A 116,686-nucleotide genomic window follows, 5' to 3' on the forward strand; every position below is an offset into this window, starting at 1 on the left:
AGCTTCGGGAGGGACACACATGTAGCGGTGAGGGAGGAAGGGGACACCCGCCTAGCCAGCCAGACTAGCCGAATCAACCCTGGCCATCAATGGGGTGACAGATGTCGCAGCCAGATCACCATCACATCCAAGAACCTCTTGAACTAGATAAAAAACAAAAGTCTATTTAAAGTAATTCTGTATATATTTTTAAACCACTGTCACTTTGAGAGAGGCTTTTGTTTTAATCAAACATGAAAATGTATGCTGAACTAGCTCAGCATCTATGTGAAGAGCAGACCTACTCAAGTCCAAAATAAAGTCTTAGTTATTTGCTATCTCATTGCAGAAAAGATGTGAAGGGATGTATAGGGAGTAATTAGTCCATTGAAATAGATCTGAGGTCCACAAACAAATGAGAATAGAATATCAATGTGAAGAAAAATACGCAACTCTTGAGGCCCTATGCTACCTTGAGGAATCCCTAACTTGACTCAGCCCTTGCAGCTGAAGTAAAGAAGCATTGTCTGAGTAAGTCAAGGTGTCAGTGGGATAGCATATTTGCTCAGGGGAAACCCCAAACCTTTAATACTGCTATCTTCACTGTGGCCCTTACTGGAAGCCAGGCCTGGGATTTTCCTAGGCCTGTCTGTCTGGTCTTCACAAAACCTCTGTATTGGCTCCTATGTTACTCTACTGTTTGAGGAGCCTGAGCTTTAATGATTTCCCCAAAGTCCCACAGAGAGTCATGAAATTGCTGGGCCCTCAGCTTTGAACCCAAACTCACACCCACTGCACCAACCTGTCTGCCATGTGCAGGGTGAGCTGAAGTGCATAATGGGGTTAAGTATAGGACTAAAGGCATTTGTGTCACTTCACCTGACACTCTGTTCTAAGATAGTTTTTTTTTTTTTAATTTCTTTATTGGGGGATTAATGGTTTACACTTGACAGTAAAATACAGTAGTTTGTGGGAGTCAGGCTGTAGCGCAGCTGGTTAAGCACATGTGGTGCAAAGCACAAGGACCATTGTAAGGATCCCGGTTCGAACCCTGGCTCCCCACCTGCAGGGGAGTCACTTCACAGGTGGTGAAGCAAGTCTGCAGGTGTCTGTCTCTCCCTCTCTCTGTCTTCCCCTTCCACTCTCCATTTCTCTCTGTCCTATCCAACAACAACGACAACAATAATAACTACAACAATGAAACAACAAGGGTGACAAAAGGGAATAAATATTTTTAAAAAATACAGTAGTTTGTATATGCATAACATTCCTCAGTTTTCAACATAAAAATACAAACCCCACCAGATCCTCCCTATCTAAGATAGTTTTCTAATTGAAAGTGGAGACAGGCTAGCCAGATGATGGTGCACCTGGTTTAGCACATAAAGTTACAATGCACAAGGACTCAGGTTCAAGCCCTCACTCCCCACCTGTGGTGGGGGGTGGAGCTTTGCAGGTGGTGATGAAGCAGTGCTGCCGGTGTCTGTTTCTCCTTTCTCTAGATTTCTCTCTGTCTCTATCCAATAAGTATTTAAAAAGTAGACATTTTCTGTGAATAGATGCTGTACTTAAGTGTTGCCACTAGAGGGCAGTATAACTTTACTTGACTAGTCTGCTCACATCAGTTTTCTAAGCAAGCAAGAGATAATTACAGATTTGATTTTTTTTTAATTTTTATTTTCCTGAGCCAAAAGTCCCTGCTATAAGATTTCTATTTCCTTTAGGGATGTTCCGTCTTGGAGCTCTCAGAGAATGACTAGAAATTAATGACCTTTGGAATCCCAATTCTAATTTCAATGGCCCCCCCTTCCCCTTTCACTCCTTCCCTCAGTATGTGGGTACATTAAAGACAAGTAAAGACCAATCAAAATAGGTTTACTCCTTTTCCCCAATTTATTTAATTTTGTGTGGCACATGGAAAAAGAGGGAAATAGGATGAAGATGAGACACTCGGGTAAATCCTTGTGCCCCCCCCCAGTGTTATTGGTAAATTCTCCCCCTTAAACCCTCCTATGAACAGACCCTCCACTTCATTCCTATGTGCCTCTGACACAAGGTTCTCAACCCCATGTGGCTCCAAGTAGTTGAAACAGTAAGAAGATCAGAGTAAGTAGTTGAAACAGTAAGTAGATCAGAGGCTTGCTGTCGGGTCAGTTGATTCAGAACCCGTGGTCCTTAGCCTCCATTTATAGGTGTGCAGACTTGATTGAATAATTCCCCACCTGCATTAATAACTTATTGTTTAGGTTTTGATTTCACTGTGTCGGGCTCACCAGTCCCAGCATGACTTAGAGAGAGATGCACTATAGGACTGAAGTTTTCTCTGTTGTGTTGGCTTGGGCTAGAACATGGGTTGCATACATGGCAAAGCAGTGTACTGTGCACGTGAGCTATTTTGATGGTCATCTGTTGTTTACAACAAGCCACCACAAAACGGGCTTAAAATGACACTCAGTTGTTACATGACAGAGATGGAGGAGACAGACGAGAGCAAAAGGGATAGGAGGGAATGCAAAGAAGAGATTAGAGGAGGGAAGGGAAAGAAAATCCAGTCAGTAAGGGTATTCTCAGAGCCAAAATCCTACGCTACAAGTAGCTTTTTCTTCCATACTTATCCCAGGAAAAGGGCCGATTAAAATAACACCTACTGGAAATGAAAGAGTAGTTGCAACAGGCAGCTGTTAAGTTGAGTCTCTGGTAGCAAACAGGGCCAGCTGTGAGCCTGATGAAAAGCCTTGTGTGCCTTCAGGCACTTCAGAGCTCAGTGCAAAATGGTCTGAGCAGCTGAAGGCATTTCTCACCTGCCCCAGATAGCACCCAGCAGCCCATGAAGAGCTGGAACTCTTATAGGGGGAGGCATTTGTGTCATTGTGGGGACAGTAGGTGGAGCCATGGGGGTGATGAGATAAAACTGCTGGGTTCCGACACCAGGCCTGGGATGTCAACCCTCCAGCTCTAATACTTTGGTGGTGAGACCTTTCCTAGCCCATAGGACTCCTTAGTTCCATTTCAGGTAGCACACCTCCTAACAAAGTTACAGAACCTAGATAGAGACCGGGGCCCATGAGATAGGACATATGTGCACATGTATCCTTAGTTGGAGGAAAATATATACTTTAAAGTAATAATGTGTAATAGGCTACAGTGACTCAATAAGCACAGCAAGCAAGTACACCTAAAAAAGACACTAGAAGGTACTTAGTCAGATATTTTCTACTTAGACCAAGATACCATCCTCACCTACTTCCTATTTTACTTCCCTCAATCTTTGATAAGTCCATGTCAGATGAAGTAAGGACTACAATGGATGAGGGCAAGAGACTGGCACATTTTAACAATGGCCCTTTTGGTCATTACTAGGCCACCCCATTATCTGGGGCCCTCATCAGAATCCTGGGATTTGCACATAGATATGATGGGCCTAGACTTCTAACAAATCTCCCCGTCACCATCACTGGTCATCTTCATCAGGAACCCTCATCATAAACCCTCTTGTGGGCCTCTACAGACCTTGCCCTCAATGTGGAATAACGGTGGTAGATGCCTCTCTCTGAAGGGAGGTTGAGTCAGCATACCCTGCTACTCGAGGTGAACTGGTCCTGAAATGAGTGCAGCCTAGAATGTTTCTAGCTGTAACTATGGACTGCAAGCTCAGACCGACAGGGATGCAGAGGATACATAGGCTCCCGTGTTAAATATGAATAGACGTGGGCCCTAGGTCACATGGATGGGGTTTATAGTTAATGGTATTTATATACTCTTCTCATATTTGGGAGCTGCCCTGATCCAGCTTTCTATATTCCCAACTTTGACATCATCTTCTCAACAATACTTTTTAAAAAATTTTTTATTTATAAAAAGGAAATACAGGGAGTTGGGCAAGTAGCGCAGCGGGTTAAGCGCATGTGATGCGGAGCGCAAGGACCGCCGTAAGGATCCCAGTTTGAGCCCTGGCTCCCCACCTGCAGGGGAGTCACTTCACAGGCGGTGAAGCAGGTCTGCAAGTGTCTATCTTTCCCTCCCCTTCTCTGTCTTCCCCTCCTCTCTCCATTTCTCTCTGTCCTATCCAACAACAACGACATCAATAAAAACAATAAAACAACAAGGGCAACAAAAGGGAATAAATAAATACAAAAAAAGAGGAAATACAAAAACCACAGGGTAAGAGGGGTACAACTCTACACAATTCCCACCACCAGATCTCTGTATCCCATCTCCTCCCCTGATAGCTTCCCTATGCTTTATCCCTCTGGGAATATGGACCAAGGGTCATTATGGGGTGCAGAAGGTGGAAGGTCTGGCTTCTGTAATTGCTTCCTCACTGAATGAGTGTTGATAGATACTTTTTATTTTATTATTTTTTTAATTGGGTAGAGATAACCAGAAATTGAGAGAGAAGGGGGTGATAGAGAAGGGAGAGAGACAGACCCTTTCCACACTGCTTCACCATTCACAAAGCAGGTGGGATCAGGGGCTCAAACCCGGGTCCTTGCACATTACATTGTGGGCCCAGCCAGGTGTACCACCACCTGGCCCCTCAGACAATACTTTCAGCCTACCTGCATGTTATCTGTCAGGCTCAAACAAAATTAGTAAAGCCATGGACCCCTTGGAATATACCTAAAATAGACTTCCTAGCTTCTTCCAACATGAAGACCCCAGATCTCATATGCTATATTCTTACATTTAGGTTCATGATCATTAAACAATTTCTTCTGCTTTGTATCTTAATGCTTTTCAGCCACCAAGTTGCAAATGCTACTATGACACCAACCTGATTTCCTTGGGCAGACAACCTCACCAACGTGTCCTGGAATCCCACCTCTGCAGAGCTCTGCCCCACTAGGGAAAGATAGAAACAGACTGGGGATATGGATCAACTTATCAATACCCATGTTCAGTGGAGAAGCAATTACAGAAGCCAGACCTTCTGCACCCCATAAAGGTCTGGTATATACTCCCAGAGGGATAAAGAATAGAGAAGCTTCCAGTGGAGGGGATGGGATATGGAACTCTGGTGGTGGGAATTGTGCACCTTTTATCCCATAATCTTACTGATCATTATTAAATCACTAGTAATAATAATAATAAAAAACTGCTGGGTTCCAAGCCTCAGAAGGGAAGAAAAAAAGTTGGGAGGGATCTTAGGAAACACTACACCTGATTGTTTCTGGGGAGAGTGATTTGCCAGCTGCCTCTCAGCCAGGTAGTAATAGACCTGGACTCAGCATGGAGATAGTCTGTTCCCAGCCTAGCACTACTGCCACTTGACCCAGCTTAAAAAAAAAAAAAAAAAAAAAAACAACTTTCTTAAAATATTTTTATTTTGGGAGCCGGGCTGTAGCGCAGCGGGTTAAGCGCAGGTGGCGCAAAGCACAAGGACCGGCATAAGGATCCCGGTTCGAACCCCGGCTCCCCACCTGCAGGGGAGTTGCTTCACAGGCGGTGAAGCAGGTCTGCAGGTGTCTATCTTTCTCTCCCCCTCTCTGTCTTCCCCTCCTCTCTCCATTTCTCTCTGTCCTATCCAACAACGACAACAACAATAATAACTACAACAATAAAACAACAAGGGCAACAAAAGGGGATAAATAAATAAAATATTTTTTAAAAATTTATTCATAATTGTATAGAGTCAGAGAAATTGAAAGGGGAAGGGGAGATAGAGATACCTGCAACCCTACTTCACCACTTGTGAAGCTTCCCCATTGCAGGTGGGGACCAGGGGCTTGAACCTGGGGCCTTGTCCACTTAACCAGGTGTACCACCACCTGGCCCCTCACTCTGATTTTTTGTGGGCACTCTCACCATGCCAGCTGGTCCTGACCTCTGGCCCTCAGTCTGACCAGTCACATATTCCTACCATATTCCTACCAGGCACAGTTAGCAAAGGGTGACAGGAATTGTGCTGTTCTGGTTCACTCCTCAATGGCCATCTCCCCAGCTCCCTGGCATATTGACATAAACCTGCACACATAGCACCAGATGGTGATATTCCTCAGAGGAGGTGGGCAGAGCCCACAAGCATAGCCACAATAGGTTCCAGAGGTGCCTGCTTGCCACCCACAGTGAAACCCAGTGGTGGGTGGCAATCTCCCCACAGGTTACACATTGGACCATGTTTCATCTATCCAGAGTCTGTTTCCACAGCAACAGCAAGTTCCTTGCCCATCATTTTCATCCTTAGAAGATTCCCACCCCAGCTGTCTGGGTTTGGGCTCCTCGCCAAGCTGCTGCACCAGCCCACACCACCAGATCCCAGGCCAAACAGTGAGCTATCAAGCTGCCAGCAAGAATCTCCTGCAGTAACCCTTGCACATGACCATATAATCACCCCTTAAATGGGTTAGGAACTTTTCCCTGTTGACTTCCTGTTACTCCCATGCCAGAGCCACCTCCTCTCTCCTGGCTTCAGCATGGGAGATTTTCCTCTCCATCATGCCCAGTCTCCCAGGTCAAGATCATGCTGATCAGAGCATCTCCAAAGCTTTCCAGGGGGAAAGGGAAGGCTCAAGGGTTCAGAAGCCTAGGTCCACTTAGCCTCCATCCCCAGAGTGGAGGAGCACTCAGGACTAGCCACCAGCCCTCCCCTTGCTCTCAGCCAACTATGTCCTGACTTCTGTGTGGTACTTCTCCCTCTGGGCTTTTCCTCTCAGCTTTTCCTCCCTGCTCCTCCTCTAGCCATCACCTCTAATACAAACAGCTCCAAGTCCATTCCATTTTAAACCATTTTTCTCCACATCTTTTCAGTGTGACTATTTTTGGCTCTTGTAACGTAAGTTAGTATATGTTGTTTCAAGAAGAGTGGAGATTCTTCCTGAAGCTATTTTTCTGAAACTATAATTTGATATATTTTCTTTTTATACTGGAAAACTTTGTTGTGGGTGTTGTATTGCATATCTGCCCAGCATCCCCGTTGGACTACAAATCCTTATCCTCTTCTGTTGGTAACATAACCTCATTCCACATAACCTGTGGAAAACTAGTTCCCTGGGATTCAGCTAAGGCTGCCTCCTCTAATGGGAAAGTACCTAAAGTAAGCCTGGCCATTCACAGGGTGGTAGCCACAGGTCATATGACTGTGGAGAGCCCATCAGATTCTTCCCTGGCTTTCCTATAACCACTGCATGCTCCCTGACCCACTATCCTACTCTTGAATCTCACAAAGCCCTAATTTTGTTGGTCTAGGAGAAAATCAGGTTGAAAAACACTTAACCTCTGCAGATTTACTTGCAACTAGGGATGACCATGCCTGAGGCCTCAGAAATTTCTAGTTTGGAGAGTCCACAAACTTCCTACTTATCTATGTTTACATGGGATTTCTGTCTCTTTCCATGAAAGAACCCTAGAAGAAGGCCTTCACAAGGTCAAAATCATGTCTTTATTCTCTCAAGCTGCTCACACTATAATATCCTAGATGCAGAGCTGGACACCATAAATAATAACTTCAACAGACTTTGGAAGCCCTAAATTTATCTTGAGTCAGTTAACATGAAAACTCAATGTCTGAACTAGACTCATTAAGGAATAAACTCATGAATTCTCTGTGAACACCAGGCCAAGCTCCACCTCTTCAGCACTCACCTCTTCCAGGAAACCTTCCAAACCACGTCTTATCTCCACTATCCTTCCGACGTTTATGATCACTTACTTTTATTAATGTTTTAATCCAGTATTGTTTGGTTAGATGTGTCATTTGAGCAAAATCCTGTCATCTCTTCCATCCTAATCCTAACTCATTCCACCCTACCCAACTCACCCCTGCCAACTGGCCACATAATTCTTTAGAACAGGGGTTGAATCTCCACCATCAGACTTGGGACTTCTATAGGTAGAGGCTATAACTCTTCTGTTAGGTTGGGGGTCCAGATACTAACTCTCCTTTTAGATTAGGAACTTAATAATCTAGAATAATTTCTCTACTTTATGATGCCTTATCAGTCAGAAAGGAAAAATACCACTCAAATGCAATATTGTGGAAGAGGGAGGGGCAAGAGTGGGCAGTTAGCAGGAGGGTCCCTCTTAACTGACAAGATGAAATCAACAATCTGTAAGATTAGTTCTGGTCAGGCTCTGTTAATCAAATAACCTTTGTAATTTTCTAACTCAAATCCTGTTCCCTCCTGTGTAGCAATTTAAACAGAATTTCTCCTCCTACATGAAGGCCAGATTTCTCTTTACAAGCTTCTCCTTAAATCCCCTTATTCATTGACTGTTGTGTAATGATGAATCCTTTACTGGGCAGTTTGTCAAGTCTGAGTAGACATCAAGGGGGTGGCTATGTGTTTACTGTCTTGTGGCTCCTGTAAGATAGTAGCCCTGGAGTATCCCATGTAACTGACTGTTTCCAGGGGATGGGATACCTCCATCCTACTGTATTCAGCATGCTACCTATTTCAGTACCCCTGTGTCCCCCATACCCACACCTTTTAGCACTTAACACAATGAGCTGTTGTTACAAGGGCTGCTGATAGAGGGTCTTGAAGAAGATGACAGAGCCACAAAAAAAAAAAAAAAAAAAAAAAAAAAAGTCAGAACAAGCCATTCAGGATGGAGCAATGACCTGAATAGTTAGTGCATGTGAGATGGGCAAGGCTGCTTGCAGATAAGCCAGATTGGAACTACAGAGAATAGAGAGCAAGGGTAAGGAGGAACAAGGCAGAGAGTATATGGAAGCTGGCTGGTTTTGTGGGAGAGAAGGGATTGATGGAAGACCTTGAGTGCAGGTTGAGTCTGTGTCTGGTAGAAAAGTCATGGGGAGACCAGATATTGGATAAAAGAGAGATGATAAAAATAGTATAAGTGATGCAGTCATCTGCATGTGGGAGGACATACACAGAAGGAGCTAGCAGCTGGGAGGTGCTGAGCCAAGATTCCATAGCAGGGATCAGTGTGTATGGCAGTGGCTGTATAAATTGAATGGAATCGGATATGAGTGAACAAGCACTCGACTTTTAGATAGTCTTGGTCTCTTAGAGGAAGGTACTAGGAATTCTTGCTCAATTTGGCCTCAAGGGGCTGATGGTCTGGGCTCCTTTACAAGGAATTTACTGCTGCTAGATGTCATTGAATCTGGGTTATCTCACCAACCAAAGTGGGGCAGGTTTGCTTGTCCTCAGATATCCAGGTTTTTTTTTTTCTTTTTTCTTCAATAGCCTTGACTGACCAGTGGGACTCAGAGAAGACAGGAATGGGGAGCAGGCTGCCAAGAAACTTTGGTTCAGTTAAACCCTCTTGAAGAGCCAAGAGGAAAGGATAAAGAGCCTTCTACCTCAACATTTCCAGGCATCCATATTACATACCAAATAAGGACAAAGATGGAACACATTTGCACAATAACTCAAGACAAGGTCTCCATGGCAACAGTTACCCAAAAATCCACTCTTGACAGTCGCAACAGCAGGAGCTAGCAGAGAAGACTCTGGGGGTGGGAGACATGCGTGGGGGCTCAGAGAATGGCTTCCTTGTATTCTTAAACTGAAGGAAGTGCTGACAGCAGGAACTAAGGCTTCTGAGAGCCTGACTAAGCCAAGAATCATTGTAAGGGGGAGTAGGAAGGAGCCTTACAGAAACTACACCAAGGATGGCTGTCTCAGGGGCAAAGAAAAGCTTGCAGGTCACTACTCCTGCTGTTACCACCTCTTGTCCACAGCCTCCTAAGGTCTTGTGATGGAAGCGAGGGATGAGTCTAACTTACTATAATAAGGAGGCTCTGGGGAATTTGAGTGACCCTAATGACACAGTCCAAACCATAAAAATCCAGCATATGTCATGGACTGGGAGAAGTGAGTTCTAGCCCACACTGCCCCCTGGTTGGTACTTCCCAGAGAGTAGCAGGTACAACCTGATCTGAAGAACTATGACAAGATTGAATAGATTGAGAAGGGATTAACAAAGTCCAGTGCAAAGGCAAGAGGCTCTTTGTATGGCCTGCAGGATGGTCTGACAAAACAGCTGTGCCTAGGGTACCCTAGAATGAGTGAGTGAGTGTCAGGAATGCAAGCTAGAGTATGGCCAGAATGAGTTGGAGGGAATGAATGAGATGGAAGGAAGGTGGGAGAAAAGTATGGAAAGGGTATGGCTTAGCAGGCACACTGCCTGAGTAAGCTCAGAGGCAGGCATCTCTATAGTTTTTTCATTAAAAATGTATTTTGAGGGAGCCAGGCGGTAGTGCAGCGGGTTAAACGCATGTGGATCCTGGTTTGAGCCCCGGTTCCGCACCTGCAGGGAAGTTGCTTCACAGGCAGTGAAGCAGGTCTGCAGGTGTCTGTCTTTCTCTCCCCTTCTCTGTCTTCCCCTCCTCTCTCCATTTCTCTCTGTCCTATCCAACAACGATGACATCAATAACTACAACAATAAAAGAACAAGGGCAACAAAAGGGAATAAATAATAAATAAATAAATAAAAAGATATTTTTAAAATGTATTTTGGGGTAGAGGGTAGATAGCATAGTTATGCAAAGAGACTTTCATACCTGAGGTTCCAAAGTCCCAGGTTCAATCCCCCACACTACCATCAGCCAGAGCTGAGCAGTTCTCTGGTAAAAAATAAAATAAAAAATATTTTGGCTTTCTTTTTGGACATTTCTGCTTGATTTTCAGAAAAATCTAAATTCACTAACAAGTCCCCTGTACTAAGTTTACTTCTCTTTGTCTCGTAATGCTCAAGAGTCATTGGTTATTTTTCAGCTCTTCTAGCTCAGACTTCACTGAGAAAATGTTTCTTGGGGGTGGAGGCGGTAGCACAGCAGGTTATGCACACATAGTGTGAAGCTCAAGGACTGGTGCAAGGAACCCAGTTTGAGTCCCTGGACCCCCACCTCCAGGGGGGCGGTTCACAAGTGATGAAGCAAGTCTGTAGGTGTCTGTCCTCTTCCCATTGCTATCTCCCCCTCCTCTCTCGATTTCTCTCTGTTCTATCCAACAACAGCAGCATCAGCAGCAATGACAACAACAATAACAGCAACAACAACAATGAAATAAAGGTGACCTCCAGGAGCAGTGGATGTGTAGTGCAGGTACCAAGGCACAGAGCCCCAGTGATAACCCTAGAGGCAAAAAAAAAAAAAAAAAAAAGAATAGAATAGAATAGAAAGAGAAAGTGTTTCTTAAAAGGAGAGGTGTTAGGTGCCAAGCAGTAGCACACCCTGTAGAATGTGCACATTACCATGTGTGCAGATCTGGGTTCAAGCCCCCAGTTCCCACCTGCCCATCTGCAGTGAAGAAGTTTCATAAGCAATGCTGCAGGCATTTCTCTTTCCCTCTCTTTCTATATCTTTATTAAAAAAAAAAAAAAGCCACTAGGAGTGGTAGAGTTGACATGCCAGCACTTAGCCCGAGCAATAACCTTGGTGGCAAAGAAAACTAAGGAAACTTAGTTATGAAAACTAAGGAAATGGGCTATGTAACTATCTGTATAACAAAGAAATAGGATTTTCTTGGTCTCACCTGCATGTAGGAACTCCCATTTGGGGGAGAGAAACGCTGTCAGGAACAGATAAGTACTGTACATATTTTAATTATGTGATTATCCCTCACTTTATGGGGCAGGGGACACAGTATAAGAAATCACTTTTGGATGGGACACAGTCTTTTGGTGATGAGAATGGTGTTTATGTACACTCCTGTTAATTTGTAGTCACTATTTAATATGAGGGGAAAATTGATTGAATGTCTCAAACTTCTTAATGCACAGACCATAGGCTGAGTCTTTGATAAGTTGACCTGAGGAAGATGGGTAGATACTGGGGCAGCTTGGAATGTTCCTATTCATGACCACAGAATGTGAACTCAGATCTACAGGGATGCAGAGGTCACATAGGCTCCTAAGCTGAATATGGGACCCAGACCAAATCAAATTTATGGGGTTTACAGTCAACAATATCTATGCCCCTTTCCCATATTAAGGAGCTACTCTCTTCCCTGATCTAGCTTTCTGTTCCTTTTCTAACCATCATCTCCCCAGACAATAATTAGGATCCACCTGCATATCAGATTTCAGGATCAGGGGAAAAACCCCCCAAAACTAGTTATAGTCACAGCCCTTTGGAATAGAACTAAAATAGGCCTACTAGCTATCTGCAAAACAGAGACCCCCCCCCCCCCCCAACTCTTCATCTGCGCTACTCCAGCCTTTATTAGGTTCATGATTAGTCAAAAACTTGTTTGGCTTTATATGTTAACTTTCTTTTCAGCCACCAGGTTCCAGATGCTAATATGATGCCAACTGGATTTCCCTGGACAGACAACCCTACCAATGTGTCCTGGAGCCCTGCTTCCCCAGAGCCCTGCCCCACTAGAGAAAGAAAGAGACAGGCTGGGCGTATGGATTGACCTATCAAGGCCCATGTTCAGCAGAGAAGCAATTACAGAAGCCAGACCTTCCACCTCCTGCACCCCATAATGACCCTGGGTCCATACTCCCAAAGGGATAAAGAATAGGAAAGCTATCAAGGGAGGGGATAGGATATGGAGTTCTGGGAGTCGGGCAGTAGCCCAGCGGGTTAAGCGCATCAAGGACTAGCGTAAGTAAGGACCCCGGTTCGAGCTCCTGGCTCCCCACCTACAGGGGAGTCTCTTCACAGGCGGTGAAGAGACAGGTCTGTAGGTGTCTATCTTTCTCTCCCCCTCTCTGTCTTCCCCTCCTCTCTCCATTTCTCTCTGTCCTATCTAACAACGACATCAGTAACAACGATAATAACTACAAAAACAATGAAAAACAAGGGCAACAAAAGGGAAAATAAATAAATAAATACATATAAAATAATAAAATTTTTTTTTAAAGGATATGGAGTTCTGATGGTGGGAATTGTGTGACGTTGTACCCCTCTTATCCTATAGTTTTGTCAATATTTCCTTTTTATCTAAAAAAAAAAAAGAAAGGAAAGGAAAGCAAAAATAGGGAATCTGAAGGTAATTTAGAGAACCAGAATCAGTGGTCTTAAGGAATGCATCACCCCCAGGTGACCAGAGTAAGTCACCTCCTCAGTGATTGAAGGTTCAATGCCTCCATAGTCATTATTTCATTCGCTCAACGTAAAATCATGATACACATACTCTGTAGTTTCTAGCTGGTTTCAAGGGGCAGACAGAGGTGTGTGCATGCCTTGCATTTAAGTCTTGGGTTCAATCCCCCAGAACTATATACAAACAAGAAAGACAGAGACAAACAGAACATAAACGGTAGAGTGTTGTTATGGGCTCCTCTCTCTCTATCTCTATCTCTCTTTCTCTCTCTCTCTGTGTATGTCTCTCTCTCACAGACAAACAAAAAATAATAACATTTGTAGATCACATATCTGCTAAACAATTTGTACCCAAAATACAAAATGAACTCTCAAAACATAAACTAAACAAATAATCAAAGACTGGGGAGATAGCATCATATTTATGCAAAAAGCCTTTCATATCGGAGGCACCAAAAGTCTCAGGTACAATCCCCAGTACCACCATAAGCCAGAGCTGAGCAGTGCTCTAAATCAGAGCACGTTAAGTGCACATGGTGCAAAGCACAAGGACCGACATAAGGATCCTGGTTCAAGCCCCCAGCTCCCTACTTGCAGGGGTCACCTTTCAAGCAGTGAAGCAGGTCTGCAGGTGTCTATCTCTCCTCCTCTCTGTCTTCCCCTCCTCTCTCGATTTTTCTATGTCTTATTTAACAGCAACAGCAGCTAGAGCAACAATAACAACCACAACAAGGGCAACACAAATGGGGGGGAAATGTGTCCTTCAGGAGCAGTGGATATGTAGTGCTGGTCCCATGCCCCAGCAATAACCCTGGAAGGAAAGAAAAAAAAACAAAAAAGAATTGGGCCAGGTGGAAACTCACCTGATCAATTGTACATGTTACCATACATGAGAACCTGGGTTCAAGTTAGTAAATGAAATAGATGAAACATGCCAGTAACATAAGTATACATTTTAATGTCTATATACTTATATTTTAAATCAAGTTATATATATTTTAAAGATTTTTATTTATTCATGAGGAAGGAGGGGAGAGAGAGAAATAATCAGACATCACTCTGATACATCGGGGATTGAACTCGAGACCTCATGCTTGAGAGTCAGTCTAATGTTTTAACCACTATCCTATCTCCCAGACATTCTAGTTATATTTTATTTGATGACATAAAAGACTTGTAAGAAAAAGGTTAAAGGAAAGGTAGTCAAAGAAAATATTAAGTACAACCGGTATAGAAATATTAATATCCAACAAAATGCATCTTTTAAAAAATTTAATACTGATTATATGCAGAGTTCTGTCCTAGACCTGTGGGATGATATGAAAGAAACAGTAATATTCCCTAGGAGGCAGCAGGGTAATAGTCACGTTATTCTAAATTATTCTATACAGACAACAAATATTTCTTTATGCCTCTGCAAATTCAACAATAGATGGTATTTCTCAAATGGAGATTAGGGAGTGGAGCATTCTGAAATTCCAACATAAACTATTTCTATACCAATATAGTCATTGTTTTCCAAAGATACATCCTACTAAACCAGGCCTCCCTGTATTCATGCCTTCATTTAGTCACACTTCTGAATATGGATCTGGACCAGCCCAGTGACCCACTGAATACATAAGATGAGGCAGAAGACAAAATATGCTAATTCTGAGCCTGAGTTTTATAACATCCTGAAAAGTATTCACTGTGTTTGCACTTTGTGGTACTAAGCTGCTATGTAGTAAGTGCAGCTATCCTATCCTGCTGTAGAGACCATGTGGATAAACCACAGGGAGAAGAAATGTGATGAGGTACAGAAGGCCAACCATCCTAGCCAAGCTTAGTCTTCCAGCTGTCTACATTGCCAGATTTGAACACTCTCGCCAGTTGACCCTCAGATGACCACAGTTCATGCCAGTGCTGTATGCATGCATCAGCAGAGCTGCCATCCTAGCCTACTCACAGAAGCATAAAAGATAATACAGTGATTGTCATTTTTTAATATTTATTTCCTTTTTTTGTCCTTGTTTTATTGTTGTAGTTATTGTTGTCATTGTTGGGTAGGACAGAGAGAAATGAAGAGAGGAGGGGAAGACAGAGGGGTTGAGAAAGATAGACACCTGCAGACCGGCTTCACTGCTTGTGATGCGACTCCCCAGCAGTTGGCCAGCCAGGGGATCGAACTGGGATCCTTACGCCGGTCCTTGCGCTTTGCCCCACCTGCGCTTAACCCGCTGTGCTACCGCAACTCCTGTGATTATCATTTTTAAATCATAAAGTTTAGGGATGGGAGTAGTTCATTATATAGCTATAGATACTGTGCTTATTTTAGTTAATGATGTCATTTAATTCTTTCAACAATTCATAGAAGAATATGTTAACTCCCATTTCACACATTAAGAAACGGAGGCTTGGGGGCCAGGCGGTAGCGCCGCAGGTTAAGCGCACGTGGCACAAAGCGCAAGGACCAAGGACCGGAGGAAGGATCTAGGTTTGACACATCCCCCTCCCTACCTGCAGGGGAGTCGCTTCACAGGTGGTGAAGCAAGTCTGCAGGTCTTTATCTTTCTCTCCCCTTCTCTGTCTTCCCCTCCTCTCTATTTCTCTCTATCCTATCCAACAACAACGACAGTAATAACAATACTAATGACAGCAACGATAAACAACAAAAGGGAAAAAACAGCCTCCAGGAGCAGTGAATTCATAATCTGTAGTGCAGGCACTGAGCCCCAGCAGTAACCCTGGAGGCGAAAGAAAGAAAGAGAGAGAGAAAGAAAAGAAAGAAAGAAAGAAAGAAAGAAAGAGAAAGAAAGAAGCAAGCTGAGGCTTAGAAAGAAAGCCTTACAATTAACAAGTAGCAGAAACAGATTTGAATCAAGGGCTTTTCCAGACTACAGACTCCACAGCCCCCAACCATCACATTATGTAGCCAAGTAGGGGAGCTGAAGGGTGAAAAACACAGGGCATTTTGGAACAAATCATGTCTGTCCCTCCTAGCATGTGTTCCTGTTAATCTTCTATCTCTTTTTCTTTTTTTTTTTTTTTTATTTAAGAAAGGATTAATTAACAAAACCATAGGGTAGGAGGGGTATAACTCCACACAATTCCCACCACCCAATCTCCATATCCCATCCCCTCCCCTGATAGCTTTCCCATTCTCTATCCCTCTGGGCTCTTTGTCTTTTTCATCTCATGCTACCAAAGAGTGAAACAGGTTCTGGAAAGATGATCAGATAAGTAGGTGGGTGATCCAAGTTGGGAATTTTTTTTAATAGTTTTTACACATTTCATAACAAGCACCAGTCATCCTTAGTGTTCAGTTGTCATTTGAGAAAATGTAAATGCTACATCTGTTCACTGCCTATCTTTTCTTCCAGACAAAAGAACGCATGTTCCTACCAAGGGAATGTTCTTTGCTCTTCACCCTCAGTCACTACTAGAGAACTGAGATTTAAGACAGGTGGAGAATGACTGGATTTTTATGGTCTCCTCCCCATAACTCAAATTTTCAGGATTCTACTGGAGCCCAGAGGGATTAAGGATCATCTTAGCTCCCACATTAGTTTCACAAATGAAAAAACAAATGCCCACAGAGATGTGGCTTTGCCAAAACCCACTGAGAGCAAGTAACAGAGCAAGGCAAAGATGACATCTCCAGATTCCTTTCCCAGGGCCCTCTGAAGGCTAAGACCTGACAGAGTCTTTTATCTAGCTGTGAAGAGGTCCCTGGACTCATGAGGTGACCTGAACTCAGCAGTCTCTAGGAATGTGGCAGACAGTCAATATCTGTCCAGAAAAATGACAAAACTCAGAAGCTTGAGCCAGGTATTCAGCACCATGGATAGCTCAGATGATCTATTACATGGGAGGCAAAGAATGCCATGGGAGAGATAAGTATTAGAAAGATCTTAGAGATCATCTAGTCTAGCCTCCTCACTTTTCAGTAGGAAACCCAGGGAAAGAGAGTAGGGTTTTGTCCAATGTCACCCAACAAGTGAGTAGATTGTCAGAGAAGAGGGCCCTTTTTTCTCACACTTCAATGACTTTAGTGGCACAGCCAGAGTGGAATCACAGTCTTCAACATTAAACATCCTACCTTTAGGGATGACAAGAGGAAAATAAAGACAAAAGGAAAAAGAAAAAGATACCGAAAGAGCACCTGGCCCTGATGAAAGAGTCTGTGATTTGGCTTTTAACTGCAAGCCCATACAGGGGCTTCCTTCATCCCCAAGGTGATATGGTCTTTTAAAAACAATTACCACAGCAACCTCATTTCAGGTTTCATCTCCATAGCAATTTATTGGTGTTTTTCACCTTTCTGGTAAGTGCACATGTCACTTGCCCATATATACATTGCAGAAAAATGAATATGGAATCTTTTTTTTTTTTTTTTACATGTGGAGTTTCTCATTATCTGAGTCTATATCCAAGAGCATTACAAATTTGGCTTTAGGACAGCTCTGCCTTCTCACCGCTACTGAAAACTTCTCTTAATCTTTACAGATTTGGTTATCTTAAATTTGCCATGAGTGTAAGTAATTCCTCATTTTCCCCTTTTTTTAGGATGTTAGAAATTTCTTTACTATCACTTTTATTAAGCACCCGCTTAATAAAGCAGAAAGTCAAAACTCAAACCCCTCCCCCAAATTCTTGATAAAGAGTTTTTCTTTCTTTTTTTAATTGTCTTTATTTGTTTATTGGATAGAGACAGCCAGAAATCAATAGTAAAGGGGGTGATAGAGAGGGAGAAAGACACCTGCAGCAATGCTTCACTACTTGCAAAGCTTTCCCCCCTGCAGGTGGGGATGAGGGGGAAAGCTTTGCAAGTACCTGGGTCCTTGTGTATTATAGCGTGTACAATAAAGAGCTTTTCAAGAAGAGACATGCTCTGTTCTCTATTCTGTATAAAACTATGAAATAGAGGCAAATAACTGTGTACATATTACTATAAACTGCTGTCCACAGCTGTAGAGACAATACCTGCCTCTTTACTGACCAGGTCCTGAAAAACTCTTGTAATCATGAACTGTCTCTTCACAAACTAAGTCTACCACTTGCTGGGTTTATTATTCTAAGAGTCAAAAAGTATCACACAAAATCTCAGTCCCATCTCTTGCCTTAGCTACTGTAAGTATGCTCTCATCACCTCATCTTATTTGTTTTCAGGTTTGGCATAAATTGCATTAAGTGGAAAACCAAGCTCTCCAAGAGTGGGGAAATTAGTGATTCCCAGTATATACATTTCTTTCTCACCTTGGTTTTTAGGACTGTACTTTTTGGAGCTTCTTTAGACACTCAGAAATGTAGAGGGATCTATCTATCTATCTATCTATCTATCTATCTATCTATCTATAGATATATCTATATCTATCTATCTATATATATTAAGGTCCTATCAGCTTCATTCTTAATTTCATAGTTTTTTGAAGAACACATTGGCCTTGAAGTAATAGATACATACACAATATCTGTATCTTTTGTCTCTCTTGGAGCAGGTCCTTTGAGCTGATTTTTAGTAGGCAACAATGTCATGTTCCCAGTGAGTTTGGTGTCAGGGTCCATAAGAGAATAATGGTTAGCCAGCATCTTGTCGGTGCCCCAGATCCAAGCTACTAGGTGATGGGGTTTGAGTTCAGCACTTCTGCTCATGCCAGTAATTCCTCATTTTCTATATTCTCCCTAGTTCCCTGCCCACGGCAAAGGGCCCTCAGAGCTTTCTTTACTGGCAAGAAGTTCTGGGGTAAGGAGAGAAATGCTGATCCTTTTAACTATAACCTCTGTAGTATACTTGGAGTGCCTCCTGACTTCCTTTTAGATTGCACCCCCAGATTGGGGCACTGCAACTTGTGTGGCAGACCTTGCCTGATCTGAGGATTGTGGGAACCCCTTTCAACACGACCTAATCTTCCATCCATTTACCAGGAAATCATTACGGTTTCCAGTCTACTGAAGGCACCCCTTCTGCCTTGCAGCAATACTGTGACTTTTCCTTGATATCAGTACTAAATTTTGTAATTATATATAAAGCACACACTTCACTGTGTATCAAGCCAAGGTTCAAGCCCTGGTACTACATGGTAATACTGTGGACTTCTCTCTGTCTTCCTCATTCTGTTTCAAATAAATTTTAAAAAATTAAACATAAAGATGGCAAAATTGGGGGCTGAGGAGACAGAATAATGGTTATGCAAAAAGGCTTTCAGGTCTGAGGCACCAAAGGTCCCAGGTTCAGTCTCCAGCACCACCATAAGCCAGAGATGAGCAGTGCTCTAGTTTAAAAAAAAAAAAAAAGAGAGAGAGAGAAAAATTGAAGCAGAGATCAGTGGCATCATGCATGTGTAAGGTTCTGGGTTCACTCAGTATCACAAAATATACTGACTGAGGAAATGGCTCAGCTGGTAGTACAACAGACTTGTATGATGATTTACACCTGGCTGGATGTGTAATCAGCCATCTCTACCTACAACCTCTCTCCCCCCTCTCCTTTTAGTGTTTACAATAACAACCTACATGTCAAATTATAGTCTGTCTAATGATGACAAAAGACCATTTCATTCATAATTACCTTCTTCATCAATTTAATCAACAGTACTATTTCATGATTGAAGAGTCACTGTCACATTCTGCAATGAAGGAAAGTGAGAAGTACTCACAAACATACTCCTCCAGCATTCCAAGCAATAAAACAGAAAAATTAAGGCATGGTTTCATTTTAACATTTAAGTTAGAAGGATAAAATGTACTACCTACATACTATCCAAGTATATTTTAAACTAAGATAGGCTTGAATTTGAACTCTGGTTCCATCAAGTACTAGCTGTTGTTTAAATGAGTGACCTGGGTCATTTGAACTTTACTTTGTGAAGTAAAAATGACAACATCTGCCTTGCAGAAATTGTTAGATACAGGCTATGAGAAAAATCAGAAAGGATTTAGATAAAATATGAAAAGTACTTTACACCATTCCTTCCATATAAAAGATCTCTTTATGGAAAGTATGTTTATTAGTACATAAAAGGGGGCTGAGGGGTCATTCCCATGACCTTTTATTTGCCTTGACTGAAGAGAATGTTTACCTTCCTTGTGTTTTGTTTATTTAGTACATTTCTTTGGTCCCTATGATGCATGAATCCCCTTGAAAACAGGGACTGTGACTTTAATTAAACAAAGGAGCATGGAACTTTTAAAATGGAACTTCATGCTAGGTACATAAATGTGTATATTACATTTCTTTTCCCCAAGCTACTAGGTGATGGGGTTTGAGTTCAGTTCTTCTGCTCAGGCCAGTAATTCCTCATTTTCTTTCTTTCTTCTTTTTTTATTCATTTATTTATTCCCTTTTGTTGCCCTTGCTGTTTTATTGTTGTAGTTATTATTGCTGTCATCGTTGTTAGATAGGACAGAGAGAAATGGAGAGAGGAGGGGAAGACAGAGAGGGGGAGAGAAAGATAGACACCTGCAGACCTGTTTCACCACTTACGAAGTGACCCCTGCAGGTGGGGAGCTGGAGGCTCGAACCAGGATCCTTACACCGGTCCTTGCACTTTGCACCATGTGTGCTTAACCGGCTGCGCTACCGCCTGACTCCCAATTCTTCATTTTCTATATTCTTCCTAGTTCCCTACCCATGGCAAAGGCCCCTCAGAGCTTTCTTTACTGGCAAGAAGTGCTGGGGTAAGGAGAGAAATGCTGGTCCTTTTAACTATAACCTCTGTAGTATACTTGGAGTGCCTCCTGATTTCCTTTTAGATTGCACCCCCAGATTGGGGCACTGCAACTTGTGTGGTGCAGATCAAATATTTGATGAGGGTGCTTTTGTCTGTACCCACCGCTTCTCATGCTTTGCCCTTGTCCTCCAAAACTACCCCTGACACTCAAGCTGTTTCCAGTGTGCTGCTGAGTTGGGCTTCAGGGACCATTCTGGGAAGGCCATTTGTAGCTGCCAGCTAAGCATTGCACTGTGCGAACTCAGTGCTGGCAAATAAGAGGAAAAGTAAGTGGATGTTGTGATGCAATCTCTCCTTGTGGTCCCCACTTCAGGGACATCTTGCCTGCAAGGGCATATTGGCCCTAGGGAAACATTTGTGGTTTGGATAAAGGAAAATGGAAGATTTGATCTAGTCCTTGAGTTCCCTGGGACCAGTTCCATTAGCCCAGGGTTGGTGGTCTGGGAGGAGTGTAGTGCCCAGCTCTGCCACCACCCCCATCTCACTCAGGTGCCTGGAACAGTGCCTGGCCCTCAACAGAGTCATGACAGACTCTGGTTGAGTAAGTGGACCTCAACAAGTTTCTTAACACTGAGTCTTGGCTTCCTCATCTAAAAACAGAAAGATAGGAGGATGTCTGTTCTTATTCACTAAACTGTTGTGGAGAGCATACAAATCACATGGAGTGAAGATTGGAATCACACAGGCCAGGTTGAATCTAGCCCTGCCCTTTCCTAGCTGTGTGACCTCAGGCAATTTATTTGAGTTTTGATTTTCCCATCTATGATATGGGGATAGTAATGAATGTTTCCTCATAAAGATGGGAACACAGTGCTTGGCACATTAAACACTCCATGTGTTTATTTTTTCTCCTTATGAAAGCTCTATGAAGACAAAATGCTTTAAAAGTATGAAAAACTTACTATGCAGCTATCAAGAACAATGAACCCACCTTCTCTGACCCATCTTGGACAGAGCTAGAAGGAATTATGTTAAGTGAACTAAGTCAGAAAGATAAAGATGAGTATGGGATGATCCCACTCATCAACAGAAGCTGACTAAGAAGATCTGAAAGGGAAACTAAAAGCAGAACCTGATCAAATTGTAAGTAGGGCACCAAAGTAAAAACCCAGTGGTGAGGGGTAGACATGTAGCTTCCTGGGCCAGTGGGGGGTGGGAGTGGGCGGGAGGGATGGGTCACAGCCCTTTGGTGGTGGGAATGGTGTTTATGTACACTCCTAGCAAAATGTAGACATATAAATCAGTAGTTAATTAATATGAGAGGGGGAAATCAATTGTATGTCTCAAAGTTTCTCAAAAGACAAACTGAATCTTTTTAATATATAGGCTGTGTATTTGATATGCGGACTCTCTCAAAAGCCTAGACCAAGTAGATTAGAAGCATCCAATAGCACAGCTATATACAAGATACTGGGTACTGTACAGCAAACCATAACAAAGGGACTTTTCAAAGTTAACCCAATTAACAAATAAAGTGATGATAATATTAACTATCGATTGTCTTTTTGAACCCTAACACAGCAGGAACCTCAAATCTCCACTATAGAGCCCCTATTTCCCCCAGTCCTGGAACCCTTGGATAGGGCACACTTTCCTGTATGCATCTCCCAATCCGAACCAAATAATATTGCATCCGCCGACCACAACCTAACCAAAGCAACGATTGCCACCTCAATATGCTTCACCTCAGACTGTATCCAGAGACTTCACGTGTGGAATGACAACCCTTCAACTTCATTACTTGGGTGAGACCTTTCCTTTTATAGTACACTCTAATTTCATCTCAGGTAGTTCACTTTCTAACAAAGTCCCATAATCTAGATATACACCAGTTTCTGTGAGAGAGAGCTTATGTGCACACGTATCCATAAACTACTGCAAAATATATACCTGAAAGCAGAAGTACACTAGAGTTTGCAGTGAGTACCTCCCTAACACTTCCTCTCCACTACTCCAAGCTTGGGATCCATGATTGCTCAACAAATTGTTTGGCCTCATATGTTAACTCTCTTTTCAATCACCAGGTTCCAGATGCCACCTGGATGCTGGCTAGGCTTCCCTGGATTGAAGACCCCACCAATGTGTCCTGGAGCTCAGCTTCCCCAGAGACACACCTTACTAGGGAAAGAGAGAGGCAGACTGGGAGTATGGACCGACCAGTCAACGCCCATGTTCAGCGGGGAAGCAATTACAGAAGCCAGACCTTCTACCTTCTGCAACCCTCAACGACCCTGGGTCCATGCTCCCAGAGGGCTAGAGAATGGGAAAGTTACCATGGGAGGGGGGGGGATTATGGGGATTGGGTGGTGGGAATTGTGTGGAGTTGTACCCCTTCTACCTTATGTTTTTGTTCACTAATCCTTTCTTAAATAAAAATTTTTTTAAAAAAGTATGAAAAACTATTTTTCTATCCAAGCACCTCATATTTTAAAGACTTAACTCTTCCCTTCACATTTTTATTGCCCTTTCAAATTTCTCCTCTTATATTTTAAATATGTAATTATTTATTTAATGATAGGAGAGAGAGGATCAGAGCATCACTCTGGCACAGTGGAATGCCAGAGCTTCATGCTTTTAAGTCCAGTGCTCTAGCCACTGTACCACCTCCCAGGGCACATAAAATTATTTTAAAATTTCAGTACCAGGTACTGTGTTGGCTATTTTACATAAAACATATCATGGGAACTGTAGGTGTTTTGTTTCACTTTATTTTGTTTTTGGAGATATAGGTCCTAATGCTCCCATTTCATAGATGAGACCACTGAGGCCAGAGAGGTTGAGTTACTTTCCCAGAGTCACCGAATTAGAAGCAAGATTGTCAGAATTTCAAAGACCAGAGTCTCAAGTCTTTTCTCCTGAACCCAGGATGTCTGACAATTTGGCCCCTGCATCCTGGGTTTAGGAACTTGTAGAAACAGCTCTCTCTGCCCTACTTAGGTGTCAAGGAAGAGGTTTCTGAGAACCTGGCCCCTTCTCCATCTATGACCCATGCCCGGGGCTCAGGATCCTCTTCTGTTCTCACCATTCCCCTGGAGCACTGTCTCTGACTTATGTAACTTTGAGCTCCCACCCCCACCCCCTCAGTTTATATAAGGCAGCTCAGTAAACACCAAAGTACTTCCTTTGGGGAGAAATAAGATAGGCAGCAAATGGAATCTCACCCTCTACTCCCTCCCTGACCCCACTACTTGCTATTTCCACCCTGAGGCCCGAGTCAGCCTTTGCATGCATCAGGGAATTACACTCATGCATGTGTGCCCATGGCTGCTGTGTCCATGTGCCTGTGTGTGCATATGGGTGTACTAGTCATGGGATGGGATAGGATGCTGGCAAAAACAAACCTTCCTTCCTTATCTTTTTCAGGGAGAAAAATCCCATAAGCTTCCCTGTTAGTGCTTTCCTTTTTCAGCAGATTTAGTTCTTTAACCCCCTCACAACTGATAGTAGCAGCTCCATTTAATTAGAAGAAAAACTCCAATAGTGTTCACTCTCAGTGAGGCAAAAAGCAATGTCTCAGCCTGTGGTCTTCCTGAAACCCCCTTTTCTGTCATTTGGACTTCTGTCTGAACTTCATTGTCTAGACCATCAGGTCACCCAGGCCACCTCCTCCTTAGGTACAGCCAAACTTTCAGGATGCCCATGAATGAGTGCTCTACCCATATCAGAAGGCTTACCTGCAAGTCACACCAAACTACCCACAGAACACTCTCCACATTGAGGGTTTTGCCACATATGTTTTAGTGAGTCTCTCTCTTGCCCTTAGCCATTACTGGCCTCGTTTACCCAACTGGACAAACCCTCCCAGGTCTGTGTGATGTTGGAGGAGTCCGCAGGAAGAGAACACATCCCAATTATAATCATTCTAGTTGCACAAGAGGACTGAGCCAGGATTGATTCCAGATCTGTCCTGCTCAGTGATCAGCTATGCATCCTTTGAGATACTGCCTGCCTCCAATAAAATTAGTACAGAAGTCATGAGATAGTTGTTTTCTTTGCCTCTCTTCCTAAAGTCTATTAAGATGTCGGTCTTTTCCTTGTCACTCACCTTTACTTCCATCACCAACAAGAGGGTGAAATTCAACTGAGCCCAAGTGCCAAGAGTGGGGTTGGCACAAGGATGGGGGGTATACATAAAGCACAAAACCCAGGCCTCTTTCCTCCAACCCCCTCGTCACCCCCAGTTAGCTCTCCACTGTCACGGTTCTTACAGCTTAACCCTACTTTAAGAGAATTGCACCTTTACAGGAGACACCTGGGGTCTGGGAGAGACGGAGCATCACAAACCGGGAGAGTCCATATGCCAAGTTGCATTTGGAGGCCATCTCCTCCATCATAAATATCCTGGATCCTTTGAAGCACAAAGGCCTCTCCCAAGGTTACTTTTGGATACAGCAATGGCACTTTAGAATATACTCACCTCTGCTCTATGCTAATGGAATCAAAACAAGTTTAGATGGGGGTTCCCTCTTTGTAATGGATATTTTAGCTTGATCTTTCCCCTTCTTTCCTCCAATAACATTTTATTTGTTCATTCTGGTGTATTCATTTTCCCGTTTTCCCCCTTTCAGACTCAAGTGACTATTAAAAAAAAAAAATCTTAAAAAAAATTTAAACCCATGGAAGAAATTCAGATTTCGCAGCGATTTAATTTAATCTCACCAGCAGTCTGGCAGGATGGGGAAGAAAACGTTTCCTCTTCCCCTCCATGTCTACAACCTTCAGTGTAGCCCCAAGAGCCCCAAGACTGATCCCGACGGCACCCCAAAATCCTGCAGCCAAACATCCTGCTGCAGGATCTAAGACCCACCTCACCCCACCCATCCCAACACACACACGACGCGGGTGGGAAGCTACTGGAATCCAGACAGCTGCAGTTTTATTACAAGATTTCTTTTCAAATGCAAAACCAGCCCAACAAGCTTGGATTCTTCAGTAACTCTTCCCTGGACATGGAACGCACCCCCACAGCACCCGCAGACACAGACACAAAGCTCCCCTGCGGGTGACCTCAGCCCCAAGTCGCATCTCACGACCACTTCCCAACCCCTAGCCCCGAACTTCTTTTTCAGACACCTTTCAGGACCCCCATCTTTTCTTCTCCCGCCCCAGTCCGGCGTTTGAAGAGCTCGGTGGAACGAGCTGGCGAGGAAGTTCTGTCGGTGCCGCCGCGAGTCCCGCCGCGCTCGCGGGGCCCGGCGCCCCAAAACTTGGTTGCCGCGCCGTCTGCCCGCCCCGCCGAGGCCGAGGAGTAGGGCGAGGGTCCCGCTCCGCTTCTCAGTCTCCTCCCAGCCACGCTGGGGGGCGCTCAGTACAGCCCCAGGATGGCAGCGCCCACGTCCTTGGAGGGCCGGCGCTCCTGCATCAGAAAGTTAATCATGCTCTCCGACTTGATGAGCAGGTTGCAGCCCAAGAAGAACACGCCGAAGACCACGGTGAGCGACAGCACGCAGAGCACGGCGATCTGCGCCACGCGCGACACCCACAGGCTGCGCTCGTCGGGGGTCAGGCCCGTGGGGACCCCGTCGCTGGCGGCCAGCGGGGCACCCCCGGGGCAACAGCCCAGCCAGGCGCCCAGCCCCTGGCTGCGGTTCCCCAGGGCGGCCCCGCCACCGCCGTCCAGGTCTCCCGCAGCCTCCAGGCCGCTGTGGTTGAGGAAGGTCGCGTTCATGGTCCCTCGGCTCCAGCGGGCACGGAGCGTACGGAGAGGTTGGGCGCCCGCGCTCTTGCAGACGCCCGCGTGTGTGCCTGCTCGGCGGGCAGAGGAAGAAGGCGGGAGGCTGCCGCGCGGACCCCGCCTCGGGCCGCCTGTCCCGGGGCGCTGGGCGGGAAGCCGCCCCAGGGAGAGGGGCGAGCAACAGTCCGCGCGGAAGCGGGAGACGAAAGCCCGGTGAGCAGCGTCTGGAGCTGAGTTCCCGCAGGCAGCCGCCCCTCCCCTAGCAAGGGTCCGCCCCTCCTGCGCCCCCTCCCGGGCGCGGCTGCTCAGCAGGGCTGCAGCTCCACCCGGAGGGGCCCGGGCCGGAGGCTTGGCCCCACTAGGGCAGCTGCGGCCTTTCTGGCTCCAAAGTCTACCCAAGGCACCCACTTCAGGGACTGGTAATTCTAGCAGTTAAATTCATGCTGAATTCCGCTCCCACGGGTTATGCGAAAAGATTTTCCTGCCTGAGATTCCAAAACCGCAGGCTCAATCCTCTGCACCACCGTAAGCCAGAACTGAGCAGTGCTCCGGAAAAAAAAAAAAAAATGAATACATACAAACAAACATTCTCTAGGAAAAATACATTAATACATAGAAATACATGCAAACAGTTAAAATTTCCTGGACACAGAAAACGTAGTTGTGAATACTCCTTCCCATTCCTTTTCCCTCTTTCCCCCCTCCATTGGGCTGGGGGCTCTGGGTCTCTTAATCCCGCTGCCCCTACCTGGGACCTCCCAGCTTCCAGGTGATTAGTGCTCTCTGCCTCCTTCCTACCCCACCCCATTTAATTTTTTTCATTTGCGATAAGTTATTTTCGTCCTCTCACTTATATAAAAATGTGTTATTTGTAGACTAGCTAGAAAATATAAATTCATAAAATGATATTATAAAGCCTCATAATCATGAGAGCTGAGTTACCTCCTTTGTACAGAATCTTCCAGGTTTATTTTATTTTATTTTTATTATTGGATAGAGACAGAAACCGAGAGGGGAGAGGGAGATGGAGAGGGAGAGCCTGCAGAGAGACACCTGCAGCCCTGCTTCAGCACTGATGAAGCTTTCCCCCTGTAGGGATACACTGCTTATGCTTGCTGTTTTGTGCACGCTGTCTTGTGGCCTTTTCTGATTGAGCAGTATACCCTTTTGTGGTGATGAATCATCATCATCAACCGGGGTGGTTCTGAGTTGCTGGAGGACATGTTGAAACACAGCTTACAGGGCCCACCCAAGACTTTCTGAATCCATAGGTCTGAGGATGGGACCCAGCAGGCCCATTTCCAACAAATACATTTCTGGTGGTGCTGGTGCTGGTGACCCAAAAATGCGTTTTGACAGCTACTGAAGAGCAGCCTCATCTCCAGGTAGACTGCAATTTATTTAACTGAGGTCTCTGTTACTGGGTATTTTAGTTGTTTCCTTTTTTCTTTTATACAGAGACTCTTATGTTTGAGGCTCTAAAATCCTAGGTTCAATCCCCAACAAAACCATTAAGACAGAATTGAGCAGTGCTCTAGTAGAAAATAGAAACAGGGAAAAAAATAGTCTTTTTGTGCAAGAACTGCAGTTTTTATTTCTATTTCATTTTGACCCACAGAAGCCAAAAATTCATCCTATTAAATTGCTCTCCAAGTAACAAATGCACCAGTCTATACACCTGCTCTGTGAGAAAGAAAGGCCTTATCCCCAGTCATGGTTTTTGTCATTCTTTTCATAATATCAGACTGAATTATGGAGTGGGGGGGGGCGTGATTTTTTGCCCTCATGTTAATCTCATTCTTTGGTTGTTGAAGGGGAGGAAGAAGTCCTTGCTGCAGCCCAGGTAAGAAGATGCTGGCTGGAGGTTCAGGTTCCTGCAGTGGTGCTAGAGGGAGAGTCAAGGAAAGGCTTTCGCAAATTGGAGTTAGGGAATTTAGAATGTTCCTAGCACTTGCGCTGCTGCTGCTGTGGCAACTTTCCTTTTTTCCTCCTGTTCCCCTTCCTTCTTCTTTCTAGATAAAGACAGAGAGGCAAAGGTGGCAGAGAGAAGAGTTAAAGGTTACAGCACCAAAGTTTCCTTCAATGTGGTGGTTGTAGGACTCAAACCTGGGTCATACATGTGGTAAAGCAAAGCATTTATCTAGTGCCATTTCACCAGTTCCATGTGAATATCTCAGAGCAACTGCTGCCATTATCAAAACACTAGTTCTTTCATGCTAACAAGAGGGAATTTATGAGTGTTACATTTCTTATTTAAAAGAAGAAACTGATGAACATGTACAAATTTACACACACACACACACACACACACACACACACACACACACACACACACCTAGGAAAGTTTCATGTTCACCCTTCTTATCCCTGGGAATATGACCTAGGCAGGGCACTAAGACTTTTCTCGGGGCCAGGTGGTGGTGTACCTGGTTGAGTGCACTGAGGTTCAAGCCCCCAGTTCCCACCTGCAGGGGGAAAACTTTGTGAGAGGTGAAGCAGTGTTGCAGGTGTCTCCCTCTCTATCTCCCCCTCCTCTTTCAATATCTGGCTGTCTCTACCCAATAAATAAATAAAAATAATAAAAAAATAAAAAGTTTTCTGGGCAAGGATCTCCTTATCTTGATTATATCTCAGAGCCAGGATACAACTGAATGGCAATAGTTGTCTTGTTTGGACAACTCTCTGCCTTTAGCTAGTTGTATTTCTTTTCTTTTTTTTTTTTTTTTTAGCTTATTTATTTACTAGGACAGTGAGAAGTTTAGAGGGAAGGGGGATAGAGAGGGAGAGAGATAGAGAGACATCTGCAGCACTGTCTCACCACTTGTGAAGCTTTCCCCCTGCAGGTAGCTGCCAAGGGCTTGAACTTGGGTCCTTGTGTACTAATTTGTGTGCTTAGCCAGGTGCACCACTGGCCTGGTTCCAGACAATGGTTTTCTTTAGAGAAATGCAGTTATATCCATTGTGCATGCTTCTCCTAAGTCCAACCACTAACCTATATCCAGATATGGAAATTTTGGACCTAGAGTCCAAGCCTCTGCTTCCATCCAACTGAGACCGTCTGCTGCATAGAAAGAGGGGTGGGTGTGTAAAGGCCACAGTCTGGAGCCAGCCAGTCCTGCAAAGGGCCATGTGGAGGTCCAGGGTTGGCCTTTCCTTCATTAAGCACCTCTTAGATGCTGAGTGCTTTCATTATATTCACTCATTAACTTCCTTCACTGGTTCTTGGGTTCCACTGAATTGTTACCATGATATGAGGAATCAGTGACTCAGAGTATTAATCAGCTTACTGAAACCCACATAACTAACTAGAAAAGCTTTACAGCAAATATATACATTAAAGCAGATGTGCACAATAGTTTTCAGTGAGTCAGTAAATGAAGCAAGCAAGTAGAAAGACCTAAAAAGACACCTTAAAGCACCCAATGAAACATTTTCTACTTAGACCTAGGTACCCTCCTCACCTATCTCCTATTATACATCCTTCAATAACTCCAAAGCTAACCATGTCAGACAAAGTAAGGACTACAAAAGCTGAATAAGAGCCAGAGACAGACATACTTTAATGATTACTCTTTAGTCACTACCAGGTCACCCCATCACCTGAGTCCCTAGTCAGGGAGTCATGGGATTCCTACACAGACATGATGGGCCTAGACCTCTCTAACAGATCCTTCTTGCCACTGTCACTGTTCATCTCCATCAGGAACAACAAAATGGATCCCTTTGTGGGACCCTATAGGACCTTGCTTTCAATGTGGATCAACAATGGTAGGGAGTGGTCCATTCTCCAAAGGGAGGTTGGACAACATACTCTACCTACTACCCGAGGAAGATGAGTCCTGAGATTAGTGCAGCCTGGAATGTTCCTAGCCATGACCACAGAATGCAAGCTCAATCCTACAAGGATACAGAGACTACTTAGGCTTCTGTGTGGAATATAGGCCCTAGATCTAATCAATGGGGTTTACAGTTAACAATATTTATATACTTTCCCCATATTTGGGAGATACTCTCTTCCCTAATCCAGTTTTCTAGTCCTTTTTCCAACTATGACACCATTTCCCCAGACAATACTTTGGGTCCACCTCCATATTAGCTGTCAGGCTCAGGCAAAAACTAGTAAAGTCATGGGCCCTTTGGAATATACCTGAAGTAGACCTACTAGCTTCTTCCAAAATGGAGACCCTAAATCTTCATCTGCAATATTCATGTCTTCAGGTTCATGATTAATCAATAATTTGTTCTGTTTTATATGTTACCTTTTTTTTCCAGCCACCAGATTCCAGATGATATCATGATGCCAACTTGACTTCCCTGGGCAGACAACCCCACCAGTGTGTCCTGGAGCCCCACCTCCCCAGATCCCTTCCCCACTAGGGAAAGAGAGAGACAGGCTGGGGGTATGCATTGACCTGCCAATGTCCATGTTCAGCAGGGAAGCAAGTACAGAAGCCAGGCCTTCCACCTTCTGCACCCCATAATGATGCAGGGTCCATACTCCCAGAGAGATAAAGAATTGGGAAGCTGTCAAGGGAGTGAAGTGGGTATGGGGTTCAGGTGGTGGAAATTGTGTGGCATTGTACCCCTCTTATCCTATAGTCTTGTCAATATTTCCATTTTATAAATAGAAACTTAAAAAAAAAAGAAAAGCTTCACAGCTAAAATTTGAGTCCAGATCTGCCCTGTTTCAAAGTACACTCTTGGTGACCCCCCCACCCCCACCTTGGGTCATTCCTGATTTGGTTTCTCTAGGTATTGTGGGAGAGGGGATGATATTGTTCATGGTCTGTGAGCAAGAGAATTAGGCTTGTGGAAATAGCTACAATTCTCTCTGAGAGCCTGCTATGTGGCAGTTGTTATACACTATCACATTAGTGTGTCAGAATCAAAAGTGTGCAAAGGAGAGTGTACATATTACAGTGAACTAGAACCCAGGTTCAAGCCCTCTCACCCTCATGCCCACTTAGAGTGGGGGAAAATTTACAAGCAGTGAAGCAGTGCCACTCTCCCACCTCTCTCTCCTCCCCTTCCCCTCAATTTCTATATCAACAAAAATAAACAAATTATTAAAAAGTGAGCAGAAAAGTGAGGATACTCTATAGTGAGAGAGGAGGAGAGGGGCAGGAGGGCAAAAGGGAGAGGGAAGGGGAAATTGAGAGGGAGAAGGAGAGAGAGAATAAGACCTAGGTTTAGATCAGGGGTGCCCCCACTGGAAGCTGTTGGCATGGGAGAGTTGTAGGTAATGACTAGAGTCAAGGCATCCTATGCAATTGTTTAGGGGGGCATATTTAACTTTACCCTGCTTGTAACTATGTTGGAAGTTGAATAAAGTTATGGAAACTGATCAAAATTACTGATCAAGTGCTGACCACTTGGGGCTAATTGCTGCAGTAGGGGTGTGACTTGACTTTGGGCTGTTGCTATGATCAGGCGATTGTTTGCTTATTCTGTCCCTCAGACATCTCCCAGCATTCAGGAGTTGGGAGGGGGAGGTCCTACCTGGACTTGTACCTAGTCAGGTGCTTCCTCTCCAATGACCCTTCCTCTGTTCTTTCAGGAGTCACATGTGTCCCACCAACTCTACTTGCTCACTGGTGTGCAATACCTCTTAGCTCTTAGAAAAAGCCTGAAAGATAAACCCATTTAGTATTTATTGCTGCATCACAGATAAGCCCAAAATTTAGTGGATATTGATTCTCTCACAAGTTTCTGGGAGTCAGAAATCTGGAAGAGCTTTGCTGGGTGATTCTGGCTTAGCCACTCTCATGAGACAGAGGGTTGGCCAAGGCCATGGTAGCCTGAAGGCTTGACTGGGGCTAGAGGAATGGCTACCAATAAGATTCCCTGATACAAGTCCCTGTCTCTGGGTCTCACTGGCTGGCCTTTTGGGCCTTCTCATAAGACTGACTATTTTTCTGACATAGCAGCTGGTTTTCCTAGGAGTAACTCTTGAAGAATGAGCACTCTTGAAGGTGACCAATGAGTGGGAGAGGCAGGCAGGGGAGTAAGGTTGCAATGTGACACATGCTGGCTCCCATTATCTAATATCATGGCAAGCTTCATAAAGAGAGATCACTAGCCAAAATGGACAGAGGAGGAATAGAGGCCCATAAGAGAGAAAAAAAAAAATCTTGCCTATGGTCAGAACTGATAACTGACAGAGCAAGCAAGACCTCAAGCCCTTAGCTCCCCAATAATTTAACCCAAGCTCTTCCCAGCAATTTGTGTACATGTTTGTTGGGTGTTTGCTTAGTTGTTAGGGGAAGAACCCTCCTCACTCAAACTCAGCCTCCAAGACTTAGGAGAGGCCTCAGGAGCCTAGGAAGGCACCCATCAGCTGGGCTGCCACCTCCTGTCCTAGCAACAAGAAGCTAATGCATCTGGGCTCAGCTGCCACCCACACAGGACTATTTTTACCTCCACCTCAGTGACAAGTCTGCATCTCCCAGCTCTGGAAAGGCCATCTGGGCAGCCTGGCTGCTCCAGGGAGGGCCTCCACCAGAAGCCACCACCGTTTATGCCCCTGCCACCCCTGCTGTTGTTTCTAGGTGGATCTTTAGCTATTGATGTGCCTTGGCCATCTGGGGTCAGTAAAACACACTACCTGCCCTTGTCCCCAGACATGAGACTAATAATACCTTCCTGAATAGTACACTTGCTGGTTGGACCCACCTGATCTAAAATGCTTAAATCTGCAGATACTTGAAACTGTGAACACAATTTATAACATACTCTCTGCTTGAGTCATTTTAATGAAGAAATAAGAATTTTATTGGATGGTCTGGGAGATGGTGCAGTGAATAAAGCCTTGGACTCTGAAGCATGAAGTCCTAAGTTCAATCCCCCCTGGCAGCACGTATACCAGAGTGATGTCTGGTTATTTATCTCTCCTCCTATTTTTCTCACCAATAAATTTAAAAGGCATTTTTAAAAAAGAATTTTATTTGCACGGTCCATTGTACACACACACACACACACACACACACACACACACACACACACAAACACACACACACAAACACACACACACCATGAAGAGTGAAAGCAGGTAACCACTGTGTGACAACATACTTCAGGGAAGACCAAAAGCCCTTGAACTTCAGTCATTTCCTGGAGTGGTTTCAAACAGCTGTCTGTTTAAGCTACTCATTTGTTGGCAAAGTCTTGCTGGAGCAGGCTTGTCTACTGCCAGGTTCCTGTACAAATGTCTTCCATTTCTGGCTGGCAGAGGGGAAGTTAGTGATGCTGTACTGCATCTGGCATATAAGATAAACACGATTACCTTGTTCAGCCTTTGCCCCCAAAGAAGACATCAGGGTAACTTTTCAGTTCATCCACACAAGGTGGAAAGCAAAGGAGGCCCAGGGCAGGGCAGGTCCAAGAGCCTATACCCAAACCATCAGGAAAAATGCCCAGTGGTTGGGTGTATGTGAAGCAGTTTAGAGGAGGCAGTGCTGGACTAGCTACTAGGGAGTGGAGAACCAAGACAGGTAGCATAGGCCACATGGAACTGTGCACCCCACATTCTGCCGCCTGCCTGAAGTCTACAAACTGTGAATTCATTTATAGGAAACTCCAGAGAATAGGCTAACCTGTAATGACAAATCAGAAATAGAACCCAGGTCTCCAAAATAGAGAAATCCAGTCAATCCTCTCTGGACCTCAACTGGCTTACCTAAAACTCAGGAGGTTCAAGCCAGGTACTTTCCAGAAAAGCTTAACTTACATAAGTGAGAAGTGCTCTAGCTGGTCCAAAAAAGGCCTTTCTCTGTCCCACATGCCCTGTGATGTGCAGAGAGCACATTGGATCCAAGGTCTGTCTAGTTTTTCCCCCTAAAGCACTGCCTATGTCTTTGCTCCCCCATGGATAGAGTGAGGAGGACAGTTAACATCTGCACTCAGAAAACCATGCTCTTAGGATCAGAGTTCTGGGAAATCTGCAGCCCAGGTAACTTAAGTACCTATAAGTAAGTTCCTTCACTACAAGATCTCTTATGGCCTTAAGTATGTTGGTGTGCCTTGGAAGGGGGGATATAGTACGTGGTATTTGACAATACAATTTTTTTTTACTAATAGCAGTTTTAGTCTATTTATTTATTTATTTATTTATTCTCTGTCCATCAGCGCAGTTGGGGAATATGGTTTGACATCCTTCCTGTAGGCATGTTAGGAAGGTGACAGGAGGTAATTCCTGGAAAGAGTTATAGCACAGAGTAAGTGCTCAATAAATTCAGGGAAGTGTTAATTTTTTTTACAATTTTTAAAATTATTTTATTTATTTATTGGATAGAGACAACTAGAAATTGAGAAGGAAGGGAGGGATAGAGAAGAAGAGAGACAGAGTGATACCTGCAGCACTGCTTCACCACTCATGAAGCTTTTCCCCTGCAGGTGGGGACTGGGAACTCGAACCTGGGTCCTTGCACATTGTAACATGTGCGCTCAACCAGATATGCGCCACCTGGTCCCAGAAGTGTTATTTATAATAAGATTCTTCCTTTCCAGCTCTGACATTCTATACTTCCAACTGTAGCATGTAATTAAACTACAAAGCCTCTGGCTTCCTGAGTTGAAAGAATAAGCCTGGAGGAAGGAAAAAGAAAAAGAGAAGCATCTTTCTGAGTTGCCCATTTGTGTATCAGTCTCAGTTCCAGGCAACACAACAGGGGGAGGGAATGAGGAACCAAAGGCTAATGACAAGCCTTGGGGGAGGTGGAGACCCCCACTTTCAGCTTAGAAGCTGTGAGGGAGATGTGAAGCTGCAGTGAGAGGTGGGATTGTTGTTGCTTTAAGGTCACGTGGAAAGGCCTACAGCATCCTTCATGGGCGAGTAGGCTTCACACACTCTCCTGAACACAGAGATCCTGGCTAACTTTCCATCTGTGTGACACGATGAGTGAATGGTAGCTGCCAGACTAGCATGAGGGTGTTTCTTCCCGGGCACATGATCTCTGGGTTGGAGAGAACTCAACCGGAGCCAACCTGGGCTGCTGCTTACTCAGCAACACCAGAGACAAGGAACTCATGGTGGAGCGGGAACACTTGCACAATGCCATGCCTTTATTGATCAGAGACAATGCCTTTATATATATTTTTAACCGGAAGAGGCAAGTGGGAAAAGGAAATGGCTAGGAGAGGGGGTAGAGAAAAGAGCACAAAGGTAGAAAGCTTCCGTAGCAGCTGTTGTGAAGGTTCTAACCAGTGGGATTAACCAATACCTTGCAGGCAGGGCGGGTATCAGGCAAAACAATGATTATGTAAATAGACCACAGCATCAAGCAATGCAGGGGAGCTGGCATAATGCCCAAACAGGTAGACAAGAGAGAATGTTGGAGAGTAAGCTAGAAAAATTAAGAGAATTCAAGCTGGAAGAGAGTTTACAGAGGAAACAGCACTGGCTGTGGCTCAGGGCCCTAGAAAAGCATGAGGCTGTGAGGCAAGGCCAAATTGTGAGAAGAAGGTTAGTTTGGTTGGGAACTAGGACAGAAGGGAGTGTATCCATACTAGTATAGAGACAGCTATATTCCCTGGCTTTTAAAACAAACAAATGAAAAAATATCCCAGCATACACTTGGTTGAATGAACACATTACCTCAATCAAAGCCCTGAGCTCAAGTTCCCAGTGCCTACAGGCAGAGTGGAAGCTTCACAAGTAGTGAAATAGGTCTGCAACTGTCTCTCTGTCTCTCTCCCTATCATCCCATCCCCTTTCAGTTTCTCTGTTAGTAAGAGAAAAAAATAAAGCAAAAATGGCCACCAGGAGTGGTGGATTTGTAGTGCAGGTACCAAGCCCCAGAGATAACCCTAGAGACAATAAAAATAAATAGTAAGTAAAAGCAACAGGAAGATATATATCCCCCTTGCACCATGCAGATGTCACTTTGAAAGCTACTGCAATTGGCCAGATAACAGGTAAAGATGAGCAATTCCACTTGCAGGAATGTACTCCAAATATTTGAATACATATACTTGTACTTGTATGCTCATAATAGCACAATTCACAATAGCAAAAAGGTAGAAACAGGGAGTCAGACGATAGCGCAGCGGATTAAGCGGACATGGCGCAAAGTGCAAGGACTGGAAGAATCCTGGTTCGAGCCCTGGCTCCCCACCTGCAGGGGAGTCGCTTCACAGGAGGTGAAGCAGGTCTTCAGGTGTCTATCTTTCTATTCCCCTCTCTGTCTTCCCCTCCCCTCTCCATTTCTCTGTCCTATCCAACAACAACAACAATAATAATTACAACAACAATAAAAAACAAGGGCAACAAAAGGAAAGATAAATAAACATAAAAGATAGAAACAGCCCAAATATTCATCACCAGGTATGAATAGATAAACAAAATGTGGTGTATCCATACTTTGTAATATTATCTATAAAAGATAATGAAGTTACCTGGAAAGTGTCACAGGGCTAGAGTGTAGGACTTACAAACATGAAGTTCCCAAGTTCCATCCTCAGCATCGCATCTGCCAGAATGATGCTCTGAACTGTCTCTCTTTCATTAATAAATAAATTTTTAAAAATTTTAAATTATTCTAAGTACAGTTGGTATATTGTATTTAAAATTTTTATTTACTTATTTGAGAAAGTGAAATATGGAGGGCAGGGGAAGATAGTAAAGGAGAGAGAAAGAGAGACACATGAAACACAACTTCATAGCTTGCAAATCTTTCCCCCTGCAGATGGGGCTTGGGAACTTGAACCTGGCTCCTTGCAAATGGTAACATTTGCACTCAACCAGGTGTGCTACCAATCAGTCATATGTCTGTGTGTTTAAATATATATATTTTAATATTTTTTATTTATAAAATGGAAATATTGATGAGACCATAGGGTAAGAGGGGTACATTTCTACACAATTTCCCCCCACCAGAACTCTGTATCCCATCCCCTCCTACTCCTAGCTTTCCTACTCTTTATTGCTCTGGGAGTATGGACCCAGGATGATACATACATACATATATATATATATATATATATATATATATATATATATATATATATATATATACCAGAACACTGGTCAGCTCTGGCTTATGGTGATGCTAGGGGATTGCACCTGGGACCTTTGGAGCTTTAAACATGTCAGTCTTTTTTGCATAAATTAAAAAAATTAAAAAGGAATAAAGTACTGACAGATATTACTACATGAATGAAGCTCAAAAATCATTTTTGCTAAGTGTAAAAAAAATCAGGCAGGCACAAAAGGTCATGTACTGCGTGATTTCATATGTATAAAACATTCAGAATAGCTCAATCCATAGAAACAGACTGCAGAGTGGTAGTTCCCAGGGGATAAGGGAAGAGGAGAATTAGCAAGACTGCCTAACGGGTATGAGAGAAAGTCCCAGCAGTTAGTACCCTGTGCTCTTATGCAGTTTGGTAATATAAGCCATTAATTGCTCTAGAGAGCCTAGGTTACCTTGAGTTAACTGTTACTTGCCTGAAGAATGGTACGTGGTACCATTCCTTAAGCTTTTCTACTCAAGTTTTTGAATGAAGTAGAAAACAATTAGCCAGGGAAGTAGCTCAGCTGATAAAGCACAAGATTTGGCTGTCAGGGGCTGGGTCCTGGTTCAATGCCCAGTGTATCATATACAGGAGTAGCACTCTAGCTTCTCACTCTTAGACAAAACGCCTTCAATTATTTAAATAGTAAAAATGATTTTTTTATCTTCTTTTTTTCACATTTTATTGAATAGGATAGAAATTGAGAGAGATGGGGATGGACACTGAGAGGGAGAAAGAAAGATAGATACATGCAGGCCTGTTTTGCCATTTGTGAAGCAACCCTCCTATGGAGGTGGAGAGCTGGGGGCTCAAAACCAGATTCTTGTGCAGGTCCTTGCACGTAGTACTATGTGTGCTTAACCAGGTGCAACACCACCCAGCCTCCCCAATTAATATCTTTAAAAGAATAAAATTATCATAATGTTAATGTTGCTGAAAACTCTACTGAATAGCCTGGGAAATGTTGTAATGGATAAAACACTTGACTATTATACCAGAAGTCCTGAATTTGATCCCTAGCATCACATATGCTAGAATGATGCTCTCTCTGGTTCTTTTTCTCTCTCTCTCTCTCTGGGTTTTGGTTAGAATCTTGGGAAGCCTTGGGATTCTCCTCATAGAAAGAGCCCGACCCACCAAAGTAAAAGCCCTGCGTTGAGGGTGAGGGTGGATGTTCAGCTTCATGGGGGGGAGGGGATGGGACACAGTCTTTTGGTGGTGAGAATGGTGTTTATGTACACTTCTATTAATTTGTAGTCATATAAATCACTAAGTAATATGAGAGGGGGAAATCTGATTGAATGTCTCAAACTTTTTAAAGCACAAAGTCTTTTTAATACATAGGCTGAGTCTTTAATATGTTGATTCTCTTAAAAGTTTAGTTCAGGGAGAACAAAAGAAACCAGTGGCATAGATATATGCAAATAATGTCAAAGGACATAAAATATGGTGAGGGTGTCTATGATACAGCAAATCCTAACAAAGGGATTTTTCAAATTTAACCCAATTGCCAAACAATGTGATTATTGCAATAACTATTGTCTTCTTAAATCATCAGACAACAGGAATCTCCCACTTCCTCTATATAGCTTATATTTCTCCCAGTACTGGAACCTCTGGGGTGGGGCTCACTTCCCTGCATGCTTCTCTCAAGTCAGGCCAAACGATATTGTCTCCACTGATTCCAACCTAATCTATGCAACAAGTACCATCTCAGCATGCTTCACCTCAGACTATGTACAGAGACGTCAGATATGGATTGCCAACCCTTCACCCTCATCACTCGGGTGAGATCTTTCCTTTCACAGTATTCTCTAATTCCATTCCAGGAGGTTCACTTCCTAACAAAGTCCCAAAACCTAGATATAGGCCAGGTCCCATAAGATAGAGCATATGTTTACATGTATCCATAAATTAGGGCAAAATGTATACCTGAAAGCAAAAGTACACAATAGTCTGTAGTGAGTCAGTATCAAGTTCATAATGAAATACAGCAGTATATCAAAAAGATTGTTCATCATGACCAAGTGGGGTTTATCCCAGGCATGCAAGGTTGGTTTAATATACATAAATCTAACAATGTGATCCACCACATCAACAAAAGCAAGACCAAAAACCACATGGTCATATCAATAGATGCAGAGAAAGCCTTTGACAAAATACAACATCCCTTTATGATCAAAACACTACAAAAAATGGGAATAGCTATATATAGCAAACTTACAGCCACCATCATACTCAATGGCGAAAGCATTTCCACTCAGATCAGGTACTAGACAGGGCTACCCACTATCACCATTTCTATTCAACATCGTGTTGGAAGCTCTTGCCATAGCAATCAGGCAGGAGCAAGGAATTAAAGGCATACAGATTGGAAGAGAAGAAGTCAAACTCTCCTTATTTGCAGATGACATGATAGTATACATGGAAAAACCTAAGGAATCCAGCAAGAAGCTTTTGGAAATCATCAGGCAATACAGTAAGGTGTCAGGCTATAAAATTAACATTCAAAAGTCAGTGGCATTCCTCTATGCAAACACTAAGTTAGAAGAAATTGGAATCCAGAAATCAATTCCTTTTACAATCAATTCCTTTTACTATAGCAACAAAAGCAATAAAATATCTAGGAGTAAATCTAACCAAAGAAGTGAAAGACTTGTATACTGAAAATTATGAGTCACTACTCAAAGAAATTGAAAAAGACAAAAAAAAAGGTGGAAAGATATTCCATGTTCATGGGTTGGAAGAATTAACATCATCAAAATGAATATACTACCCAGAGCCATCTACAAATTTAATGCTATCCCCATCTAGATCCCAAGCACATTTTTTAGGAGAATAGAACAAATGTTACAAATGTTTATCTGGAACCAAGAATGAAACTGAACCACTGTATTTCACCAAATACAAAAGTAAATTCCAAGTGGATCAAGGACCTGGATGTTAGACCACAAACTATCAATACTTAGAGGAAAATATTGGCAGAACTCTTTTACACATAAATTTTAAAGACATCTTCAATGAAACGAATCCAATTACAAAGAAGACTAAGGCAAGTATAAACCTATGGGACTACAACAAATTAAAAAGCTTCTGTACGGCAAAAGAAACCACTACCCAAACCAAGAGACCCCTCACAGAATGGGAGAAGATCTTTATATAAGAGTTTAATAACCAACATATATAAAGAGCTTGACAAACTCAACAACAAGACAACAAATAACCCCATCCAAAAATGGGGGGAGGACATGGACAGAATATTCACCACAGAAGAAATCCAAAAGGCCTAGAAACACATGAAAAAATGCTCCAAGTCTCTGTCAAAGAAATGCAAATAAAGACAACAATGAGATACCACTTCACTCCTGTGAGAATGTCATACATCAGAAAAGGTAACAGCAGCAAATTCTTGTGGGGTTGTGGGGTCAAAGGAACCCTCCTACATTGCTGGTGGGAATGTCAATTGGTCCAACCTCTGTGGAGAACAGTCTGGAGAACTCTCAGAAGGCTAGAAATGGACCCACCCTATGACCCTGCAATTCCCCTCCTGGAGATATATCATAAGGAACCCAACACATCCATCCAAGAAAATCTGTGTACACATATGTTCTTGGCAGCACAATTTGTAATAGCCAAAACCTGGAAGCAACCCAGGTGTCCAACAACAGATGAGTAGCTGAGCAAGCAATGGAATACTACTCAGCTGTAAAAAATGGTGACTCAGCTGTAAAAAATGGTGACTTCACCGTTTTCAGCCGATCTTTGATGGACCTTGAAAAATTCATGTTAAGTGAAATAAGTCAGAAACAGAAGGATGAATATGGGATGATCTCATTCTCAGGCAGAAGTTGAAAAACAAGATCAGAAAAGAAAACACAAGTAGAAACTGAAATGGATTTGACATATCACGCCAAAGTAAAAGACTCTGAGGTGAGTGGGTAGGGAGAATACAGGTCCATGAAAGATAATAGAGGACCTAGTGGGGGTTGTATTGTTATATGGGAAACTGGGGAATGTTATGCATGTGCAAACTATTGTATTTACTGTTGAATGTAAAACATTAATTCCCTAATAAAGAAATTTAAAAAATAGTTTTGAAAGAAAAAGAAAGGAGGAGAAGGCAAGACCATAGAAAAATGGGGAAATATATATAGTTATAGAAATAATATGTGACCTTAGGAGAGCTACTGCAGTTTCCAGTGGAGGGAATGGAGACATAGAACTCTAGTGGTGGGAAAGATATGGAATTATACCCTGTTATCTCATAATAATTGTGTAAATCATTATTAAATCAACAATAAAATTAAAATTAAAAATTCAATCTGAAAAAAGGAGAAAACCAGAAGGAAAAAATACATTTTAAAAATAATTCCCTTCTTTTCCTTTGTGACTGTGGTTGTGAATATGTGTTTGCAATGGTATGATGTAGCAGTTAGGGAGCAGGTTGAGGAGTAACAGATTTGAAAAGATCAAAAAATTGAACACCTGTGAAAGATTGCTTTAGCTGTCTTCATAATAGGCTATTTGGGGGAGTAAGAAACTGCGGTCCTTATTTTTCATCCTGAAATATCAGAGCCAGATGACATATTATAAGACCAGTCTCCTGAGATTTCTAAATAACAGTCTTTAGAACTTGCTGTTTTAGGAGGAATTTTTCACCAATTCTCAAGAAAAGGACAATGCTGTCAGTGTTATTTTTTTCCACAAGCAAAAATGTTTCCATTTATTTTCCATTTAGTTGTTCCATAATTTTGATGCTTATTTTCATAAATAATTACTGACAGAGGATATTTGTTGAGATATTTTAAAATTATATATATCTGGGTTGAGATTTCTAAATCACAATGTGAAAAATTAATATCCTATACTAATGTAACACCACTATGTTGCTATAGCCTGTCACCTGTCATTAGGTCTTCTTGTATTAAAACATTGCACTTCAAAATAAAAAAAGAAAAAAGTACACACACACACATATTTAGAGAGAGAGAGCAAGAGGGTGAGAGAGAGCCAAAGCACCATTTAAGCATGTGCTGCGACCAGCTCTGGACCTCACATATTTAAGTCATATGTTCTGTCTCTGAGTAACCACCTAAATTCTTGTTTTTCTTCTTTCTCTTAATTGGGCATTAACAACAGCAACAACAATGGAAATCTTATGGTGGTCTTATTTATTTATTTATTTATTTAATGACATTTTATTCGTCAGTGAAGTCCAAAAGTCTGAGAAGTACTGACTAGTAAAATCTCTTGTTTTATAGCTGGGACAACTTTAAAATAGCATAGAGTTTAATCAAACAGTACTGATGGTCTGCTGTATGCAGGGTGTTTTTCCAATTGTGACTTTTCTCTCCTTACATGTTCCACTATCCATTAACACCTTCCAAGAAAATTAGATCCCATCCTGAGAAGCCTTTAAGAAAAAAAAAAACCCTAGATTCTAGCTCATTCTCTAAAAGCACCCCAACGTCACTGGCACCTGACATAATTTCTCTGCCACTATTTTCTGTGTCTTCATACCACACCCTGGGATCCACCCATTACCTAATTTTGAGACTTCTCTTAGAAGAAATAATTGACTTTGGAAAAATAACTTGGATCCTGACAGTTTTAAACCAAGTTACAGATTTTATTATCCCAACATCAAACTGTAATTATTAATGTATGTCTCTGCTCTTCCACCTAGATTATTAACACTTATTATGAACAATAGTTTTGTCCTTCTAATATCTGGAATACTCCTATTTTATTAAGTACTCAGACTTACATAACATTAATATATTCTTTGCACAGGAAACTTTTAGTAATTCAAAAAAAATAGAGAAACTTCATTGTGATCCTCTTATTTTGCAAATAACAAATAGGAACCATGCACCTGCATCTGGCTGGGGACAAGGAAGAAGCTGTAGCAAGCCATTGATGGGGGGGGGGCACTAGTCAGTTTGGTTTGTAAATCAATAGGGAAGAAAATAACATGGAGACAAAGGCAAGAAGTAACCAAAAATTCCCAAGTGAGAAGAAGAGTTCTGGAATGATTCCACAGCAGGCTTGTTACAATGCCTCATCCTAGGTGGCATCCTGTAGTCCAGTAGGAGAGTGGCCGGCCTGAACAGTGTAACCTCCAGTTTACCCTGTGTGGGGAGAAGAAGAGAGAGAGAGAGAAAGAGAAAGAGAAAGAACTGAGTAGCTGCTTCTCCATACAGATGACCCAGATGCTCATGCATTTTCCCCACAACCTGTGCTCAGAATCCCCTCCATTTGTAACTGTCTTGTCTCTTCTTCCAAGGCCTATGAATCTCCTTTTGAACTACCAGTAGCCATTGTGTATCCTCTACCCCTGAACAACAAGTTTCCACATTTCCAGATTCTCATCTCCCTTTGTCGGGGTCAGTTTTACAGGACTGAGAGTCCCTAAAAATAAATTCCAGGTAGAACCCTTGACTTTCCTTCCAAAAAATTCCAGCCTTAATAGTCATCAGTGTTCCTGTTTTTTCACAGTATTTTTAGAGTATGAAACTCTACCGGTCATCTGGTAAAGAGGACACTTGTATTATTTGTATATGTAGCAAGAAGCTCAGAAAAGTTAAGTAATCATATCAACAACCATCACTGATAACCTGACACCTTAGAGAATATCTGCTCAACTAAAGAAAAACACACTTTCCCTCCCCCCAATAATCAGGATTATTACTAATCCTCATGGCCATCTTCCTCCTCCTCCTCCTCCTCCTCTTCTTCATCTTCTTCTTCTTTACTTTTATATTTTGGATAGGTGAAAGACAGAAGGTGAGAGAAAAAGAGAGAGGGAGGGAGAGAGATAGAGATAAGAAGAGAGACCTGCAGCACTGCTCCACCTCTCATGAAGCTTTCACCCTGCAGGTGGGGTCTGGGGACTTGAACCCCATCAATGCACATGGGAAAGTAGAGCAACCTACTTTCAATTATTTATTTTAAAATGTTTTTATTTATTATTGTATAAAGACAAAAAAATTGAGAGGAGAGGGGTAGAGAGGAGAGAGACCACTCGTGAAGTTTTCACCCTGCAGGCAGAGACCAGGGGCTTGAACTTGGGTCCTTGTGCACTGTAATGTGTGCACTTAAAACTAGGTGCACCACTGCCTGGGCCCCAACAACCTACTTTTTTTCTTTACTGGGGGACCAATGGTTTACAGTCAACAGTAAAATACAGTAGTTTATAAAATAATCCCATCCAAAAATGAGGAGAGGACATGGACAGAATATTCACCACAGAAGAAATTCAAAAGTCTGAGAAACACATGAAAAAATGCTCCAAGTCTCTGATTGTCAAAGAAATGCAAATAAAGACAACAATGAGATACCACTTCACTCCTGTGAGAATGTCATACATCAGAAAAGGTAACAGCAGCAAATTCTTGTGGGGTTGTGGGGTCAAAGGAACCCTCCTACACAGCTGGTGGGAATGTAAATTGGTCCAACCTCTGTGGAGAACAGTCTAGAAAACTCTCAGAAGGCTAGAAATGGACCTACCCTATGACCCTGAAATTCCTCTCCTGGGGATATATCCTAAGGAACCCAACACATCCATCCAAGAAAATCTGTGTACACATATGTTCTTGGCAGCACAATTTGTAATAGCCAAAACCTGGAAGCAACCCAGGTGTCCAACAACAAATGAGTGCCTGAGCAAGGTGTGGTATATATACCCAATGGAATACTACTCAGCTATAAAAAATAGTGACTTCATCGTTTTCAGCCGATCTTGGATGGACCTTGAAAAATTCATGTTAAGTGAAATAAGTCAGAAACAGAAGGATGAATATGGGATGATCTCACTCTCAGGCAGAAGTTGACAAACAAGATCAGAAGAGAAAATACAAGTGGAACCTGAACTGGAACTGGCGTATTGCACCAAAGTAAAAGACTTTGGGGTTTGTGCGGGGGCGGGGATACAGGTCCAAAAAGGATGATAAAAGACCTAGTGGGGGTTGTATTGTTATATGGAAAACTGGCAAATGTTATGCATGTAGGAACTATTCTATTTACTGTTGAATGTAAAACATTAATTCCCAATAAAGAAAATTTCAAAAAAGATATAGAGCAGAAAAAAAATACAGTAGTTTGTACATGTGTAACATTTCTCAGTTTTCCACTTAACAATTCAACCCTCTCTAGGTCCTTTATCATCCTTTTTGTAAGATAGTAAATTCACCATTTTAAATATTTTTTAAATATTTATTTATTTATTCCCTTTTGTTGCCCTTGTTTGTTTTATTGTACCTGTTATTGATATCATTGTTGCTGGATAGGACAGAGTGAAATGGAGAGAGGAAGGGAAGACAGAGAGTGAGAGAAATACAGACACCTGCAGACCTGCTTCACCTCTTGTGAAGCGACTCCCCTGCAGGTGGGGAGCAGGGGCTCGAACCAGGTTCCTTACCCTGGTCCTTGTGCTTTGCGCCACATGGGCTTAACGTGCTGCACTACTGCCCAACTCCTGAATTCACCATTTTAAATAGCTGCGATATATATATATATATATCACAACTTACTCAACCACTCATCTGTTGTTGGACACTTGAGAACAACCTACTTTTATAGAAATGTTGCTGCTAAAGAGTTGGGCGGTAGCACAGTGGGTTAAGCGCACGTGGTGCAAAGCGCAAGGACCGGAGTAAGGATCCCGGTTCGAGCCCCCAGCTCCCCACCTGCAGGGAAGTTGCTTCACAGGCAGTAAAGGAGGTTTACAGGTGTCTATATCTTTCTCTCCCCCTCTCTGTCTTCCTCTCCTTTCTCCATTTCTCTCTGTCCTATCCAGCAACAATGATAACAATAATAACTACAACAAGGGTGACAATAAAGAATAAATAAATTAAAAAAAATTTTTTTCTTTATTTATTTCCTTTTTGTTGCCCTTGTTTTTATTGTTGTGGTAGTTATTGTTGTTGATGTCATTGTTGTTGGATAGGACAGAGAGAAATGGAGGGAGGAAGGGAAGACAGAGAGGGGAGAGAAAGACAGACACCTGCAGACCTGCTTCACCGCCTGTGAAGTGGTTCCCCTGCAGGTGGGGAGCCGGGGGCTCGAACCGGGATTCTCATCCCTGTCCTTGTGCTTTGCGCCACATGCGCTTAACCCACTGAGCTACTGCCCAACTCCCCAAATAAATAAATATTAAAAAAAAAAAAAGAAATGTTGCTGCTAAGTATTGAGAGAGGACCCCCCCCACACCCCAGCCCAGGCAGTCATGGTTGTACTGTACTGTGTAATTGCTCTGGTGCCTGCAGCTGACTAAACCACAGGGCACATGGATCTCTTCTATTCCAGGCCCTTTGAACTTCAGTTTAGTCCAGCCAGACCCAATGGCAGCCAAGAACATTAGCTCACCAACTGAAGTAAACCAGAACGTTTCTCCTGGATTGAGGAGTGGAGAAAGCTGGTCTGCAGAGGGTGCAGTCAAGCAAACAGCAGAAACTCACTGGTGAGATGCTGTTGACAACTGCTAGCCCTGCCTCCTAAGGTCCTGTGTGGCCCGAGGCAGACACCTTGCCTCTCAGAATATATCTCCCTCAGCTAGCATTAGTAACTTTTTTTACTGCAACCAGATAGGTTGCTTAACATGACATCAAACAAAGAACTAGATCCAAATCCTACTGAACAGGATTCCCAAGCCCTCTATTATCCTATATTTTCTTGGGAGTGAATGGTGGTCCTATCCTATTGTCCCTTTCTCAGTCATTGTATCTTTATTCTGGCTTTGTTATCTAGTTTAGTGCTTCAGTGTCCTCACCAGTTCTTCATCCCTCCTGCTCCTGACACAATTTTTTTGATGCAGTTGATGGTTGGGAGAAGATCCAAGCTCAGTAAATCTGAAAGGGAGGAAGAGAAGACCGGTGAGAGCACAGAGGACAGTCCCAATAGTTGAGGCCGACATTGGCTCTCCCTGTATGAATGTGTGCCACTGACCCATTAGGCAAGGTATTCACTCCCACCTCACCTCCCATCCATATGGAGACATACATAAAAGGTTTGGGTGACTGGAGCTGGGACAGGAAAGGAGGGTTGAGCTTTGGGTTTATTTATTGCCATACTTTTGGATGGTGTCGATGGTGGTGCACTCGGTTTGGGAGATTGTGAGGAAAGTAAATGCCTAAGCAGGCAGCACAAAGACCAAGCTAAAGTACCTCTTGTATGTGGGGTCTGCTCAATGAAGGAGAATGTTCTGGTGCAGAGACAGGACTATTAGTCAAAGTGCAGAGCAAGTGGTAAAGGGCAGAGCAGGGACCTGTGGAGCCCCCTGAATTGGTTTTGAGGTGTAGAATTTGCACTTGACCTCTGGCCAGAGAACTTTGATTAAAGATGGTATCACTTAGTATTTAGGCTGAGCCTATGGGACCACCAGTCAGGCGTTCAGCTTTAATTATCTGAACCTCAGTTTTCTCATCTGTAAAGTGAGAATAGTACTAATTTCTACTACATGTAAAATTAGATGAAATTAAATGAATTATGCATGTAAAGCACTAAGTAAATAATATGCATAGGTTTTATTTTTTAATGTCATGCCAGGGAATGAACCCAGAACTTCACACACGCATAGCACCTCTAAACTGCCTCCCAATCAAATCATTTAATTTAACACTGATGTACAATGCTTTAAGATTATAGTACTACAGGTCTACATACATGCATGTGTATATACCACTCACCACATAAATCATCAAAGTTTCTACCTAATTGTTACTCTATAATAGAGGGTGGGAGACACCAAAACACCACTCCACTATCTATGAAGTTCTTTTGGTGCTGTAGCTGATGCTGGTATTTGGTGCTGGGTGCAAACTCAGTGCCTGCTGCATGTTAAGGCATGTGTTCTATTCTTTGAGCCACCTCCTGGGACACTAAAATAGGCTCTTTAAAAAATTATTTATAAAATAAAAAATACAGGCAAGACCATAGGATAAGAGGGGTAGAATTCTGCACAATTCCCACTACCTGAGCTCCATATCCCATTCCCTCCCTTGAAAGCTTTCCTATTCTTTATTTCTCTGCGAGCATGGACCCAGGATAATTATGGGATGCAGAAGATGGAAAGTCTGGCTTCAGTAATTGCTTCTCCACTGGCTGCAACTACTCCTGCCCTAATACTATAGATCTTTTCTAGATCCTGCTCTGAGACGTTGCCGACTCCTTTATGGACATTTTGGCCATATAGCCAAGCCCTCTGCTCTGTGGGAGATCCCTGATACTGAGTCATCCTGCTAGGGCCCTTCCTAGGCTCTATGAGGAAGAGAAAGCCTGTGAGGATGACCTGGTTGTCTCTGTCACTTCCCCCACACCAGAACCCTGATCAGACCTCTACAGTCCACACGGCAAATATTTTCTGAGTGACTCTTGTAATCGTTGCACCAGTAGTGGCTGTTGATCTGGAAGATGCCATAGTCAAAGCTGCCGTCTGTATTTTCATTGACCTTTGATATGTTGAAATTACTCTCCAAAGCAGCCAGGCAGAGCCCTTGTGACACAGGGAAGAGATATGTTAGAGGAGGCCACACAGAGGAAGAAGGGAGATGAGGGATGAGAAGGAACAAGGGCTAAGGAGCTAACTGGGGCAAGTGGACTAGAAACTCCCATTAGCTTCTCCCAGTCTTCAGTCCACCCACTCACCCATTGGTCCAATCATTCATCTGTCCATTCATGCTATCTATGATTAATGGCTATCTACTGTGGGACAAAACCCTGTGAGGAACATTTTGCTGGGTCAAATATCTATGCCAAGGCTGGATGGTGGCACACCAGGTAGAGTGTACATTACCCAGGTTTGAGCCCCCGGTACCCACATGCAGGGAGGAAGCTTCACGAGCAGTGAAGCAGTGCTGCAGGTGTCTTTCTTTCCTTATCTCTCCTCCTCTCGATTTCTTTCTATCTCTATAAAAATATAATGAAAAGTAAAAAATAATTATCATTGAAATAAAAAAAGCAAATATGCATGCTGCCTTCAAGGAGTGTACAACACAAAGATGAAGTGGAGTACCTAATAAAACTCCACAAAGCAAGATAAAAGAGACCAGGCTACAAGGCATGTATGCACATGTTCTGGAAAAAATTCTCCACTGTTGACTAGGACAAGGCCTTAGCACCATTTTCACTCCCCTGGACTGCTAAGTTCTTCCAGACCTTTGGGAGACTAGGCTCTTTATTTCATTGAGCATTGCTCAAGGGCATCTCCTCAGAGACACTTCCTTGACTGTCCCTTCTAGAACACTGTCACCTTTTACTCCCTCTGCTCTACTTCTCTGCAGACCCTTTATCACTACCAGGAAGTACTTCCTATGTTTGCTTCTTGCCTTTCTCCCCCACTCCCAGAATGAACATGAGGAGGGTGGGGACTCTGATTATCTCTGTGTCCTTGGTATCAAAGGATCCTAATCCATAATAAGGGCTTACTTAGCTGGTGACTGCTGAATAAGTTTGGAACACAGGAAAAGATACCTTGGAAAGGAAGAGCTGTGAATTTTTACCTGATTTTGAAAGAAGAATAAGAGAGAAAGATGACCATGAAGTACATGGAGGAGAAACAGAATGGACTGGAGTTTTCTGGGGGAGGGGGTGAAGAAAAGTCACTCACAGTCACTCAGGGAGTATCCCTCAAACCCATCCAAATCCTCCTCATGCAGGATCTTGGCCAAATCACAGCGATGGATGAATATTGCCTGGACTATGGTGAGGAGGCAGCTGACCAAGCAGATGAGTATTGGCTTCATCATCTCAGAGGGAAGAAGGCAAAACTGAGTGTCAGTAGTATGTCAGGTATTTCTGACTTCCCACTAGTCTCCTCTAAGAACTGGACGATCTAGAGAGAGCAGTCAAATGTATTCACTCACTTACTCACTCATTGTTTTCTACCTAACTGTTCCAGTCGCTTTCCTCTCATGAATTTTATAGTTACTTTCTTAGGACTGAAAAAATGTAATATTTACAAAAGGATAAACGTGTCATGTAACCACTGTTAAAGGTCAAGGCCAATTTCCTTTCATCAGTAGGTCATGATCCTCTTTTAGTTCTTCTCGTCCTTATAAGGGACATCCAGCTTTAGGTAGCATTTGGGGACAATGATAGAGAGTATGACAGAAGTTCATGGGAGCTACTTCATCTCTCTCTCTCTCTCTCTCTGTGTGTGTGTGTGTGTGTGTGTGTGTGTGTGTGTGTGTGTGTTTATAGTGGTGCTGGGGCTGGAAACTAGAACTTCTGGTGCCTTGGGCATGAAAGTTCATTGTGTAAGCTATGCCCATCAAGATCCCAAGCACATTTTTTAGGAGAATAGAACAAATGCTACAAATGTTTATCTGGAACAAGAAAAGACCTATAACTGCCAAAACAATCTTGAGAAGAAAGAACATAACTGGAGGCATCACACCCCCAGATCTCAAATTGTATTATAGGGCCACTGTAATCAAAACTGCTTGATAATGGAACATGAATAGACACACTGACCAGTGGAATAGAGTTGAGATCCCAGAAGTAAGCCCCCACACCTATGAACATCTAATCTTTGACAAAGGTGCCCAGACCATTAAATGGGGAAAGCAGAGTCTCTTCAGCAAATGGTGTTGGAAAAAATGGGTTGAAACATGCAGAAGAATGAAACCGAACCACTATATTTCACCAAATACAAAAGTAAATTCCAAGTGGATCAAGGACTTGGATTTTAGACCAAAAACTATTCAATACTTAGTGGAAAATATTGGCAAAACTCTTTTATACATAAATTTTAAAGATATCTTCAATGAAACAAACCCAATTACAAAGAAGACTAAGGCAAGTATAAACCTATGGGACTACATCAAATTAAAAAGCTTCTTCACAGCAAAAGAAACCACTACCCAAACCAAGAGACCCCTCACAGAATGGGAGAGGATCTTTACATGCCATACATCAGACAAGAGTTCAATAACCAAAATATATGAAGAGCTTGCCAAACTCAACAACGACAAAACAAATGACCCCATCCAAAAATGGGGAGAAGACATGGGCAGAATATTCTCCACAGAGGAGATCCAAAAGTCTGAGAAAAATATAAAAAAATGCTCCAAGTCTCTGATTGTCAGAGAAATGCAAATCAAGACAACAGTGAGATACCACTTCACTCCTGTGAGAATGTCATACATCAGAAAAGGTAGCAGCAGCAAATTCTGGAGAGGCTGTGGGGTCAAAGGAACCCTCCTTCACTGCTGGTGGGAATGTAAATTGGTCAAACCTCTGTGGAGAACAGTCTGGAGAACTTTTGGAAGTCTAGAAATGGACCTACCCTATCATCCTGCAATTCCTCTCCTAAGGAACCCAACACACCCATCCAAAAAGATTTGTGTATACCTATGTTCATAGCAACACAGTTGCTATGAACACAGTAATAGCCAAAATGTGGAAGCAGCCCAGGTATCTAAAAACAGATTTGTAGCTGAGCAAGGTGTGGTATATATACACAATGGAATACTACTCAGCTATTAAATACAGTGATTTCACTGTTTTTAGCCCATCTTGGAGGAGCTTGAAGAAATAATGTTAAGTGAAATAAGTCAGAAACAGAAGGAAGAATATGGGATGATCTCACTCTCAGGCAGAAGTTGAAAAACAAGATCAGAAGAGAAAACACAAGTAGAACCTGAACTGGAGTTGTTGTATTGCACCAAAGTAAAAGACTCTTGAAGGGAGAGTACAGGTCCTGAAAATGGATTACAGAGCACCTAGTGGGGTTTGTATTGTTACATGGAAAACTGAGAAATGTTATGCATGTACAAACTATTGTATTTACTGTCAACTATAAAATATTAATCTCCCAATAAAGAAATAAAATAATAGGTGAAGGTGGGAGCTCTTCCTTACAATAAAATGCTGCTGATAACTGTAGTGATAGTCACAAAATTGGAAAATCATCATTATAGTCATGATAAATTGTTTGGAGAAAATAAGACCACTGGATGTTATATCTGACCTAGAAGCTTGTGTGGCTGTGGACATGGTCTTCAAGTATTTTACCCCCATATTGCACATAAGTTACATGGGGGGAAAGTAACTATGCAGTGGAGAAACCAGGCAGTATTATAACCTTCCAGTCAAGATGACCACCAATCAGAGATAGAGAGGCATTGTGTGCCTCCAGATGCACTACCCAGAGAGGACACATGTCATAACTGTCATTCTAACCAGGGGTGCATGACCTGCTTTAAATCCTGAGGAGACACTTGAGAAAATCAGCTTGAAAATAATTGAGACAGTAAATGACCAATGCCATGACAACAAAGAGTCAGGTTATTTCTTCCACGTGTGTGTGTGTGTGTGTGTGTGTGTGACCTTATAATAAGCCATTTCTCTGAGGGGAAAAAGCCTAAGTGCCTCCGTTCACCAGCTGTACAAGTCAGGCAGCTTCTGGTTGAACAAGATGGCTGTTCTGACAGCTTTGTTTCCTCACAGACATTCTGTTCTGTCTTCTAAGACTCACTATATAGCAGCCTGAGCACAGATTTCTCATGCTTTTGCTACCATTTCTCATCTAGAATTTCCAGACATAGCAAATCAATGGCAGGATGCCCAGTGAACTGAACACTGCAGACAAGCAGCAACTCACTTTTGGGTCTAGGTGTGTCTCAAGCAGCCAGACACCACCTTGACTCTGTAGGTCCTTACAAAGACTGGTGTCACTGAGGCTCAGAAAACAGGCAGCTCCATCTCTACTCATGAATTATCCCCCTGGGCTTCTCTGAAGGAACAGCAGTGGTTCTGGCAGGTGCCTTCTCACTTCCCCTTCTAACACTTACCCCAGATCTCTCTGACCCCAGGTCCTAGCCAACCCAGGCCTTCCTGGGAGAAACTGTAGATCATAGGTATTTAGAGAAGAAGCTTCCTTTTCCTCATAAACAATCTACTCTAGCCCCACTCAGCTTCTCATGTTCTGAAGGAGGGCTAGGCAACCCTGCCTTCTAGAACCCCAGTTTTGTGACATCATCACCTTCCTGAAATACTCTGGTCTTCATTGTGCAAAACTGGCTGGATATTTTTCAATTAAAGTAGCACTGCATTACAACTTTAAATAAGTTTTAAGTGTGAATCACCTAAAATCATATATATGTGCTCCATGAAGTTCACCACTAAGAGTCCAATTTTAGCTTTCACCACACAGTTGACACCTTTTACCCTGTTTATCTACACTCTTTCTCCCTTCCCTTCTGATAACAAATTGCCTCAGTCTATGAAGATTTTTTTTAAATATTTAAGAGTTTAAAAAATAACACAATCATAGGGCTGAGCTAAATAGCTCATTTGGATGGTGCGTAGCTTTGCCATGTGTGACCTAAGTTTGAGTTCAGCCTGCATTGAACCCAGCTTCTGTGCTTTGGTATCTCTCTCTCTCTACTCCTCTGTCTCTATCTTAAAATTTGTATTCAAAATAAAAATTTTTTAAATATTTTTTCATAAAAAATATAAACATATGAGCCAGGGAGGTGACTCAGTGATAGACCTCATCCATTTCATGCCTGATGCCCTGGATTATAGTAGTTAAAAAATAAAAAGACTTCAGGTGCAGCTTGGCATGAATTTAAGACAAAAAAGGTTTATTACATGATAGTAATTTATGTATAGCAAGATAGGCAAAGGGGCAATATTGACTACTCATTATGGCCAAAGAGGTGTGAGTCTTTTAAGCTAGTTTTACCAGAGCTGAGCTCCAAGTGTACAAGTCCCAGGAGAAGCAGCCATCGTGGTCCTTGAGGATGAGAGCAGGCACTTGAGAGTGTAGAATAAGAGCTGCAGCTCTGTTCACAGGAACAGAGAGGCCAGAATAGAAAGCTACTTCCAGCAAGCTTGCACTTGAATCACTTGGTTTATGTAAGTCCATCAGCTTGACATAAGCTGCATGTTAATTATGTTCCCCAGCCATATGCTAATTACATTTTTGTCCCCATCATGGACACAAAACATGGAGTCTATGTTTGTCTCCCAACAAGAACATTAAAAAAATAAAACAGAGAAATCAAAACAAATAGAACATCAACATTATTAAAACTGTGCTCTGGTCTCTCTCATGAAAACACGTTTGTATTTATGTATAAAAATGTAGGGGAGTCAGGCAATAGCGCAGCAGGTTAAGCGCAGGTGGTGCAAAGAGCAAGGATTGACATAAGGATCCCTGTTCCAGCCCCCAGCTCCCCACCTGCAGGAGAGTTGCTTCACAAGTGGTGAAGCAGGTCTGCAACATCTTTCTCTCCCCCCTTTCTATCTTCCCCATCTCTCTCCATTTCTCTCTGTCCTATCCAACAATGACGACATCAATAACAACAACCACAATAACTACAACAATAAAAAATGTTAATGTCTGGGACCAAGTGGTAGTATACATATTACAGTGCACAAGAATGCAGGTTTAAGCCCCTAGTTCCCAACTGCGGGAGAAAGCTTCACAAGTTCTTGCAGCAGCGTTACAGGTGTCTCTATATCTCTCTTTATCTCTCTGCCCCTCTCAATTTCTTTGTCTCTACCCAATAATAAATAAATGAAAGTATTTTTTTAGTTTTTTTAATTTTTTATTTATTATTATCTTTATTTATTGGATAGAGACTACCAGAAATCAAGAGGGAGGGGTGATAGAGAGGGAGAGAGATAGACACCTGTAGCCCTGCTTTACCACTTGTAAAGCTTTCCCCCTGCAGGTGGGGACAGGGGGCTCAAAACCAGGTCCTTGCACATTGTAATACATGTACTCAACCAGCCCCCAATGTATATTATATTGTAATAATATACATATAATATATAGTATATGTAATATATATGTAATACATATATATAAGTATATATATTGTAATACATGTCATCACCCAGCCCCAAAAGTAATTTTTTAATGTTAAGTTTACAAGAGATAGTTCTCGGGAGTCAGGCTGTAGCGCAGCGGGTTAAGCGCAGGTGGCGCAAAGCACAAGGACCGGCATAAGGATCCCGGTTCGAACCCCGGCTCCCCACCTGCAGGGGAGTCGCTTCACAGGCGGTGAAGCAGGTCTGCAGGTGTCTATCTTTCTCTCCCCCTCTCTGCCCCCCTCCTCTCTCCATTTCTCTCTGTCCTATCCAACAACGATGACGACAACAACAATAATAACTACAACAATAAAACAAGGGCAACAAAAAGGAATAAATAAATAAAATAAAATATAAAAAAAAGAGATAGTTCTCTTGGTAGAGTGCATACTTTATCAAATTCAAGAACCCAGATTTGAGTCCCAAATCAACGCATGGCAACAACAAACAAGGGAGAGTGATGGAGCACTGGGGTGTTGCCTCTCCTCCCTATGTCTGTCTACTCTGGGGAGAGAGAGAGAGAGGGAGAATATGAATGGGAAAGAAAGATAAGAAAAAATCCACCAGGAGTGGCAGAATTTTGCAGTTGTGAAGTCTGAGTGAAATCTCTGGTTGCAAAAAAAGAAAAAAATTAATTACAGGCTTTCTAGAATGATTTCCAAAGATAGCTTTTTTAAATGTGCATAATAATTCAAAAGGCAAAATACAAATGAGAAGAAGTGAATGAAGCTTACTTGTTATTTGGTTACTTCTCTCTAATTTCTCTCTTTTTAAGAAACAGTCATTATTTTATTTACACCATTGCATGTTATTCCCTATAGTGAGATTAAAAAACAGAGGCATCTCGGACTGGGGAGACAGCATAATGGTTATGCAAACAGACTTTCATGCCTGAGGCCCCAAAGTCCCATGTTCAATCCCCCGCACCACCATATGCCAGAGCTGAACAGTGCTCTGGTGTTTCTCTCTGCTCTCTCTGTCTCTCTTCCTCTGCATCTCTCTCTCTCAAAAAAAAAAAAAAAAAACCAGAGGCATCTCAACCACATCATTTATTGTACTGAAAAGATTTCATTCCTTTTTTTTGACAATTTTCTTTTTTTAATTTTATTTTATTAGTGATTTAATACTGATTGACAACATTATTATGAGACAACAGGGGTATAACTCCACACCTTTCCCACCACCAGAGTTCTATGTCCCCATTCCCTCCACTGGAAACTGCAATAGCTCTCCTAAGGTCACAGATACAAGTTAACTATTATTTCTATAACTATATTTTTAAATTTGCCCATTCTTTCTATATGGTCTTGCCTTCTCCTCCATTATAAGTCATACCTACACCTATTGCTACTTCTGAATGTCCTTCCTTTTTCCCTCTTCTCCCTCTGGGTTCTGATGGAGATGAAGTTCAGAGCCCTCTCGTCATCTTCCCCTAATTTCTCTCCCTCTGGGAGTATAGACCAAAATTCTTTATGAGGTACAGAAGGTGGGGGTTCTGGCTTCTGATACTGCTTCTTTCCTGGGCATGGATGTTGGCAGATGGACCCATACCCCCAGCCTGTTTATATCTTTCCCTAGAGGAGTAGGGCTCTGGAGAGGTTCCAGGACACAATGGTGAGGCCAATCTGCCTGGGGAAGACAGGACTGAAACCTAGTAGCATCTGCAACCTGGTGGCTGAAAGGTGGCAAGATATAAAGCAAGACAAAAGGTTTAATAAACAGGAACCCCAAAATAGGAATAGAGCAGATGAAAATAGGGACTTTAAAGTGGAAAGTAGCTAGGAAGTCTATTTTATGTATGCTCCAAGGGACTGTTCACCCCATTGGCCTGACCCAGGGCCCATGTGTATTCATATTTAGTGCAGGAGCCTGTGTAACCTCTGAGTCACTGTTGGTGTGAAGTTGAAGTACATAATCGGGCTTATGATGATGAAGAAAATTATTTTAAAGGATTTCTAGCTAGAGTGCTAATAGCTTACTGAATGGTCTTTATATGGATATTTAAAACTCATGAACATGTCAAATTAAAGAACTACATCTTCTGTTGTTATTATTACCAGGTAATGCTCAATTCTTATTTTGGTGATGCTGGGAATTGAACCTGGGGTCCAGAGTCTCAGGTATAAAAGTCTTTTCATAGTAAAGTCTCCTAGGACCCATATTTAATTTTTAGGGGTCATTTCCCATGCACCACTGGCAAGTCAAAAAAATTCTCTGGGAGTGAAGATGAAATTTGCCTCTACAAAACTTGCTCTTTGGAGCCTAAAATCACTTTTATTTTTATTAGATATTTAAATTTTTATTTTCGTTTATTATTTGCTAGCACAGAGAGACATTGATAGGGAAGAAAGAGGGAGGTAGAGAGAAAGAGAGACACTTGCAGCTCTGCTTCACCACCTGAGAAGCTTCCCCCCTGCAGATGTGAGGACAAATGTGCAAATCTGGATTCTTGGGCATGGTGACCTGAACGCTCAACTGGGTGCGCCACCGCCTGGCCACTAAAGTCACTTTACTAAAAGGAACAAATTCAGCTATTTGAGACCACACAGCTGAAGGAGAGAATTTAGAGCGGGTGCCGGCCCAGCGCTGAGGGTGCCGCCCTCGCCACACCCCCAGGCCACGCCCTCGCACGCACCCTTTTTCGCAGCACCCAAGTCCTGCGCAGGCGTAGGGCCGCGCGTGCGCAGCAGCGACCAGGCCGATGGCGCAGGTCATTCCTTTTGCAATTCCCATGGAGAATGACAAAACCTTGCTGGTGTGGGAGCTAAGCTGTGGGCCCACGGCGGAAGCCTTGCATGTGAGCCCAACTAAGGTGGAGGAAGGATAGAGAAAAGCCGCCCAGCCCTCTTTTCCTGGGAGACCCGCTTAAGCGCCTCATCATCTCAGCTGGGAGGAATCTTAGTGCTAGAGCGAGCTCAGCACACAGCAGGCCTTTCCATTCAGCCTCGGTTGCTTCTCGAATCTCAGGATTTCAGAAGGAACCTCGTTCATGAAATACGAAGTGTTTTGCGTTGCATTCCCCACGGTCACGTGTGGAGAGCTTTTGGCGGCTGGGGGTGGGGGAGGACATAGGGCAATTTGGACTTTTGTTTTCTAGACGTGAAATTTCATGCACTTACTTGGTGTGGGGACCGCCCCACAGCATTCTCTGTTCATAGTCTTCTCCCAGTTTGGCCTTCTCTATTCCGTTCGAGTCTTCCCAAATGCAGCAGTGGCCGGTCCTGGCTTCTATGCCATCATCAAGTTTTATTCAGCAAGAGATGCCCAGAAAGCCCAAAAGGCTTGCAACCAGAAGCAGCTTTTTCAGAACTCTCCTGTGAAGGTGGGCCCAAAGATGGAATTCCTAGCTCGATGGGAATTAATTAATTAATAGCAGTAGGTTGCCTCAAAAGACTTCCATGTCTGAGGCGCCAAAGGCTCAGGTTCAGTCCCCAGTACCACCATAGACCAGAGCTGTGCAGTGGTCTGGCAGAAACAAGAAAGTTGGTTTGACAGGCTGGGAGTATGAATTGACCTGCGAATACCCATGTCCTGCAGCGAAGCAATTGTAGAAGCCAGACCTTCCACCATCTGAACCCCATAATGATTCTGGGTCCATGTCCCCCAGGGGATAAAGAAGAGGAAAGCTTCCCAACCCAGCTGTCCAACAACAGATGAGTGGTTGAGCAAGGTGTGGTATATATACACAATGGGATACTACTCAGGTGTTAAAAATGGCGTTTTCGGGAATCCGGTGGTAGTGCTGAGGGTTAAGCTCAGGTGATGTGAACCACAAGGACTGGCATAAGAATCCGGGTTGGAGCTCCCGGCTCCCCACCTACAGGGGAGTCGCTTCACAAGCAGTGAGGCAGGTCTGCAGATGTCTTTCTCTTCTGCTCTCTGTCTTCCCCTCCTCTCTCCATTTCTCTCTGTCCTATCTAACAACGATGACATCAATAACAACAATACTAACTACAACAACAATAAAAAACAAGGGCAAGAAAAGGGAGATTAAAAAAAAAGAATAAAAATGGCGATTTCACCATTTTCAGCCCATCTTGGATGGAGCTTGAAGAAATGTTAAGTGAAATAAGTCAAAAACAGAAGGATGAATTTGGGATGATCTCAGTCTCAGGCAGAAGTTGAAAAACAAGATCAGAAGAGAAAACACTAAGTGGAACTTGGACTGGAGTTGTTGTTTTGAACCAAAGTAATAGACTCTCGGGTGGGTGGGGGGAGAGTTCAGGTCCAAGAACATGATGGCAGAGGACCTATTGGGGGTTGTATTGTTAGGTGGAAAACTGAGAAATGTTATGCATGTACAAACTATTGTATTTACTGTCAACTGTAAAACAATCCCACAATAAAGATATTTAAAAAAAAAAAAAAAGAGAGAGGAAAGCCTCCAATGGAAGGAGTGGGTTAGGCATGAAATTTTAGTCCTGTCACTATTAATATAACATGTTTTGGGGAAAATAATTTTAATATCTCAAGTTCCCTAACTGCCTAGACCATAACCCTAAGCATAAATATTTGCTTTTGCCTAAACATTTGATATCTTAGATCTGCAAGATGATCAGATTCTGATAATGGGATTAAATTGTTCAGGGGGCTCTAAAATTATATCTGCAAATACAGCTCTGTAAACATCTAAATCAACTACAACTTTAGGCCAGATAGATCTAGACCATTTGGCCCTGTAAGTATCTAAAGTACAAAGAGGTTCAGATACCACTAAAAAGGTCCAAAGCATAAATGAAGTCAAGTATATTAATATAGATACTAGCCATTGGATTATTATAGGAAATAAACCCCAACTAACCTGCTTATAATAATTAATTATTGATACTTCTAAAAAGGAAACACTGACAAAACCATAGGATAAGAGGGGTACAACTCCACACAGTTCCAACCACCAGAACTCCATATCCCATCCCTTGCCCTGATAGCTTTCCTATTCCTTAACCCTCTATTGCCTTCTTAAGTCCTAAGACAGCACCACCTTTCAGCTACCAAGCTGCAGATGCTACTAGGATTCAATCCTGTCTTCCCTGGGCAGATGACCTCACCACTATGCCCTGAAACCTTACCTCTCCAGAGCCCTACTCCTCTAGGGAAAGATATAAACAGGCTGGGGAAATGGATCCATCTGCCAACATCCATGTCCAGAAGAGAAGCAATAACAGAAGCCAGAACTCCCACCTTCTGTACCTCAAAGAATTTTGGTCTATACTCCCAGAGGGAAAAAAATGTTAGAGGAAGATGACCAGAGGGCTCTGAACTTCAATTCCATCGGACCCAGAGAGAGAAGAGGAAAAAAGGACATTCAGAAGTAGCAATAGGTATAGGTGTGACATAGGAAGGAGGAGAAGGCAGGATCATAGAAAAAATGGTCATAGTTATCGGAAGAATAGTCAACCCTTATCTGTGCCCTTAGGAGAGCTATTGCAGTTTCCAGTGGAGGGAATGGGGACATAGAACTCTGGTGGTGAGAAAGGTGTGGAATTATACCACCATTATCTCATAATAATGTAAATCAATATTAAATAGCTAATAAAAATAAAAAGGAAATAAATGTATAAGTATCAAGAAAAAACAAAAACTAATAGTGTGTACTAAATATTGGCAATGAGACTAAGCCCATTTTCTCTTGGAGTTTACATCCTAGAGGGTTGCCATATAATAAACAAGAATTAGAGATGGGAGAGCAGGGGTAATGGTAGTGGTAGGAGATAACTCACCTGACAGAGCACACACTTTTTAAAAAAATTTCTTTATTGGGGAATTAATGTTTTACATTCAACAGTAAATACAATAGTTTGTATATATGCATAACATTTCTCAGTTTTCTATATAACAATACAATCCCCACTAGGTTCTCTGTCATCCTTCTTGGACCTTCTTGGACTCCCCCCTCCCCCACCTGCCCCAGAGTCTTTTACTTTGGTGCAATATGCCAATTCCATTTCAGGTTCTACTTGTGTTTTCTCTTCTGATCTTGTTTTTCAACTTTGGCCTGAGAGTGAGATCATCCCATATTCATCCCTCTGTTTCTGACTTATTTCACTTAACATGAATTTTTCAAAGTCCATCAGCTGAAAACGGTGAAGTCACTATTTTTTATAGCTGCATACTATTCCATTGTGTATATATACCGCACCTTGCTCAGCCACTCATCTGTTGTTGGACACCTGGGTTGCTTCCAGGTTTTGGCTATTACAAATTGTGCTGCTAAGAACATATGTGTACACAGATATTTTTGGATGGGTGTGTTGGGTTCCTTAGGATATATCCCTAGGAGAGGAATTTCAGGATCATAGGGTAGGTCCATTTCTAGCCTTCTGAGAGTTCTTCAGACTGTTCTCCACAGAGGCTGGACCAATTGACATTCCCACCAGCACAGAGATCACACTTGTACCATGCCCAAGGACCTGGCTTTGTGCCCCCAGAACCACATGGAAGCACCTAGCACACAGTGAAGCAATGCAATGCCATGACTCCTCTCTGTCACTCTATAAGCAGAAGTCATGGGACAAGGGGAAAAAAAAAAGACTAGAGGAAGTAAACTGGGTGCTAGGTTCAAGAAAATTATGTAACAGCATTAAAGTATAGCCCTTAACTGCAGTAGTTGTGTAAAACACTGTGAAATCACTAATACTTTTCTCAAAGATCATGCAGCACACAGACTTTAATATCCCACTTACTGAAAAGTGGCAGTGTTAATTTTTCTAGATTAATTGCTGTGTTGTGCCATGATGGAATGGAGGAATTTTTCCACAAGCAAATGTATAGCTTCCCACCCATGCAACCACTTCTCCCCCCCAAAAAAAAATCCCCCCTACAGAAACTTTGGGATCACTACTGATAAGTAGTGAATTAATCATATAGGATTAATTAAATAGAATAAATTAATTCATGGTGAATTACTCAAACATGAACACTGAGAGCCTAGAGCAAATGGCAACATTTTATAATCACTGTAGCCTGTATCTCTGTGCCCTCTCACTAACTAGGTCAACGACTTTTCTTGGAAGCAGTATGACCAAGCTGAAGAAGAGTGACTCTCCAATGTCAGTTTTGAGGAGGAAGAGTTAAGATTACCACAGGTGGACTAGCACTTTCAGATTTCCCAGGATGCCAGGCCCTGAGGCTCCCTAAGGGTGTCCACCATCACCTCTCACTTCCTTTAATAGACCTACCCTTCTACCCTAGGCTGCTAGAATCCAGACTATCTGGGCCCGCAACCCAAATTCTACCTCACTTTTTGGACACGAACTGCCTGACTGAAATGGGGGGGAGTGGGGGTGACTGGCTCTTTTGCGGGGGGGGGGGGGGGAGGCTTGGGCCTTGGTGATTTGGCGGAAAAGGGATGTGGTAGCACAAAACTGGTCTCAGCATGAGCCTAATAAAGGCAGCTTAAATAGGGGTGTCTTAAACAAAGGGTGGAACGCTGGATGGGGGCGGGGCGCGGTTGCTACGTATGAGCGCATGCATCACTGTGGTTGCTACCACCACTGCCACTACTGCTCTGTACGCCAGAGCGTGACAGACAAACCATGTCCAGAGGGAATTTCCTGGCCCTACGGCTACTCCTCATGTGGCAACATTCGTGGTTGCTAGACCAGGCAGCTCCACTTCCGGAATGGGCCCGTGGTCCAAACTTCCTGCCTTCCTACTACCCAGAGCCAAGAGAGTCCTGGTTTCCCAACTCCTTATATCCCCTACCCTCCCTCACGCTTAAGCTTGCAGCAGAGCCCCAGCCAGACCCACCGCCAGACCCACCGCCAGACCCACCACCAGACCCACCGTCTCAGCGAAGGGCCTTTAGTTACCCGAGGGTCTCTGCTACCGCCCAGGAGTTGACCCAGCCTCCTGGATTAACTGACACTTCGTTTCCACTTGAGAACAGGAGTGTCCGACGACGACGACGGCAAGATCAGTTTGCTGTTCCACATCAGGATCTGAATGAGAAGACAAAAAAGTCTCTCCAAGTTGTGTATCCAAGGTCTGTTCGGAATCAGAATTGGGCCCAGACTCTGCCTTCTCAACGAAAAAGTAAGACTCATGCTGAAGGTCTTGATCAGCCTGCCAGTCACCAGGCATTTGAAATGCTTGTTCCACCTCTAGATAGTCAGAAATCGAGACCAGCAAAGTTTATTTTGTCACCTTCAAACCTGAAGAAAGACCTAGTTGAGCATCGGAGGCTAGCCAAAATTATTTTTGGAAGTCTAGGCCGTGCTGCAAAAGGGCGCCATCATCTACCACAACAGGTGCAGGATGACTATTTCGACCCCAGTGTAGGTTCCTTTTATCCTCATAGTCTAGCTGCAGATGTCCAGGGAGGCCCAGGTCAACATCCAGAGCCCCCTGAGGAAGAAACTTCTGCTCGGCGTGGACAGACCCCTGAAGACGTTGAGTCTTTTTCATCCCAGAATCATCATCCGGAGCCCCCTGAATATACAGAGTCACTTCCATTTCAGCAGGAGGCTCCTTCTCACTTCCCAGAGGCCCCCAAGGTACCTGAAAATTCTGCAAACACACAGCAGGCCCCAGCTACACCACCAGAGACTCCTGAGGAATTAGACCATTCCTCGACTTATCAAGAGGCCTTGCCTCAGTCTACAGAGGTTCTTGAGGAAGTAGAAGCTTCTGTCATTCCTCCAGAGGCTTCAGAGCCATCCATGGATGCTATAGGTCACCCACCAGCACATCATAAGGCTTCTCATTCTAACTTGCGTACTGCCACTGTTAAACCTATGACTCCAAAGGTCATCAATAAGGTTAGAACTTCTCCATTGCAGCAGGAAGCCCAGGCTCAGCCTACAGAGATTGTTGAAGAAGTGGGACCTTCTCCAGTTCCTCAGGAGGCTCCAGCTCAACTTCCAGAATCATCCACAGATGCTATAGCTCACCCACCAGAAAATCGTGAGAAAAGTGGTCCATCTCCAAATCAAAACGAAGGTCTGCATTCAAACATACCTAGTGTCACTGTTAGACCTTTGACTTTGCTGATCAGCATAACTCCAGTGATTGTTAATGATATTGAAACCTCTCCATTGCAGCAGGAGTCCCAGGCTCAGCCTCTAGAACACCCAGAGGAGGCTGAAACTCTAGTTGAGGAGGCAGCCCAGGCTCAGCTTCTAAAGCACCCTGGGGATGTTGAAGCTTCTTCAACCTATCAGGAGACCTCTGGTCAGCCTATAGAGACTCCCGAGGAAGTCCTTGAAAGGGTCCCAGCTCAGCCACCTGCACATCAAGAGGAAAATGTTCCATCTTTAAATCAGAACGAAGCTCTACATTCAAATGTACCTAATGTAACTGTTAAACCTTTGACTATGGCAATCAACACAACTTCTGAGGTCACTAATGAAGCAGAAGGTTCTCCATTGCATCAGAAGGCCCTAGCTGAACCTCCAGAACAACCTGAGGAGGTTGAAGATCTAGTCCAACAGGATGCCCAGGCTCTGCCTCCAATGCATCCCGAGAGAGTTGAACCTCTAGTCCAAAAGGAGACACAGGTTCAGCTTCCAGAATTCCTTGAAGGGGTTGAACCTACAGTTCAACCTCCAGTATTCCCTGAGGAGATGAAATCATCAGTACGTCAAGAGACCCCAGCTCAGCCTTTACAGATCTTTGAAAATTTCACACCTCCAGACCAGGAAGAGTATCTAAATGATATTACAGAGTCTGAGTATTTAACTCAGATGTTAGCAAATGATGAGATATTGTCTCAAAATGCAGCTCAGCATCAGCCTAATCTTTCAAACAAGTCCACTGTTACAGTTAAACCCCCAGTTGTGACAATTACTAAGAAAACTGACTCTTCTAAAAACATTGAATCTTCTGCACTTAAGTACAAGACCTCATTTCAGTCTCCAAAGCTTCCTGAGAATATTGTACCTTTAAGTGAGCAGAAGCAGCCAGCTCAACCTGAGCAACCAGGCCATTATGGTGCTCAGAATTCAGTCTTGCAAAAATCCACTGTCAAGCCTGATGCTATGACATTGAATATGGCATTATTCCCTTCTACAGTGGTGAAGGCTTCTCCAACTGAGCAGGAAGCTACAACTCAGCCCCTTAATAATATAGAACCTTCTTCAACTGAGCTGGAGACACAATCCCAGCATCCAGGGCCTCCTAAAGTGACGGGACGCTTTTCAACCCAGCAGGAGACCCAAGATATGTCTCTTGAACCTCCTGGAGAGTTTGAACCTTCTGACATCCTGCAAGAACAGCCACCCCAGCTTCTAGAGTATCATGAGGCAGCAGTTTCACCTTTAGGCAACCACGATACTCAGCATTCAAACTTGCAGAATGCCACTGTCAAGCCTACTTCTATAACATTGAACATGGCATTATCACCCTCTACAGAGATGGAATCTTCTTCACCTCAGCATGAGGTTATAACTCAGCCTTCAGTGCCCCTTAATAATGCAGAACCTTCTATAATTCCCCAAGAGGCCCCAGCTCAACATCCTCAGACCCTTTTACCCAAACAGGAAGCTCCTACTCAGCCTTCAGAGCTCCCTAATACTACAGGGCATAATTTGGCAGCAATTTCCACTCTAAGTCAGGATCAGGCCCAGCCTATGCTATTTCCAGTTGTCACTGCTAAACCTCCGAGACCGGTATTTAACATAACTGCACATTTCACTAATGAAGATGAGGCTTCTCCACTCCAACAAGAAGCTCCCGGTCAGCAGCCAGTACCCTCTGAAATGGGTGGAATTTCTGTAGTTCAGCAGGGAGTTCCAACTCAGCCTCAAATACTTTCTGAGGGAATTAAGCCTACAAGTTATCAGGAGAGGTCAGTTAAGTCCCCTGAAAAGGTTGCCTCTTCTTCAGATCAACAAGAGGCCCCACCTCAGCCTTCAGAGAGCCGAGAAAAGGTGGAATCATCTCCAGACCAACAAATAGCTCCTCCTCAGCCATTAGAGCCTAATAAAGAAACAGAACATTCTCCAATCCACCAAGGTTTGCCATCTCTATCTCCAGAACCCACTTCCCAGATAGGATATTCTCCAAACCAAGAGGTGGCCCAAGCTCAGCCTTCAGAGCTTCAACGTTCAATCTATACTAAAATGGCAGTTCCATTCCCAGAACAGCATCAAGGTCAGCATTCAAATGTGTCCACTGCTACTGTTAAGCATTTAGAACTAGTTACAATAGGTCAAGGACCTCTGATGGAGAGTGGATATTCTGTAGCCCCCCAAAATATTATAGATTTTCCAAGGGGCTCCAAAGCAACACCTCCATATACAGAGAAGGTGCAGGTTCAGTATCCAAGCCTCTCTGAAGTTACAGATCAACCTTTGGATCTCATGAAATTTACCCAAACTAAGGAAACTGAACTGTCTTCATCTTTGAAAGAGACTCCCACTCCATCTACAGAACCATCTCCAGATGTTATTTTATCTCAGTCTCCAGTACATGAGAAAGCAACAGCTCCAAGCCAGTATCAGTCTCAGAATCCACCATCAAGCAGTGCTACCGCTCAAGCTGTGGATGCAGGGTTTGCCATGACTCCGGAACACACTACAGAGACTGAACATTCTACAGTCTTGAAAAGGACCACTCTTCCTCCAGAGTTCCCTAAGGGGACACATCCACATCCAGAACAAGTTCAGGCTCAACATCCAGCCCTTTCTGAAACCAGAGCTGGACTTATTGATGTGGGGTTTACCCTGACACCAGAACATATTACAGAGCCTGAACATTCTGCAACCCTGAGAATGACTACAGTTCCTGCACCATCCTCTATCGTGACTCCTCCAGAGCAGATTCAGGCTCAGCCTCCAACCCTGTCTCAGGTTAGAGTTGGATTTATGGATTTGGGGCTTAGTATAACTCCAGAAAATACTGTGGAAGCTGAAAATTCCACAGGCCTGAAAATCACAACTCCCCCAACATATTCTGAACAGACATTTCCACATCTGGAGAAGGTTCAGAACCAGCATCCAAATCTGACTGTAGCCACAAGTCAACCACTGGACGTGGGAGCTAATACATCTGCAGGATCTAGTGTGGAGGTTGAACGTTCTCCAGCTATACAGGAGACCTTAGAACAGCCTCACCATGAAGGGGCAGCTCTAACTGCAGATCAGGATCAGGGTCAGCATCCAACATTGCCCAGTGTTACAGCTTCTCCTGTAAACCTGGGAATTACCATAGCTCCAGAACTCACTACAGAGACTACAAAGCACCCTGGAGTGACACCTCTAGAGGAGACTGAGAGTCGGCATGTGGGCATGACTGAAGGCACAACTCCGAAGCTAGACCTGGCACTTACCCTGACTCAACAACCAGTGTCATCTGAGATGCCTCTTTCTCCTACAACAGAAAACACAGAAAAGGCAGAAACCAGGTTAACTGATCAACAAGAGCAGAACCCCACCACAGGCAACAACATATGTGACATCTGTACCTGCAAAGATGAGACACTCTCATGCACTGTGTCTAGCTGGGAGAAGAGACTCCACAGTGTTCCTGTACCAGAGCTCAACTCCTACAACAGGACCTTTACCACCTTGTAAGAATTGCCTTCCTTCATTTGTTCTCTGCATCTTGCCTCCCATGGGAGCCCCTCCTTGAGGCCTTCTTGATCTTATCACCCCATGGTGTCTGACTTTTCTGTTTTTACATTCTGTTACCCACTACCTTCATTCTCCTTCTCTGTATGTTTCCCTTTTCCAGTCTTTTACTTGTGATTGCCCTTGTTTTTCCCTATCCATTTTGAGCCTCATACTTCCATTCATTAATTTCTCCTTTCCCTTTGTTGCCCCATCCTCTTTACAACATGTACCTCTCTCCCTGCCTCATTGCTGATAAAACAACCAAGCAATTAAGAGTGGAGATTCAAGGGAGTTGAACAATAGCGCAGTGGGTTAAGCACACGTGGCACGAAGCACAAGGACTGGCATAAGTATCCCAGTTCAAGCCCCGGCTTCCCACCTGCAGGGGAGTCACTTCACAGGCGATGAAGCAGGTCTGCAGGTGTCTTTCTTTCTCTCCCCCTCTATGTCTCCCCATCCTCTCTCCATTTTCTCTCTGTCCTATCTAACAATGACAACATCAACAACAATAATAACTATAACAACAATAAAAAAAAGAGTGGAGATTCAAGAGGCAGACTACCTGGGTGTTTAAACATGATTCTGTTGTTTATTAGTTTGTGATCTTGGGAAAATTATTTAGTTCTGTGACTCAGGTTCCCCTTCTATAAAATGGACTTGTTGTTTTTGCCACCAGTATTATTGCTGCAGGTGGGGTCTGTGGGCTTGAACCCAGCCAGGTCTTTGTTCATGCTAATGTGTGTACCAATTCCTGGCTCCTCACTAAGATGGAGATTAAGATAGTTATTGCTTCAAATGTCTAAATAGCTCACTTGGAGAGTGTGCCTACTTTGCCATGCCTACAAATCTGATTTCTAGTCCTGCCCCTCCCCCTGCACTAAATAGAACCTTTATTGGTTTCTCTCTGTCTCTGAAAACATTTGCTAGGAAGAATAAAGCCCCAACAATGACCATACACATATACATACACAAAAAGAAAGGAAGAAAAAGGAAGGAAGAAAGAAAGAAAAGGGAAGAAATAGAAGCTTCATGGGTGAGTGAAAACTTTAGCTGGGATTTAAAAGAGAGGCTTTGATTTGATGAATAGAGAAAATAGGGAGTACAGTCTAGGCAAAAACATAGATACAGAAATTATTGGAATTTAATATAACAATAATTGTGACCAGAGAAGTGACTCACTGAATAGATTGCAGGACTTGATTGCATGGCCCCAGGGTTTAATCCCTGGTACCTCATATGCAAAATTGGTTCTCTGTCTCATTCTTTTTCTCTCTCTCTCTCTCTCTCTCTCTCTCTCTTTCTCTTTATTTATAAAAAGGAAATACTGACAAAACCATAGGATAAGAGGAGTAAAATTCCATATAATTCCCACCAGCAGAACTCTGTATCCCATCCCCTCCCTTGATAGGTTTCCTATTCTTTAACCCTCTGGGATTATGGTCCCAAGGCCATTGTGAGATGCAGAAGGTGGAAGGTCTGGCTTCTGTAATTGCTTCTCTGCTGAACATGGATGTTGACACTCCCAGCCTGACTCTCTCTTTCCCTAGTGGGGCAGGGTTCTGGGGAATCGGAGCTCCAGGACACATTGTTGGGGTTGTCTGTCCAGGGAAGTCTGGTTGGCATCATGCTAGCATCTGGAACCTGGTGGCTGAAAAGAGAGTTAAAGCCAAACAAGTTGTTGACTAATCATGAACCTAAAGGCTGGAGTAGTGCAGATGAAGATTTGAGGGCATCTCCATTTTGTAGATAGGTAGTAGGCATATTTTAGTTATATTCCAAAGGTCCTGTGACTATACTAGGTTTTTTTTTTCCCCTGAGCCTGAAATCTTATATGCAGGTGGATCTGGGGAGATGATGTCATGGCTGGAAAAAGGACCAGAAAGCTGGATCAGGGAAGAGAGTAGCTCCCAAATATGGGAAAGGTATATAAATATTGTTGACTATAATCCCCATCGATTTGATGTGATCTGAGGTCCAATATTCAGCTTAAAAGCATATGTGACCTCTGCATCCCTGTAGATCTGAGCTCACATTCTATAGTCATGAGTAGGAACGTTCCAAGCTGCCCCAATATCAGGACCCATCTTCCTCAGGTGTAGCATAAGAGTATGTTTTCCAGCCTCCTTTCAGAGGATGGAACATTCTCCACTATTGTTGATCCAAGTTGAGGGTAATGGGGACCCACAAAGGGGTCTATTATGTTGTTCCTGATATAGATGACTGGTAACAATGGAGAGAGGGATTTATTTGAGGTCTAGTCCCATCATGTTTGTTTGGGTCATTCTCTTTTATGAAATAAACCTTTTAAAAAAATCATTCTGATTGGCCCAGAAGGTGGCACAGTGGGTAAAACATTAGACTCTCTATGAGGTCCCAAGGTTGATTTCCGGCATTGCATGTGCCAGATTGATGCTCTGGTTCTTTCTATCTCCCATTACTCATTTCTTAAAATTCTCTCATTTATTACTAGATAGATACAGAAAAGTCAAGAGAGAAGGGGGAGATTAAGAAGGAGAATGACAGACACTTATGCACATTTTCATCTTGTAGGAAGCTTTTCCCCTGCAGGTGGGGACTAGGGGCTTAAACCTGGAGTCCTGCACATGGTAACATGTGCATTTATCCATGTGAGCCATCAACCAGCCCCTATATAAATAATTAAAATTCCATGTAAAAGATAAGTGAAGCAGTGGTTTCAGTTATATGGAAAATAGATAACTAAGACAAATTCACTTGTAAAATCAAAAAAACCCAAACTTTGGAAATCTGACTCTGAAAAACAATTGTGAACACTATGGTGGCTAGAATCTATTGAGAGGACAGTGTTACACTCTCAGACTTGACATATTAATTATTACATTTTTAAATAAATGCACTTGTTTTAGTTATCTATATTAAGTCAACTTTAAAACTTTCATTACTACCAGAGTTATTGCTAGGGTTCATTACTGTACTACGAATCCACTGTTCCTGGCAGTGACTTTTTCCTATTTCATTTTGTTTTGTTTTGTTATACTTGGTAGGACAGAGAGAAATGGAGGTGGGATAGGAGATAGGAGGAGAGAATGGTAGACACCTGCTTCACCGATGGTAAAGCTTCTTCCCCCTGTAGGTGGGGAGTGGAGGCTCAAACCAGGGAGGGTCCTTGTGCATGCTAAACTCTTCTTTTAGCTGGGTTTGCCACTGCTGGGCTCCCATTTAAACTTTTTTGTTTTTTTAAAGACCATACTATATGGATGGGGAGGTAGTATAGTGGTTATGCAAAAGGACTCATTCCTGAGACTTGAAGGTACTAAGTTTAATACCCCATACCAACAAAAAGCCAGAGCCAAGCAGTGCTGTGGTAACAAAGAAAAAAGAGGTCTGAGATGATAGGATGGTTATATAAAGGATTTTTTTTGTGTCTGAGGCTCCAAATCCCCAGGTCAGTTCCCCATACCACCATAAGCTAAAGCTGAGCATTGCTCCAGTTAGAATCAAATAAATAATTTAAGCTGAGGAGATAGATAGCACAATGATTATGCAGACCTGCATGTCTGTGGCACCAAAGGTTCCAGGTTCAAACCCCAGCACCATCAGAAGCCAGAGCTGAGCAGAGCTCTGGTAAAATCAAACAGACTGGATACTGTGCTGCTTTGTCATATGCACAACTGAGGTTTGATCCTGACCCCCTGCATTGAAGGAAGCAGTGGTCTGTGGTGCTGTGGTCTCTCTCACTTTCTCTGGTCCTTTTTGCCATCATCATCATAGTTAAGAAATAGTGAAAATATGGCTATGAAAAATCATCAGTTACCAGCTGTAGGAATCTGAAAATTGTATCATGAGATATGAGGAACCATTGAATGTTTTCAAAAGAGAGACAAGTAATTAAATTAAGAGGATTATTTTAGAGTCTATATGTAGAATAATCAGGACAGGAGAATTTGACCCAGGAAAATCAAGTACAGTGCTCTATCAATGAGTAAAATGAGGAACTGAAACATAATAGTTTTGTTAGGAGTTGGGAGGAAATCCTTCCAGTTTCTTTCCTTTGCATTTTCCCCCTTTTGAAATTATTCCTTGCTCAGTGATTTGTGCTTTTCTTGATGCAATATTTCTATGAGATCTTCACACATGAGTCACTCTTATTTCTAACTATGTTTATCCTTCTCATACCTGGAATTTTCAACAAAGAGCACTGATCCAAAGCTTCAGAGTTGCCTGGTATAGGCTTTCTTTATATTTGTCCATAATGATAACTTATTTTGCCATTTTTCTGTTGATTTGCTTATCATTGATTAGTAGGAGCCATTTTTGAAGCATTGGTAAGCTGAGGGAAAGACACATTCAAGTTAAATGGCACTATTCAATAAATTAGGCATAGGAAGTTCAGGTTCTGATATTTCTCATTGTTCCAGTGGCCCCATATTATATATTTTAAAAATAAATACAATTTTTTAAATTTTTAATATGATAGGGCAGTGGGAAATTGATAGAGAGATGGAAACACCTGAAGCACTTCTCTGCCACTTGTGAAGTTTCCCCCTGCAGGTGAGGATGGGAGACTTGAACCCTGGTTATTGTGCATGGTAATGTGTACACTCACCCAGGTATTCCACCTCCTAACCCCCAAGTATATGTTTTAAAGATATATTCATTAATTTATGAGAGAGAGAGAGAGAGAGAGAGAGAGAGAAGGAGGAGAGAGGGGGTAGGGAGAGAGAAAAGGATGGAGGGAGGGAGGGAGGGAGAGAGAGGTCATTTTATATTTTCATTTCATAAATTCAGGGAGAGAGAGATTGAGAGAGAGAGAGAGAACCAGAGCATTACTCCAGCATATTTTATTTGTTGCTGGGGTTCAAACTTGGGAATGTACTCATGCAAATCCTGCATTCTACCACTGAGTCATATGTCCAACCACCATTATTGTCTTTATTAAATTATGCAAAATGGAAATCTAGTAGTTCTGAAGATTAGAAAGCTGGTATTTTCTGCACTTAAATAGTCCCCACAACACTGTCTTATGTCTTAATTTGTTTATTCATTTCCTAACAATGCAAGGCTATGAACTGTGTTTCTTCACAGAAATCTCCAAGGAAATGCTATTTCTTACATTGATGGAGAAACATGGAAGCCATTCCGTTGGGTTGAGAGATTGTGAGTATACACTCCAAACATGAATTAGAAACACTGCATTATGACATCCTTCTTGATCTACAATTTTGAAGTTATGATTTCTAAGAATGGTATATCCCCCTCAATATTCTAAATCAGCCTCTATGATTGACATCCTCAGCTTATTTTAAAAATTAAAGTTGTGTAAAAAAATTTAAAGTTGGGGGGGGCAAGCAGTAATGCAGTGGGTTAAGCGCACGTGGAGCGCAGCTCAAGGACTATCTCAAGGATCATGGTTCAAGCCCCTGCTCCCCACCTACAGGGGGGTCGCTTCATAAGCGGTGAAGCAGGTCTGCAGGTGTTTACCTTTTCACCTCCTTTCTGTATTCCCTTCCTCTCTCGACTTCTCTGTGCCCTATCCAACAACAACAACAGCAATAACAACTACAAACAACAAGGGCAACAAAATGGGGAAAATGGCCTCTAGGAGCAGTGGATTCACAGTGCAGGTACCGAGCCCCAGTGATAATAAATAAATAAATAAATAAATAAATAAACTGTTGACAGGCCTTTTTAAAAATTCAGTTTATTTTCCATTATGTAACTAATGTAAGATTATGTTCTCAATAAAAAATGGAAAAATGAAATAATAAGTATAGTGAAAACCTTTCTTGTGGCCTAATTAATCACCCTAAGGTAAGCACTATCCTGAATTTCGCATATATTCTTCCAGACCATTTCCTGTACACTTGCTTTCATGCATATAGGTTTGCTATAAAGTGATATGTCCTGCCTAGATTTCATCTCAGTATACCAAGTGTTACCGCATTTATTTATATGCACACATTATATACCAGAATATAAATGTATCACAATTTACTAATTATTTCTGAATATTATGTTCACTTTTTTTCTTTACTGACCTGAGCAGTGTTAATGGTGTCAAAAATTGAACTTAAAACCTCTCCCATGCAGTTTTATATGTTATGCTCTGACCTCAGTTACTTTTTAAAAAGTCAATAACTGGAGCCAGGTGGTGGCACACCTGATTGAGGGCACATGTTGGAATGCGCAAGGACCCAGGTTCAAGCCCCCTGTCCCCACCTGCAGGTGGAAATCTTTACAAGTGGTGAAGCAGGGCTGCAGGTGTCTCTCTGTCTCTTTCCCTCTCTGTCTCTCCCTTCCTCTAGATTTATGACTGTCTCTATCCAATAAATAAATAAAGATAATAAAAAAAATTTTAAGTCAGTAACTTATTTGTTTATTAGGTAATCTTGGTTTACAGGTCTGCAAATGTTTTAGAGGTACAGTTTTTCATCTCCTCAAATACATTACCACACCACTCCTCCCCCCAAAAATAAAGACCCGTATGCTTTTACCAAAGTCCATTGGACCACCTCCCTTCCCAAAGGTACCCGGATAACCCTTGGTTAATGTCAGTTCTTCTGTCAAGAGTCCGTAATTTTATTTGATAGTTTATTTTTCTATTTTATTTTCCTTCTGTGGGTGAGGTCATTCTATATTTTCATTTCATAAACTCAGAGCTTGCTTGTCTGAAAAGCATTTTGTGCCTCCTTCAAACTTGATTGATAATCTGACAACATAAAAATATTCTTGTGTGCAACAAAAAGGGGGAAAAATGGCCTCCAGGAGCAGAGGATTCATGATGCAAGCAGTGAGCCCCAGCAATAACCCTAGAAGAAAAAAAAAAAAAAATTCTTGTGTGAAGATTTTTACTGTTCTGAACTTTGAATGTACCCTATCAGTCCTTTCTAGCTTTTATAGTTTCTGTTGAGAAATCAACTGATAAAGGCAGAGGAGATAGCCTAATGATTATACAAAAATATTTTCATGCCTAAGGCTGTAAACCCCAGGTTCAATCCCCTGAACCACCATAAGCCAAAGCTGAGTAGTGTTCTGGGAAGGAAAAAAAAAGAGGAGAGGGAGGAAAAGAAGAGAGGAATGAAGGAAGGAGAGAGACATCAGCTGGTAGAGTTAAAGGATTTCTTTTATAGGTGACTGCTTTTTTCTCTAGCAATTTTATCTCTTTGTCTGATCTTTGCCATTTTAACATACATGTTTTAGTGAAATTAAATTCGGATTCATCTTCCTTGGAGTCCTTTAAATACCTTGGATTTAAGGGTCTCTTATTGGGGGGAAATTCTCAGTTAAAATTTCTTCATATATGAATTCTGTCCTTCCCTCTCTTTTCCTCCTTATACCCTAATGGTATAATTGTTACTCTTCTTGATATTGTCCCATAACTCTTACATTGACTTCAATTCAACCGCCACTAGGTCCTCCTCTGCCATCATGTTAAATACGGAATTTTTTTTCAAATAGCTGTTGTGGGTCAATATTGTAGGTGAATTATGTTGTTTTCCTGCCAGTGTCTAGCAGTGCTCTCATTAAAAATAAAAAGGAAAAGATGGGATAGATGTTAATATATTTTATTTAACCCTTATTTCTGAAATACTATTTTAATATGTAACTATACATTATTAATTATTTATATTTTCTGTACTTAGTATTTAGAATACTCGAAGTGTTATTATTTCTATGTATATTATTATGAACACTATTAATAAGTAGAAGACAAACTAGCTCACTTAGATAGTATACTGCTTTGCCATGTGCATAACTTGGTCTGAGCCTACCATATTGGAAGACACTTTGATGCTGTGGTCTCTTTCACTCTCTGTCTGTCTCCTTCTTTCTTGCTCTCTCTCTATAGCTTCACATCTCTTTCTACATATATATCTGAAAAAGTAATCCATGAATAGTGAAGCTGTCATGATTTTGAAATGGAAAACTATTAGAGAAAGAATTTATATTCTTTTATTTCCATAGTAACTCTTTAAAATCTTAATATGGTTACTAAATTTTCATCAAAAATACTTAAATCTGTATTTAGATTACATAAAATTCACACTTAAAGAAGTAGCATCACATGCCCAAGATGCTGCAAATATACTTACACATTTTTTATTTATTTATTTATTTATTTTTAAATTTTTTATTTAAGAAAGGATCAATGAACAAAAACATAAGGTAGGAGGGGCACAACTCCACACAATTCCCACCACCCAATCTCCATAACCCACCCCCTCCCATGATAGCTCTCCCATTCTCTAGCCCTCTGGGAGCATGGACCCAGGGTCGTTGAGGGTTGCAGAAGGTAGAAGGTCTGGCTTCTGTAATTGCTTCTGCGCTGAACAATGGGCGTTGACTGGCCAGTCCATACTCCCAGTCTGCCTCTCTCTTTCCCTAGTAAGGTGTGTCTCTGGGGAAGCTGAGCTCCAGGACACATTGGTGGGGTCTTCAATCCAGGGAAGCCTGGCCAGCATCCTGGTGGCATCTGGAACCTGGTGATTGAAAAGAGAGTTAACATACGAAGCCAAACAATTTGTTGAGCAATCATGGATCCCAAACTTGGAATAGTGGAGAGGAAGTGTTAGGGAGGTACTCACTGCAAACTCTAATGTACTTCTGCTTTCAGGTATATATTTTGCAGTGGTTTATGGATACGTGTGAATATAAGCTCTCTCTCACAGAAACTGGTGTATATCTAGGTTATGGGACTTTGTTAGAAAGTGAACTATCTGAGATGAAATTAGAGTGTACTATAAAAGGAAAGGTCTCACCCGAGTAATGAAGCTGAAGGGTTGTCATTCCACACGTGAAGTCTCTGGACACAGTCTGAGGTGAAGCATGTTGAGGTGGCAATCATTGCGTTGGTTAGGTTGTGATCGGTGGATGCAATATTATTTGGTTTGGATTGGGAGATGCATACGGGAAAGTGGGCCCTATCCAAGGGTTCCAGGAATGGGTGAAGTAGGGGCTCTATAGTGGAGATGTGAGGTTCCTGCTGTAATTTGATCAGGTCCTGCTTTTAGTTTCCCTTTCAGATCTTCTTAGTCAACTTCTGTTAATGAGTGGGATCATCCCATACTCATCTTTATCTTTCTGACTTAGTTCACTTAACATAATTCCTTCTAGCTCTGTCCAAGATGGGTCAGAGAAGGTGGGTTCATTGTTCTTGATAGCTGCATAGTATTCCATTGTGTATATATACCACAGCTTTCTCAGCCACTCATCTGTTGTTGGACACCTGGGTTGCTTCCAGGTTTTAGCTATTATGAGTTGTGCTGCTATGAACATAGGAGTACACACCTCTTTTTGGTTGGGTGTTATGGAGTCCTTGGGGTATAACCCCAGGAGAGGAATTACTGGATCATATGGAAGGTCCATGTCTAGCCTTCTGAGAGTTTTCCAGACTGCTCTCCACAGAGGCTGTACCAATTTACATTCCCACCAGCAATGTAAAAGGGTTCCTCTGTCCCCACATCCTCTCCAGCATTTGTTGCTGCTGTCCTTTTTGATGTATGCCATTCTTATAGGAGTGTGGTGGTATCTTAGTGTTGTCTTAATTTGCATTTCTCTGACAATCAGTGACCTAGAGCAGTTTTTCATATGTTTGTTAGCCTTTTGGATCTCCTCTGAGGTGACTGTTTTGTTCATATCCTCTGCCCATTTTTGGATGGGGTCATTTGCTTTTTTGGTGCTAAGTTTGCTGAGCTCTTTATATATTTTGGTGATTAGTTTCTTGTCTGATGTCTGGCATGTGAAGATCTTCTCCCATTATGTGAGGGGTCTCTCTGTTTGTTTAATAGTTTCTTTGGATGTGCAGAAGCTTTTCAATTTGATGTAGTCCCATTGGTTTGTTTCTGCTTTAGTCTTCCTTGCAATTGGGTTTGATTCATCAAAGATGTCCTTGAGGTGTATGTGGGAAAGTGTTTTACCAATGTTTTCCTCTAAGTATTTGATTGTTTCTGGTCTGACATCTAGGTCTTTGATCCATTTGGAGTTGATTTTTGTTTCTGGTGAGATAAAGTGGTTCAATTTCATTCTTCTGCATGTTTCAACCCAGTTTTCCCAGCACCATTTATTGAAGAGAGCCTCTTTTTTCCATTTAATCCTTTGGGTCCCCTTATCTAAGATTAGATGCCCATTGGTGTTGGGATTTACTTCTGGGCTTTCAATTCTGTTCCACTGGTCTGTGTGCCTATTTTTGTTCCAGTACCATGCTGTTTTGATGATGATGGCTTTATAATATAGTTTAAGGTCTGGGAGTGTGATGCCTCCATTTCTGTTTCTTTTCCTTAAGACGGTTTTGGCAATTCTAGGTGTTTTCAGGTTCCAGATAAATGATTGTAGTGTTTGTTCTATTCTCTTAAAGAAGCTTGGTGGAACTTTGATGGGTATTGCATTAAATTTGTATATGGCTCTTGGGAGAATATTCATTTTGATGATATTTATTCTTCCAATCCATGAGCATGGGATATCTTTCCATTTCTTGGTATCAGTTTCTATTTCCTTGAGTAGCGACTCATAGTTTTCAGCATACAAGTCTTTCACTTCTTTGGTCAACTTTATTCCTAGGTATTTGATTGATTTTGCTGCAACAGTGAATGGGAGTGATTTCTGGATGTCTTCTTCAGATTTAGTGTTTGCATAAAGAAATGCCACTGATTTTTGTACATTGATTTTGTAGCCTGATACCTTGCTATATTGCCTAATAACTTCCAGTAATTTTCTACTAGATTCTTTAGGTCTTTCTATGTATACTATCATATCATCTGCAAATAGTGAGAGCTTGACTTCTTCCCTTCCAATCTGTATTCCTTTGATTTCTTTCTCTTGCCTGATTGCTATGGCAAGAACTTCCAATACTATGTTGAAGAGTAACGGTGACAGTGGACAGCCTGTCTAGTCCCCGATCTGAGGGGGAATGCTTTCAGCTTCTGTCCATTGAGTATGATGTTGGCTGTTGGTTTGCTATATATAGACTCCACTATCTTGAGGAATTTCCCATCTATTCCCATTTTTTGTAGAGTTTTGAGCATGAATGGGTGTTGGATTTTGTCAAAGGCTTTCTCTGCATCTATTGAGATAATCGTGTGGTTTTTGGCTTTGCTTTTATTGATGTGGTGAATGACATTGACTGACTTACGTATGTTGAACCAGCCTTGCATTCCTGGGATGAATCCCACTTGGTCATGATGAAAAATCTTTTTGATGTGTTGCTGTATCCGGTTGGCCAAGATCTTGTTTAATATTTTGGCATCTATGTTCATCAGAGATATTGGTCTGTAGTTTTCCTTTTTTGTTCTGTCCCTATCAGCTTTTGGTATCAGGGTGATGTTGGCTTCATAAAAGGTGGAAGGGAGTATTCCTGTTTCTTCAATCTTATGGAATAGCTTAAGAAGTATGGGTATTAACTGTTTCCTGAAAGTTTTGTAGAATTCATTTGTGAAGCCATCTGGTCCAGGACTTTTGTTGTTGGGGAGATTCTTAATAATGGTTTTAATTTCTTTGTCTGTTATTGGTGCATTTAGATTTTGTAGTTCTTCTTGGTTCAGTTTTGGAAGTGCATAGGTTTCTAGGAATTGTTCCATTTCTTCCAGATTCTCTAGCTTGGTGGCATATAGTTCTTTATAGAAGTTTCACAGGATTCTCTGGATTTCTGTGGTGTCAGTTGTGATATCTCCTGCATTGTTTACAATTCTATTAATTTGAGTCTTCTCTCTTTTTTGTTTGGTGAGTCTGGCTAGGGGTTTGTCAATTTTGTTTAATCTTTGAAAGAACCAACATTTGGCTTCATTGATCTTTTGTATGGTTCTTTTATTTTCGATGTTGTTTATTTCTGCTCGAACTTTAGTGATTTCTGTCCTTCTGGTTGCTTTAGGGTTCCTTTGTTCCTCTTCCTCTAAGTTCTTGAGGTGTGCAGTAAGGCCATTCATTTGAGCTTCTTCTTGGTGTTTAATATGTGATTGTATGGCTATAAGTTTCCCTCTCAGTACTGCTTTAGCTGTGTCCCAAATATTTTGATAGGTTGTGTCTTCATTTTCATTAGTTTCCAGGAACATTTGAATTTCCTGCTTGAGTTAGTCTCTGGCCCAGTGGTTCTTAAGGAGCATGTTGTTTAGTTTCCAAATTCTGTGTCTTTTAATAATTTTCCGTTTGTTGTTAAATGTTAGTTTTACTCCACTGTGGTCTGAGAAGATACTTGGGATGATTTCAGTGCTCTTGAATTTGTTGATGCTGTCTTTGTGGCCTAACATGTGGTCTATCCTTGAGTATGTGTTATGTGGATTTGAAAAGAAGGTGTATTCCAGTTTTTTGGGGTGGAGGAGTCTGAAAATGTCCAAGAGGTCTAGTCTGTCGATCTCTTCTTTCAATTCTCTTGTATCTTTATTGGTTCTCTGCTTTGTTGATCTAAGTGTGAGAGTGGGGTATTGAAGTCTCCCACTATTATTGTATTACTATTGATGTATTTTTGAAATTCTTTCAGTAGATGCTTAATGTATTTAGATGGTCCCTCGTTGGGTGCATAGATGTTAATAATTGCTAAGTCTTCTTGGCTGATTGATCCTCTAATCATTATGTAATGTCCTTGCCTATCTTTTATTACTTTATTTAATTTAAAATCTATCGTGTCTGAGATGAGAATGGTTGTTCCTGCCCTTTTTTGTGGTCCGTTAGCCTGTATGATAGTTTTCCATCCTTTCACTTTAAGTCTGTGTTTATCTTGTTGTGACAGATGGGATTCTTGCAAGCAGCATATGGTTGGGTTATGTTTTCTGATCCATCCTCCCAATCTGTGCCTTTTGATGGGTGAGTTTAAGCCATTGACATTTATTGATATTATGGATTTAATGTTTTGTAGTGTCATTGTTCTAAAAAAATTGTTTGCTCTGATATATTGCAAGTATTATAGTGATGTTCTTGTTTATAAGAGGTCTTTTAGTACCTCTTTCAGGGCCAGCTTGGTGATGGTTGCCTCCTTTAACTGTTGTTTATCTAAGAAGGTTTTGATCCCTCCATCTAGTTTGAATGAAAGTCTAGCAGGATATATTATCCTTGGTTGAAACCCTTTTTCATTCAGGGCTCGATAGATATCTTGCCACTCCCTTCTGGCTTTTAGAGTTTGAGTGGAGAAGTCTGCAGATAATCTTATGGGTTTTCCCTTGTATGTGACTTTTTGTTTCTCTCTTGCAGCCTTTAGGATCCTTTCTTTATCCTTACTTCTTCTCATTGTGACTATGATGTGTCTTGGTGTCTTTAGGTCTGGGTTGATTCTGTTTGGTACTCTCTGGGCCTCTTGAACCTTGATATCCTTTCTGTTATTCAGGTCTGGGAAGTTTTCTTGTATTATTTCCTCTAGAATGTTTGCTTCCCCTTCCTCTCTTTCTTCCTCTGGCAGGCCAATTATACGAATGTTACTTCTTTTGAGATCATCCCATATGTCTCTGTTGTTGTTTTCAGTGTCTCTCAATCTCTTTTTAAGCTCTTTCACCTCTTTCTTTGTTTTCTCTAACTCATCCTCTGTCTGACTAATTCTGTTTTCTGCTTCTGTTAATCTGCTTTCCCTTGCCTCAGCTTCTTTCTTCATTACAGCTATTTCAGCTTTCAGTTCTTTAATTGCCTCAAGATAATCAATATTTTCCTTGGGGGTCTCAACTGTTGTTTCCCTAATACTGCCATTCCTTTCCTCCAATGTTGTTTTCATTTCTGTGATTAATAAGTTTATTATTGCTTGCATACTTTTCTTATCTATGGTTACTTCTGGCTGATTTGTGGTTTCTTCTGGGCTCTTGTCTTCATTCATTGGAGTAGCAGTTTTATTTGTTTTTGATATACCCATTTTTTTAATTTATGTGTTTCTTTTTTTTATGCTCTGTTGTTCCTCAGTTGTTGTGTCTTGAGTACAAGTAACACTGTACTAAATAACTTTATGACAATTGCACTCATCAACCTCCGGAATTACAGTAGCAACTGAAGTAAGTATTGAAATAGTTTAATCGTTACCAGTTAGCCAAACAATTTCTCCAGTCCGTGAAAAAATAGTAACCAAATCCCTGTGAAGAAGAAAGAGAAAAGAAAGAGAGGATAGCAAGAATAGACAGTTATGCAAATCTACTATCCACTGTATATTCTAGGGGTAACAAGAGGGAAAAGGGAACTAGAGCAGAGATACACACATAGAGAGTCCACTCTGAGTCAGATTTCTTCCCCAAAATAATTCACAAATTCAGAAAGGCAAAGAAGAAGGAAGAAGTGTATGACAAGATTAAAAAAAAAGAGAGAGAGACAAAGGAGAGAAAAGGGAGAAGATAAGAAAAAGAGTTGTAATTAAAGAGCAGTGCAAGGAAATTCCCAAATGTGTATCAGTGAATTCAAAAAAGCACCCTGTTTGGTGGTGTGGGGTATCCTGCTAGGAGCTGGTCCCCAGGGACTGCTTATGGGGGCATGGAAGGAGGTATCCTTGAAAATTGAAAGGAAGAAAAAAGAATTTTTTTCCCCTACTCTAATTCTTAACCCAAATTAAGTTATAGTCACCTCCTTGGTGTTACCACTAGGGCCCCTTATTGGCTGGCCTGCTAAAGGCAGAAAATCCTACTGTTCCAGGAGATGTGTTCGGAACTCAGCAGCTAGCAGCTTCTCAGTCCGCCATCTTCCGGGAAACCCCTCCCTCCAGACTTTTTTAAAGGATTTCTCCAAAATGAAAACTAGCTCCAAGTCCTTTGATCCAATGAGAGCTATACTTAAGAAGTCTTTGGATCCGCCCTCAGGGTCATGGTGGTCCCTGGAGACTCCCAAGAGAAAGCCCCCAAGCTATAGTGCTCCCTCCAGGTCCTCTGCCGGCCGCCCAGCAGCGCTCTGCAACCGGCGGAGGAGCCGCCTTCCCGGGTGGAGGACAATGTCCGGCGCACCCGCCTTGCCCGCCACCACCTGGGAAGTCTGGAGCAGCCCGCCCGCTAGTCCGTGCCACCTTTACTCTAATTCTTAACCCAAATTAAATTATAGTCACCTCCTTGGTGTTACCACTAGGACCCCTTATTGACTGGCCTGCTAAAGGCAGAAAATCCTACCGTTTCCAGAAGATGTGATCAGAGCTCATGCTGCTAGCAGCTTCTCAGTCCTCCATCTTCCTGGAACTCCCCCCATTTTTTATTTTTTTATATTTATTTTCCCTTTTGTTGCCCTTTTTATTGTTGTTGTAGTTATTATTATTGTTGTTGGATAGGACAGAGAGAAATGGAGAGAGGAGGGGAAGCAGAGGGGGGGAGAGGAAGATAGACACCTGCAGACCTGCTTCACCACCTGCAAAGCGACTCTCCTGCAGGTGGGGAGTGGGGGGAGGGGGGGGCTCGAAATGGGATCCTTAGGCCAGTCCTTACACTTTGTGCCACCTGCACCTAACCTGCTGCACTATCGCCCAACTCCCACTTACACATTTTTTTAATAATGGCGATGAGTATGCTTTTAAATTTCCTGTAGGCACACTAGTCAGTTTCAAGTCCTGAGAGATTTTGTGTAGTTGGGCATGCAACACTAAGCAATGAAATAATCCAACTTCACTTAATACAATACTATAATAAATTTACAAAACATTGTTCATGAAAGCAACATAGTAAATAGTACTTATGAGTTTATCTATATGCTGTTTAAGAAGAGGCACAACTAAACTATGCTGCTAATAGCTGACATAAATATAAGCAGATCTACTTTTAATAACAAAAAAGTATGAAAGTTTGAATAGTTATTACCACTAGGGCTCAGAGAGAAGGTTATGATAGGAAGTGGGCACACTGGACTATGAATCATATTCATCGTTTACATGAATGTTACTACATGGCTATTTGATTTATAATTATTAAACTGAAAACTTACCACATTTTATGTATAGCTTAGCTCTCAAAATATTTAATAGAGTAAAATAGCAAATGGTAGTGCCAAAGATACACTTCAGAGGTAGAATGTATGCCCAGTATATATGAGGCCCTGGGTTCAATCTTTGGCACAAAAAACAAGAATATTAAATGGTTTCACTTGTAGAACTCACACTTCTGTAGGGGCATGGAGTTCCATGAAATGGTTTTGAAGGAGGAGAAAATGGCAGTTCTTCCAGTGTGGGTGCCACCTAATTTGGTTTTAACAGAGACTTGTGACCTAGAGTGTAGATTTTAGATGATGTTCTTAGATGGTAGAGTATATAGGTGTGTGTGTGTGTGTGTGTGTGTGTGTGTGTGTGTGTGTGTGTGTGTTGAAGAAAGAGAAACATAAAGAAGGATGTGAGAAAATGAGTTTAACACAAAGACAACACCTATATCCAGTGAAGAAGCAATTACAGAAGTCAGAACTTCCACCTTCTGCACCCCAAAAAAAATTTGGTCCATACTCCCAGAGGGATAAAGAATAGGAAAGTTTCCAAGGGAGAGGATGGGACACAAAACTCTATGGTGGGAACTGTATGGAATTATACCCATATTACCTTACAATCTTGTAAATCAATATTAAATCTCTAATAAAAAATAAAAAGCAAAGACAAGACCACCACCCGTAACTTAAATAAGAACTATAGTGTTTACGTAGCACCATTTACCCACTATAGGACTTTGTCCTAACTAGTGAATAATTGTAATTGTTTTGCATTTTGACCCAGAAGGAATTTTTTTGTTTTTCAGAATTCTCAGTGAAAATTATTTGACTGAACTACATACAGATTCATTTGAAGGCCTGCTATCCCTCCAGTATTTGTAAGCTAATTACTCATAATTATTTGACTTTTTAGATATATAGCCTATTTTAAAAATAAGGGGCTCAAATTAGATAACCTCTGGGATTCCTTCTAGCAATAAAATTATAAGTATATTTAGGATTAATTAGACTTAACTACCTCCTATAATGTTTTAATTTTCTCTTCACTTATAAAGGAAAAGCAATGATGAATTATGAGCAGTATAGACATCTATATGAACCTTGTTATGTATCTATTCATATATTTTTTGTGGTTCACAGATCAATTCTAGCCAATAGTATATTTTTAAATGAAAATAAACCAGAACATTGCTCTAATTTTTGCTGTTCTGGGGAGTGGACCTGGGGTGTCATGCATGTAAGTCTATACTCTCCCCATAACCTAAATCTACACTCTAGGTCACAAGTCACTGTTAGGACCAAATTGGGTGGCACCAACACTGGTAGAACTGTCAGGTCTCTAAATGATAAAGTGAAAAAAGGGGGTGGGGGGAGTGGATAACAAAAAAGATGCCAAACAAAACCCTAGAAGTGACTATGCTAGTAGGGAAGTGACATTGCTCTGTAGGAAATTCTAGCTCTACGTATCCTCTAAAACTCAAGAAATTCAGTGTGTTCTTCCATCTCCAGAAATTTAAATAAAGTTTAATGCTGGAGTTAAATTAAAAAATCAAAGAAGATATTTGAATCAAGAAAGACAGATTAAATCTAAAAGGAATCAGTGAAAGCCATTCTCCCATGTACATTCTCATAATAGAGCTTCTCTCACACTGTATGAAATCACCTATTTCCAGTCTCTTGATGCTGTGGTACCTCTCTTTTCATCTCTATTTCTCTATCTAAAAGTTTTAAAACACCTATAGTTGTATATTTTTTAAAGAAAACTATGAAGGTGAAAAAGGTAAGAGTAGGCTTAGAGTGGCTGAAAGGTACAAATAACTATGGTTTGATTTAGGTAAAAACTATTTTTTCAATATTGTAATTCTGACCTGTACTAATTGTTCTTCATAATTAGATACCTAATATTTAATTGAGAAAATATTTTCCTTTTATTTTTTCCTAGAGATTTGTCCTGCAATAAAATACAGTCTATTGAAAGACGTACATTTGAATCACTACCATTTTTGCAGTTTGTGTAAGTTACAAACATAATTTCATTCTTTGAAATTTTTATAAAATTCAACTGTTAATCTTTTTATTATTCATGTTCAGATATGATTAAAATTCTACTAGTATAAAGCTGCTAAAATTACAGGCGATTTTAATTTCTTTTTTTTTTAACCAGTACATTGCTCAGCTCTGGCTTATGGTGATACGGGGAATTAAACCTGAGACATGGGAGCCTCAGGCATGAGAGTCTGCTTGCATAACTCTTATGCTCTCTCCCCCATCCAAGTTGCTAAAACTATATAGCAAATGTTTTTGTCTCTAGCAAAGATTATTCAAGAATTAGCACACATATCAGAGTGAACCATTCTATTAACAGAACAGTGGTTATCAATCAGGATGAGTTTGAATCCAGGTAACATCTGGCAAAATCTTGAGATATTTGTGTATGTTAGAAATTTGCAGATGCTGCTGGCATCTAGAGGGCAGGGGCAATAAGATTGCTTAGCACATTATTTTTAGATCAGTATTTTTGTATCTAATGTACTAAATATATAAAGTATAATTATAAGCAGTTATATTTTACAGTGAGATTTCTCTTAAAGTATGGAGAAAATAGACTACTTTTTATAAAACTTATAAAAAGGAAACACTGACAAAACCATAGGATAAGAGGGGTACAACTCCACACATTTCCCACCACCAGAATTCCACATCCCATCCCCTCCCCTGACAGCTTTCCTATTCTTTACCCCTCTGGGAGTATGGACCCAATGTCATTGTGGGAAGCAAAAGGTTGAAGGTCTGGCTTCTGTAATTGCTTCCCTGCTGAACATGGGTGTTGACAGGTCTATCCATACTCCCAGCCTGTCTCTCTTTCCCTAGTGGGGCAGAGTTCTGGGGAATCGGAGCTCCAGGACACATTGGTGGGGTTGTCTGTCCAGGGAAGTCTGGTTAGCATCATGCCAGCATCTGGAACCTGGTGGCTGAAAAGAGAGTTAACATATAAAGCCAAATAAATTGCTGACTAAACATGAACCTAAAGGCTGGAATAGTGCAGAAGAGTTGGTGGGGTCTCCATTCTGTAGATAGCTAGTAGGCATATTTTAGTTAGATTCCAAAGGGCCTGTGGCTATCCTACTTTTTTTGGCTTTTTTTAATGTTTTTTTTCTTTCCCCTAAGCCTCAAATCTGATATGCAGGTAGATCCAAATTATTGTCTGGGGAGATGATGGAAAAAGGACCAGAAAGCTGGACCAGGGAAAAGGGTAGCTTCCAAATATGGGAACGGTATATAAATATTGTTGTCTGTAAACCCCATCAATCTGATGTGATCTGGGGCCCATATCAGCTTAGGCGCCATTGTGACCTCTGCATCCCTGTAGATCTTAGCGCACATTCTATGGTCATGAGTAGGAACATTCCAAGTTGCCTCAATATTAAGACCCATCTTCCTCAGGTGTAGCATAGAGTATGTTGTCCAGCCTCCCTTCAAAGGATGGAACATTTTCCACTATTGTTGATCCAAGTGGAGGGCAAGGTCTCATGGGGTCCCACAAAGGAGTCTGTTTTGTTGAGATGACTAGTAACAATGGAGAAAGGGATTTATTTGAGGTCTAGGCCCATCATGTCTGTTTGGGAATCTCAGGACTCCCCAAACAGAGCCCTAGCTGATGGCGTGGCCTGATAGTGACTAAAGAGTCATCGTTAAAGTATGCCAGTCTCTTGCCCATATTCAGCTTTTGCAATCCTTGCTTTGATAAGGTTAGCTTTGGAGTGAGTGAGGGAAGTGTAATAGGAAGTAGATGAGGAGGTTATCTATGTCTGAGTAGACACTATTTCATTATGAACTTCATAGTGACTCACTGTAGACTATTGTATACTTTTGCTTTCAGGTATATATTTTGCCCTAATTTATGGATACTTGTGAACCTATGCTCTATCTCATGGGACCAGGTCTATATCTAGGTTTGGAGACTTTGTTAGGAAGTGAATCACCTGGAATGGAATTAGAGAATCCTATGGAAGGAAAGGTCTCACCTGAGTAAATAAGGCTGAAGGGTTGATATTCCACACCTGACGAGAGACTACTTTTCATCACATATAAATTAGAATCAGTGTCAGGGAGCTGGATGGTGGTGCATGCAGTTGAGCACACATAATACTATGAGGAAGAACCCTGGTTTGAGCCCCGCTCCCCACTGCAGGGGGAATGCTTCATCGGAAGTAATGAAGGTTTCTCTCCATTTCTATTGCCTCCTCTCCTCTCAATTTCTCTCTGTCCTATTACGTAAAGTAGAAATTGAAGAAAGGAAGGAAGGAAGGGAGGGAGGGAAAAAAAAGGGAGGGAGGAAGAAATGGAAAGAAGGATGGAAGAATATGTGGCCACCAAGGGCAGTGGATTTGTAGTACTGGCACTGAGCCTGAGAGATAACCCTGATTAGTGGTCTGAAAGAGTATCTTTACTTCTTTGCTTGTCCTTTGTTTATTTTTTAGAAATCTTGGTTGCAATTTAATCACAGAACTGAGCTTTGGAACATTCCAGGCCTGGCATGGAATGCAGTTTTTACACAAAGTGTAAGTGAAATTAATGCTAAGTATAGATATGAACATTATATGTAAAAAGAAATCATATAGTTATTGGCAAGCTGGGTGTAAACCAGAGTGAACTCTAAATGTATTTATTGAGATCAATTCTTTTTTTTTCCTAATGAGGAAACTAAGGTACAAAGAGACCAAGAATTTTATCCCATATATGCCATGTTTTGCATTCCCTCTTACTGCACATTGGCATGAGCAATAAAAAGGCACCAGATAACACCTAAGCAGGCATTGCCATAAGAATCCCAGTGATTGTACTCTGATTTGAGACTAGTCCTTGGAATTCTACTTGTGAATTTGACTTTGATCTGCTCATGTGCAAAGTTCTCAACTGGTTAACCATATGGCCACAAGATAACCTTAACTCTGTGCAAGTTTGTCTGGAGCAGTTGACCATCTACAAAATTCCAACACTGGGGGTAGGGGCAAGCAGAAGAGAGAATATACACTACCATAGACCTGGTAAGAACTAAGTTTTAGCATGAGGATCTCTAGGGAGCAAAAGTTGTGGGTGCTGCTTCAACTATCAACTTCTTTTACATGGTAAAACACAAAGAATCTTGAAAATCGTCCACAAGATATTTCTTTCTCCAGTAAACCAAAGCATTGTTTTCAGAGACTGTATGCCTCTAAAGGGAATTATCTGTGGGCAGTAGGAATCTTTGAAGCATAAAAAGTGCTTGTATTAACTATAGTATAACAATAATCATAAAGCAAATACATTATTGTAACCTAATTCCATTTACTATAATTTCTGATTATTCTTCTGATAAGTGTGGATTTAATTCCTTTTCAGCTCAAAAAATTCTTGGATTTCTCTGTGACATAAACAAGTCATAGTGGGTAGGTTTACTGGTTTGAAGGGTATTTGAGACCCAAGGTAAAAATGATCCTCTCTTAAATCTGATTAGAAAATATTGTCTTACTGTCTAGTTCAGAAATCTAGTTTCTTAGTCCATTTCAGATGAGATGAAGGTGTTAAGGGTGTGTCTTGAGCTGGATTAACAGTTCCTACAGATGCCAATGTGTGCCTGCCTCACTTCTTCCTTCATTAAGTTATTGATGCCTAACTGGAGGAAGCAACACTGAGGTTCAGTTTCTCTTTTGCCAGAGCATACACTATTAGAGCCTCCACCAAGAAATTCACTAACATCAATGTAGTATCTTAAACTCATTCTCTTAACAAAGCACTCCATTACACTAAAAGTTCCTTATATGAATCTGAGTTATACTGTAATTATGTAGGAAACATGAGGGTGGGAGAAATTATGGTATTGCCATTGGTAAGCATTAATGAACTCATTTGAGCATTCACTGAGTGCCATGCCCACTGTGTGTCAGACTGGTGTGCTAAGTGTTGCTAAGTGAATAGGATAGGGATCTTGTCCCTGTGAAACTTTCATACTCGAAGAAGGAAGATGTATATAGATGGGGAAAATATGCAAGAGTCATACTGCTAGCATTTATGTAGCAGGGTGACAAGGTAGGGATGTGACATGGTGAGTTAGAAAAGATTCATAGTGGAGGAAGCATCAACTTGTTAATAATGAGTTTCTCTACTCATCTTAAATGGCAGGAAAAGGTAATGAATCAATAGAAGCCTCGCATGATATGTTGAATTTCTGCAGTGTCTGTTGTGATATCTCTTCTTTCATTTACAATCCAATTTATTTGGGTCTTCTCCATTTTTTGTTTTGTGAGTCTGGCTAAAGGTTTGTCGATTTTGTTCACTCTTTCTAAGCAACAACATTTACTTTCATTAATCTTTTGTATGGTTTTCTTATTTTCAAAGTTATTTATTTATGCCCTCACTTTATTTATTTTTGTCCTTCTGATTCCTTTAGGGTCCCTTTGTTCTTCTTTTAGGTCATTAAGGTGTGCAATCAGGTTGTTTATTTGTGCTTTTTCTTGTTTCCTAAAGTGTGCTTGTATGGCTATGAACTTCCCTCTCAGTACTGCCTTAGCTGTGTCCCAAATATTTTGATAGCTGGTGTCTTCATTTTCATTGAACTCTCGAAACATTTTGATTTCTTGCTTTATTTCCTCTTTGAACCAGTAGTTGTTAAGTAGAATACTGTTGAGCTTCCACATTTTAAGACTATTACTAATCTTTTGTTGATGGTTAAGTGCTAGTTTAATTCCAGTGTGGTCTGAAAAGATGCTTGGGATGATTTCAATGCTCTTGAATTTGCTGATGTTGTCTTTGTGGCCTAACATATGGTCTGTCCTTGAGAATGACCCATGTGGACTTAAGTGGAATATGTATTCCAGTTTCTTGGGGTGAATGATTCTGAAAATGTCCAATAGATCTAGTTTATATATCTCCTCATTTAGTTCCCTCATTTCTTTTTTTTTTTAAAAGATTTTATTTATTTATTAATGAGAAAGATAGGAGGAGAGAGAAAGAGCCAGACATCACTCTGGCACATGTGCTCCCGGGGATCGAATGTAAACCTCATGCTTCAGAGTCCAAAGCCTTATCACTGCGCCACCTCCCGGACCACAGTTCCCTCATTTCTTTATTGATTTTCTGCCTGGATGATCTATCCAGTTGAGAGAGTGGAGTGTTGAAGTCCTCTACTATTATGTGTTGCTGTTAATATATTGCTGTAGCTCTTTCAGTAAATGTTTCATGTATTTAGATGGCTTCTAATTGGGTGCCAAGATATTAATAATTGTTAAGTCCTCTTGATTGACTGATTCTCTGAGCATTAAGGAATGTCTATCCCTATCTTTTTAAATTGAATTTATTTTAAAGTCTATTGTGTCATGTATGAGAATAGCTATTCCTGCCTTTTTTTTGTGGGCCATTGGCTTGTATGGTAGTTTTTCATCCTTTCACCTTGAGTCTGTGTTTGTCTTGTTGAGTTAGGTGGGTTTCCTGTAGATAGCGTATTGTTGTATTGTGTTTTCTGACCCATTTTTCTACTGTGTGCCTTTTAATAAGTGTATTCAGGTCATTGACATTTGTTGATATGATAGATTAAAGATATTTTAACGCCATTATTGTAGGTTTAAAATTTTTTTAATTTATTTTTCTTTTGTTGCCCTTGTTTTTTATTGTTGCTGCTGTTGTTTTTGATGTCATCATTGTTGGATAGGACAGAGAGAAATGGAGAGAGGAAGGGAACACAGCGAGGGGGAGAGAAAGATAGACACCTGCAGACCTGCTTCATTGCCTGTGAAGCGATTCCCCTGCAGGTGGGGAGCCGGGGGCTAGAACCAGGATCCTTAAGCAGGTCCTTGCACTTTGCACCATTATTGTACATTTTGAGAGTGTTCTAATAGATGGCATATTTATGGTTGTCTGACTGTTTATAGGAGACCTTTCAGAACATCTTTCAGGGCAGGCTTGGTGATAGTTGATTCTTTCAACTGTTGTTTGTCTTAAAAGGTTTTTATGCCTCCATCTAGTCTGAATGACAGTCTAGCAGGATACAGTAGTCTTGGTTTGTGTGAAGAAGTCTGCTGCTAATCTTATGAGTTTTCCTCTGTAGGTGACTCTTTGTTTTTCTCTTGCAGCCTTCAGGATCCTTTCTTTATCCTTATTCCTTTCCACTCTAAATATGATGTGTCTTGGTGTCTTTAAGTCTAGGTTAATTCTGTTTGGGACCCTTTGGGCTTCTTGAACCTTTATGTCTTTTATGTTGTCTAGACTCTAGAAGTTCTCAGCTATTATGTCCTGAAGAATGCTTTCTTCCCCTCCCTCTCTTTCTTCCTCTGATAAGCCAATAATGTGTATTTCTTTTGAAGTCATCCCATATGTATCTGTTGTTGTTTTCAGTATCTCTTAATCTCTTTTTGAGATCTCTTATTTCTTTTTTAGTTGTCTCTAGTTGGTCCTCAATCTTGCTAATTCTGTTTTCAGCCTCATTTATTCTATTCTCTGTCCCCTCTGCTGTGTTCTCTAGTTATCTATTTTGTTACCCTGTTCTGATACTGTTTTAGCTTGTTCAGCTAGCTGTGCTGTTAACTAAGCTATTTCAGCTGTCAGCTCTCTAATAACCTTGAGATAATGAGTGTTTTCTTCTAGAGTCTTATTTGTTGTTTCTGCATTTCTGATGACAATTCTTTCAAACTCTTTACTCACTCCTGTGACTATTTCCTTAACTAGCATTTGGATGTTGACCTCATTAATCTCTGCTTCAACATTTGGGGGGCTTTTATCTGGACTTTTGTCATGGTTCATTTCTCCAGTATTTCTTCTTGTTGGTTTAACCATTTTATATGGTATGTTATGAGGTCTCTCTCTCAGTACTTTTCAAATTACTGATCACTCTTGCCTGGATTGACTTGTGTCTAAGTAAGGTACTTAAAGAGTTCACAGTTGTGGAAATTAACAGTTGTTTCAATATTATTTCAATCCCTGAGTTAGAGCACAGAGGCTGTTAAAAGTTTCTTTTGTTCTTTTTCTTCCCTGTAGGCTATGGGAGCCTGAGGGCTTTTAAACTATCAATAGGCTTCTTAGTTTAATCACTCACCCCTAACCAAGAGATAAATCAGGGTGGGGGAGAGATAGCACAGTGGTTATGCAAAGAGACTCTCACACCCCAAGGATCCAAAGCTCTGGGCTCAATTCAGCTTCTCTGCCATGCTGGGCAGCACTGCTGGACCCAGTGAGTTTCTAAACAAGTCCAATTTATAGTCTGTAGGTTGTGAGGCAGTTATTCACCATGTTCTCATCAGGAGAACAATGTGTAAAGGCTCCCACTATGCAGCCCTACTGCTAGGCCACTGAGGTGTAGCTCTTCTCCTGAGTTTCCTGGTCAGTATACTCTTCCTCTCAGATGTCAGCACAGGGCCTCCCCCCTGCTGCTCCAGTCTCTGAGGGCAGGAGCAATGGAGACTCACAGTTGTATTTGGTGAGTCTTAGGGGATTCCTCTCCTCCCTTTAGCAGTCTTTTTGTTGGTAAAACAGACTGGAGGTGATGCCTAAACTGGTAAACTGCCCGACTGTTACCAGCCTCTCAGTCTCTCCTTAGGTTCCTGTCTGTCATGAACCACATGTGTTTGCACTCACCAGTGATTTGGTGAGTTCCTGTAGTCATCCTAGTCCTATCTTATTGTGGTCCCAGGCAATCTCTCAGAAGATAAATTTTATGTTGATGTTCTAGTTAATAAATGAATATGAATTTTCATGGTAGCTTTTGAAAATGCAGATTATTTCAATTTCATCTTTTTTTTAGGGTTCTCAATCGTAATCCTCTGGTTACAGTTGAAGATTCATATCTTTTTAAATTACCAGCACTAAGCTACTTGTAAGTATTATAACATCTTCATGACTCATGAGACAATTTCTTTTTTGCTTTTATCCAAGACTAGGTATTTTGCATCTAAGCTAAAATATAATTATTTTAACTGATGTAAGATTTATTGACAGGGAGTCGGGTAGTAGTGCAGTGGGTTAAGCACACATGGTGCATGGCCCCCTGCAGTGGAGTCACTTCACAGGCAGTAAAGCAAGTCTGCAGGTGTCTATCTTTCTCTCCCTCTCTCTGTCTTCCCCTCCTCTCTCCATTTCTCTCTGTCCTATCTATCAGTGATGACATCAACAACAACATCAATAATAACTTCAACAATAATGAAAAAACAACAAGGGCAACAAAAGTGAAAATAAATATAGAAAAAAAATTTATTGACAAAGAAAAATGTAAGATTGTATATGAGTAAGACAACCAATGTTTAGAACATTGTTGAAGAAAACATATAGACATGAAAATAATGCATACATGTAGAAATATATATATTTCACCAGAGCACTTATTAGCTCTGGCTTATGGTGGTGCAGGGGATTGAACCTGCAACTTTGGAGCCTCAGGCATGAGAGTGTTTTTACATATCAATTATGCTATCCATCCCTTTCCAACAAATATCATTATCCTAAATGATAAATAAAGGCAGGTGCCAGGTAGTGGCATGCCTGGTTGAATGCACATGCTACAATGTGCAAGGATGTGGGTTCAAGACCCTAGTAACCACCTGCAGGGGGAAGCTTTGTGACTGGTGAAGCAATGTTGCAGGTGTCTCTCTGTTTCGCTCCACCTTCCTGCTTGATTTCTGCTTGTCTCTATCCAATAAATAAAAATAAAGGAAGTAGAAAATAATAAAGAGGTATAGATGCAACTAAGATTAAGAAATATAATTTAAAAAAAGAAATATAATGTAAAAGGTCATTTTATGATACAAATAAAATTATTTGTTTTTCTTACTAAGATCTTTCTTATTAGTTGTTTATGGTAAATAAGTTTTTGAGCTGACTTTACAGAGAAACTGTAATTGCAGAAACCACATGTGATTAAGTATTTTTTATGTATAGACTGTCTAGATTTCAATTCATATCATGCCTGTTTGGGCTTTATCCTCTAGAGACTTGGGAACAACAGAAGTGTCACTTGGAACAGTTGAGAACATCCTCACTATGAGTCTTGAACTGGAAAAACTGTAAGTTGATTTTTCTTAAATTTATTTGTACTTAGTTTTTAAAATTTTTTAAATTATTTTCATTTATTGGAAATTTAGAGGGTGATAGGGAGAGAGACAGAGAGAGACCTGCAATACTGCTCTACCACTTGCAAAGTTTTCCCCATACAGGTGGGGCCCAGAGGCTCAAACCTAGGTCCTTGCACATTGTTACATGTGCACTCAACCATATGTTCCACCACTTGGCCTATTTGTATTTTTTTTAAGATTTTTTTTTTATTATTTTGTTATGTCAAGAATTTGTTGTTATTGTTCTCAATGGGGTTTTATTGCTCCAATCTGACTTTTTCAGACAGAAACAGACAAAGAAAGAAGAGATATAGCAACACCAAAGCTTCCTCCAGTATGGTGGCACCAGGGCGAGCACCTGGTTTACTTATTCTGTTCATCCCCACCCCAAACTTTTTTTTTCTAATAGAGACAGAGAGAAACAGAGAGGGAGAGAAAAACAGATACCTGCAGCACTGCTCTATTCCTTGTAAAATTTTTGCCCCTGCTGGTGGAGACTGGAGGCATGAACCTGGGTCCTTGAGCATGGTAACATGTAAACACTACCCAGGTCAGGATTTATTGTTTTTATGGGAGACAGAGAGAGTTGTAAGGAGGAAAAAAGACTAAATCACTACTCACCTTTGGGTTTTGTTGGTGCCATTAATTAAACTTGGGATCTCTGGGGGCTTCAAGCATGCAAATTCTGTGCTGTACCACTAAGTTACTGCCCAGCCCAGTCTAATTTTTAAAGGTCTATTTATTTATTTATTTATTTATTTATTTATTTATTTATTTATTTATTTTTATGAAGGGAATTACTTATTTATAGTTGATAGTAAACACTGTAGTTGGTACATGTGTAAAATTACACAGTTTTCTGCATAACATTCTAACCCCCTGCCTAGGTCCTACTCCACCATCATGCTTCATAACCTGAACCCCCCACCCCTCAAGTCCTTTACTTTTTGGTCCAGTACACCAAACCATATTCAAGCTCTGCTTTGTGTTTTCTCGGCTTCTCTTATTTCTCAACTTTTGAGAAGTTCATCCTTTTTTTTTTTTCTGGTTTATCTCACTTAACATGATTCCTCCAAGCTCCATCCAAGATGGAGTGAAAAAGATAAATTGACCATTTTTATGCCATTGTTATTTATTTTTAGTTAATACAAGTAAAGAATAACTCATTTAAATTTTTTGTTTAAATATTGTTTTGATTTATTTATTGGAGGATTAATGATTTACAGCCGACAGTAAATACAATAGTTTGAACATACATAACATTTCCCAGTTTTCCACATAACAATACAACCCTCACCAGGTTCTTCTCTGACTTCATGTTTCAGGACCTGAACCTCCCACCCCAGAGTCTTTTACTTTGGTGAAATACACCAACTCCAGTCCAAGTTCTGCTTAGTGTTGTCCCTTTTAATCTATTTTTCAACTTCTGCCTATGAGTGAGATCATTCTATATTCATCCTTCTGTTTCTGACTTATCTCACTTAACATAATGCCTTCGAGCTCTATCCAAGATGGGGTGAAGAAGGTGAATTCACCATTTTCAATAGCTAAGTAGTATTCCATTGTGTATATCTACCACAACTTACTCAGCTACTCATCTGTTGTTAGACACCTGGGCTGCTTCCACATTTTGGCTATTACAAACTGTGCTGCTATGAACATAGGTATACACAAATCTTTTTGGATGGGTATATTTAGTTACTTAAGATATATTCCCAGGAGAGGAATTTCAGGGTCATAGAGTAGGTCCATTTCTAGCCTTCTGAGAGTTCTCCAGAAAGCTCTCTAGAGTGACTGGACTAATTTACACTACCACCAGCAATGCAGGAGGGTTCCTTTGTCCCCAGAATCTCTACAACATTAGTTGTTGCTGTCATTTCTGATGAATGACATTCTCACAGGAGTGAAGTGGTATCTCATTGTTGTTTTAATTTACATTTCCCTGGAAATCAATGACTTGGAGCACTTTTCATATGTCTGTTGGCTCTTTCAGTTTCTTCTTTGGTGAATATTCTCTTGATATCTTCTCTCAATTTTGGTATGAGGTAATTTTTTTTTGTTTTTTTTTTGTTACTGAGTTTGGTGAACTCTATATATTTTGGTTTCTAACCAATTTGGTTGATGTATGACATAAAAAGATCTCCCATCTGGATGGTGGTATCTTTTGCTATGCAGAAGCTTTTTGAGTTGATGTAATCCCATTAGTTTATTTTTGTTTCACTCTTTCTTGCAGTTGGATTTTTATCATTGAAGATGCCTATAAAATTTAGATGGAAAATAATGCTGCCAATATTTTCCTTTAAGTATTTGATAGTTTCTGGTCTAACATCCAAGTCCTTGCTCCATTTGAGTTTACTTTTGTGTCTGGTGAAAGGTTTATTTTTATGAGAGAGAGTAAAGAGATAAAGGACTGAACCTGATTTCTTAGGTGTGCCAACCCTGATCTCTACTCTAGAGCTATTTCCCCAGCCCAAGGGACACATTTTCATATGATGAAATTCATTCTTTTAAGTGAATGAATTTTCATTTTACAGCAAGGATGTTTGACAAGTGTTTTATTATGTAACCACAACAATATCAGTATACAGAAAAGTTATTTACTATAAAAAGACATCTTATGCCCATTTATAATTCACCTCCTCCTCACACCCCCAGCATCCACAACTGTCAATCCAATTCTGTCCCTAATAGCCTTGCATTTTCCAGAATGAGTTCTAAACTAAACAACATAGTAGGTATACCCTTTTGTTTTGTTGCACCTACTGGTACTCCATTCTTTTTATTATTATTATTGTTGGCTAGTATTTCAGTTGTATGGATAAACCAGTTTGCTTAAGTTACTTCTCCCCGGGAGTTGGGCGGTAGCGCAGCGGGTTAAGCGCAGGTGGCACAAAGCGCAAGGACTGGGTAAGGACCCTGGTTCAAGCCCCCAGCTCCCCACCTTCAGGGGGGTCACTTCACAAGCGGTGAAGCAGGTCTGCAGGTGTCTATCTTTCTCTCCCCCTCTCTGTCTTCCCCTCCTCTCTCCATTTCTCTCTGTCCTATCCAACAACAATGACATCAGTAATGACTACAACAATAAAACAGCAAGAGCAACAAAAGGGAATAAATAAATAAATATTTAAAAAACATTTTAAAAAGTTACTTTTCCCCCTCCCTTTTTTTCTTTTTTTTTTAATTGGGGAATTGTTTTACATTCAACAGTAAGTACAATAGTTTGTACATGCATAACATTTCCCAGTTTCCCATATAACAATACAACCCCCACTAGGTCCTCTGAATCCTTCTTGGACCTGTATTCCCATGTAAATCTTAAAATAAGCTTTTCAGTTTCACTGACATTTTAACAACATGAACTCTCCTGATATATGAGCCTATTACATATTTTATTTATGTCTTCCTTAATTCCAGCAATATTTTGTAGTTTTCAGTGTATGGGCTTTTTAAATTGTCTTTGTCACATTTATTCCTAAGTGTTTTCTAATTTTAATGCTAGTATAAATAGTACTTACCTTTTCTTGTTTCTGAATATTTGTATATTTCCTACATAATTATGTTATCTGAAAATAAAGATTGTTTTTATTTTTATTCTAAAGACCTTTTATTTCTTTTCTTGCACTCTTGCTTGAGCTAGAACCAGCAATGAGAACTAATTAGCTTCTCCTGATTTTGGGGTGAAGGTGCTTTTTGGTCTTTTATGACGTTGGCTTTTTTTTTAAGACAGTTGTCTTATAAATTGCCTCATAATCTGAATTTCTGTTTCTTTCTTTTAAAAAAATATATCTATTTATTTATTATGGGTTAGAGACAGAGAGAAATTGAGAGAGGAGAGGTAGATAGAGAGGGATCGAGACAGAGATACCTGTAGACCTGCTTCACCAATGATGAAACACCCCCCACCACCACCCCAGAGGCATGAACCTGGATCCTTGTGCACTTTGATGTGAGCACTTAACCAGGCATACCACCAGCTGGACTCCAATTTTGCTGTTTCCTCATGATTAGGCTCAGGGTAGACATTTTAAGAATAATGCTACATAGGCAGTATGTTCTTCCCATTGCATCACTTCAAGAGACCCATAATGCTAAATTTGATTACAATAACAAGGTATTGTTATCGGGGGAGTTGGGCGGTAGTGCAGCCGGTTAAGCGCACTTGGCGCAAAGCGCAAGGACCCACGTAAGGATCCCAGTTCAAGACCCAACTCCCCAGGGTATTCGCTTCACAAGCGGTGAAGCCTGTCTGCAGGTGTCTTTCTCTCCCCCTCTCTGTCTTCCCCTCCTCTCTCCATTTCTCTCTGTCCTATCTAACAACGACGACATCAACAACAATAATAAGTACAACAATTTAAAAAAGGGAAAATAAATAATTTTTTAAAAGACTGTCTTTTAAAAGAAAAAAGATATTGTTATTGGATAGATACATAGAGAAATTGAGTGGGGAGGGGAAGATAGTATCTTCTAGATGTCTCCATTATAAAGTTATTTCTTCCCTTGGTAATTAATAACTAATCTGTGAGGTGATATTTTGGGGTCAGTGAATAACCTACTCTCAACTTTTTCCTCAACTGTGCAACCATGAAAATCATTGTCTGAACTGATATTTACATTGGTACTTACAAAGTATACTTTCCCCATTTTGTCATTTCTTCTACATTTATTTATTTATTAGCTGGCATTAGGTGGGGGAGACAGCATAATAGCCATGCAAAGAGACTCTTGCCTGAGGCTCCAAAAATCCCAAATTCAATCCCCTGTACCACCATAAAACAGAGCTGAGCAGTGCTCTGGTAGAGCCAAGCAAATAAAAAAAAAAAAAGCAAAACAAAACCAGAAAAAATCCCCATATTAGCTGGCATTATTATAAAGAAAAGCTCCTCCTCTTTTGTTTTTGAGTATAATGAAATCATGGTTCCTTCTTTAAGTTAATTATGTTATACCCTTTTATCATTATTATTATTTTCAATGTTCACATGGTCCAGATTTCACAAATAGTGATCTTTATTATTGTTTAACCATGCAGTGTTAGCTAAACCAAACTTTAAAAATATATATATATATATATATTTATTTTCCTTTTTGTTGCCCTTATTTAAAAAATTTTTTTTTAATTTAAGAAAGGAGACATTAACAAAACCATAGGATAGGAGGGGTACAACTCCACACAATTTCCATCATCCGATCTCCATATCCCATCCCCTCCCCTGATAGCTTTCCCATTCTCTATCCCTCTGGGAGTATAAACCCAGGGTTGTTGTGGGTTGCAGAAGGTGGAGGGTCTGGCTTCTGTAATTGCTTCCCTGCTGAACATGGGCATTGACTGGTCGATCCATTCTCCCAGTCTGCCTCTCTCTTTCCCTAGTAGGGTGGATCTCTGGGGAAGCAGAGCTCCAGGACACATTGGTGGGGTCGTCTGCCCAGGGAAGTCTGGTGGGCATCATACTGGCATCTGGAACCTGGTGGCTGAAAAGAGAGTTTAACATACAAAGCCAAACAAATTGTTGAACAATTATGGACCTAAAGGCTGACATAGTGCAGATGAAGTGTTGGGGGGTACTCACTGCAGACTGTAGTGTACTTCTGCTTTCAGGTATATATTTTGCCCTAGTTTATGGATATGTGTGAACATATGCTCTATCTCATGGGACCTGGTCTATATTTAGGTTTTGGGACTTTGTTAGGAAGTGGACCGCCTGGAGTGGAATTAGAGAATACTATGAAAGGAAAGGTCTCACACGAGTAATGAAGCTTAAGGGTTGTCATTCCATACCTGAAGTCTCTGGACACAGTCTGAAGTGAAGCATGCTGGGGTGGCACTCGTTGCACTGATTAGGTTGTGATTGGCGGATACAATATTATTTGATATGAACTGAGAGAAGCATGCAGGAAAGTCCGCCCCATCCTAAGGTTCCAAGACTGGGGGAAATATAGGCTCTATAGTGGAAATGTGAGGTTCCTGCTGTCTTAGGGTTCAAGAAGACAATGGATAGTTATTGTTATCATCACATTATTTGATAATTGGGTTAACTTTGAAAAGTCCCTTTGTTAGTGTTTGCTGTATAATACCCAACATCTTGTATACAGCTTTTTCCCCCCCTCTATTTTCTAACCCAAATTGAGCTATATTCACCTCCTTGGTGTCATGGTTAGAACCCCTTGTTCCCCATCCTGCTGAATGCCAGGAAACCTACCCTTTCCATCAGTTGTTGTCAGAGCTTATGCCAGCAGCTGCTTCCAAGTCGCCATCCACCCTGGTTGTTTTTTATTGTTGTTGTAGTTATTATTGTTGTTGTTATTGATGTCATCATTGTTAAATAGGACAGAGAGAAATAGAGAGAGGAGGGGAAGACAGAGAGGGGGAGAGAAAGACACCTGCCAACCTGCTTCACCGCCTGTGAAGCGACTCCCCTGCAGGTGGGCCGCCGGGGACTTGAACCTGGATCCTTAAGCCAGTCCTTGCACTTCACGCCATGTGCACTTAACTACTGACTCCCCTAAACTTTTTTTTATGCCTTCAGCAATTTCTAATGTATTTATAATTTCTAATATATCAGAATTGAGGAAGGGACTCTAGAAGTTTGGGACATACTCAGTGTACTATCAACCCAAAGTAAGTCTTTTTTTTTTTTTTTTACTTACTTATTTGTTATTGGATAGATATAGAAATTGAGAGGGAGGGGAAGATACAGAGGGAAAGAGACAGAGAGCAGAGAGCCACCTGCTGCCCTGCTTCACCTTTCATGAAGCTTTCCCCCTGCAGGTGAGGGCCAGGGGCTTTGAACTTGGGCCCTTGCACACTGTAATGTGTGTGCTTAGTCAGGTGTGCCACCACCTGGACCCTCAGTAAATCTTTTGAGTTAGGGGGAAGATACTTGTGGATTAAAGGCAATTTGAATTCCTATGGTCTTTGTTTGAGATGTGTTATATACCCACTGCTATCATTACCTTTATGTTGGGTACCATCATGTCCTCTATATATGTTTACAATATTGAAGAACTGTAATTGGCCAGCTGTCCCTGTTCAACTATCAGGCTATAAACACTAAGAACAATTTGCACAGTGTTACAGCAGCCTTGACTTGTTTCTTAGAGCTACTTAAGTATCTCTTTTACCACTAATTGATTCCTCTATGTTTCTGTTTATAGAATCCTACCATATCATCTGACTTGCTGCCTTTGCCAAGTTAAAAATAATATAGAGGTTGTCTGTAAGACAGTCAAGATGCATTGTGACATTGACTGTATAACAAACACTACACATTGTAGTAAGTCTGAATTACCTAGTGATAAATTATTATTTTGTCTTAGTTGTTATGTTAAATCAGTCATGATACATTTTAATTAGTGATGTAATTGCATTATTTGTTTTCACCCATTTAAATTTCAACTTTCTAAGAATTATTCCTTTGTTAAAAGCTAGATTCTCAATTCATTATTGCCTTAATAACTAAGGCAATAATAACTAATTCACTTGTTTAAAGGAACAATAGAGAAGGCTGGGCGGTAGCGCAGTGGGTTAAGTGCACATGGTGCAAAGTGCAAGGACTGGCATAAGGATCCTGGTTTGATCCCCTGTCTCTCTACTTTTAGGGGGGTTGCTTCATAAGCAGTGAATTAGGTCTGCAAGTGTCTGTCTTTCTCTCCCCCTCTCTATCTTCCCCTCCTCTCTCTATTTCTCTCTGTCCTATCCAAAAACAATAATAACGACAACGATAAACAACAAGGGCAACAAAAGGGGAGGGGAAGCCTCCAGGAGCAGTGAATTCGTAGTGCAGGCACCAAGCCCCAGCAATAATCATGGCGATAAAAAAAAAAGAAGAATAGAAGGAATGGAAATAAAAGGGAATTAATATTAATATTAATATTAATTAACATATTGTGTACCTTGTTCTGTATTTGGTACATTGGTGTTTAATTATATAGTGCATCAAAGTTTGTAAACTGATTATCATATATATTAGGTCTTGAGTAACTTTTGCCTTATAGGGCAGATATAGATACATTTTTTATAAACAAATTATCTTTTTTAAAAATATTTTATTTATTAATGAGAAAGGAGGAGAGAGAGAAAGAACCAGACATCACTCTGGTACATGTGCTGATGGGGATTGAACTCATAACCTCATACTTGAGAGTCCAAAGCTTTATCCACTGCGCCATCTTCCAAACCACTATAGATAATTTTTTATTTATTATGTTTGTTTTAAAATTTTGTAAGTCTAAGTAGTACTATCTTATTAGAGTTTTATTTGCTTCTTAAAATTTTCTTCTTGGTTACCCAGGAGATTGTATACTTCTCTGTATTTTTACAAATTCAGCTCTAGGCCCCTCTCAAAGACACATGATCAGACATCACATGGTTTACTGTATACTTAACATGAAAACAGATATTCAGGGAGACACAGTTATTCCTGACCCTAAGACTAGAAAGCAGACTTTCTGCATAATGAGCAATATCACTTATGTGGTAAGTTCACAGGAGGCTTCTTTTATAGATCATAACATGAGGGTTTCTGATTCTACAAATAGAAGCAGCTAACTGAGCCTCTTTTTGTTTGTTTATTTGTTTGTTTTTGATCATCACTTGGGCTTCACTGTTCCAGATCGTTTTCTTTCTTGGTTTTTTTTTTTTTTCAAATGAAAAGACAGAAGCAGAGATACTGAGAAAGAGAAAGAAATCAGATCACCATCAGTACAGTGAGAGATAGGCTGAACCAGGGCCGTGTGTGTTCAAAGCAAGCACACAACCCAACTGAATTATCTTGCCAGTCTTGAGCCTTCTAATAACCATGGCTTTGCAATAGCACTAGGCAATTAAACCTTGGAACCAAGAAAATAAACCTAGATACAGAGGCCATATTTCATGCTATGGTATATTCTGAATAAACAACCACTTTCTTTTTTTCTTTTTACATTTTATTTTGTGGGGAAAATAGTGGTTTATAAGATTATAAAATTGCAGGGTACTGTTTCATATAGCACCTCCCAACCACAGTTCTGTATACCCACCTTGCCAATAATCACTATAAGCCTACAAAGTCTTACAGTTTAATAAATACTTTTCCTCTTTTGTTGTTGCCAGCTACTGGGGTTTTGTTTTTCAGGCATATAAGTTGTAAACTTAATTTTTTTTTTTACTTATAAAAAGGAAACACTGACAGAAACCATAGGATAAGATGGGCACAACTGCACATAATTCCCACCATCAGAACTCCGTATGCCATCCACTCCCCTGATAGCTTCCCTATTCTTTATCCCTCTGGGAGCATGGACCCAAAGTCATTATGGGGTACAGAAGGTGGAAAGTCTGGCTTCTGTAATTGCTTCCCTACTGAACATGGGTGTTGACAGGTCAATCCATACTTCCAGCTTGTCTCTCTCTTTCCCTAGTAGGGCAAGGCTCTGGGGAAGCGGGTCTCCAATGTGCCAGCTACTGGTTTTAAACTGCATACTTTCGTTCTCTCTACTCAAAATTTAGTTAATAACTAATTGATTTGACTGGGAAATATGGCTCACCAAAAATCTATTTCATCACTGTTTCATTATCAAGTTTCTTCTATTTTGACAGATGGAGAAATACCCACAGTGAATACGGAAGGGTCATTTATGAAGGTATTGCAAGCTCGGAAGAAGAGCACAAGCACTGAGCTGACTATTGAACCAGAGAAGGCATCCACTTACAAAAATGACGTTGTCAACTTACCAATCTTTATAAATGAGCAGCTGGATTTCAATGATGAAAATGATGTTATCAGCGCACTAAATTATATATTGCCTTATTTCTCAGAGGGAAATCTGGAAGATGTAGAATCAATATTACTACCATTCATTAAACTTCTTTTTTCAAATACACAACATGGAGATAGTCCCCTGGATCATTTGAAAGACAGTGCAGTGGACATTTCTCCTAAGCCTGCACTCAGCAATTCAATTTACAAAAATAAACTTAAGAAACTGTATTTTCTGGAAAATCTGTTAGATGCAGAAATTCAAGAAAAAATTAATGAAATTAAAAAGAAAGAAAAAACTGCCATGCTTATAAATTCTGATAACTTAGTTCCCAAATTTAAACGCCAGATCATTCAAAAGGAATTAGAGACTGCCCAACAATCAAAAAACAGAATAGGAAATGTAAGTGCAAAGAAAAAGCTACGGAGAGAGAAAATAGCCTTCAAAGGTCCAAAGGGTATAGAGGAAAGACACTCCAAAGGACTGAGTGATGATCAGAGCAGCAAGAGGAAACAGAATACTCAACCACTTGTTGAAAATACTGCCCAAGAAACTAGGCTTGGAGAGGCAACCCCTAAAGAGCGTGAACAGTTTCACAAAGAAGGGAAGCCCAGGAAATTAGTGGAAAAGACCAACACACAACCTTCATTAACAAATGAGGAGCAACACATAATGGGCAGGCCATCTGCTTCCCCTGCTCCCAAACCCCTACCTGGGGATAAAAATAAATCAAAAGACTTAAGCTACACTATTTTTATTTTAGAAGATGCAAAAGCTAGAGTGAAAGATATGGAAGCTTCTGAAGAAGCTTCACGTGCCAGAATAAATCGTGTCTTTCATGAAATTCCCTCTCCCCTGCTCGGCAGAACACCCCAAGTCAAAAAGTATCAGCAGTTCAGAAAGAAAACGAAATTGAAAAAACTGCTTGAAAAGAGGCTTCCGTCTTCTGCGATGAGGAGTCTCATAAATCCACCTTCTCAAGAGGCATTTTCATCCTCAAGAGAACTAGCTGAGGAGAATCCTCTCGCAGGCTCTTCTACTCTTTTTGACCATTCTGTGGGAGATAAAGCTATAGCAAAAACTACTTCCCCAAATATTTTTGAAGCAAATAGTTCTCCAGGAAGCACGACTATGCCAGATGAAACTATCCCTACAATCTTTACGACTCCTCGCACTGCAGATTCTTCTGTGACTGCAGACAACTTCATACCAGCCATTGCACATACCAGCGAAACACAGTGGGAATACCACAGTGAGGACTCTGACTTCTTACTCCCCAAGCCCTTGGACTCCACTTTCCCACCACTGTCATCCGCAGGTGAGCAATTTGAAATTCAACTAAACCAGCAGCTGCGCTCTCTCATCCCCAACAATGACGTAAGGAAGCTCATTGCTCATGTTATCCGGACTTTGAAAATGGACTGCTCTCAGAGCCAAGTGCAATTGGCTTGCGCCAAGCTCATCTCCAGAACAGGCCTCCTGATGAAGCTTCTTAGTGAGCAGCAGGAAGTCAAGGTGTCCAAGGCAGATTGGGATACGGACCAATGGAAAAATGAGAACTACATCAATGAAAGCACAGAAGCCCAGAGTGAACGGAAAGAGCAGGAAGCAAGTGAGGTGAGCATAACTCACAAAACAGAGGGGTTGGACTCCTTGTCAGTTTAGGTCCTGCCATTATTAGCCTATTTACCATTTGCCTGTGAAGATACTCACAGGTGGCACTTGTGCTTTCTGTGTTTACCCTGAGACAGTTCATGGTTTACAGACCTATTTTTTTTAATTACTTTATTTATTTAAAAAAAGAGACATTAACAAAACCATAGGATAGGAGGGGTACAACTCTACACAATTCCAACCACCAGATCTCCATATCCCATCCCATCCCCTGATACCTTTCCCATTCTCTATCCTTCCGGGAGTATGGACCCAAGGTAATTGTGGGTTGCAGAAGTTGGAAGGTCTGGCTTCTGTAATTGCTTCCCCACAGAACACAGGCATTGACTGGTCAATCCATACTCCCGGTCTGCCTCTCTCTTTCCCTAGTAGTGTGGGTCTCAGGAGAAGGAGAGCTCCAGGACACATTGGTGTGTTTGTCTGTCCAGGGAAGTCTGGTCGGCATCATGGTAGCATCTTGAACCTGGTGGCTGAAAAGAGAGTTTAACATACAAAGCCAAACAAATTGTTGAACAATTATGGACCTAAAGGCTGACATAGTTCAGATGAAGTGTTGGGGGGTACTCACTGCAAACTCTAGTGTACTTCTGCTTTCAGGTATATATTTTGCCCTAATTTATGGATATGTGTGAACATATGCTCTATCTCATGGGACCTGGTCTATATCTAGGTTTTGGAACTTTGTTAGGAAGTGAACCACCTGGAGTGGAATTAGAGAATACTATGAAAGGAAAGGTCTCCCATGAGTAATGAAGCTTAAGGGTTGTCATTCCACACCTGAAGTCTCTGGGCACAGTCTGAAGTGAAGCATGCTGGGGTGGCACTCATTGCCTTGTAGAGGCCTAATTTTACCCCCAGCATTTCCATGTTCAAAATACAGTGATTCTCAATTGTTGAAAATGTCAGATCTTAGAAAACGTATTCCTTTGCATGATGTTAACACGATTCTCAAATGGGTTTTAGTTGAAGTTTCATATGATGATGCATTTCATTAAATTAGATGATTCCAGTTATATTTTATTTCCACACTGAAAATTGATTTAAAAATATTTATGTAAAGTTAACTGAACACGGGAGTCGGGTGGTAGCGCTGCAGGTTAAGCTCAGGTGGCATGAAACACAAGGACCGGAAGAAGGATCCCGGTTCAAGCCCCCGGCTCCCCACCTGCTGGGAAGCAGGTCTGCAGGTGTCTGTCTTTCTCTCCCCGTCTCTGTCGTCACCTCCTCTCTCCATTTCTCTCTGTCCTATCCAACAATGACTACAACAATAAAACAACAAGGGAAACAAAAGGAAATAAATAAATAAATAAATATGTTTTAAAAATTAAATTAACGGGAGTCATGTGGTAGCACAGCAGTTTAAGCACACATGGCATAAAGCACAAGGACTGGTTAGGATCCTGGTTCAAGCCCCCAGCTCCCCACCTGCAGGGGAGTGCCTTCACAGGCAGTAAAGCAGGTCTGCAGGTGTCTCTCTGTCTCTTCCTTTCTATCTCCCCCTTCTCTCTCAATTTCTCTCTGTCTCTATCCAATAACAAACAAAACAAAACAAAATTAAATGAATGCTGGTATTCAAGTGCACTTTACAAAAAAATCAAAACAGAAGGGTTAAAGCACTCCATCAGGAAGACCATAGGCTCCTAGTTTCTGTCTTGTCTTGGCTGTGTGAATTTGGCTAAAACAGTAATCTCCCATTTTGTTCTTTTATGTAATGGTCCCACTGTTCCTCAGGTAGAAAAAAGGACCTAACACATAGTAGATGAATTATAGAGGAAAATAGTAGTTGTAGGATTATGTAACACATGAGATTTAGTATGCTCTTTAAGAACCTATAAACTACTACTCTAATCTGAAAGAATGGAGTTTTACAGTAGTTTAAGCATAGTTAGCTATACTTTAGAATAGGTTTAAGATTAGTTAGCTCTCATTCTTCCCATCTGTTAGTTCTAAAAAACTAACTGTGTGTTTTTGTTGTTGTTGTTGTTGTTGTTGTTTGTTTGTTTGAATGTTTTTAGCTTACAAGAGAAGTTCCAGGATATGGCTACAACAACAAGCTCATCTTGGCAATATCTGTGACTGTAGTCGTGATGATTTTGATTATAATTTTCTGTCTCATTGAGGTAAGAACAATTAAAGTTTCCAGAAGTGGCCAGGCGATAGTCCCACTGCAGAGTATATTCTGCCTTTATGACAGTCAGAAGCCACAAATCGTGTGTTTGACCAACGTACTGTTCATTTTTGTCCTTTGTTGGTGCTTGGGAATGATCCTTGGATGCAATTCATATACAGTACTGCTGTGCTATCTCCCCAGACCAGAGCCCACAAATTGAAAACCAAAGTCATTTTTTTGCATATCTACTTATTAAAAAAAAATAGGGGGTGGAAATAGATAGCATAATAATTATGCAAATGGACTGTCATGCCTGAGGCTCCAAGATCCAAGGTTCAGTCCCCTGCACCACCATAAGCCAGAGGTGATCCGTGCTCTGGTAAAAACTCTGGTTGTGGGAATTATATGGAATTGTACCTCTCTTATCCTCTAATCTTGTGAATCATTGTTACATCACTGATTTTAAAAAGTAAATAAATAATTGGGGGTTAATGTATTATAACACATTTGTCTATACATGTGTAAGCTTTCCCAGTTCTACATAGCAGGTGTCTGCCACATATTCACACTGTTATCCCCCTGACATCCAGAACCCCAAGCTCCTCTCCCTACAGGCCATTCCCTCCCCAGGGTTCCTTGCTTTGGTGCAGTATACCACCCTCAGTCCAAGTTTTGTCCACTGTTCTCCATTTTAACCCTTTCTCCCAAGTACACCTACTTGGGGAGTCATCCCATACTCATCCTTCTCTTCCTGACCTCTCCCACTCAACTCTTTTTTTCTGCATTCATCAAAGATTGAGAGCTTAGAGTTTCTGTTCTTGTGTCTAGGTCTTTGATGACTGGCCTTGATTCCCCAACATTGGTCATATCAATTTGACCTTTCTGCCCTCCCTATGTTTGCTCCTTTAGTTACTCTTATTTTATCTGGTCACCCACCTCCACCCCCCAGCAGTCTTTCATTCCTGTTACTCAAAGGCCATGTGCCCAAAGTCACTTTTCCTTCCATTACTTATGGGTATTTCTCTTCAGTCACAAGAAGTGAGCCTTGCTGTGTTCTTTTATTTTAAGTATTGCACAGGGACTTTTGATGAAAACTATGCCCAGGAGATCTCCCTGGCATTGAAACCGTGATTGTTAGCAGTCTATTTTCAAAAGTTAAAATTAAGAAGGCCAGAAATTGTGTAATAGTAAAATTTCTTTAAATGATGCCAGTGGTTTGATATATAAACACTAGTTATTGTCATTCTACCACTAATTATTTTCCTTGTTAGCTGAAAGTATGAGAATTTCATATAATTGCCACCGTAATGGAGCTATACTTTACTTTGTAAGAAAGGACATGGCTAAAAAATAAAGGTGGTATTTGATTCATTAGAGTTACTTATTAGCAGCTTTCTGCTCTAGTGTCTATATAAGTTTTGGCATTGTCTAAATAAGTTAAAGCACTGCAGATAGAATCCTATAACAGTATTCTGTAAAACTTGCCATATTTACTGTAGCCTATTTCTGAAGCCTACCTTTTTTTTTTTTATCAATTTACATCATGGTTATTCACTCAGCAAATGCTGATATTAAGAGAATTTTAATAGGGTATCAGTCTTGACTCTCCCAATCGAACTTAATTTGCCTTGTCTTTTCTCCTGTTATAACAGCTCTCTATTCCAATCAAAGCTATGCCTCACTATACCTTACTCATACCATGTGATCCCTGCTTTTGTCATACCTTTACCCATTGGAAATTATCTCATTTCCCTCTACCTGCAGAAGGCCTATGAGCCTCTCAAATACCACTCAGGTTCATCTTTCTTCATAAAAGTCTTTCTCAAATACTAAAACTCTCCTGGTCCTAGTCCTTCTGTGAGTTTTATCACTAATTTTTCAAGACCATCCTGAGACGTTCCTCTCTCTCCCTGAGAACCTAAAAATTGGGAGAAGTACTAGGGTCAACACTTCATGGAGCATGTCAGGACCAAATGAATTTGTGGTCTATCAGACTTGGCTCAAACCTGACTGGATGTGTTTATTAAGAAGCATGTGTATGTTCAAGAGGGCTGGTCAGTAGCTAGATAAGCACAGAAAAGGGTGAGGATGCAACCAACATGGGCTGTTCCCATCCAAGCATTTCCCAAGAGTCCCAGGGTAGTACATCAGACAGAAGATGTATGTACACTTCCTAGGATATGCCTGTGGGGGAGGTGGATGGATCCACATAGCTCAGTATTTTTCATTAAACACTAGATTCAGATCTTACTGTGTTTTTCACCAAGTAGTTTTCTGATTTTGCCAGAAGACAGTCCCTTGGGTAGGTACAGATTCCCTATCAAACTGTCATTTCACTCCCTATTATGTTGTCAAGCCTGTCATGTGGATATGGTGAGACTGCTCTAATAGGAAGAAGTGAGTTCTCTCCTGATGAAGGCTGAGTCAGATTTATAAAGTTGTGAGACTAGGAACTAGCATAGGATCAGCTTTGCAAAGGCCTCTAATAGTTACTGGCTAATACACAGAGGATACTGTCACGTCTCTGGGTGGCATGCAACCTTTTGCTTTTTTTGTTTGTTTTTGTATCTTTATAGACTCTTAGACTGTGTTTTTAAAATTTATTTTCAACTTGCATTTGTATTTTTTTTTTTTTTGGTTTCAAAATTTCCTCTTTCTACTTAGATAGCTTTCTGAGGACAGAGACCATGCAGTGTTTTCTCTATAGAATACAATATTGGTGTTTAAAGCAGAGAAGAGTAATGGAACCTAGTGTTCGAAGCAGCATCCAGTCTGGCAAGTAACAGACCAATATGTTTATAAGATATTTCAAAATTACCCTAGAGGCTTGGAGATGGCTTACCTGGTAAAGAAGATAATTTACCTTGTGCGAGGACTGTGATTCTTTTTTTATTTTTTAATGTTTGTTTATAAAAAGGAAACAGTGACAAAAAACATAGGATAAGACAGGAACAACTCCACACAATTCCCACCACCAGAACTCCATATCCCATCCCATCCCCTGATAGCTTTCCTATTCTTTATCCCTCTGGGAGTATGGACCCAGGAAGACCCTCATTCTACCCTGGTCACCACATAGGAGCACCTGCACAGGATAGTTTTACCAGTTCTGTGATGTGACATCTCTAATTTCCTGTCTCTCTCTCTCTCTCTGTCTCTGTCCCTCCCTTTCTCTCTCTCTCTCTCTCTCTCACACACACACACACACACACACACACACACACTTCTAAGGAAGAAAGAAAGAAAGAAAGAAAAATGTCTGGGTGTAGTGGTGAAATTGTGCTGGCATGGAGTCCCATAGTAATCCCGGAAGTACTAAAAAAAAAAAAAAGAACAAGGAGTGGAGGTAGAAAGAAGAAATGTTAGCTTTTAATGTTCTAATCATTCATTCGGAAGAATGAATAAGTAATAGGCAAGCTGCTTAACTGTTTTGAGGACTAAAACACCAAGTCCCTGTCTCTTTCCTTAACTGAACACTATTCTAAAAATTTAAAAAAAGAAAAAAAAAGCTTCATTAAATATTAGAGGAAAATATATCTTAACATATTTTTATTTATCCCTATATACTTTATTCATTTTATTGACATTGTAAATGGAATCTTTCTAATTTTAATTATTTTATATAAGAAAACTAGTGGGGGCTGGGCTGTGATGCCCCTGGTCCCTGGTTAGTGTACATAGGACTAAGCATAAGGACCAATACAAGGAGCTGCGTTTGAGCCCCTCCCCCCTCTGCAGTGGGATGTTTCACAAGCAGTGAAGAATGTCTGCAGGTGTCTTCCTCTCCACTCCCTTTTCAACTATTTTTTTTACCTTTATTTATTAATTGGATAGAGACATCTAGAAGTCGAGAGGGAAGGGGATAACAAAGAGAGAGTGGTCCAGGAGGTGGCACAATGGATATAGCATTAGACTCTCAAGCATGAGGTCCTGAGTTCAATCCCTGGGAGCACATATACCAGGGTGATGTCTGGTTCTTTCTCTCCTCCTATGTTTTTCATTAATACATAAATAAAATCATTTAAAATATATGTGTAAAAAGAGAGAGAAAAGACAGAGATACATCTGCAGCACTGCTTCACCACTCTTGAAGCTTTCCCCCTCCAGGTGGGGACTGGAACGTTTGTTCCATGCACATTGTAACATGTGCACTCAACCAGGCGTGCCACTACCCAGCCTCTCCCTCCATCTCTCTGTCATCCCTCCCCTCTGAGTTTCTCTCTGTCCTATTGAAAAAAAAAAAAGATAAGAATAAGAAAAAAATGGCCATTAGGAACGGTAGCTTCATAGTGCCAGCACCGAACCCCAGTGATAAGCCTGGAAGCTAAAATAGAAAAAAGAAGGGACCCAGGATGCAGCACAGCAGGTTACAAAGTGTAAGGACCTATATAAGGATCCTGGTTGAGCCCAGGGCTCCCCACCTGCAAGGGCAGGGGTCGCTTTACAAGCAGTAGAGCAGGTCTGCAGGTGTCGATCTTTCTCTCCTCCTCTCTGTCTTCCCCTCCACTATGGATTTCTCTCTGTCCTATCCAACAACAACGACAGCAATAACAATAACAACAATAATAAGGGCAAAAAAAGGGAAAAAATAGCCTCTAGGAGCAGCAGATTCATAGTGCAAGCACCAAGCCCCAGCAATAACCCTGGAATCAAATTAATAAATAAGTAATAGAAAAGAAAAAAGAAAACTGGTGAGGCTTATGTATTGATCTGCTGACTATATTTAGCCACTAACTGAATTCTCATGTGACTTACAATAAAATTGTTGTTGATTGTTAAACTTTTAGGATATCATTTCTAGATATGTTTGTCTCTTCTTCTAAAACCTCATTTTTTCTTATTGGTTAAATGTATCCTCATCAATGATGAATAGTGGCAATAATAATAAACACCTTACTTTGGGTCTTAATTAAAAAAAACAATCTGTTCAAGATTTTAGTAGCTCCTTTTAAGAAAGTCATTATTTGGAATTATCTATTGAATGTTATCTAGTATAGTCAATAAAATATATTGCCAGCTATATACCAGATCCTAAGGTAGGTACTATGGAAGAGTCAAAAGCCTAACAGGAGAGAATTTCTGTCCCAAAGTTATCTGACTAGGTGGATAAGATAATAAAAATGAATAAAGATTTGAGATATTATACTAAATAATCGTGATCATGTTTTGTTTTAAAATAGATTTATTCTCATAAAGCATCAGGGGAAGAACAGCTGGAGGGCAAAGAAAGAAAATCAGGGTAAATATTTGTCTTGCAAATTATTTATCTGTTAATGAAACAAGAGAGAAACTAGAGCATTGCTCAGCCTATGCACTGTTGGGATGGGCCCCCAGGGCCTTAAGCATACAAGGCCTGCCTACTAAGCCACCTTCATGGTTGCTCATGTGGCAGCCATTCAGAGTAGAATTTTAAGATTTTTTAAAAATTGTATTACATTTGGGAGAGAGAAAGTTTCACAGGACAAATGGGATGTACCTGCAGACTTAAACCTGGATTGCATGCATAGGAAAGCACACCACCCTCCCAGATGAACTATCTTGCCAGTGTACGGTACTTTGTACACATGTGAATTCCTGGAAGCCTAGCATGCATGGAATTATTTTCAGATTCCAAGGTCTGGGGGCCCAGGAGATGGTATGCCTGGTTAAGTGCTCACATTACAGTGCGCAAGGACCCAGGTTTAAGACCCTGGTCCCCACCTGCAGGCAGAAAGCTTCACAAGTGGTGAGGCAGGGCTGCAGTGTCTCTCTGTCTCTCTCCCTCTCTATCTCCCCCTTCTCTCGCAATTTCTCTCTGTCTCTAGCCAATAATAAGTAAATTTTTTTTTAAAGTTCCAAGTTCTGTGGTGATTTTTCTCATTGTAATTATAGACTGTGGTACCCATTGGTCCTAACAAGACCAGAGATAATACACTGTAAAAAAATTTTAAAATGAATAAATCACTAATTTGTATATATGTTTTTCTCCAAGGGGCTTTTTATCATTCCTGCTTTGTAAGAAATACTCATCAGGCAGTGAAAGTCAGGTAACTTTGAGGATGGTAGAGTATTGTAGCTAAAGAAAGCTGTGGGAAATGCAGAATTAATATTTCCATTTGGCTTTTTCAGGAGGGCTTTTTCTGGATGAGGAGGCCACTTTGGCTTAGAGATATGTATAGGCCTCTCAATGCCACACGCAAGAAAAATATGGCAGAAAAGTTACACGACAAGGATTCTTCTGATGAAGAGGAGATCTTCAAGAAGGAGCCAGAGTAAATGACTGGAGAATTTTTTTTAGTTGCCTAAATGAAGCAACATTGCAAAGTTTAGCAGTTCCTCTTAAAAGAAAATGCTTGACATTCTTTTTCTGTTTTCAGGTCACTCAGTGAAGTCATAGTAGAGAAGACTCCAGGTTCAGAGTCCACTGCTGAAGAGATGGGCCAGGAAAGTGAGGGAGGACAAGAGACAGCCACAGAGTGAACCACACCCTGCACTAGGCCACCTGAAAATTTTATTTTCTAATAGCTTCTCAGGTGTTGCTTGTAAAATACCTACTTAATCTTATATTAAAATGTGTAAATTCATAAGTCTAGCAATGTGATAAGGAATTGAAACTTGGTTGAATATTTATGTGCCAAGGGCCATAGCCAAGAAAAGCAGAACCGAAGCTGAAATCCCTCCTGGTCACCAATGTTTACCACAAGAGGGAATGTGGGCAGTGTCAGAAAACTGAGAACTTTTATACATGTTCCAACAAATGTATTTACTGTTTATTGTAAAACATGAATCCCCCAATAAAACAGACCAAATAGGCACCCCTGTACCTCTTTTTCCCAATGTAACTAGTCCCGTGGCACTAAAAACTATGGCATCCTTTGGCTGCAGATAATTATGTAACAACCTGTTCTGATGCTTTTCCTCTTGTCCAGAAAGTACCCATCATTTACAGTATACTGGACCTCCTGCACACAGACGGTTACGTACTTCTCATCTCTCATAGGGTTTTTGCAGCTGCCAAGTATTTGGACCATATCCCACCTCCACTGTCAGGTCAAGATTTCTCCTGAGTTCTCAAACACACACACATGTGTCTTTTTTCCTGGCAGGGAGTTCTCCAGCCTTAAAAGATAGTGGACATTTCTTTTCAAAATTTCCAACTTACAACTAGGTAGCAGAGAGAAGCTGGAGGGCTAAGGCAAAGGAAGATTGTGAGAGCAATAATTATTTTCCCACCTCAGGCTTTCATTTCAGAATTCAGGCATTTTGGTAGAGCCACTTCTCCATGTACTTGCACTGCTTAAGCCTTTCCTGTCCCCACTGAGACTATCCTGCTCAGCTCCCCCAAGCTGAGCCCTGAACTGAATGTACCAATATAGGTCATGGGTGTACGTGTGATTCCAAAGGATAATACCAGCACAATCTGCTGAAGATGCAAAGATTTCTCCATTACATTTTACATTAGTAAGCCAGTAAGAGCTAAACAGATTAGTGATCAGAAGAAATTTTCAATGAGCAAGATTTGGTATTTTACCTAAGTGAAGACAAGTAAATGCCAGTGCTCTAGTAATAAAAGTTGGAAATGATGCCAACTGTGGGACAACAGCACAGATTCCCCTAGAGGAACAGTGAATCTAAGGAGGTGGAAAGAAGGAGAAGGAGAGAGAATATATAGAATAAAAATTGGGCTAGGAGAAAGTTTAGCCTCATTCATAAAGGAGACCAGGGGTTCATTCCATAGTACTACATTAAAATCTGTCATTCATTCCAGTTTGAATTCCAAGAGGAAGGCATTTGAGCTCCAATTTTTGAAGTAAGAAATCAATAAATGTATGGAAATTTGTTAAAATTGAAACAGAGGGCTGGCTGGTGGTGCATCTGGCTGAGCACACATGCTACAATGCACAAGGACCCAGGTTCAAGCCGTGGTCCCCACCTGCAGGCTTCACTGCTTGGTGAAGCAGTGTTGCAGGTGTCTTTCTTCATCTCTGTCTCCCCCTTCTCTCTTGATTTCTGGCTGTCTCTATCAAATAAACTTAAAAAAATAAAACAGACAGGAAAACACAAGTAAGTCCTAGAGACATGCCAAACAAAACTAACGGTTTTGTGTAAGCAATTGGAATATGTCATTTGAAGAGCTAGTATTGATGAAACTTAGTGGTGGGAGAATCATCACCTTACTAGCTTTGTGGTTACTTTACCACAACTACTTCCCACTGACTCAAAGTTACTGCTGCCACTCAAAACTCAGGGAACCACTGCTCTGGTTATGGCAGCCCCACAGACTCAAGCTAGTGTCTGCGGGTACTGAGGGGGGGAATCTAACATTCAGTCTGCATGTTTGCTGCTACAAAAGAGGGAAAGAATGTCTTCAAGCATTCTAGCTGGGAAGCAGGTGAGGTTCTGGATGCAGCTGAAAGCAGTCATCCACAGTGGTAAAAGGAGACACACTTGGAGTTGAACAAACAGGGGTTTGTTCTCTGGGCCTCATGCATGGCAAAGAAAGTGCCTTTCCTGTGAGCTATTCTTCTGGCCCCAAATCTGCTTTGCTTTTTTAACAGACTCCTGCATTTTTAGGCTAACACCTTGAACTCCC

At 41.4% G+C, this 116,686-nt stretch overlaps 4 protein-coding genes and 1 pseudogene across 7 annotated transcripts; 2 read left to right on the plus strand and 3 right to left on the minus strand.

The window, feature by feature from the left end:
* Nucleotides 1-17,913: 17,913 nt before the first annotated feature.
* LOC103119382 (actin-related protein 2/3 complex subunit 3-like) lies at nucleotides 17,914-18,514 on the minus strand (annotated as a pseudogene).
* Nucleotides 18,515-25,278: 6,764 nt separating this feature from the next.
* Nucleotides 25,279-26,735, minus strand: RPRML (reprimo like). Its single transcript, XM_016191106.2, has one exon. It carries the CDS (start codon nucleotides 26,318-26,320, stop codon nucleotides 25,958-25,960), a length of 363 nt encoding a protein of 120 aa, XP_016046592.1. The 5' UTR covers nucleotides 26,321-26,735; the 3' UTR covers nucleotides 25,279-25,957.
* A 15,721-nt stretch (nucleotides 26,736-42,456) lies between these two features.
* Nucleotides 42,457-53,231, minus strand: LYZL6 (lysozyme like 6). 2 transcript variants are annotated; one of them, XR_009552812.1, is made up of 6 exons: nucleotides 53,128-53,231; nucleotides 49,941-50,079; nucleotides 48,669-48,827; nucleotides 47,106-47,184; nucleotides 43,212-43,467; nucleotides 42,457-42,749 (listed from the first exon to the last, which is right to left on the minus strand). XR_009552812.1 is itself a non-coding variant. In XM_007529649.2 (5 exons), the coding sequence occupies exons 2-5, from the start codon at nucleotides 50,077-50,079 to the stop codon at nucleotides 43,398-43,400; spliced, it is 447 nt and encodes a 148-aa protein (XP_007529711.1). In that variant the 5' UTR covers nucleotides 53,128-53,231; the 3' UTR covers nucleotides 43,066-43,397. The 2 variants fall into 2 exon arrangements, 1 of the variants encoding a protein (XP_007529711.1); XM_007529649.2 differs by lacking the exon at nucleotides 42,457-42,749 and having other exon boundaries at nucleotides 43,066-43,467.
* A 4,626-nt stretch (nucleotides 53,232-57,857) lies between these two features.
* Nucleotides 57,858-59,614, plus strand: LOC103119406 (RAD52 motif-containing protein 1-like). Of its 3 annotated transcripts, none has more exons than XM_060203301.1 (4): nucleotides 57,858-57,953; nucleotides 58,299-58,478; nucleotides 58,694-58,826; nucleotides 59,188-59,614. In XM_060203301.1, exons 1-3 carry the CDS (start codon nucleotides 57,858-57,860, stop codon nucleotides 58,811-58,813), a joined length of 396 nt encoding a protein of 131 aa, XP_060059284.1. In that variant the 3' UTR covers nucleotides 58,814-58,826; nucleotides 59,188-59,614. The 3 variants fall into 3 exon arrangements, with proteins under 3 accessions (XP_060059284.1, XP_060059285.1, XP_060059286.1); XM_060203302.1 differs by having other exon boundaries at nucleotides 58,764-58,826; nucleotides 59,188-59,613; XM_060203303.1 differs by lacking the exon at nucleotides 58,694-58,826 and having other exon boundaries at nucleotides 59,188-59,612.
* Nucleotides 59,615-62,691: 3,077 nt separating this feature from the next.
* LOC103119405 (leucine-rich repeat-containing protein 37A-like) lies at nucleotides 62,692-114,832 on the plus strand. Its single transcript, XM_060202495.1, has 14 exons — nucleotides 62,692-67,664; nucleotides 72,772-72,843; nucleotides 84,333-84,404; nucleotides 85,469-85,540; nucleotides 88,008-88,088; nucleotides 93,299-93,370; nucleotides 94,479-94,553; nucleotides 101,748-101,866; nucleotides 104,170-105,947; nucleotides 108,020-108,124; nucleotides 113,295-113,353; nucleotides 114,086-114,140; nucleotides 114,223-114,365; nucleotides 114,471-114,832. Exons 1-14 carry the CDS (start codon nucleotides 62,692-62,694, stop codon nucleotides 114,571-114,573), a joined length of 7,779 nt encoding a protein of 2,592 aa, XP_060058478.1. The 3' UTR covers nucleotides 114,574-114,832.
* Nucleotides 114,833-116,686: the final 1,854 nt, after the last annotated feature.

The sequence above is a fragment of the Erinaceus europaeus genome, chromosome 12, assembly GCF_950295315.1.
Source record: "Erinaceus europaeus chromosome 12, mEriEur2.1, whole genome shotgun sequence".
Classification (NCBI taxonomy): domain Eukaryota; kingdom Metazoa; phylum Chordata; class Mammalia; order Eulipotyphla; family Erinaceidae; genus Erinaceus; species Erinaceus europaeus.

Bases quoted from the DNA above. Each gene is read 5' to 3' on its own strand.
- RPRML (XM_016191106.2), bottom strand. From the start codon at position 26,320: ATGAACGCGACCTTCCTCAACCACAGCGGCCTGGAGGCTGCGGGAGAC.
- LYZL6 (XM_007529649.2), bottom strand. From the start codon at position 50,079: ATGATGAAGCCAATACTCATCTGCTTGGTCAGCTGCCTCCTCACCATA. The intron at 48,828-49,940 runs GTGAGTGACTTT...CTGTGTCACAAG, and splicing joins GGGATACTCCCTGAGTGACT to GGCTCTGCCTGGCTGCTTTG. The intron at 47,185-48,668 runs GTCTGATCAGGG...CCTCCCTTTCAG, and splicing joins TTGCCGTGTGGACTGTAGAG to ATTTACTGAGCTTGGATCTT.
- LOC103119406 (XM_060203301.1), top strand. From the start codon at position 57,858: ATGGCGCAGGTCATTCCTTTTGCAATTCCCATGGAGAATGACAAAACC. The intron at 57,954-58,298 runs GTGAGCCCAACT...ACCGCCCCACAG, and splicing joins CCACGGCGGAAGCCTTGCAT to CATTCTCTGTTCATAGTCTT. The intron at 58,479-58,693 runs GTGGGCCCAAAG...CATGTCCTGCAG, and splicing joins TTCAGAACTCTCCTGTGAAG to CGAAGCAATTGTAGAAGCCA.
- LOC103119405 (XM_060202495.1), top strand. From the start codon at position 62,692: ATGTCCAGAGGGAATTTCCTGGCCCTACGGCTACTCCTCATGTGGCAA. The intron at 93,371-94,478 runs GTAAGTATTATA...TTTATCCTCTAG, and splicing joins TTACCAGCACTAAGCTACTT to AGACTTGGGAACAACAGAAG. The intron at 94,554-101,747 runs GTAAGTTGATTT...TTCTGTTTATAG, and splicing joins AGTCTTGAACTGGAAAAACT to AATCCTACCATATCATCTGA.